General features: G+C 43.8%; 1 protein-coding gene and 1 pseudogene across 12 annotated transcripts; one reads left to right on the top strand and one right to left on the bottom strand.

Annotated features, from left to right (window-relative positions):
* The first annotated feature begins 49,567 nt into the window (after positions 1-49,567).
* On the top strand, positions 49,568-143,737 carry SPIN1 (spindlin 1). 12 transcript variants are annotated; one of them, XM_063636295.1, is made up of 7 exons: positions 50,484-50,633; positions 81,690-81,791; positions 89,546-89,755; positions 113,310-113,358; positions 126,895-127,148; positions 133,033-133,266; positions 140,143-143,737. In XM_063636295.1, the coding sequence occupies exons 3-7, from the start codon at positions 89,704-89,706 to the stop codon at positions 140,340-140,342; spliced, it is 789 nt and encodes a 262-aa protein (XP_063492365.1). In that variant the 5' UTR covers positions 50,484-50,633; positions 81,690-81,791; positions 89,546-89,703; the 3' UTR covers positions 140,343-143,737. The 12 variants fall into 12 exon arrangements, with proteins under 12 accessions (XP_055128015.1, XP_063492367.1, XP_055128018.1 ...); XM_063636296.1 differs by having other exon boundaries at positions 81,618-81,791; XM_055272040.2 differs by lacking the exons at positions 50,484-50,633; positions 81,690-81,791 and adding an exon at positions 49,568-49,771.
* Positions 72,727-74,166, bottom strand: LOC129478501 (heterogeneous nuclear ribonucleoprotein A1-like; annotated as a pseudogene).
* Positions 143,738-144,179: the final 442 nt, after the last annotated feature.

Raw genomic sequence — 144,179 nt, 5'->3', positions numbered from 1 at the left:
GCCCAGGCTGGAGTGCAGTGGCCCGATCTCCACTCACTGCAACCTCCACCTCCCAGGTTCAAGCGATTCTCCTGCCTCACCCTCTCGAGTAGCTGGGACTACAGGTGTGTGCCACCACGCCTGGCTAATTTTTTTATTTTTATTACAGACAGGGTTTCACCATGTTAGTCAGGATGGTCTCAATCTCCTGACCTTGTGATCCCCTTGCCTCGGCCTCCCAAAGTGCTGGGATTACAGACATGAGCCGCCGTGCCTGGCCAAGTCACTATTTTTTGTGCTTGCTGTTATATGCTGCCAAAGGAAATCCCTAACTGATGCATTCTTGTTATATCCTATTCCTGTTTTGTGTTCCTGGCAGCACCTAGCAGAAACCTTTGCAGAGCAGCCTTTTGACACAGACTTGTTGAGCAAAAGAAATTGACTCGGGATTGTTATAACTTATGTTAAACTGAGAACAGCAGCACCAAATGTACTGGTGCCCTGAAGACCCCTTAAAGGAAAGCAGAAGCCTTCCCCAGGGAGGAATACGGAGAACTAACAACTCTGCATGCTAAGGAAACTTCCATCAGTCTTGTCTAAGGAGGAAGGTGGATAGATGACGTCCTGGCAGATGAAGTAATAAGACAGAGCCTCTACTGTGAATTTATGTGCTTCAGGCCCCTTGGGAGGTAAACTGCCTGAAGCCAATCAACTTGTGGGCATTAGTGGCAAGGAGCAGGTGACAAATCGCCCCCTGCTCATTATAATGGAAGACAGAATGCCTCAGCTCTCAGAGAGAGAGGGGTGTTAACCCCTCACGTCCTCTCCTGCAATGGGGGCACTTCATGAAGACTAGAGAATTATTTCCCTTTATTCTTGGTAGTCAATAACAATCACTTATATCACAGGAGACAAAATAATTATTAGCCCTCCTTATTAAAAAGACTATTAAACCAGACCAGGCGCGGTGGCTCATGCCTGTAATCCTAGCACTTTGGGAGGCCAAGGCGGGTGGATCATGAGGTCAGGAGTTCGAGACCAGCTTGACCAACATGGTAAAATCCTGTGTCTACTAAAAACACAAAAAGTAGCCGGGCGTGGTAGCACGCACCTGTAATCCCAGTGACTCAGGAGGCTGAGGCAGGAAAATTGTTTGAACCCGGGAGGCGGAGGTTGCAGTGAGCCAAGATTGGGCCACTGCACTCCAGCCTGAGCGACAGAGCAAGACTCCACCTCAAACAAACAAACAAACAAAAAAGTGGCCAGGTGTGGAGGCTCATGCTTGTAATCCCAGTACTTTGGGAGGTAAAGGTGGGTGGATCAAGAGGTCACAAGTTTGAGACCAGCCTGGCCAGTATGGTGAAAGCCCATCTCTACTAAAAATACAAATATTAGCCAGGCATAGTGGTGCCCGCCTGTGATCCCAGCTACTCCGGAGGCTGAGGCAGGAGAATTCCTGAACCCGGAAGGCAGAGGTTGCAGTGAGCCAAGATAACGCCACTGCACTCCAGCTTGGGACAGAGCGAGACTTTGTCTCAAAAATAAATAAATAAATAAATAAATACTATTAAACCATAAATCACACAGGTCACAGAAGCATAGAACGAATATTCAAGTTGCCTGTCTGCTTTCATTTTTGAGATCAGAAACTTGGAGCTGGAAAAGCTAAATATTTGGCAACTAATTTGGGAACTTAAATTCATGCTTGTAAAGCTCTTAATGTCTAAAAGGAAAATGGATAATATTGATATTCTCATTCACTATCATTGCACTACCCCCTCCCCACCAAATGAGGATGCTTAACTGTATTTTGTTTTCTTTGTTGTGAACTGATCTGGTATATATAGTTCTAACGGTCTCTCCCTAATGAGGGCTGTGGTTTTAAGGGCCACTCCCCTTCCCACATCTACTATTACTTCCCTTCTCTTTCTCTTTTTCCTTGACAATTGCCCCTTTCACCAGTCTCTAGGTGGAAAAGAAATCACATTCTAGTAAGAGGATCTACTTAATGTAAAATTTTATACATTTTATATTCTGGGTTTCATATAGAAGTTTTAAAAACAATAATGAAAATTGTGTTGATTTAGATGGACACTTTGATTAATCTTTTTCCTATAAATTGTATTTGATGGCTAGACACGGTGCCTCATGCCTGTAATCCCAGCACTTTAAGAGGCTGAGGCAGGTGGACCACCTGAGGTCAGGAGTTTGAGACTAGCCTGGCCAACATGGTGAAACCTCGTCTCTACTAAAAATACAAAAATTAGCCAGCATGGTGGCAGGTGCCTGTAATCTCAGCTACTCGGGAGGCTGAGGCAGGAGAATCACTTGAATCCGAGAGGCAGAGGTTGCAGTGAGCTGATATTGCACCACTGCACTCCAGCTTGGGTGACAGAGCAAGACTCTGTCAAAAAAAAAAAAAAAAAAAAATCAGCAGTATATATCAAAAGCACTTTCATTTACTATTTTATATGTATTTTTACTTTTTCCAGACAGAGTTTCACTCTGTTGCCCAGGCTGGAGCTCAGTGGTGAGATCATGGCTCACTGCAGCCTCAACCTCCAGGGCTCAATCAATCCTCACACCTCAGCCTCCTGAGTAGCTGGGACTACAGGCATGCACCACCATGCCTGGCTAATTTTTTTAATTTTTTATGGAGATATGTCTCCTTATGTTGCTCAGACTGGTCTCAAATGCCTGGGCTCAAACAATTCTCCCACCTCAGCCTCCCAAGACATTGAGATTATAGGTGTGAGACACTGCATCCAGCCCTCTTTCATTTTTGAGAAGTGACTAACAAAAAATAGCTGGCTGTGGTGGCATGCACCTGTAGTCCTAGCTACGGGGAGGCTGAGGTGGGAGAATCACTTGAGCGAGGGAGAACTGCTTGAACCCGGGAGGCGGAGGTTGCAGTGAGCTGAGATCAAGCCATCACATGCCAGCCTGGGTGACAAAGTGAGACTCCGTCTCAAAAAAAAAAAAAAAGAAAAGAAAAATAAGCCAAGTGCGGTGGCTCACGCCTGTAATCCCAGCAATCTGGGAGGCCGAGCCAGGTAGATCACGAGGTCAAGAGATTGAGACCATTCTGGCCAACATCATGAAACCCTGTCTCTACTAAAAATACAAAAATTAGCTGGGCGGGGTGGTGCGCGCCTGTAGTCTCAGCTACTTGGGAAGCTGAGGCAGGAGAATCGCTTGAACCCAGGAGGCAGAGACTGCAGTGAGCTGAGACTGCGCCACTGCACTCCAGCCTGGTGACAGAGCGAGACTCCATCTCAAAAAAATAAAAATAAAAAATAAAAATAAAAATTAGCTGAGATAAATGGAGTGATCTTGCAGTATCCACTAATGTGCTACTTAAATTTGGGGATGTGTTGTGCAGATGCCCCCTCTGAGGCCTTCTCCCTGGTTTGGAAGTCCCCACCCCTCTTCCCTCCAACACCAGAGACTGGTTGATAGTGCATAGCAGTTCTCCCTTAACAATGAGAATGAAGAGATAAACCCTGGATTTCATTCTCAACTTTATACTTTTCTACCAGCCCCCCAGGGAATAACCACATCTGCTTGCCTCAGCGCATTCTTTCCCTGCATTGTGTCCTTCTGTGGCCAGGGAGTAAGGGATGACAAGAATCTGAAAACACTGCCCACTCGTTCATTCATCAAATCAAGAAACTGACAACTCTTTCCCCAAAGTCACACTAGCCACAGTCCAGTTACTTGTAGGAACAGAACCAGAAAGAGCCACCAGGCTATTTCTCTATTTCCTTCTCAACCATGTTAAAGGAAAATTATTCTGACTCTTGTTAAAATGATTGGGAAGGCTTTATCCAAGATTACTGCAACAGAGGAGAAAGATCAGGCTTGAACCCCAAAGGCAGGAGAGACAGCTGGGACTGATAGCCAAAGAGCAGGATGGGGTCAGTAGGTGGAAAATTACTAAGGGTCATGAGATTCTGGCTAACCCAGCCTAATGGGACTCTTGCTAATGGCAAGCCAGGGACTTAGACTTAGAAAGCATCACCTTATCAAAGGTGGAGGATGATCAACTTGGTATCAAGGGTGATCAGATTTCAGGGAAGAGGGATTCTCACTAAACTGACTCCCAGAGGTCTCTTTTAGAAAGGCACTCATGCCAGGCGCAGTGGCTCATGCCTGTAATCCCAACACTTTGGGAGGCTAAGGCGGGTGGATCGCCTGAGGTCTGGAGTTCGAGACCATCCTGGACAACATAGTGAAACCCAGTCTCTACTAAAAAAAAAAAAAATTGGCCGGCACGGTGGCCCACGCCTATAATCCCAGCACTTTGGGAGGCCGAGGTGGGTGGATCACCTGAGGTCAGACCAGCCTGACCAACATGGAGAAACCCTGTCTCTACTAAAAATACAAAATTAGCCAGGCATGGTGGCCCATGCCTGTAATCCCAGCTTCTCGGGGGGCTGAGGCAGGAGGATCGCTTGAATCTGGGAGGCAGAGGTTGCAGTGAGCCAAGATTATGCCACTGCACTCCGGCCTGGGTGATAGAGCAAGACTCCATCTCAAAAAAAAAGAAAAAAAAAAATATATATATATATATACATATATACACACACTACCTGAGACTGGGTAATTTCTAAAGAAAAGAGTTTTCATTGACTCACAGTTCCACATGGCTGGGGAGGCCTCAGGAAACTTACAATCATGGCAGAAGGTGAAGAGGAAACAAGTGAGAGGTGACAGCATGCTGGCAGTCCTCACAGCCCTCGCTGGCTCTTGGTGCCTCCTCTGCCTGGGCTCCCACTTTGGTGGCCCTTGAGGAGCCCTTCAGCCCACTGCTGCACTGTGGGAGCCCCTTTCTGGGCTGGCCAAGGCGGGAGCCGGCTCCCTCAGCTTGCAGGGAGGTGTGGAGGGAGAGGCGCAAGCGGGAACCGGGGCTGTGAGCGGCGCTTGCGGGCCAGCTGGAGTTCCGGGTGGGCGTGGGCTTGGCGGGCCCCCCACTCGGAGCAGCCGGCTGGCCCTGCCGGCCCTGGGCAGTGAGGGGCTTAGCACCCAGGCCAGCGGCTGTGGAGAGTGTACTGGGTCCCCCAGCAGTGCCGACTCACCAGCACTGCGCTCGATTTCTCACCGGACCTTAGCTGCCTTCCCGTGGGGCAGGGCTCGGGACCTGCAGCCCGCCATACCTGAGCCTCCCACCCCCTCCACGGGCTCCTGTGCAGCCCGAGCCTCCCCGACGAGCGCCACCCCCTACTCCACAGCGCCCAATCCCATCGACCACCCAAGGGCTGAGGCGTGCAAGCGCACGGTGCGGGACTGGCAGGCAGCTCCTCCTGCAGCCCCAGTGCGGGATCCACTGGGTGAAGCCAGCTGGGCTCCTGAGTCTGGTGGAGATGTGGAGAACCTTTATGTCCTGCTCAGGGATTGTAAACACACCAATCAGCACCCTGTGTCTAGCTCGAGGTTTGTGGATGTACCAATCGAGGATTATAAATACACCAATCGGCACTCTGTATCTAGCTCAAGGTTTGTAAACACACCAATCAGCACCCTGTGTCTAGCTCAAGGTTTGTGAGTGCACCAATCAACACTCTGTATCTAGCTGCTCTGGTGGGGCCTTGGAGAACCTTTGTGTCGATACTCTGTATCTAACTGATTTGATGGGGAGGTGGAGAACCTTTATGTCTAGCTCAGGGATGGTAAACGCACCCATCAGCACCCTGTCAGAACAGACCACTCAGCTCTACCAATCAGCAGGACGTGGGTGGGGTCAGATAAGAGAATAAAAGCAGGCTGCCCGAGCCAGCAGTGGCAACTTGCTCGGGTCCCTTTCCACACTGTGGAAGCTTTGTTCTTTTGCTCTTTGCAATAAATCTTGCTACTGCTCACTCTTTGGGTCCACACTGCTTTTATGAGCTGTAACACTCACCGTGAAGGTCTGCAGCTTTACTCCTGAGCCAGCGAGACCATGAACCCACCAGAAGGAAGAAACTCCAAACACATCCGAACATCAGAAGGAATGAACTCCAGACGTGCCACCTTAAGAGCTATAGCACCACCTTAAGAGCTGTAACACTCACCGCGGCTTCCTTCTTGAAGTCAGTGAGACCAAGAACCCACCAATTCCGGACACACAAGGACCTTCTTCACACGGCGGCAGGAAAGAGAAGTGCAAGCAGAGGAAATACTGGATTCTTATAAAACCATCAGATCTCGGGAGAACTCACTATCACGAGAACAGCACAGGGGAAACTGCTCACATGATCCAATCACTTCCCACCCTCCACACGTGGGGATTACAGGTCCCTCCCTGGACACATTAGGATGACAATTCCAGACAAAATTTGGGTGGGGACACAGAACCAAACCATATCAGTACGTATCAGAGCCACCCTCTTGGGGTCCATCTCCTCACAAAGAAACTGCTGTTTCATTGTCCTCTACCCTGGTTTGAGCATCAGGATGGCATGCAGCAAGGCTTCACCATACGCCCTCCTGGGAAGATCCTGAATCCTGTCAACACCACTCTGTGTAGACAGTGACCATCTGGTCAATCCACCATAAGCATGCAAGACCTTTCTGGTTGTTGATTATTCAGATCCCAAGACTCCTGCAGCCTTTCCCCTCCCCTCCCCTCCTCTCCTCTCCTCTTTCATCTTGCTGTGTGGCCCGGGCTGGAGTACAGTGGAGCAATCATAAGTTACTGTAACTTTGAACTCCTGGGCTCAAGCAATCCTCCCACCTTGACCTCCCAAGTAACTGGGACCACAGGCACACACCACCATGACTGGTTAATTTTTAAATCTTTTGTGGAGATGGGGGTCTTGCTAGGCTCAATGGCTCACACCTGTAATCCCAGCACTTTGGGAGGCCAAAGTGGGAGGATTACTTGAGACCAGGAGTTCAAGATCACCCAGGGTGACATAGAGAGACCTCATCTCTGCAATAAATGCAAAAACGTTAACTGGGCTTGGTGACATGCATCTGTAGTCCTAGCTACTTGGGAGGCTGAGGTGGGAGGATTGCCTGAGTCCAGGAGTTCAAGGCTGCAGTGAGCTGTAATCATGCCACTGCACTCCAGCCTGGGTGATATAGTAAGACCCTGTCTCAAAAAAATAAAATAAAATTACAACTGGGATCTCACTATGCTTGCCCAGGCTGCTCTCGAACTCCCACCTCAGCCTCCCAAAGCTTTGCGATTACAGGTGTGAGACACCCACCGTATTCAGCCACCTTTTCTTTTTTTCACCTTTTCTTTCTTTCTACCTTTTCACTGCAACCTCCGCCTCCTGGGCCCAAGCCATCCTCCCACCTCAGCCTCCTGAATAGCTGAGACTACAGGCATGCACCACCACAACCCAGCTAATTTTTTTTGTACTTTTAGTAGAGACAGGGTTTCACCATGTTGGCCAGGCTGGTCTTGATCTCCCAACCTCAAGTGATTTGCCCACCTCGGCTTCCCAAAGTGCTGGGATTACAGGTGTGAGCCACCATGCCCAGCTGAGATGGGGTTTTGCCATGTCAGCCATGGCTGGTCTGGAACTCCTGGGCTCAAAGCAATCCACCTACCTCGACCTCCCAAAGTGTTGGGATTGGCCAGGCGTGACAGCTCATGCTTGTTATCCTAGCTACTTGGGAGCAGGAGGATTGCCTGAACCTGGGAGGTGAAGGTCAGAGGTTGCAGTGAGCTGAGATCGCACCACTGCATGACAGAGTGAGACTTGTCTCAAAAAAAAAAAAAAAAAAAAAAGGGCTGGGTTGGGATTACAGGCTCACATGAAGCCACCACACCCCCGCTACCTTTTCTTTCTCTCTTTTTTTTTTTTTTTGAGACGGAATTTCGCCCTTGTTGCCCAGGCTGGAGTGCAATGGCACGATCTCAGCTCACCACAACCTCCACCTCCCGGGTTCAAGTGATTCTCTTGCCTCAGCCTCCCGAGTAGCTGGGATTACAGGCATGCGCCACCACACCCAGCTAATTTTGTATTTTTAGTAGAGATAGGGTTTCTCCATGTTGGTCAGGCTGGTCTCAAACTCCTGACCTCAGGTGATCCGCCTGCCTTGGCCTCCCATTAAGTGCTGGGATGACAGGCATGAACCACCGCCCCCAGCCTCTCTGTCCTTTTCAAATATATGTAAATCTTCTAATGGCCAAACAAGCCTCTTGCCTGCCTCCCAATGCTAGGAATGTTTCAAGGACCCAAGAGACATCTCCTTGAGATGTAATCATTAAGGAAGAGAATGCCCCTGTCTCCCAGTCTGAAATGTAATCATCAAGGAAGAGAATGCCCCTGTCTCCCAGTTTGAAATGTAATCATCAAGCAAGAGAATGGCCCTGTCTCCCAGTTTGCAGAGAGGAGATGGGCCTCACTTGCCGCCTGACTCCACACTGTAAATCTACTTACTGCAATGTGTTGCAGCCACTTGCCTGTACAAAAGGGAAATTTCTTTCAGTCTTTGCAATCTTTTAGCAGATTGCCTGTGATGGATATATTCTATTTCATGCTTATTTGATAATAAAATTGTTCTCTTTCTCTTTTACTTTGTGGAGAAGTTTTCTAGCTTAGAAGGGATTTTGTTTTTAATTCCATTTTCAAAGCACAGAACAGGGACAGCCCCCAGTGCACTTCTCTCGGGCCCCAGGAGAGGGCTGTTTTCCCTCTTGCATCCTGGAAGCACCAAGGAGCTCCAGAAAAGACCAAAATCGGGCAGGCGCAGTGGCTCATGCCTGTAATCCCAGCACTTTGGGAGGCCAAGGTGGGCAGATTGCCTGAGCTCAGGAGTTCAAAACCAGCCTGGGCAACACGGTGAAACCCCGTCTCTACTAAAATAAAATTAAACTTAAAAAAATTAGCTGAGCATGCTGGTGTGCACGTGTAGTCCCAGCTACTCAGGAGGCTGAGGCAGGAGAATTTCTAGAACCCGGGAGGCAGAAGTTCCAGTGAGCCAAGATTGTGCCACTGCCCTCCAGCCTGGGTGACAGAGTGAGACTTCATCTCCAGAAAAAAAACCAAGACCCAGGCCAATTACTCTCAGAATTTCTGGGAGTAGGGCTGGGAAATCAAAAAATGTTTAAACTCTCCAGGTGATTCCATTGTGCAGGCATAGCTGGGGTTTGCCACTCTGGGAGGACCAAAGAAACCAACAGACAAACTCACTGCCGATGGAACTGGAGCCTTACGCAGAACTATAAAGACACCAAAAAAATGGCCCCCGACTTCACCCTTAAGAAACTTCCCATCTTCCTGCTCCAGGTCCCTTGAGGCTTGCCTGCTTCCTCATCTTTTCTAAGCCCGGTTCTCTAGTCCTTTCATTTTGGGAACAACATGTGGCCATTAAATTTCCTTTTGTGGCCAGGCACAGTGGCTCACACCTTGTATTAGTTTGTTTTCACGCTGCTGATAAAGACATATCTGAGACTGGGAAGAAAAAGGGGTTTAATTGGACTTATAGTTCCACATGTCTGGGAGGCCTCAGAATCATGGCAGAGAGTGAAAGTCCACTTCTTACATGGTGGTGGCAAGAGAAAATGAGGAAGAAGCAAAAGCAGAAACCCCTGATAAACCCATCAGATCTCGTGAGACTTATTCACTATCAGGAGAATAGCATGGGAAAGACCAGCCCCCATGATTCAATTACCTCCCCCTGGGTCCCTCCCACAACACATGGGAATTCTGGGAGATAGAATTCAAGTTGAGACTTCGATGGGGACACAGACAAACCATATCACACTCGTAATCCCAGCATTTTGGGAGGCCAAGGTGGGAGGATTTCTTGAGCCCAGGAGTTCAAGACCAGCCTGGGCAACATGGCGAGATGCCATCTCTACCAAAAATACAAAAATTAGCCAAGTGTGGTGGCACGTGCCTATAGTCCCAGCTACTCAGGAGGCTGAGGTGAGAGGATCACTAGAGCTCCAGAGGTGGAGGATGCAGTGAGCCAGGATGGCACTACTGCACTCCAGCCTGGGTGAAACAGCAAGACCCTGTCTCAAAAAAAAAAAAAATCCTTTTGTATAAGTTAGACTATAATTTAAAAACCCAACATATTTATCTTCAGAAAGTCATCATTAAATTAAGTCTCATACTGAAAAATCTAATCATGGCTTAGATTTTTTTCTAAGCTCTGAAAGCATAGAGAATCTAATCCAAACTTCTTAAGACTGCAGCCTCATTAAGGGAAAAATTATTCAGACACTTGTTAAAACAGGAAGAAAGACTATTCAGGACTATTGATATTGGTGTCAAGACAGCCAAAATCAGGGAGAGAGATTAAATTTAACTCTGAATACACCTGAAATTTCAGCATTTTGGGAGGCCGAGGCAGGTGGATCACCTGAGGTCAGGAGTTCAAGACCAGCCTGGTCAACATGGAGAAACTCTGTCTCTACTAAAAATACAAAAATCAGTGGGGTGTGGTGGCGGATGCCTTAATCCCAGCTACTTGGCAGGCTTATGCAGGAGAATCACTTGAACCCGGGAGGGGAGGTTGCAGTGAGTCAAGATCGTGCCACTGCACTCCAGCCTGGGCAACATGAGTGAAACTGCGTCTCAAAATAAATAAATAAAAATAACGGGCCGGGTGCAGTGGCTCACACCTGTAATCCCAGCACTTTGGGAGGCCGAGGTGGGAGGATCACCTGAGGTCGGGAGTTCGAGATCAACCTGACCAACATGGAGAAACTCTGTCTCTACTAAAAATACACAAAATTAGCTGGGTGTGGTGGTGCATACCTGTAACCCCAGCTGCTCGGGAGGCTGAGGCAGAAGAATCACTTGAACCTGGGAGGCAGAGGTTGCAGTTAGCCGAGATTGTGCCACTGTACTCCAGCTTGGGCAACAAGAGCGAAACTCCGTCTCAAAAAAATAATAATAAAAATTAAACAAACTCTGGCCGGGCGTGGTGGCTTATGCCTGTAATCCCCGCACTTTTGGAGGCCGAGGCAGGTGGATCACGAGGTCAGGAGTTCGAGACCAGCCTGGCCAATATGGTGAAACCCTACCTCTAACAAAAATACAAAAATTAGCTGGGCATGGTGGCATGTGCCATAGTCCCAGCTACTCGTAGGGAGGCTGAGGCAGGAGAATTGCTTGAACCTGGGAGATGGAGGTTGCAGTGAGCCGAGATTGCGCCACTGCACTCCTGCCTGGGCGACAGAGCGAGACTCCGTCTCAAAAAAAAAAAAAGTAAAAATAAACAACAACAAAAAAACTCTCAATACAGCAAAAACAATGAAAGCTAAGGAGCAGAGTGAGGGGGTCAGAGGATGGAAAATTACTTAAGAAGGGAACTGGAGTGGGTGTTGGGGGCAGGGATTCCTGCTAAACTGATTTAGTAAGATTTTTGCTGAAGGCAGGCCAGAGAATCAGATATCTAGGGCGGAGGGTTAATTCTCTCCAAACTAGTGTGGTAGTATTTTTGCTATGTTGAGACTCAGAAATTAATTCCCCAAAATGAAGGCCTCAGAAGCAAAAGTTTTTCTCTGACCCTCTCCTTCCCTCTTTTTCTCATTTTCCCTCCCCCCAAGGCTAGCCATAGAAAAAAATCCCTCTTCCCCAAGGGGGTCGTAGAAACCTGAACCCTGTTTCTCCAAAGCCAGTCAAAAAACCTAAAAATATTATTCTAACTCTCCCACCACCAACCCACCTTCCTGTGTAAAAACTGGTCAGAAGGAAATTATCTGGGCCTGGGGTGGTGCCTCACACCTGTAATCCTAGCACTTTGGGAAGCTGAGGCAGGAGGACTGGTTGAGCCCAGGAGTTCCAATCAAACCTGGGCAACATAGTGAGACCCTATCTCTTTAAAATATTTATTTTAATTTAAAAGATTTTTTAAAAATAAATTATCTGACCTATCTTATTTGACTGTATGTCATAAGTCCCCCATTCCAGAGAGGGTCCTGCCCCACGTGCAGAAGGAAGGAAGGCTGCTCAGAGAGGGCAAGAAGAATCTAGATAGACAGGCTTGCTGGGTTTCCCTACTCAGTCTAATTGCAATAGACCATACTCTTTCTATCCTATCATATTTCTGCATGGCTGTGCATTCTGAGGAAACTAAGCATAAAAATGGACACTTTCCCCTGTATCCTTGGGTCCTCATTCTGAAGATTCACATGTCACATAAAGCTATGATCAAATAAATTTGTATGCCTATTCTCCTGTTAATCTGCATCTTGTCAGTGATTTTCAGCAAACCTTCATGACACCACATTTGCAAAATTATGACTGAGACAGTGAAAGAGATCTAACTTAGCCAACTCCATCTTTCTTTTAATCTCCAAACTGTCCTTGTTTATTCCTGGGCATAGGCTGAACCAACTTTGGGAAGAACTTAGTTTATAGTTTATAGTTTTTTTGTTTTTTTTTTTAAATTATTTTATTTTATTTTTTTTCTGTGAACAATCAACTGAGATAAGCTGCTGTGTGTTTGCATTTTGGAGAGAGGTAGATTTTGTTTGTTTGTTTGTTTTTTGAGACAGATTCTCGCTCTACTGCCCAGGCTGGAGTGCAGTGGCGCAATCTCGGCTCACTGCAAGCTCCACCTCCCGGGTTCACACCATTCTCCTGCCTCAGCCTCCCGAGTAGCTGGGACTACAGGCACCCGCTACCACGCCCGGCTAATTTTTTGTATTTTTAGTAGAGACGGTTTCACCGTATTAGCCAGGATAGTCTAGATCTCCTGACCTCGTGATCTGCCCGCCTCAGCCTCCCAAAGTGCTGGGATTACAGGCTTGAGCCACCGTGCCCGGCCTATAGTTTATAGTTTTAAACAAAGATAATAACTGCCCTTTCCCAAAACAAACCTCCTTCTCGACTGGGGACTAGACTGCCTTTGTAGGACTAACAAATTAGACACAAGATTAGAAATTATGGTTTAGGAGTTATGCAGCTGGAGGCTACAAGATTCTGGATGCCTTAAACTGTTCCTCAGATCAGTGATTGAGATATTTTGCAGACCCTGTACTTGATGGATCAGCTGGCACTACCCAGATTAATAAACTGGCTCATCTGATCTTGTGGCCCCCACCCAGGAACAGACTCAGCCCAAGAAGACAGCTTCGACTCCCTGTGATTTCATCCCTGATCAATCAGCACTCCTGGCTCACTGGCTTCCCCCCACCCACCAAACTGTCTTTAAAATCTCTGCTCTCCGAATGCTCAGGGAGACTGATTTGAGTAATAATAAAACTCTGGTTTCCCACACAGCCGGCTCTGTGTGAATTAGTCTTTCTCTATTGCAATTCCCCTGTCTTGATAAATTGGCTCTGTCTAGGCAGTGGGCAAGGTGAACCCATGGGGCAGTTACATTCAGAGAGTGAAGGGAAAGTTTTCCCTTGGCCTCAACAGCTTCCACTGGAGTTGTCAGGCTAAAGACAGGACCCAGAATGAGGCCTAGACAAAAAGAGGATTCAGAGGTGCCTGACTCAGGTTCAGCCTCCAATCTCTGTTTCCACCACTTTTCACCCTTTACGCTCTTGCAACAAACAGCTTGTGTGTACACACACAACTACATGCCACGTCTTTGACCATGTGGCTTTCTATGCTTAAGCTATTTTTCTGTCTTTTGGTCTACAGCTCACTTTCTTTTTTTTTTTTTGAGACGGAGTTTCACTCTTGTTGCCCAGGCTGGAGTGCAGTGGTGCGATCTCAGCTCACTGCAACCTCCACCTCCCAGGTTCAAGTCTCCTGAGTAGCTGGGATTACAGGCACCCACCGCCATATCCGGCTAAGTTTTGTATTTTTAGTAGAGACAGGGTTTCACCATGTTGGCCAGGCTGGTCTCGAACTCCTGACCTCAGGTGATCCGCCCACCTCAGCCTCCCAAAATGCTGGGATTATGGGCATGAGCCACCATGCCTGGCCTGCAACTCACTTTGAAAATTTACTAAACTTAGACAAATTCCTTAAAACATACAATTAGCAAAGCTGACACAATGAAATAGAGTATGTAAAGAGTCCTATATCTATAAAGAAGCTTAATTCACAATAAAAAATCTTCCCCCTATAGAAAGGACTTTACTAGTGAATTCTGTCAAATAATGAAGAAATAATTTTAATACTAGACAAGATCTTCCTGAAAACACAGGAGAAGGAAATGCTTCACAGCTTTATTTTTAGGAGGCCTGTGTGATTCTGGAACAAAAACTTGATTAAGACAAGACAAGGTGGGTGTGGTGCTGCATTCCTGTAGTCCCATCAACTCAGGAGGCTGAGGCAGGTGGGTTACATGAAAGCAGAAGTTTGAGGTTACAGTGAGTCATGATCATGCCATGCAACCATACTCCAGCTGGGTGACAAAGCAGAGACTATATATATATGTGTGTGTATGTGTATATATATATATGTATTTTAAGTCCAGGAGCGGCAGCTCATGCCTGTAATCCTAGCACTTTGGGAGGCCAAGGCAGTGGAAAACATGAGGTCAGGAGTTCAAGACCAGCCTGGCCAACATGGCAAAACCCCATCTCTACTAAAAATTCAAAAATTAGCCAGTTGTGGTGGCATCTGTAATCCCAGCTACTCAGGAGGCTGAGGCATGAGAACTGCTTAAACCCAGGAAGTAAAGGCTGCAGTGAGCTGAGACAGCGCCACTGCACTCCAGCCTGGGTAACAGAGCAAGACTCCATCTCAAAACAAAACTAAACAAAAACCCAACCAAACAAACAACAAAAGGACATTGTATTACAAGAAAATTATAGACCCCACAAATATAGATGCAAAACTCTTTGATAAAATATTAGCATATCTACTTTGGCAATGCATTTATAGGACTGGGTTTATCATGGCCAAGTGGGCTTATCCTAGAAATAACAAGGTTTAGCATTCAAAAGTCAATTATTATAATTCTTTATATTATATTGAAAAAAGAAGAAAAACATGATCATGGCCGGGCGCGGTGGCTCACGCTTGTAATCCCAGCACTTTGGGAGGCCGAGGCGGGCGGATCACGAGGTCAGGAGATCGAGACCACGGTGAAACCCTGTCTCTACTAAAAATACAAAAAAATTAGCCGGGCGTGGTGGCGGGCGCCTGTAGTCCCAGCTACTCAGAGAGGCTGAGGCAGGAGAATGGCGTGAACCCGGGAGGCGGAGCTTGCAGTGAGCCGAGATTGCGCTACTGCACTCCAGCCTGGGCGACAGAGCGAGACTCCGTCTCAAAAAAAAAAAAAAAAAAAAAAAAGTGATCATTTCAGTTAATGCATAAAAATCTTTTGACAGAATTAAACACCTATTCAGGATAAAAATCTCAGTAAACCAGGAATAGAGGGGATCATCCTCAACTTGATAAATACCATCTGCAAAAATCCTCGAGTTAACATATCAGAAAAAGAGAAAAGCTAACTCAGACACTACCAGTTTGGGCTCAGTGCCAATACCTGGCTGCCATATCTACAGTTGACTTAGCATTTGATATGGTTTGTCTGTGTTCCCACCCAAATCTCAACTTGAATTGTATCTCTCAGAATTCCCACATGCTGTGGGAGGGACCCAGGGGGAGGTAACTGAATCATGGGGGCTGGTCTTTCCCATGCTATTCCTGTGATAGTGAATAAGTCTCATGAGATCTGATGGGTTTATCGGCGGTTTCCGCTTTTGCTTCTTCCTTGCTTTCTCTTGCTGCCACCATGTAAGAAGTGCCTTTCACCTCCTGCCATGATTCTGAAGCCTCCCAGCCATGTGGAACTGTAAGTCTATTTAAACCTCTTGTTCTTCCCAGTCTCGGATATGTCTTTATCAGCAGCATGAAAACGGACTAATACAGCAAATTGTTACTGGGAGTGGGGCATTGCTGAAAAGATACCCAAACATGTGGAAGCGACTTTAGAACTGGGTAACAGGCAGAGGTTGGAACAGTTTGGAGGGCTCAGAAGCAGATAAGAAAATGTGGGAAAGTTTGGAACCTCCTAGAGACTTGTTGAATGGCTTTGACAAAAATGCTGATAGTGATATGAACAATAAGGTCCAGGCTGAGGTGGTCTCAGATGGAGATGAGAAACTCGTTGGGAACTGGAGCAAAGGTGACTCTTGTTATGTTTTAGAACAGAGACTGGTGGGATTTTACCCTGCACTAGAGATCTGTGGAAGTTTGAACTTGTGAGAGATGACTTAGGGTATCTGATGGAAAAAATTTCTAAACAACAAAACATTCAAAGTGTGACTTGAGTGCTGTTAAAAACATTCTTTTTTTTTTTTTTTTTTTTGAGACGGAATCTCACTCTGTTGCCAGGCTGGAATGCAGTGGCGTAATCCTGGCTCACTGCAACCTCCGCCTCCCAGGTTCAAGTGATTCTCCTGCCTCAGCCTCCTGAGTAGCTGAGATTATAGGCACGTGCCACCACACCCGGCTAATTTTTGTATTTTTAGTAAGACGGGGTTTCACCATATTGGCCAGGATGGTCTTGACCTCTTGACCTTGTGATCCACCTGCCTTGGCCTCCCAAAGTGCTGGGATTACAGGTGTGAGCCACCACGGCCAGCAAAAGCATTCTGTTTTAAAAGGAAAACAGAGCATAAACGTTCAGAAAATGTGCAGCCTGATGATGCAGTAGAAAAGAGAAACCCATTTTTTGAGGAGAAATTCAAGCCAGCTGCAGAAATTTGCATAAGTAGCAAGGATCCTAATGTTAATCCCCAAGACCACTGGGAAAATGTCTCCAGACCATGTCAGAAATGTTCATGGCAGTCCCTCCCATCACAGACCCAGAGGCCCAGAAGGAAAAAGTGGTTTCGTGAGCCAGGCCCAGGGTACCCATGCTGTGTGCAGCCTATGGACTTGGTGCCCTGGGTCCCAGCTGCTCCAAACATGGCAGAAAAGAAGCCAACATTGAGCTCAGGCTGTGGCTTCTCAGGGTGGAAGCCCCAAGCCTTGGCAGCTTCCACATGGTTTTGAGCCTGTGGGTGCACAGAAGTCAAGAATTGAGGTTTGGGAACCTCTGCCTAGATTTCAGAAGATGTATGGAAATGTCTGGATGCCCAGGCAAAAGTTCGCTACAGGGTGGGGCCCCTCATGGAGAACCTCTGCTAGGGCAGTGCAGAAGGGAAATGTGGAGTCGGAGCCCCAGCACAGAATCCCTAGTGGGGCACTGCCTAGTGGAGCTGTCAGAAGAGGGCCATCATCCTCTAGACCCCACAGTGGTAGATTCACTGACAGCTTGCAGCGAGTGCCTGGAAAAGCCACAGACACTCAATGCCAGCCTGTGAAAGCAGCCAGGAAGGAGGCTATACCCTGCAAGGCCGCAGTGGCAGAGCTGCCCAAAACCATGGGAAGCCACCATTTTTTTTTTTTTTTGAGACGGAGTCTCGCTCTGTCGCCCAGGCTGGAGTGCAGTGGCGCCATCTTGGCTCACTGCAAGCTCCGCCTCCTGGGTTCGTGCCATTCTCCTGCCTCAACCTCCTGAGTAGCTGGGATTACAGGCGCCCACCACCACGCCCGGCTAATTTTTGTATTTTTAGTAGAGACAGGGTTTCTCCATGTTGGTCAGGCTGGTCTCGAACTCCCGACCTCAGGTGATCCACCCACCTTGGCCTCCCAAAGTGCTGGGTTTACAGGCATGAGCCACTGCACTTGGCCTCTTTTTTTTTTTTTTTTTTTTTGAGATGAAGTCTCACTCTGTCGCCCAGGCCAAGCTGGAGTGCAATGGCATGATCTCAGCACACTGCAACCTCTGCCTCCCAGGTTCAAGCGATTCTCCTGCATCAGCCTCCTGAGTAGCTGGGATTACAGGCATGCACTACCATGCCTGGCTAATTTTTTTTATTTTTAGTAGAGACAGGGTTTCACCATGTTGGCCAGGCTGGTCTCAAACTCCTGACCTCAGGTGATCCATCCACCTCGGCCTCCCAAAGTATTGGGATTACAGGCATGAGCCACCCCGCATCCAGCTGACCACACTTTTCAAATAAAAACTGATAACCTTCTGGTCACATTTGACAGTTTACCTTAGAATTAAGCAGGCTTACAAATTAATCCCCCTTGGGAAGATCTTGTGACTTGATGGTGACATTCTGTCTCTGAGTAAAGAATCTTATCGAAAGTACTGCAAATTATTGATGTACTGATGAATGCATAGCCTGCTGACACTGAATAGGATGCTGATTTATTTTAAGATTAGCTGAAGCATGAAGTTCTACTGATTGTCTTGCATGTAGGCATTTTTTAGCCCACATGATGTAATCTGTAGCTAACGATCACGACTTCTGTATTGTACCCACCTATGAAAAGTGAACAACTCCAGTATGAGAAGTCCTCATCCCTTCTTTTAAATTTTCCTATAAAAAACTTTTCAGGAGTTCGAGACCAGCCTGGCCAACCTGGTGAAACTCCATCTCTACTAAAAATACAAAATTAGCTGAGCGTGGTGGTGGGCACCTGTAATCCCAGCTACTCGGGAGGCTGAGGCAGGAGAATCACTTGAACCCCGGAGGCAGAGGTTGCAGTGAGCCAAGATCGTGCCACTGCACTCCAGCCTGGGCAACAGAGCAAGCCTCTGTCTCAGAAAAAAACAAAACTTTTCACCATGGTGGGGTGTGGCAGCTCGTACCTGTTAATCCCAGCACTTTGAGAGGCGGAGGCAGGAGGATCACTTGAGGCCAGGAGTTTGAGACCTGCCTGGGCAACAAAGTGAGACTCTGTCTCTATTAAAAAAAATTAAAAAGGGAAAACAAAAACAAACAAAACCTTTCACCTAGTGACAGACTCCAGAACAACTGCAAGTTTGTTGGTGGGTCTTCCTGGGCCAATCCTCATGTTCAGCTTTCAATAATCCCTTATAAAATTATTTCTCTCTCAACAGCCTCAATTTTAGTAGACAAAACCAGCCAATTCAGAGCCCCAATCACCTCTTCTATGGGGATTCCACACTCTGGGCTACTATACACCTGCCCTAATCACCCCAGAGCCAGGTATCAGACAGCTAAGAGACAGCCCCTAAGCCCCAGGGGCCACTGACATTATGCAATCTAGCCAATCTTAAACCTGCTTTTGCTGTCTTTCCCATTCCTTACTATGCAAACTTCGATAAATAAACTTACCCACAGTTTTACCCTCCTCTTTCTTCCTCCTGACTGAGCCTGATGCTTCCGCATCCATAACCTTCCCACCTACCCACCCCATCCTCACGGCATGATGTCTCCTCTTGGAAACTATAATTATGTTATAAATGAAATATACCTGGTCTTTTCCCCTGGTTCCTAACACAGAGCACCTAAACCCCTTAGAATTTCTTAGGAGACACTTTTATCTTTTGCTATTCATAATAAGCCTCTTTTGTTCACGCCGGAATTTATGCTAATGAGGTGACTCACAGTGGGGCTGCTATGCTAGCCTCTGGATGGGATTGGTCACCAGAAAGACCAAAAATGTGATTAGGTGGGAACTATCAGCCCCACCTTCCCACCTCTGGGAAGAGGATGAGCTGAAGATTAAGTGCTATAAAAACTCTTCAACAGGGCCAGGCACGGTGGCTCACACCTATAATCCCAGCACTTTGGGAGGCCAAGGCGGGTGGATCACCTGAAGTCAGAAGTTCGAGACCAGCCTGGCCAACATGGTAAAACCCCGTCTCTACTAAAAACACAAAAATTAGCTGGGCGTGGTGGCAGGTGCCTGTAATCCCAGTTACTCGGGGGACTAAGGCAGGAGAACTGCTTGAACCCAGGAGGCAGAGGTTGCAGTGAGCCAAGATCATACCACTGTACTCCAGCCTGGGGGACAAGAGCAAGACTTTGTCTCAAAATCTTGGACAGGCCAGGCGCGGTGGCTCACGCCTGTAATCCCAGCACTTTGGAGGGCTGAGGCAGGTGGATCACCTGAGGTAAGGAGCTAAATACCAGCCTGACCAACATGGTGAAACCCTGTCTCTACAAAAATACAAAAATTAGTCGGGCATGATGGCAGGTGCCTGTAGTTCCAGCTGCTTGGAAGGCTGAGGGTAGGAACATCGCTGGAACCCAGGAGGCGGAGGCTGCAGTGAACCCAGACTGCACCATTGCATTCCAGCCTGGGCGACAGAGCGAGACTCCACCCCACCTCACCCACCCCCCTGGCAAAAAAAAAAAAAAAAGCCTGGGCGCAGTGGCTCGTGGCTCACACCTATAATCCCAGCACTTTGGGAGGCCGAGATGAGCGGATCACCTGAGGTCAGGAGTTGAGACCAGCCTGGCCAATGTGGTGAAACCCTGTCTCTACTAAAAATGCAAAAATTAGCCGGGTGTGGTGGTACACGCCTGTAATCCCAGCTACTCAGGAGGCTGAGGCAAGAGAATCGCTTGAACCCGGGAGGAGGAGGTTGCAGTAAGCCAAGACATGCCACTGCATTCCAGCCTGGGTGACAAGAGTGAAACTTGGTCCCCCCCCCTAAAAAAAAAAGGGAGAGAGGGAGACTGGAACTGCCCAGTGGGTTCACCTTGCCCGCTGCCTAGACAAAGCCAATATATCAAGACAGGGAAATTGCAAAACAGAAAGAGTAATTCACACAGAGCTGGCTGTGAGGGAGACCAGAGCTGTATTATTACTCAATTCAGTCTTCCAGAGTATTTAGGGATCAGAGTTTTTAAGGACAACTTGGTGGCATGGGGGAAAGCCAGTGAGCCGGGAGTGCTGATTGGTCAGGGGTGAAATCTTAGGGAATCTGAGCTGTCTTCTTGGACTGAGCCTGTTCCTGGTTGGGGGCCACAAGATCAGATGAGCCAGTTTATTGATCTGGGTGGTGCCAGCTGATCTATCAAGTACAGGGTCTGCAAAATATCTCAAGCACTGATCTTAGGAGCAGTTTAGGGAGGGTCAGAATCTTGCAGCCTCCAGCTACCTGACTCCTAAATGGTAATTTCCAATCCTGTGGCTAATGTTAGTCCTAAAAGGCAATCTAGTCTCCAGGCAAGAAGGAGGTTTGTTTTGGGAAAGGGTTGTTTTCATCTTTGTTTTAAACTATAAACTAAATTTCTCCCAAAGTTAGCTCAGCCTACACTCAGGAATGAACAAGGACAGCTTAGAGGTTAGAAGCAAGAGGGAGTCAGTTAAGTTAGATCTTTTTCACTGTCTCAGTGATAATTTTGCAAACGTAGTTTCAAGACCTTTGTGTAGTGTGGATACCTGGCATAGTACATGAGCCCAGAAGAGTTATTTAAATGTGGTTAAACTAAAGACAAATACATACATTTCTTGGATATAACACTGTTTCAAAAAAAATTAAGAAAGTTTGGATAAATTTAAATATTAAATAATAGTTTGTTGACTATGAGGCAAAAAGAAAATCCAGGGAACTCACCACCCAGTCATCCCTGTGGTCCTGAGGTTCCTGGTCACTCTGCTGTTCTCTGTCCTTCAAGTCTTGACGTTTGTTTCATATATAGTACCCAGGACTGTCAGTTGTACTTAGTATGAGGAATAAGGAAACTACCACAACTCACACATATGAAATAGATAATTTGAATAGCTGCATAACTATTAAAGAAATTAAATTCATAATTTTAAAACTCCAAAAAGGAAAAATTCAGGGCCAGATGGTTTCATTGGAGACTCCTGCCAAATGCTTAAAAAGTTAACACCAGTTGTACACAATCTCTTTTAGAAAATAGAGGAGAAGGGAATATTTCCCAATGCATTTTATGAAGTTAATATCCGCCTAATGCCAAAATCAAAGAAAATATTTAAAAATAGGGCAGGCATAGTGGCTCACATCTGTAATCCCAGCACTTTGGGAGGCTGAGGTGGAAGGGTTGCTTGAGCCCAGGAGTTCCAGAGACTAACGTGTGTAACCTGGTGAGATCCCATCTCTATTTAAAAATTAATGAATTAATTAAAACGAAAAACTACAAACCTATATCCCTCATGAGTAGGGATGCAAAACTCCTTAATAAAATATTAGTAAATAGAATTCAACAATATATTTTTAGAAACTATACAACATATCTGAGTAGGGTTGATTCCAAGGATGCAAGCATGGTTTAATATTTGAAAATCAGTGTAATCTATCATATTAACAGCTTAAAGAGAAGCAAATCACATGATCATGTCAATAGATGCAAAAAAAGCTTTTGACAAAATTCAACACCCATTAATCATAAAAACTTTCAGAAAAAAAGGAATAGAAAAAAACACTTCTTCCATCTACAAAAAACCTACAGCTGCCAGGCATGATGGCTCATGGCTGTAATTGCAACAATTTGCGAGGCTGAGGCAAGAGGATCTCTTGAGCCCAGGGGCTCAAGACCAGCCTGGGAAACATAGCGAGACGCTGTTTCTACAAAAAACAAAATAAAAAAAAATTAGCTGGGCATGGTGGCTCTTGCAAGGCATAAGGATCACTTGAGCCTGGGAGGCAAGGCTGTGGTGAGCTGTGATCATACCACTGCACTCCAGCCTGAGTGACAGAGTGAGTGAGACCCTGCCTCCAAAACAAGCAAACAAACAAACAAACCAACCTACAGCTAACATACTTGATAGTGGAAGACGTAATGTTTTCCCTTTAAGACCAGGGACAAGGAAAAAAAAATAAGATCAGGAACAAGGAAAGGATATCAGCTCTTGTCAGTCTTATTCAATGTAATGCTGCAAGTTCTATGCAGTGTATAAAGCAAGAAAAGGAAATGAAAGGCATACAAACCATATGGATCTGAAAGGAAGAAATGAACTTGTCCATGGCTGGGCACAGTGGCTCACCCCTATAATCCCAGCACTTTGGGAAGCCAAGGTGGGAGGATCACTTGAGTTCAGGATTTTAAGTCCAGCCTGGCCAACATGGTAAAACCCATCTCTACTAAAAATACAAAAACTTAGCTGGGCATGGTGGCGCACACCTGTAGTCCCAGATATTCGGGAGGCTGGGGCGTGAAAATCATGTGAACCTGGAGGCGGAGGTGACAGTAAGCCCAGATGGTGCCACTGCACCCCAGCCTGGGCAACAGAGCCAGACTCCACCTGAACAACAACAACAAAAATTGCTGGGTATGGTGGCTCACCCCTGTAATCCCTGCACTTTGGGAGGCCTAGGCGGGTGGATCACCTGAGGTCAGGAGTTCAAGACCAGCCTGAGGAACATAGTGAAACCCCATCTCCACTAAAAATACAAAAATTAGCTGGAAGTGGTGGCATGTGCCTGTAATCCAGCAATTCAGGAGGCTGAGGCACGAGAATCACTTGAACCCAGGAGGCAGAGGTTGCAATGAGCCGAGATCACACCATTGCACTCCAGCCTGGGCAACAGAGCAGGACTCCATTTCAAAACAACAGCAATAACAAAATTGTCCCTATTTGCAGATAGCATATATATATATTTATTATTTTTCTTTTCTTTTCTTTTCTTTTCTTTTCTTTTTTTTTGAGATGGAGTCTCGCTCTGTCGCCCAGGCTGGAGTGCAGTGGTGCAATCTCCGCTCACTGAAGCTCTGCCTCCCAGGTTTACGCCATTCTCCTGCCTCAGCCTCCTGACTAGCTGGGACTACAGGTGCCCGTCACCACACCTGGCTAATTGTTTTGTATTTTTAGTAGACACGGGGTTTCACTGTGTTAGCCAGGATGGTCTTGATCTCCTGACCTCGTGATCTGCCTGCCTCCACCTCAAGTGCTGGGATTACAGGCGTGAGCCACCGTGCCTGGCCTCACATATATATTTTTAACATTTTATTGGAGACAGAGTTTTACAGTGTTGCCCAGGCTGGTCTTGAACTCCTGAGCTCAGTCGATCCACCCACCTCACCCTTCCACAGTGTGATGACAGGGGTAAGCCACTGTGCCTGGCCAGATAGCATAATTTTCTATGTAGAAAATCTCAAGGCAATTAAAAAAAAAAACTTCCTAGAATTAATGCAGAAGTCAATTGTATTTCTACATACAAGCATGAACATGAAGGCATCAAAATTAACAATGGAATGCTTCCATTTAAAATCACTCAAAAAGTACTCAGGTATAAATATGGCAAAATATGTACATGACTTATGTGTTAAAAACTACACAAATTTCAAGAAAGACATCAAAGAAGCTCTAAAGAAATGAGACATACTATGCTGATGGATTAAAAGACTGAACAGTAAAAATGGCAGTTCTTTCCAAGTTGATATACAAGTATAATGCAATTCCTATCAAAATCGCAGCAAGATGGCCGGGCGCGGTGGCTCAAGCCTGTAATCCCAGCACTTTGGGAGGCCGAGGCGGGCGGATCACGAGGTCAGGAGATCGAGACCACAGTGAAACCCCGTCTCTACTAAAAATACAAAAAATTAGCCGGGCGTGTTGGCGGGCGCCTGTGGTCCCAGCTACTCGGGAGGCTGAGGCAGGAGAATGGCGTGAACCCAGAAGGTGGAGGTTGCAGTGAGCCGAGATCGCGCCACCGCACTCCAGCCTGCGGGACAGAGAAAGACTCCGTCTCAAAAAAAAAAAAAAAAAAAAAAAATCGCAGCAAGATTATCTGTAGATATAGGCAAGATTATTCTAAAATGTGTGTGGAAAGACAAAGGAACTAGAATAGCTAAAGCAATTTTGAAAAAGAATAAAGTAGGAGCAATCAGTTTACTTGATTTCTTTTTTTTTTTTTTTTTTTTTTGAGATGGAGTCTCGCTCTGTCGCCCAGGCTGGAGTGCAGTGGCGCAATCTCGGCTCACTGCAAGCTCCGCCTCCCGGGTTTCCGCCATTCTCCTGCCTCAGCCTCTCCGAGTAGCTGGGACTACAGGCGCCCGCCACCACGCCCGGCTAATTTTTTTGTATTTTTAGTAGAGACGGGGTTTCACCGTGGTCTCGATCTCCTGACCTCGTGATCCGCCCGCCTCGGCCTCCCAAAGTGCTGGGATTACAAGCGTGAGCCACCGCGCCCGGCCAAGTTTACTTGATTTCAAGACTCATAATATAGCTACAGTAATCAAGTTGTTTGGTATTGGTAGAGGGATAGACACATAGATATAACATAACATAACATAACATAACATAACATAACATAACATAACATAACTTAGACCTACGAATAGACCCATATAAATATGCCCAACCAATTGGGCAAAAGCAATTCAACAGAGGAAAGATAACCTCTTCAAATGATGGTACTGGAGCAATTGGACATTAAAAAGCAAAAAAAAAAATCTCAGCCAAGACTCATACCTTATAGAAAAACTCAAGGGCCTGGCGCAGTGGCTCATGCCTGTAATCCCAGCACTTTGGAAGGCCGAGGTGGGTGGATCATGAGGTCAGGATCAAGACCAGCCTGGACAAGATGGTGAAACTCCGTCTCTACTAAAAATACAAAAAATTAGCCTGGTGTGGTGGTGGGTGCCTATAATCTCAGCTACTCAGGAGGCTGAGGCAGAGACTTGCTTGATCCCGGGAGGCAGAAGTTGCAGTGAGCTGAGATTGCGCCATTGCACTCTAGCCTGGGTGACAGAGTGAGACTGTCTCAAAAAATAAAAAGAAAGAAAGAAAGAAAAGGAACAAAAAAACAAAGGAAAGAAAGAAAGAAAAAGAAAGAAAATGAAGGAAGGAAGGAAAGAGAAAGAAAGAAAAGAAAAGAAAGGTCCTCCCAGTGTTCAGGGAGGAATACATATTGGTAAAACCCCATCTCTACTAAAAATACAAAAATTAGTCCAGCATGGTGGCAGCTGCCTGTAATCCCAGCTACTTGGGTGGCTGAGGCACGAGAATCACTTGAACTGGGGAGGTGAAGGTTGCAGTGAGCTGAGATCACACCACTTCACTCCAGCCTGGGCAACAGAGCAAAACTCTGTCTCAAAAAAAAAGGAAAGGAAAAAAAATAAATGAACAATACAATGTCTGAGATAAAAAAAAAAAAAAAAAAGAAAAACACTGGACAGGATTAACAGCATCTTAGACAAGGCAGAAGAAAAGATGAGTGAATTGGAAGATGTAGCAATAGAATTCAGGCAAAATGAAACAGACCATAACACAGAGACCCAGAAATAGTCTTTGAGGGAAAGACTCAAAAGAAAAATAAACTGAAAAATGAATCGCTGAGCTGTGGGATAACATCAAATGGCCTAATATATTTGTAATTTGAGGTCCAGATGTATGGAGATGGGGTGGAAGGAGGGACGGCCAACAATATTTGAAGAAATAATGGCCTGTGTTTTCAAATTTGATGAAACTATAAACCCACAGCTCAAACCAACAAGAAAACCCAACAACCACAAGCAGAAGGAAAATGAAGAAAATTATACCAAAGCACAATATAATAAAATTGCAGTCCAGATGTGGTGGCTCACACCTATAATCCCAGCACTTTGGGAAGCCAAGGTGGGTGAATTGCTTGAGTCCATGAGCTCGAGACCAGCTTGGGCAACATGGCAAAACCCTGTCTCTACAAAAAAAAAAAAAAAAAAAAAAAATTAGCCAGGCATGGTGGCACACACCTGTAGTCCCAGCTACTCAGGGGGAGGCTGAGGTGGAAGGAAGGATGGCTTGAGTCTCAGAGGCAGAGGTTGCAGTGAGCTGAGATCTTGCCACTGCACTTCAGCCTGGGAGACAGAGTGAGACCTCACTCCAAAACAAACAAACAAACAAATAAAATTGTTTAAAGTGAGATATAAGGCTGGGCATGGTGGCTCACACTTGTAAACTCAGTGAGACAGGAGAAAGGTAGAAATCAGTGAGGCAGGCAGTTAGGGTGGGTCCTTGGTTGAATTCTTTGATACAAAAGAACAGCCTGAAAAATCAAGCTTCAGGCACAGATAAGGGAACTTGCATAGAGGGTTTGCCTAAGACATGCCCATGGCTGCACAGATAAGGATAGGCCGGGCGCAGTGGCTCACGCCTGTAATCCCAGCACTTTGGGAGGCCAAGGCGGGTGGATCACCTGAGTTTGGGAGATAAGACCATCCTGGCTAACACAGTGAAATCCTGTCTCTACTAAAAATACAAAAAATTAGCTGAGTGTGGTGGCGGGTGCCCATAGTCCCAGCTACTCAGGGGGCTGAGGCAGGAGAATGGTGTGAACCTGGGAGGCGGAGCTTGCAGTGAGCCCAGATTGTGCCACTAAACTCCGGCCTGGGCGACAGAGCAAGACTCCATCCCAAAAAAAAAAAAAAAAAAAAGAAAGGATATACAGGTGACATACTCGCATGGAAAATTCTGTCCCCTGACACATAGGCAGTAAGGGGAACAAAGCAATATGGAGTAACTCAAGCTAAGGGTCCGTGTGCACATTAGGCAGATGGGGTGGAGCTACCAGAAATTTGCACCTTATGAAAATGAGATGCCCAGGCCTCATAGGTTTCTTATAAAAGCCTTTGCATTTAACAGTAAAAACAGCAGGGCTGGGTGCAGTGGCTCACGCCTGTATTCCCAGCACTTTGGGAGGCCGAGGCGGGTGATCACCTGAGGTCAGGAGTTTGAGACCAGCCTGGCAAACATGGTGAAACCCCGTCTCTACTAAAAATACAAAAATTAGCTGGGTGTGGTGGCAGGTGCCTGTAATCCCAGCTATTTGGGAGGCTGAGGCAGGAGATCGCGCCATTGCACTCCAGCCTGGGCAACAGAGCGAAACTCAAAAAAAAAAAACAAACAGCAGGCTGGGTGGTGGCTCACGCCTGTAATCCCAGAATTTTGGGAGGCCTCTAAGTCTTCAACTCCTATTAACACAACAGCATCATTAGCACATCACCCCAAGTCCTCTGGCCAGGCATGGCTCCTTTTGTGCAGATGATCTGGGAAGTACCCACTGATGTATTCCCACCACGAACCCCCAGATTTCCTTGTTCTGCAGTGGTTCACTCTCAATCCAGGAATCTGAAGCAGTAATTTCTATTTTTTTTTTTTTTTTTTTTTTTGAGACGGAGTCTTGCTCTTTCGCCCAGGCTGGAGTGCAGTGGCGCAATCTTGGCTTACTGCAAGCTCCGCGTCCCGGGTTCACGCCATTCTCCTGCCTCAGCCTCTCCGAGTAGCTGGGACTACAGGCGCCCGCCACCACGCCCGGCTAATTTTTTGTATTTTTTAGTAGAGACGGGGTTTCACCGTGGTCTCGATCTCCTGACCTTGTGATCCGCCCGCCTCGGCCTCCCAAAGTGCTGGGATTACAAGCGTGAGCCACCACGCCCGGCCTGAAGCAGTAATTTCTAAATCATGTAGTTTGAGGGGGAGAGGTGATGACAATGTTGACATATTTAATTGATAACTAAGGCATAGAAAAATCAGCTAAACTTGGGCCATTTTTTCATATGTAGATAACAGCTACACACACACATGCGCACGTGGTACATTCATATATGGGCATGCTCAACAGGTTTTTAACTGCCCGGACACACTTGGAATTCATCTGTGTAGAACATTCCAACACTCCTGCCTCAAAGGATGGTTGATCAGAAGACTGAAGATAACAAACACAATTATTGGCCTTTGGTTTGCAAAATAGGCTTCTGAGGTTTCAAGGCAGAGATTTTAGCAAAGTTTTGAAGTCTGCAAGGTCTGTTTGAGACTCAAATGCCAAATTTCTTTTTTCTTTTCTTTTTTTTTTCTCTTAAATGCCAAATCTTTAAAGATATATTTACTTTAGGAATATGGAAAGATTGGATGAGATCAGCGCTCTCCTGCCCCCTGTGATAAAGATCCCTTCCTCTGCCTGGGCAGGAGAAAGTTGGTGATGCCATGAAAGGTGGAGGGCTTTGGATCAGGGCATGAGAGTGTTTGTTCTCTAGGAGTTAGTGTGTTGGCTGTGTCTTGGGGTGTCACTTCTGTCCTGGCCTGGCTACACCTTCTTAACTCATTTATGCTGGAGGTTGCAATTTTTTGCGTGTGAAAAGTCAGATCTTGGCAATGATCTGGAGCAGTAGGATATAAATAACTCCCACAAGCTTAGAGTTCCAATAATGGAACACTAGTTAAGTATTATCCGGGATGTGTATTTGCTGGAATGCCAAGGCTCCCTTGTCTGTGCCCCAGCCTTTGTGCAGCCCTCAGACTCATCGTGACACCCAGAGAGGTTGTAGGCAGGCCTAGCACCCCCACTGAGGCTGGGCACTTATCATGTACACTCTGACTATAGTCAGTAGATGACCTAGTCTTGGAGGAAAACTGTGAAAGTAACCACCCCACAAGGTCACTGTTTGAAAGCACTGTGGTTTCTTAGATTTAATCTATTCTATTACACGCTGGTGATTTATGGTTTTCACATCAAAGGAGTGAGCACTTACACTTTATACCCTCAGGGCAAATCTGGCCAGGGGAGGAAGGGATTGGTTGGTCTCTCTCACACACAGGAACAGACAGTCTCAAACACATATGCACCTGGAGAACTAGTAACCCTTTGGAAAGCTTGTCTTTTGTTTTAAGGAAATTATCTGTGGGCTGGCTACATAAACTAACATTTACACTTGATAGAGAATGAAAGTGGAATATTTTGATTATTTGACATTGTGAGCCATATGAAAAACATGTTTAAAGACAAAATAGGCGGGCCGGGTGCGGTGGCTCACGCCTGTAATCCCAGCACTTTGGGAGGCCGAGGTGGGTGGATCACCTGAGGTCAGGAGTCCAAGACTAGCCTGGCCAACATGGTGAAACTCCGTCTCTACTAAAAAATACAGGCCGGGCGCGGTGGCTCAAGCCTGTAATCCCAGCACTTTGGGAGGCCGAGGCGGGTGGATCACGAGGTCAGGAGATCGAGACCATCCTGGCTAACACGGTGAAACCCCGTCTCTACTAAAAATACAAAAAATTAGCCGGGCGTGTTGGCGGGCGCCTGTAGTCCCAGCTACTCGGGAGGCTGAGGCAGGAGAATGGCGTGAACCCGGAAGCCGGAGCTTGCAGTAAGCCGAGATCGCGCCACTGCACTCCAGCCTGGGCAACAGAGCAAGACTCCATCTCAAAAAAAAAAAAAAAAAAAAAAAAAATACAAAAGTTAACTGGGCGTGGTGGCTCATGCGTGTAATCCCAGCTACTCAGGAAGCTGAGGCAGGAGAATGGCTTGAACCCAAGGCGGAGGTTGCAGTGAGCCAAGATTGTGCCATTACACTCCAGCCTGGGTGACAAGAGCGAAACTCCGTCTCAAAAAAAAAAAAAAAAGGACAAAATAGGCTGGGCTTGGTGGCTTGCCCCTGTAATCCCAGTACTTTGGGAGGCTAGGGTAGGCAGATCACCTGAGGTTAGGAGTTGGAGACTAGCCCGGCCAACATGGCAAAACCCCGTATCTACTAAAAATACAAAAATTAGCCAGGAATTGTGGAGTGCGCCTGTATTCCCAGCTATTTGGGAGGCTGAGGCATGAGAACCACTTTTACCAGGGAGGCAGAGGTTGTGGTGAGCTGAGATCGTGTGCCACTGCACTCCAGCCTGGTCGACAGAAACTCTGTCTCAGAAATAAATAAAGACAAAATCAAAATTAATCTTCTCCAGTGCTTAAGGTTTTATTCTATAATTTGAAGTTTTTAAGCAACAAACAAGTGTTTCTCAACACGAGAGTAAAAAAAATGCATTATCTTAGTATGGGAAAGATGTTTCTAAACATTGTAAAAACTAAAGAAGCAGTGTAAGAAAATAGTGCCAAATTTGATTATACACAAATTTTAGGTCAGGTATGGTGGCTCATGCCTGTAATCCCAGCACTTCAGGAGGCTAAGGCATGAGGATAACTTGAGCCCAGGAGTTTGAGACCAGCCTGGGCAACACTGCAAGACCTCCTCTCTACAAAAAATAACAAATTGGCTAGGACATGATGGTATGTGCCTGAGACCTCATTTACTTGGAACGCTGAGGTGGGTGGATCGCTTGAGCCTAGAGGTTGAGGACACAGTGAGCTGATGATTGCACCACTGCAGGAAAATAAATACCATAAACACAATAAAAACTGAAATAAAAAATTGGTTAAAAATTTTGCTACATATGTGACAACAGACTAATATTCTTCAACATGTAAGGAGTTCCTGTAAATCAAGGAAAAGACAAAAATCCAAATAGATTAGACCACAACATGGACAATTTACAAGAAATAAATTTCAAATTTTGTTTGTTTTATTCTCTTAACAGCTTTTTTGAGATACATTTCATGTACTATATACTTTACTCATTTAAATTATACAATTCAGCTTTTAATATATTCATAGTTATGCATCTATTATCATAATCAGTTTTGGAATATTTTTATTACTCCAGAAAGAAATATAAGCACCTGACAAGTTCTTCCTGCCCAGTGGGTTCACCTTGCCCTCTGCCTAGGCAGAGCCGATTTATTGAGACAGGGGAATGGCAATACAGAAAGAGTAATTCACGCAGAGCTAGCTGTCCAGGAGACCAGAGTTTTATTATTACTCAAATCAGTCTCCCTGAGCATTCAGGAAGCAGAGTTTTTTTTTTTTTTTTTTTTTTTTTGAGATGGAGTCTCGCTGTCGCCCAGGCTGGAGTGCAGTGGCGTGATCTCGGCTCACTGCAAGCTCCGCCTCCCGGGTTCATGCCATTCTCCTGCCTCAGCCTCTCCGAGTAGCTGGGACTACAGGCGCCCGCCACCACGCCCGGCTAATTTTTTGTATTTTTAGTAGAGACGGGGTTTCACCCTGTTAGCCAGGATGGTCTTGATCTCCTCACCTCGTGATCTGCCCGCCTCGGCCTCCCAAATTGCTGGGATTACAGGCGTGAGCCACCGCGCCCGGCCGGGAAGCAGAGTTTTTAAGGACAATTTCGTGGGCTGGGAAAAGCGGGTGAGCTGGGAGTGCTGATTGGTCGGGGATGAAATCACTGGGAGTGAGAGCTGTCTTCTTGGACTGAGTCAGTCCTGGGTGGGGGCCACAAGATCAGATGAGCCAGTTTATTAATCTGGGTAGTGCCAGCTGATCCATCAAGTACAGGGTCTGCAAAATATCTCAATCACTGATCTGAGGAGCAGTTTAAGGCATCTCAGAATCTTGTAGCCTCCAGCTGCATGACTCCTAAACCATAATTTCTAATCTTGTGGCTAATGTTAGTTAGAGTTTGTTTCGGGAAAGGGCTGTTAACATCTTTGCTTCAAACTATAAACTAAGTTATTCCTAAAGTTAGTTCAGCCTACCCCCAGGAATAAACAAGGACAGCTTGGAGATTAGAAGCAAGATGGAGCTGGTTAGGTTAGATCTCTTTTACTGTCTCGGTTATACTTTTGCAATGGTGGTTTCAGAATTCTGAAGAAAAAGTATGAGTATTTGTCTTAATAGATACCACACCTACACAATGGTATCATCTAGACAATAATATCAAAATTTTAGATCTTTGCCAACCTAGTAGGTGAATTTATCATATCCTGTGGTAATCTGGATTTGCATTTATCTTATTATTATAGAAGTTGATCTTTTTTCATATATTTAAAAGTAATTTGTTCCTAAGGAATCCACTAAAAAACTCTTAGAACTAACAGGCCAGGCACGGTGGCTCATGCCTGTAATCCTAGCATTTTGGGAGGCGGAGGCAGGCGGATCACCTGAGGTCAGGAGTTCGAGACCAGCCTGACCAACATGGAGAAACCCCGTCTCTACCGAAAATACAAAATTAGCCAGGTGTGGTGACGCATGCCTGTAATCCCAGCTACTCGGGAGGCTGAGGCAGGAGAATCACTTGAACCCGGGAGGTGGAGGTTGCGGTGAGCCAAGATAGTGCCATTGCACTCCAGCCTGGGCAACAAGTGTGAAACTTGGTCTCAAGAAAAAAAAAAAAACAACTCTTAGAACTTATAAATGAGTTCGGCAAGGTTTTAGGATATATCATCAATATACAAAAATCAGTTGTATTTCTATACAGCAGCAATGAACAAACTGAAAACGAAGTTAAAAACAATTCTACTTACAACAGATTCCAAAAGAATAAAATAACGTTGAAGGTAATTAAAGGCCAAAATAAGTTAAAAAGCATCCTATGTTCATGAATTGAAAGACAAATTCTTCGAGATAAATTATACTGATGCCTAGGACTGCAGGGAATGGGGAATTGAGGGGTGATGGCTAAGGAGTACACGGTTTCTGAAACTGCCTTTGCAAAATTACTTAAATGGTTACCAGACATTATTCCAGAGGTCACAAGATTAGCAACTTCCCCAATTATTCCTGTAAATAACATCACTATGTAGAGCCTAAGATTGGCCTTTTGAAATGTCTTTCCAGGCTTTGCATTTTTTACTACTAGACGGCCCCACCCAGGCCCATGAGTCAGTCCTGGGGCACTGACCAAGAAGCCGACTCAGACATAAGGATCATTTTCCATATCCCTATGATTGAATCCTCAACCAATCATCAGCACATATACCCTCACTCCCTGCCCACCAAACTATCTTTAAAACACCCTAACCTTTAAGCCTTTGGTAATATTGAGTAGTAACTCCGTCTCTCATGTGATGTGACCAGCCTCACATCGATTAAAGTCTTCCTTTACTGCAATTTCGTGGTCTCAGTGAATTACTATAATTTTGTCTTTGCAATCGAAACCACCTTTGTAAAATTATGACTGAGACAGTGAAAGAGATCTAACTTAACCAACTCCATCTTGCTTCTAATCTCCAAGCTGTCCTTGTTCATTCTTGGGGGTAGGCTAAACTAACTTTGGGAGAAACGTAGTTTATAGTTTAAAACAAAGACCCTAACAGTCCTTTTCCCAAAGCAGACCTCCTTCTTGCCTGGGGACTAGACTGCCTTTGTAGGACTAACAAATTAGTCAAAAGATTAGAAATTATGGTTTAGGAGTCATGCAGCTGGAGTCTACAAGATTCTGACCCTCCCCAGATTGCTCCTGGGGATAACAACACTATTGTAAAACCTAGGATCACTGCTTGAGATATTTTGTATACCCTGCACATGATGGACCAGCTGGCACCACCCAGATTGATTAACTGGCTCATCTGATTTTGTGGCCTCCATTCAGGAACTGACTCAGCGCAAGAGGACAGCTTAACTCCCTGTGATTTCATCTCCGACCCAATCAGCACTCCCGAATCACTGGCGCCACCCTTCACTCATCAGATTATTCTTAAAAACGCTGATCCCCGGCCAGGTGCAGTGGCTCACGCCTATAATCCCAGCACTTTGGGAGGCCGAGGTGGGTGGATCATGAGGTCAGGAGTTCGAGATCAGCCTGGCCAAGATGGTGAAACCCCATCTCTACTAAAAATATAAAAATCAGCTGGGTGTGGTGGCGCACGCCTGTAGTCCCAGCTACTTGGGAGGCTAAGGCAGGAGAATCTCTTGAACCCAGGAGGCGGAGGTAGCGGTGAGCCGAGATCATGCCATTGTACTCCAGCCTGGGCAAAAAGGGCGAGACTATGGCTTAAAAAAAAAAAAAAAAGGCTGAGTGCAGTGGCTCACACCTGTAATCCCACCACTTTGAGAGGCTGAGGCGGGCGGATCACGAGGTCAGGAGATCGAGACCATCCTAGCTAACACGTGAAACCCCGTCTTTATTAAAAAAATACAAAAAAATTAGCCGGGTGTGGTGGCAGGCACCTGTAAGGCCCAGCTACTTGGCAGGCTGAGGCAGGAGAATGGCGAGAACCCAGGAGGCGGAGCTTGCAGTGAGCCGAGATTGCACCACTGCACTCCAGCCTGGGCGACAGAGCGAGACTCCATCTCAAAAAAAAAAAAAACAAAAAACCTCTGATCCCCTAATGCCTGGGGAGACCGATTTGAGTAACAGTAAAATTCCCATCTCCGTACGGCTCTGGGTGAATTACTCTTTCTCTATTGCAATTCCCCTGTTTTGATAAATCGGCTCTGTCCAATCAGCAGGCAAGGTGAACATTTTAGGTGGTTATACATTTATAAACATATACATTTTATACATTTTATAAACATTTTTAAAATATCCTCCTTCTCAATATAACCATCATCCCACTCCCCAATAAAATAATTATCCGTGATTGTCAAGTACCCAGTTTACTTGCTGTTTGACAATTATTACTATTTTTTTTTGGAGACAGAGTTTCACTGTTGTCACCCAGGCTGGCGTGCAGTGGATGCTATCTTGGCTTACTGCAACCTCCGCCTCCTGGGTTCAAGGGATTCTCCTGCCTCAGCCTCCTGAGTAGCTGGAATCGCAGGCGCCCGCCACCACACCCCGCTAATTTTTGTATTTGTAGTCGAGGCGGGGTTCCACCATGTTAGCCAGGTTGATCTCGAACTCCTGACCTCAGGGTGATCCGCCTGCCTAGGCTTCCGAAAGTGCCGGGATTACAGGTATGAGCCACTGCACCCAGCCTGACAATTATTATTATACTACCTTTTTCATGAGCACTCCATCAGGTCAAATCCTGTCCCCAAAAGTTATTTTTTTTTTTTTTTTTTTTTATATTAATTTTTTTTGCATACAAAAACAATAAACATTTTCTAAAAATACATACAAACAAAAAGATGCGTATCAAACATATTAGGAAGGTTGCACATGGGAAGTCGGGGAATAGAAATGGGGGTGGGAGTTAAAATAAATGAGAGAGGGACTTTATATGGATCAGTGATAATAACTCAATCCTCTATTTGACAAAGAAGAGGGAGAAGGAAGAGGAAGAAAAAGAAAGTGGGATAAAGGATCAGGAAGGGAAGAAAATAGAAAAAATTAGAGTATGACTCCAGGGTAGACCTGTTTTGTTGTCATTGAGTTGGTTGGTTGGTTTGTCTGTTGTATTCTTCATGTTTCGCCAAGTTGGCCAGACTGGTCTCGAACTCCTAGCCCGAAGTGATCAACCCGCCTCGCCCCCCAGAGTGCTGGGACCACAGGCGTGAGCCACCACGTCCAGCCCCCACATTGCCTCTGGCCTCCGTGGTAGACCTCCCAGACGAAGCGGCCAGGCAGAGGAGCTCCTCACTTCTACCCAGACACGGGGCGGCCGGGCAGAGGGGCTCCTCACTTCCCAGACGGGGCGGCCAGGCAGAGACGCTCCTCACTTCTTCCCAGACGATAGGTGGCCGGGCAGAGGCGCTCCTCACTTCCCAGACGATGGGTGGTCGGGCAGAGGTGCTCCCCACTTCCCAGACGATGGGTGGCCGGGCAGAGGCGCTCCTCACTTCCCAGACGATGGGCGGCCGGGCAGAGGCGCTCCTCACCTCCCAGACGATGGGTGGCCGGGCAGAGGCACTCCTCACTTCCCAGATGGGGCAGCCGGGCAGAGGCGCTCCTCACTTTCCAGACGATGGGTGGCCGGGCAGAGGCGCTCCTCACCTCCCAGACGATGGGTGGCCGGGCAGAGGCGCTCCTCACCTCCCAGACGATGGGTGGCCGGGCAGAGGCGCTCCTCACCTCCCAGACGGGGCGGCCGGGCAGAGGCGCTCCTCACTTCTTCCCGGACAGGGCGGCCGGGCAGAGGCGCTCCTCACTTCTTCCCGGACGGGGCGGCCGGGCAGAGGTGCTCCTCACTTCCCAGACGGTGGGTGGCCGGGCAGAGGCGCTCCTCACTTCCCAGACGATGGATGGCTGTGCAGAGGCGCTCCTCACTTCTTCCGGGATGGGGCGACCGGGCAGAGGCGCTCCTCATTTCTTCCCGGACGGGGCGGCCGGGCAGAGGCGCTCCTCACTTCCCAGACGGGGCGGCCGGGCAGAGGCGCTCCTCACTTCTTCCCGGACGGGGCGGCCGGGCAGAGGCGCTCCTCACTTCTTCCCGGACGGGGCGGCCGGGCAGAGGCGCTCCTCACTTCTTCCCGGACGGGGCGGCCGGGCACAGGCGCTCCTCACTTCCTCCCGGACGGGGCGGCCGGGCAGAGGCGCTCCTCACCTCCCAGACGATGGGAGGCCGGGCAGAGGCGCTCCTCACTTCCCAGACGATAGGTGGCTGGGCAGAGGCGCTCCTCATTTCCCAGACGGGGCGGCCGGGCAGAGGCGCTCCTCACTTCCCAGACGGGGCGGCCGGGCAGAGGCGCTCCTCACTTCCCAGACGATGGGTGGCCGGGCAGAGGCGCTCCTCACTTCCCAGACGATGGGTGGCCGGGCAGAGGCGCTCCTCACTTCCCAGACGATGGGTGGCCGGGCAGAGGCGCTCCTCACTTCCCAGACGGGGCGGCCGGGCAGAGGCGCTCCTCACTTCCCAGACGGTGGGTGGCCGGGCAGAGGCGCTCCTCACTTCCCAGACGGTGGGTGGCCGGGCAGAGGCGCTCCTCACTTCCCAGACGGTGGGTGGCCGGGCAGAGGCGCTCCTCACTTCCCAGACGGTGGGTGGCCGGGCAGAGGCGCTCCTCACTTCCCAGACGGTGGGTGGCCGGGCAGAGGCGCTCCTCACTTCCCAGACGGTGGGTGGCCGGGCAGAGGCGCTCCTCACTTCCCAGACGGTGGGTGGCCGGGCAGAGGCGCTCCTCACTTCCCAGACGGTGGGTGGCCGGGCAGAGGCGCTCCTCACTTCCCAGACGGTGGGTGGCCGGGCAGAGGCGCTCCTCACTTCCCAGACGGTGGGTGGCCGGGCAGAGGCGCTCCTCACTTCCCAGACGGTGGGTGGCCGGGCAGAGGCGCTCCTCACTTCCCAGACGGTGGGTGGCCGGGCAGAGGCGCTCCTCACTTCCCAGACGGTGGGTGGCCGGGCAGAGGCGCTCCTCACTTCCCAGACGGGGCGGCCGGGCAGAGGCGCTCCTCACTTCCCAGACGGTGGGTGGCCGGGCAGAGGCGCTCCTCACTTCCCAGACGGTGGGTGGCCGGGCAGAGGCGCTCCTCACTTCCCAGACGGTGGGTGGCCGGGCAGAGGCGCTCCTCACTTCCCAGACGGTGGGTGGCCGGGCAGAGGCGCTCCTCACTTCCCAGACGGTGGGTGGCCGGGCAGAGGCGCTCCTCACTTCCCAGACGGGGCGGCCGGGCAGAGGCGCTCCTCACTTCCCAGACGGTGGGTGGCCGGGCAGAGGCGCTCCTCACTTCCCAGACGGTGGGTGGCCGGGCAGAGGCGCTCCTCACTTCCCAGACGGTGGGTGGCCGGGCAGAGGCGCTCCTCACTTCCCAGACGGTGGGTGGCCGGGCAGAGGCGCTCCTCACTTCCCAGACGGTGGGTGGCCGGGCAGAGGCGCTCCTCACTTCCCAGACGGTGGGTGGCCGGGCAGAGGCGCTCCTCACTTCCCAGACGGTGGGTGGCCGGGCAGAGGCGCTCCTCACTTCCCAGACGGGGCGGCCGGGCAGAGGCGCTCCTCACTTCCCAGACGGTGGGTGGCCGGGCAGAGGCGCTCCTCACTTCCCAGACGGTGAGTGGCCGGGCAGAGGCGTTCCTCACTTCCCAGACGGTGGGTGGCCGGGCAGAGGCGCTCCTCACTTCCCAGACAGGGCGGCCGGGCAGAGGCGCTCCTCACTTCCCAGATGGGGCGGCCAGGCAGAGGTGCTCCTCACCTCGCAGACGGGGCGGCCGGGCAGAGGCGCTCCCCACCTTCCAGATGGGGCGGCGGCCCGGCAGGGGCTGCAATCCCAGCACCCTGGCAGGCCAAGGCAGGCGGTCGGGGGGTAGAGGCTGCCGCGAGGCCAGACCACGCCACCGCACTCCAGCCCGGGCAACACCGAGCACTGGGTGAGCGAGACTCCGTCTGTAGTCCCAGTACCTCGGGAGGCTGAGGCGGGCAGAGCAGTCGGCGTCAGGAGCTGGCGAGCAGCGTGGCCAAGATGGCGAACGCGTGCCTGCATCCAAAGGAGAAAAGGCAGGCAGCGGTGGCGGGCGCCGGCAGTCCCAGGCAGTCCGCGGCGCCGGCAGTAGCAAGCCGAGTAGATTGTAGCCGCGGCCAGAGAGGGGAAAGAAAGAAAGAAAGAAAGAAAGAAAGAAAGAAAGAAAGAAAGAAAGAAAGAAAGAAAGAAAGAAAGAAAGAAAGAAAGAAAGAAAGAAAGAAAGAAAGAAAGAAAGAAAGAAAGAAAGAAAGAAAGAAAGAAAGAAAGAAAGAAAGAAAGAAAGAAAGAAAGAAAGAAAGAAAGAAAGAAAGAAAGAAAGAAAGAAAGAAAGAAAGAAAGAAAGAAAGAAAGAAAGAAAGAAAGAAAGAAAGAAAGAAAGAAAGAAAGAAAGAAAGAAAGAAAGAAAGAAAGAAAGAAAGAAAGAAAGAAAGAAAGAAAGAAAGAAAGAAAGAAAAAGAAAGAAAGAAAGAAAGAAAGAAAGAAAGAAAGAAAGAAAGAAAGAAAGAAAGAAAGAAAGAAAGAAAGAAAGAAAGAAAGAAAGAAAGAAAGAAAGAAAGAAAGAAAGAAAGGAAGGAAGGAAGGAAGGAAGGAAGGAAGGAAGGAAGCCCCCAAAAGTTATTACAACAGTCTTCTACATGGTCTCCTATATCTCAAAATTCCTCCTCTACATTTTCCTCTAGATAGCACCAGATTGACTCAGCAAAGTTTACCCCACAAACCTGACCAAACAACTTAAATGGTTTCCAACGGTATAGTGAAACTCCTTTATAAAAGTGTAGTTCTGTATAGAACTTATTTTGATCCTTGACATAACTCTGTAAGAATGGGCAAGGAGAGTTTAAATTCCCCCAATATCCTGGAGCTTCACAACCCGTGTCCTAATAAATCCACATGACCCAGTATTCCCAGACCACATCATGCATTTATTCATAATAAACAGTTGTTGAACCCTTACTGTGCTCTAGGAGTATACTGATAATGAAAACAAGAGTTTGTTGTACCCTCTGGACTTGATAATGGGGTAGGAGAACAGAGGATACACAAGTAAACAGATTGATACCTATGCAATTACAAAAAGGGATCTATGCTACAAGTAGAAACAATAAGGGCCTAAGTAAAAGGGAATAATAGTGGGCAATCTACTTGTGCGAGTGGTCAGGGGAGGCTTCTCTGAGGAGGTGACATTTAAAAGCATTTATTTGCCTGCTGTGCAGAAAATGACCTGTAGGGAGGTGGGGAGTCAGCCAAGGGAAATGGAAAGAAGCCTGGTAAGTTGACCAGATGGCTGAACTCTGCTCCTGCTGCTTCTCTCTTCAAGTCCTTCATTCAGTAAACATTTCCTGAGCACCATGTGATGTCTTCCCGCTCCCTGACCCCGTGATGTGTAAATGTTCTTGTGGATACACCCTTTGTGTCCCCTCCAGAGGATAATGAATGATGATATATGCTGAACCAGGGAATGGAAGGGCTGTTCTGGTTTTCTTTTCTTTCTTTTTTTTTTTTAACACGGAGTTTCGCTCTTGTCACCCAGGCTGGAGTGCAATGGCGCGATCTGGGCTCACCGCAACCTCCGCCTTCTGGGTTCAAGCAATTCTCCTGCCTCAGCCTCCTGAGTAGCTGGGATTACAGGCATGCGCCACCACACCCGGCGAATTTTGTATTTTTAGTAGAGATGGGGTTTCTCCACCTTGGTCAGGGTGGTCTCAAACTCCCGACCTCAGGTGATCCGCCCGCCTCAACCTCCCAAAGTGCTGGGATTACAGGTGTGAGCCACCGTGCCTGGCCTCTGTTTTTTTTTTTTATACAGACAGGGACAGTTGTTTGAGAGAAGCCTGGAAGGGCATGGCACTACAATTTGTGATTTTGCTGAGGCTCCAGGAGCATGGCATCAAGCCACAGTATAAATGAGTATGGAGAGGGGGTGCCTTCCAAGAGACACAGTTCCTGGGTTCTCTTTGCCCTTTGTAGTCCCACAGCTGCCTGGCTTCCAGAGGACAGTGGCAGGCTAGTTTGGGGAAGAAAAAAATATTTTCTCTCAACCCTCTCTGAGTTCTTTGCTGAGATGGACTGCTAGAACAAAATACAGATTAACAAGAGAAAAGCAAACAAGTTTATTAACATGACTACCTTATAAATACAAGGGAGATAACTCAGAGAAATGAGACAATCTCAAGAGTAGATCTCAAAGAGGCAGCTTCAGACTTTTGTACCATCATTCCCTGATACAAATGATGAAAGGCGTGGGCCAGACCACCCTCATCCTCTGCGAGGACTACCTGGACAAGAGGTGCAGGGTAAACAAAAGCCAGGTTTGTGATGCAGATTGAGCTTGTGCTTTTCGCATTAGTAAGAGTTTCCAAGGCCGTGAATGGTGGCTCATGCCTGTAATCCCAGTACTTTGGGAGGCCGAGGCGGGCGGATCACCTGAGGTCTGGAGTTTGAGATCAGCCTGACCAACATGGAGAAACCCTGTCTCTACTTAAAAAAAAAAAACAAAACACAAAATTAACCGGGCGTGGTGGTGCATGCCTGTAATCCCAGCTACTCGGGAGGCTGAGGCAGGAGAATTACTTGAACCCAGGAGGCGGAGGTTGCGGTGAGCCCAGATCGTGCCATTACACTCCAGCCTGGGCAAAAAGAGCGAAACTCTGTCTCAATAAAATAAAATAAAAGGATAACTGTTGACCATTTTCAGAGCTTCTCCTGTGTCTGCTGTTTCCCAAAATCACCGGTTGAAAGTAATCCTTTGTCGGCCGGGCGCGGTGGCTCACGCTTGTAATCCCAGCACTTTGGGAGGCCGAGGCGGGCGGATCACGAGGTCAGGAGATCGAGACCACGGTGAAACCCCGTCTCTACTAAAAATACAAAAAATTAGCAGGGCGTGGTGGCGGGCGCCTGTAGTCCCAGCTACTCGGAGAGGCTGAGGCAGGAGAATGGCGTGAACCCAGGAGGCGGAGCTTGCAGTGAGCCGAGATTGCGCCACTGCACTCCAGCCTGGGTGACAGAGCGAGACTCCGTCTCAAAAAAAAAAAAAAAGAAAGTAATCCTTTGTCAAAGAGGCATATTTGGAATGGCAATATACTGGTCTCCTACAGACATGTTTTGGGGTGGCGTGCGCTGAACTCCACCATTGGCTCCCTCGCCCTTTAATAGCAATGTAAATAACATTTATAGGAGGCCATTGATTTCCACTGAGCTCCTGTGCCAGCTCCAACAGACCAAAGCAAGATGGAGTCCCTCCTGCTAAAGTTTGATGTCACCAAACTAAAACTAAGTTAGCTGACCTGAGAAATCGGGAGAGAGAGAGATGAAAATCAAATTCCCAAACAGACCAGTTTTAGCTGGCTTGATAAGGGAGTCTCCTCTGCTTTAACCCTTATAAGGAAAGCAACTTTGAACGTACTAATTTGCTTTTTGTTCTTTGTTTCTGCTTTCTTCATCCTTTTACCTAAGGATTAAGCTCTGATTTTTTTTTTATCTTGCCCAAATTCCTATCTAAGGGGTCTGGGGAATCATAGCCTACAAATCATATCAGATGGGTTTTATTTAACCCTGTATATCGTGACTTACTTTCCAATCTGACTCTGGCATAACAAGGAAGAAAATCAAAATATTTTACCCCAAATCATGTTTCTCTGCCATATCTTGAAATGGCCCTGCCAAGCCATGTCTTATGGGAAACATTCACATTCTACAGAGAATACCCTTTCCCCCTTTTATTTATTCATTTATTTATTTTTTACCTTCCTTCCTTTCTACATCCAGGAGATAATCAACTAAGAGCCAGGCACTCTTTTTGGTCCAGTAAGAAACATTTTACAACCTGCTCTCTCTGAAGTCTACTATCTGAGAGCTTCCTCTGCACAATAAAACTTGGTCTCCACAATCCTTTATCTTAACCTGAACATTTCCTTTCTATTGATCCCAGGTCTTCAGATAAACTCGACCAATTGTCAACCAGAAACTGTTTAAAGTTACCTATGGCCTGGAAGCCCCCTCTTTGAGTTGTCCCGTCTTTCAGAACCAAACCAATGTATTTCTTAAATGTATTTGATTGATGTCTCATGCCTCCCTAAAATATATGAAATCAAGCTGTGCCCCAACCACCTTGGGCACATGTTCTCAGTGTTATAAATAAAGTTTCGGTGCTGCAAAAGAAATAGCACTCGAATATAAAATTTTCTTTTAATTATCAGCAAGACAAGGTACTTCTATAGAAGGGTGTGCCCTTACAGATGGAGCAATGGTGAGCACACACTTGGACAAGGGAGGGGAAGGGGTTCTTATTCCTGATCCTTGCTGCTGTGTCATTCCCCTATTGGCTAGGGTTAGACAGCATAGGCTAAACTAATTCCGACTGGCTAATTTAAAGAGAGTGACAGTGTGAGTGGTTTGGCGGGAAAAATGGTTATCACAGAGCAGGTAATCAGAATGAGTCAGGGTGGAGCAGGTAATCGGAATGAATCAGGGTGGAGCAGGTAATCGGAATGAGTCAGAGTGGAGTAGGTAATCCGAATGAGTCAGGGTGGAGTAGGTAATGGAAAAAGGTTGATTTATGAAGAAGTTAATTTTGTAAAAATACACAATTCTCCGGGTGTGGTGGCGCATGCCTGTAATCCCAGCTACTCCAGATGCTGAGGTAGGAGAATCACTTGATCAAAAGGTTGATTTATGAGGAAGTTAATTTTAAAAGTAGAAGGCAAAGAATTGAACATACTGACATATTGATTGTTTGAAAAGAAATTTAGAACTCATATCTAACATCAGGACCACCTGAGGGCTGTGTCATGGGCTATGGTCACTCATATTTGGCTCAGAATAAATCTCTTAAAGGTTTATTCTCAACATATCCATCCAAAATACTCACTGCCCACACTAGGGAGATGAGCTCTCAAAACCTCTTCTTGTTCTGAGGGCTGCATGATTGGTGAATTGTTCTTTGGTCAAATAAACTCTGTTAAGCTTATCTTGTTTGAGATTTTTCTTTATCAGGAAGAAGCTTTGGTGTGGAGTCCAGTAGTCTGAGGCTTCCTGAGAAGTAAACTAAACAGGTCCCCACCATTCAAGACTCACACTCTAGCAAGCTGATGGGATAGTGGAAGAAAGGGTCAGAGGATGGGGGCTGGGCCTAGGACTGGGTGTGGCTCCTCCACAGACCACCGGGGTTTGTTTTTTTAAAACCAATTACTTCCCATGGAAGAATAACTTCTGTATTGAAGTTGTAGCGTGAACATGGGGAAGCCATCCACAGGCTCTAAACCATCAATAAGCCCTGAGCCGGTATGGAACTTGCCCAAGCTGGTATGGAACTCCTGATTTCAAGCAATCCTCCTGCCCAGGCCTCCCAAAGTGCTGGGATTACAGGCGTGAGCCACAGTGCCCGCCCTTATAGTGTCTTTATTGACCCCCTGCTCTCACCAGACTTTTGTCTAGGTAGTGGATATACAGCAGAGAATAGAGCAAAGGATGTATGCTCTGGGAGCTTACAAGACTATGATAATGTGACAGAGGGCTAGAGGAGGGATGGAGCATGCTCCCACCCTTGCCAGCCTCCTGGAACCCAGGCGAGCAGACAACACCCAGAGAGGCTCCCAGCAGGGCTGTGTGTGCTCAGTTTGTTTCTGACCCTGTCTCTCTTTGTGCTTTCCTTATTTGTTCCCCTCCTCTGGTCCTAATGCTGACCATCCAGGCAGGTGCTGGTGACTTTGGTTCTGACCGACAGCCAGGATGGACTCCACACTTCCTCATGTGGAGCCTGTATCAGTTGTGGCTCTCAGTCAGAGATCTGGCCCCAGTGCCTCATCACATCCAACACAGAAGAGCTGCCTGTGTCTCAGTGAGGTCACCATCTTATCAGGATTCACATGTTAAGTGTCTTAGTCTATTTTCTGTTGCTTGAAACTGGGTAATTTATAAAGAAAGGAAATTTCCTTTTTTTTTTTTTTTTTGAGATGGAGTTTCACTTTGTTGCCTAGGCTGGAGGGCAGTGGCATGATCTCGACTCACTGCAACCTCCACCTCCCAGGTTCGAGCGATTCTCATGCCTCAGACTCCCAAATAGCTAGGACTACAAGCATGTGCCACCATGCCCAGATAATTTTTGTACTTTTAGTAGAGACAGGGTTTCACCATGTTGGCCAGGCTAGTCTCAAACTCCTGACCTCAGGTGATCCGCCCTCCTTCGCCTCCCAAAGTGCTGGGATTATAGGCATGAGCCAGCATGCCCGGCCACAAAGGAAATTTATTTCTTACAGTTATGGAGGCTGGGAAGTCCAAGCTCAAGAGGGCCTCCTTGCTAGTGGTGACTCTCTGCAGAGTCCTGAGGCTGTGCAGGGCATCACATGGAGAGAGGCTGAGTGAGCTCACTTGCTAGCTCAGGTCTCTCTTCCTCTTATAAAACCATCAGTTCCACTTTCATAATAACCCATTAATCCACTAATCCATGTATGGACTATACCTCTTAAAAGCCCCACCTCTCAATATTGCCACATTGGGGACTGAATTTCAACATGAGTTTGGAGGAGATAAACATTCAAACCATAGCATTTAGAGCTGCCTAATCCATAAATCTATAGCCATGAGTGTGAGTGGGAGAACCAGCATGAACCTCAATCATATTAAGGGCCAACATGTTACTATTCACTCAATGGGAGAACCTGAGCAGTCCTAGCTGGATGACTGCTGCCTGACCCATCTGCGTATGACACAGGCAACCACTGGGGAGACAGCATCCTTTCCTAAAGGTGTATCTTGAAGCTCACCCACCTAGAGGTTGAGCCAATCAAATAATTATCCATGTGCTTGGGCTATATATTGGATACTGCATACTTTTCGCTGTGTTGAATAATTCTATAATAAATATACTAATTTGAAAAGGATCCCTAGGGTCAGTTTCCAATTATTACATCAATGCCAGTGGGATGAACATATCAAGGTTCACCGTAGATATAACCACCCCTCATGCCTTTGGTATCTCTTCCTTCTTCCACTCCAAATCACAAGTATATTCATCCTTGGGGCAGAAATCTTCCCAAGTAGGAGCCCAGGAACCCAGAGTTAAAAGAGATATACATCTAGTATAGGCCAAGGCTTTTATTTATTTATTTACTTATTTATTTATTTTTGAGACGGAGTTTCGCTCTTGTTGCCCAGGCCGGAGTGCAGTGGCGCAATCTCGGCTCACTGCAACCTCTGCCTCCCAGGTTCAAGCGATTCTTCTGTCTCAGCCTCCCAAGTAGCTGGGATTACAGGTGCCCACCACCACGCCCAGCTAATTTTTTTGTATATTTTTAGTAGAGGAGTGGCTTCACCATGTTGGCCAGGCTGGTCTTGAACTCCTGACCTCAGGTGATCCACCCACCTCTGCCTCTCAAAATGTTGGGATTACAGGCATGAGCCACTGCGCCCAGCCGGCCAAGGTTTTTAACATGCCAATTTGTATTTAATAAGCTTGCTATAGGAGGAAAAATATATGTAGAACCTCTGATCCAATCTCTAGAAGTTGAGTATGATTGAGAAACTATAAAGAAATTAACTATATGCCAAGGTTGGTGGTGCATGCTTGTAGCCCCAGCTATTCAGGAAGGCAAGGTTAAGGATGGAGAGTTCAAGCCAGGCCTGGGCGAAATAGCAAGACTCCTTTTCCAAAATATAACAAAAGCAAAATAAAAGAAATTTGCTATATAGGTAAGTTTCTCAAAATATTTCATTAGCAAGTTAGAGGACAGCAGGCGCTGCCTGGCAAGTTGAATCAATGTGTCTTAGTATCCTAGAAATTAATAAATTAACTTGAATTCTATTTTTCCAATTATTTCGAAAAGTTTGTTTTCTAGAAAAGTTGAAAAAAACTGCACAATGAACATACTTAGACTCATCACTTAGATCCACCAACTATTAACACTTTGTTACATTTGCTTTACCTCCATATAAAATACATCAGTCTCTGAGGCATTTATATGTCAGTTGTAGCCATCAGGTCTCTTGTCTAATGATTCAGCACTAACATCCTAAGAACTAGGGCATTCTTGTAAATAGCCACTGTCACACTGAAAAATCTAATTATGATACAATAATACTGTCTAATATATAGTCCGTATATAACTACAAAGTTCCCCAGTTGTCTCTCAAATCTGTCTCACAGCTTTTTTGCCTTCAATGCAGTGCTGCATCAGGAGTCACTTGATGGACCGACCCAGTTGTGTTATTTGTCTGGACCAATTCCCTAGCTTGACTTTTTGAAGAGTGCAGTGCAGGGAAATTGTTTTGCTGAATGTCTTCCAACCTGGATTTTTCTTATTTTTTTTTCCAACTTTGATTAGCTTCACTTAAACATTTTTGGCAGCTATACATGGGTAATATAAAAACCCATTTGTGACATTCTAATGAGCTAATTAGCAAGGCCTTAGATGCAGTTGAGATGTGTACCACTCTAGAGTGTGACCTTTTCTGATACAGGGCTGGGTGACATTACTGGACTGTGCATTCTTCTTTTTTTAATTTTTACTTATTTATTTTTTGAGACGGAGTCTCACTTTGTTGCCCAGGCTGGAGTGCAGTGGTGCAATCTCGGCTCACTGTAACCCCTGCCTCCTGGGTTCAAACGATTCTCCTGCCTCAGCCTCCTAAATAGCTCGGATTACTGGTGCCTGCCACGACGGCTGGCTAATTTTTATATTTTTAGTAGAAATGGGGTTTCACCATGTTGGCCAGGCTGGTCTAGAACTCCTGACCTCAAGTGATCTGCCTGCCTCAGCCTCCCAAAGTGCTGGGATTACAGGCGTGAGCCATTGCACCTGGCCAGCCTTTTTTTAATTTTAAAAAATTTTATTTATTTATTGTAGAGTTGGGGTCTTGCTATGTTGCCCAGGCTGGTCCTGAACTCCTGGGCTCAAGCCATCCTCCCACCTTGGCCTCCCAAAGTGCCAGGATTACAGGCATGAGCCACAACCGTGTGTATTTTTTTTTTTTTTTTTTGAGATGGAGTTTGACTCTGTCACCCAGGCTGGAGTGCAGTGGCACAATCTCGACTCACTGCAACCCCTGCCTCCTGGGTTCAAGCGATTCTCCTGCCTCAGCCTCTGGAGCAGCTGGGATTACAGGCGCGCACCACCACGCCTCGCCAATTTTTGTATTTTTAGCAGAGACGGGGTTTCACTGTGTTGGCCAGGATGGTCTCAAACTCCTGACCTCAAGTGATCCACTTGCCTCGGCCTCCCAAAGTGCTGGGATTACAGGTGAGAGCCACTGTTCTCAAAAAAAGAAAAAGAAAAAAAGAAAAAAAAAGCTGGGTGCGGTGGTTCACGCCTGTAATCCCAGCACTTTGGGAGGCCGAGGCAGGCGGATCACGAGGTCAGGAGATCGAGACCATCTTGGCTAACACGGTGAAACTCTGTCTCTACTAAAAATACAAAAAATTAGCCAGGCGCGGTGGCAGGCGCCTGTAGTCCCAGCTACTCGGGAGGCTGAGGCAGGAGAATGGCGTGAGCCCGGGACGTGGAGCTTGCAGTGAGCCGAGAGAGCGCCATTGCAGTCCAGCCTGGGCGAAAGAGCGAGACTCTGTCTCAAAAAAAGAAAAACAAAAAAAGAAAAAAAAAGAGAGAGCCACTGTTCTTGGCCTCTTTAAATTTTTTTTTTTTTTTTTTTTGGCAGAGATCACTCTTGTTGCCCAGGCTGGAGTGCAGTGGCACGATCTCGGCTCACTGCAACCTCCATCTCCTGGGTTCAAGCGATTCTCCTGCCTCAGCCTCGCAAGTAGCTGGGATTACAGGCATGCGCCACCATGCCCGGCTAATTTTCTATTTTGTTAGTAGAGACAGTGTTTCTCCATATTGGTCAGGCTGGTCTCAAACTCCCGACCTCAGGTGATCTGTCCACCTTGGCCTCCCAAAGTGCTGGGATTACAGGCATGGGCCACCGCGCCCGGCTGGCCTTTTTAGAATTTTAAAAAATTTTATTTATTTTAGAGTTAGGGTCTTGCTATGTTGCCCAGGCTGGTTTCGAACTCCTGGGCTCAAGCCATCCTCCAGCCTCAGCCTCCCAAAGTGTTGGGATTACAGGTGTAAGCCACAGTCCTGTGTATTCTCAATAGCTCCCAATGTGATCATCACTAGTGGCAAATTTTAAATCAGGGGTTGAGGGATGGAGATGGAGGTGGGGCCACATATTTAACTTTGAAGACGTTTTCTGTGAATTTTGGAGGACTGTGTGTGCTACTGGCATCTAGTGGGTGGAGGCCAGGGATGCTGTCAAATGTCCTACAAAGCATGGAACAGACCCCACATGAAAGGATTATCCCATCCCAAAAGCCAACAGTGCTGAGGTGGAGAAACCCAGGGATCTCACCAATGAGATGAAATCTTCCAACCAGCAGACTTCTTGGCACCTACCTTCTTTCCATCCCTCTTTGTTTCTGAGATGACCCCACTATATATAAGACATTAAACAGGGCAGGCGCGGTGGCTCAAGCCTGTAATCCTAGCACTTTAGGAGGCCAAGGCCAATGGATTGCTTGAGGCCAGGAGTTTGAGACCGGCCTGGCCAACATGGCAAAACCCCGTCTCTACTAAAAATATTTTTAAAAATTAGCTGGACATGGTGGTGCACGCCTGTAATCCCAGCTACTCGGGAGGCTGAAATGTGAGGATTGCTTGAACCCAGGAAGTGGAGGTTGCAGTGGGCTGAGATCATGCCACTGCACTGTAGCCTGGGGAACACAGTGAGACTCCGTCTAAAAAAACAAAAAAGACATTAAATACACAAATGAAAGTGAGTAATTTCTCAACACTTGGGAATTTGTAAGTACAGCGATACACTTTTATATCTCAGTTTTGAAATTAGCCCTCTAGTTGGCCTGTGAACGTCCCATGCCTGCCAAGTGTGTCATCTGAGACAAGCACTTCAATTTGTTTGAGCAGGCATCTATCAATCTTATTTGTTAGAAAAGGTGCCAGTGAAACCCCAAAGAGTATTGCTAACTAATAACGGTGCTGCAGTTTAGAGTGTTCAAGGTGCTTTCCAGTAACATGTTCTGAAATTTGATCTGACAACGCTTTGGGAGGCGGTTTATTACGATGAGGCTGCGCTGTCGCACTCGAGGAACCGGGTCAGTGACCTGCTCCAGGACACGGGGCTGGCGGGGAGGGGAGAGCGCCTGGACTCAGCCTCCAAGTCCCGCACTCGACTCTGCATGAGTAAAAACTATTCTTGATCCTACCTCCCTTCTCCTGCAAACAAGCAACAAAATGCTGAAAAGGCATCTTAACTGAAACGGAAGTCAAATGAATTCGCGTGCGATCATGGGAATTTTTGGCTCCTAACCTTGAGAGTAGAGCTGGGTGAGTTCCATTTGTGGTGGGGTAGTGGAAACACGTTTCTGGGCTTGCAGAAGCCACATCCCGTCCCCACACAACCTAGGCCAGGCCAGGTATTTGTAGGTGAGGCTCCGGGGCTCCAGCTAACCTGAGCTACCTGGGCTGGGCTTTGTGCGGGGAGTCAGCAAGCCGGGTGAGCAGGCGACGATGCCGGCCTCTACGCAGTGCGGTGGTGAAGACGTCTCTTCCAGGGAGTCACAGGAAGCAAATCCATCCTTTTAAAGGGCTCGCGTCCCGCGGCCCTGAACCGGCGCGCTGGAGCAGTAATGCGACGTTCTCCGAGGTTCAAGGCTCACGGCCCAGCCCTGTGATCCAGTTTCCTCAGTCTTCGCGGTGTGCACCACTCAGGACGACTTGCGGCTTACGTCCCAGGACAAAGGGGGATTGTCCTTTCTTCAACGTCCTACTGCGCAAAAACCAAGCCCTTCTCAGGCTCCCTGCCTTCCGGGAAAGCTGCGCCCCCTCAGAATCCTGTACTCCGCGCGCCTGCCGCCGCCCGTTCCCTGCGCGCACCTGGCAGTCCCCGGCTCGAGCCCCGCCCTGCCGCCAGCCAGGTGAGAGGGGCCAGGCCCCGCCCCCGCCGGCCCCGCCCCGCCCCACTGCGCCTGCGCAGTCGGCCGTCGGCGCCAGGCGCCGGGGCGGCGCGGCCGTCGCAGTTCGGCGGGCGCAGTGCGCGTGCGCCCTGACTGCTGGGGGGCGGGCGGCGTCCGCGGCGAGGGAGCGGGGGCGGGGAGGCGCCGTCTGGCTCGGGCTGGGGCCGGCGGGAGCGCGAACGAGCGACGGCGGAACCCGTGGGCCTGTGGACTGCAGCCTCAGCGGCCAGCAGGTGAGGCCCGCGCAGGGCGGACGTGGATCGTGAGGGGGTGCGGGCTGCAGGCGCGCCAGCGGTGCGGCGGCCTGCCCGGGGGCGCAGGTGAGCGCGGCCCGCGCGGGGCCCGGCGGAGCATTGTCCAGCGGGCGGCGCCCGCACAGCGCCCCCTGCCGGCCGGGCCGCGGCGGGGACCCGGGCGGGGCGGGCCTGGGCCTCGGGGCGGGCGCGCGCTCCTTTGTTCGCCGGCCCCCACTCCTCCGTCCCCCCATCCCCGCCGCCCCCCGCCAACATGGCCGCCACCCTCCCGTTCCCAGTTCCCCGGCCGCCGCCGGCCCCTTAGCGCGCGCTTTGTTTGGAGCCGGGCGGGGAGGCCCGCGGGCAGGGGGCGGCGGCGCTGCGCAGTCGGGCGCGGGGAGGGGGCGCTGCGCCAGAATGCAGGCTGGGAGGGGGAACGTTGCATAATCCTGGGCCGGGGGCGGGGCGGGGCGGGGGGAGGGGCGGGACCCCGGCGCGGCGGGTCGGGTCACCCCGGGGACACGGGCCTGCCCTGGGGCCACCCCTCCCAGGCCCGGGGGATGGTCGCGGACCTTGCAAGTTGCAGGCTCCGCGGATCGCGGGTTTCCGCGGCGCCGGAACGCCCACCGGCCAGTCCTCGCGCCCGCGCAGCCCCTTTCCTGATGCGCCGTCTCCTCGCCGCCCTCCGTGGGGGCGCGGCGAACGGGTTGCGTGCTCTGGAGAGAGACAGGCACTTTTCCTCTCCATCGTGAGTGACCTTGGATGTATTCGTGAAGGAATGTGTTGAAATGAATTGTGCGATGCGGGAACTGCGCAGCGCCTCGGGTTTGGCTTTCTCGAGCATCTTATTGCATTGATTGTGCGTTCTCGATTTTACAGAGGTTCGTTTTGAGTAATGGCTTCAGTAATGTCATCGTATACGCATTTCAAAGTTTGTTTATGCAATTGTTTTTACATTTATTCTCTTTTTACTTATAATTTTTGAATCAGATTTTGTGTTTTGGAGAGATTTTCCGTACGTGGTGGAAGTGTTTTCACTCTTGGTAAATATGGATTGTTTGGCTATTTTATCACGTTAATCACAAAACAATACCAGGAACATTTAAATGTCTTAAAGGATTTCACTGTACATGACTTGTGCCAAAGACGACATACGTACCAAAACGCGAATACCTGTCTAACTTTGTTTCTTTCGGAATTTTCTGGAAGGAATTCTGTGCAATCCGAAAGGATTGATGGAGGATACAGTAATTGCTTTCTACATCGCTTTTGTTAAGCAGTGAAAATTAAACTTGGAGATTTATACCTGGATATATATACTGAGTTTTTTAACACTCTTTTGAAGTGAAATTTTGGAAAGGGCAGGCGAAATGAGGCTTCTTCCAACCTTCCCACTCTCCCCCCTCAGCTTTAGTTAAAAGGCAAACACCAAAATATTGTAGTAGCTGGTAATTTACAGAACGTTCGTTATCAGATTTGATAATTATGTATTAAGGTTGTAAAGTGTGTGTATGCCAGAATTATAGGTAGTAGATCGTAGATTCTTACGAAAAATAGAGTTTCTTTATAATCTTTTGAGTAGCGAAATGGTTACTTTTACAATGGTTATGAATTGGGTCAAGGCAAAAGGGCCGGTATATGTCTTCAGTCATCTTTTTATGCCTGAAATCCAGGAAACAGTGAAAATGGATGTTCCCTGGAACAGCCATTGCGATGCCATATGTTGGTCATTGGTATCCTTACAGTGTATCTCAGATAATTGTGTGTCTCCCTTACTTGTGAACTGAGGGGTCACAATATTGATGTGCCTGATGTGTGCCCCTCTGCATTTCGTGGGTAGTGTCTCAAATTTGGCTATCATATTGATGAGAGTTATTAATTTGGTTTTAACTGCCAGAAATTTAGGTGGTTTTCACTTCTAGTGACTTACCTGATTGCACATAGTTACAGCGTTACTGGTTGCACTCCTTAATTGCTGGCATCTTTTTTCTAGTATATTCGATATACATTCTTTTGGTTTATCCTTTAAAATATTTGCTGAGAAAGCATTTAAATGTTAATGCTGTATTTATATTTGTTGGATGCTTAATTCAATGTGTCTTCTTTCTCTTTCCATGAATAAAAAGAAATTGGAAGAAGAGAATCAACTATTTCGTGCAAGTATTTTGTTCAGTTTAGAAGATATTATGGTATTGTGCAAACAATAGTCTGGAGTTAGACATAGAGTCACAACGGCCTTCCAAGTCAGAACAATCTGGGTTGAAATTGACTCCTTACTGGTCCAAAGCCACATAACTGATTCATCATGCAGCCTTTTTAAAAAAAAATTTTTTTTTAAAGATATTCAAATATGTCAGTTTTATTTTCTCTATACACACATTTGTTACTGAAAATTGCAAAAATAGCACATTGAAGGTCCTCTTATTGGAGTTCACATTTTTGAAAACCAGAAAATTTAATAATTATGCTCTTGCCAAACTACCCAATGTTTTCTTTATATTCTTGCCCCACAAGTTGCTTTACTTCAATTCTTGGGTTGGGCTTCATCTCACTGACTTCAGGCTTCTAACACACATAGGACACTTAGAACCTACTGGCTCTTTGGGTCACATCAGAGAGGAGAGCTAAAGTATGTTGAAGTTACTCAAATACATTCAAGCTACATAGCTCTCTTATAAATTATTGGTATCATGGTAGAAATGAAAATATACCCCAAAAAAATCACAGAACTGTTTATCAAAATTATTGGTATACAGGCTGTTCTAACATAGAGTAGCTTTCTCAACCTAATACATAAAATTACCAGCAAGAAGAAAAAGTTCAAGAATGACAGTTTATGGTTGAATTGGCTTGGTGTCATGATTCCGTGTTCTAGCATTCTCAGGCTATCTATGATAACAGAAACTGCAGCCACATTTGAATGGTTCCCTTCTTGATTCATTCTGAACTCTCCCTTTGGCCCAGTGTCTACTAGTTTTTCAAGCCAAGAACATCTGTTAAGTAACAGGTATCTCAATTTTACCATACTTTCTTTCTGCATAGATAGTAGCGTTCTTATTTCTACTCCTAAGGCAAGCCATCTCTGATGTCCTGGAAGGTGGTTTCTCTTCTATCCAGTTGTTGGAATGAATCTTCTGGTAGAAGGGAAGGGAATTTGGTACTAGGGTTGAAAGTCACGCTACTAAAGTTCTTTATTGACATCTCTGAGCAGAAGAGAGGCCCCTGAGTCGTCCTGGGGATTTTCTTCACTGAGCATTTGTGAAGATTCTGGGGTCAAGGTTGAGTTAAACTTTTGTGGTGGGTCCATCCGCGGTCTAGTCAACAGCACTAAGCTCTTCCTGGATCTTTGGGACCCAGCGGAAAGTGATGCCAGCTCTCAAATTGCTACAAGGTATCCTGGAAAGAAATCTGTGACCCAGAAAGAGCCTGAAAACCCAAACTCCAGCAAATAATGGTGAAAGAGCCAACCTGCAAAGCCTTTTAAAACCTTCAATTCCTTAGCTATAAACTGGGATAAAACCTATGGTGTAAGACTGTTCTGAGAATTACATGAAATGGATTTATAGAGTTCTCAGTACAGTTCCTGAAATATAGCAGCTGATGCCAGTAGATGTTGATTTCCTTCTCCTTTCTACTTTTGAACTTTGCTGTAGTTATTAGCATTTTTTTAATGTTGTGGTAAACAGTTGGCTTAGTTGTGCATCAGTATTCAGTCCAATTTAATGTTAAATTATGTCTTTACTGGGAGCCTATTCATGACCTTAAAATTGCCATAAACCCTTTATAGAACAAGTCGTGTTTGGCTAAATACATAAACAGAGATGTATCCTTACAGACTTTATAGTCTGATAGAGGAGATACACATGCATATAATGAGGGAATTCTGTGCTGAAGGGTATCTGGGAAGAGAAGGTGATTCTATAGATTATCAGAATGGGAGAGGAAAGACATCTGGATGGAGGGGAAAGCAGGAATAGAGGCATGAAAGGAGTTAAAGGGGCCATCGGGGATTTCAGTCCCAGCCAAAAGTTAGCCCCTTATCTATCTCCTCTCCTCCTCTTTTCTCCTTCCTTCCCTTCTTCCTTCCTTCCATCCATCCATCCTTCCTTCCTCTTTCTTTTTCTATCTACCCACCTACGTACCATCTTCTATCTATCCTCCTTTGTAAGTGTGTTTATGTATAGCAGGGGACGAGAACACCTACCTCATCAGGGGTGAGCTTAAATGAAGTAAAATGATTCATAGGCTCCTGGTATACAGTAAATGCCCAGTTGATATTGATGATGATGTCACCACTGCTTACACCACCTGTAGTTTCTTTCCTATGGCTGATCTGTCTAGGGATGAATTTGGGGGCCACATTTTAAATTCTGCATATAAAATTAAGGTGGTTGGTGTTGAATTTGTAGGTAGGAGGAAGCCATTGAAAGGCAGGGGCAGGATTGGACCTGTGTTTTAGAACAGTATGAAAGGTGAATTGGAGGAATCTTTCCGTGTAGGATCTTTAATCTCCAGAGTCTAGCCTGTTAGAGAAGCTGGTGAAGTCATTTAAGGCATGGGGTATTGGTCTGAACTCAGAATATTTAATGTTATGTTAAATGTGCTTTTTTTTTTCCTGAAGGAAGGGGAGGAGGAAGAATTTACTCAGTGTAAATATTATTTTATCCAAATGGTGAGAGAATAGATGAAAAGACTAGTAAGGCATCTTTATACCATTTGAGATGTTAGATTATAGTGGCATGTTAACAAAATAGGCAAATTTTTTTTTAAAACTAGGTTATATTTCTTTGTAGTTTATGCTTGGGCCTGTCCGCAAATGATTTAACAAATCGTATCATATATTTGAATTACTATTACTTAACCTGACACAGGTAATAAGGAGAGAAAAGAATATCCTTTTTCTTGCTTTTGGGTTTTTTTTTTTTTTTTTTTTTTGAGACGGAGTCTCCCTCTGTCACCAGGCTGGAGTGCAGTGGCGCAATCTCAGCTGACTGCACCCTCCACCTTCCGGGTTCAAGCGATTCTCCTGCCTCAGCCTCCTGAATAGCTGGGTCTACAGGTATGTGCCACCACACCTAGCTAATTTTTGTATTTTTAGTAGAGATGGGGGTTTCACCATGTTGGCCAAGATGGTCTCGATCTCTTGACATTGTGATCCGCCCGCGTCGGCCTCCCAAAGTGTTGGGATTACAGGCATCAGCCATCTCTCCAGACCTGATTGTTTTTGGAGGGAGGGGCTTGAATTACTTTCCTTTTTCTTTCTCTCTTTAGCATCATTGTAGACCCATGGATTCTTTTTTTTTTTTTTTTGAGACGGAGTCTTGCTCTGTCGCCCAGGCTGGAGTGCAGTGGCGCAGTCTCGGCTCACTGCAAGCTCCGCCTCCCGGGTTCACGCCATTCTCCTGCTTCAGCCTCTCCGAGTAGCTGGGACTACAGGCGCCCGCCACCGCGCCCGGCTTATTTTTTTTTTTTTACATTTAGTAGAGACAGGGTTTCACCATGGTCTCGATCTCCTGACCTCGTGATCCGCCCGCCTCGGCCTCCCAAAGTGCTGGGATTACAAGCGTGAGCCACTGCGCCCGGCCGACCCATGGATTCTTACGTATCCAATGTGTGTTTTTGGTTTTTTTAATTTTGAGACAGTCTTGCTCTGTCACCCAGGCTGGAGTACAGTGGTGTGACCTTGGCTTACTACAACCTCTGCCTCCTGGGTTCAAGCTATTCTCCTGGCTCAGCCTCCCAAGCAGCTGGGATTACAGGCATGCACCACCATGCCTGGCAATTTTTAGTAGAGATGGAGTTTTACCTTGTTGGTCCAGCTGGTCTCAAACTCCCGATCTCAAGTGATCCTCCCACCTCAGCCTCCCAAAGAGCTGGGATTACAGGTGTGAGCCACCATGTCTGGCTTTATCCAATGTGGTTTAATCAAATACTCACTGTTTTTCTTTAGCTTTTCACAACTTGGACATGTTGAGGTCCTTTCAACCTAGTTCTCTTTTCTTTGACATGACACGTAATCTCTGAAGCTTTTCTTGCTTTCTGACACAAGATGTCTGAGGTTCACTTTGTGCTTTTCCTGCCAAGTACCTATCAACCGTGTCTTTCAGCTTGCTTTATTGAGGAGTAGAATTTAGATACAAAAATCTGGGTGTTATATGTTCTTACTGTTAGAATGCCCATGCTTTTATTGGACAGCCATGGGAAGCATACAGATTTTGATTTTTATATTGGTATTTCCAGTTTGAATTTAACATCACAGAGTTTTTACTATGAGCTTATCCTTTTTTCTCTAACGTTGAAAGTTTACGTTCTTAGCAACATTAATATAGTTGCATTATCTTACAGTATAAATGTAGCAGTTTGAAAATAACACTAATAACAAGCAACTGTAGGTTTATGTTTGGTTATGGTTCTTTTTGTTCTTAAAATGTATCCACATAAGCATGTACAGTTGACATTCTGATTTGGAAGGCCATTTGAAAAGATTTTCTCTGATTATGTTATATGTTTGATAATTAATTTGGTTTGTTTGCCTGAAATTCTTCCTTTAAGAATTGCTTTAGTTTTTTATTTAATGTATTTTTTTTTTTTTGAGATGGAGTCTCGCTCTGTCGCCCAGGGTGGAGTCCAGTGGCGCGATCTCGGCTCACTGCAAGCTCCGCCTCTCGGGTTCACGCCATTCTCCTGTCTCAGCCTCCTGAGTAGCTGGGACTACAGGCGCCCGCCACCACGCCCGGCTAATTTTTTGTATTTTTAGTAGAGACGGGATTTCGCCATGTCAGCCAGGATGGTCTCAATCTCCTGACCTCATGATCCGCCCGCCTCGGCCTCCCAAAGTGCTGGGATTACAGGCGTGAGCCACCGCGCCTGGCCTATTTAATGTATTTTTTAAGATGTAGAACATTTGTGTGAACATTTATGTAGTTAAAAAATCTGATCTGTGTTAAAAAGCTATGTTAACAGCTTCACTTTAATTCTGTCCCTCCACGAATTTCTCTCCTGCCCCAGTTGTTTCTGCTTTATTTTTCTGATACTTCATTTTTGCAAATGTAAGCATATGTGTATATTTTTGTTTCCCTTTCTTACACAATAGGCAGCGTTCTGTGCACACTGCTCTGCCGTTCTATGCACACTGCTCTGCTTCCTTTTACTTAATTTATTCTGGAGATTGCTTCATAGAAGTGCATTCTTTTGTGCTTGCAACTCATCTCCTAATGATGAACATTTGGGTTGTTTATATTCTCTTGGCTGCTATAAATATTGCGGCAATGAATAACCTTGTGGGTATATTGTTTTTTATTTGTGCGGATACAGCTTTAAGATAGATTGTGGGGTGAAAGGTAAACACATTTGTAGTTAGTGTCAAAACGTTACATTTTCTTTTTAAAACTTTTTAATTTTTTGTAGAGATGAGGTCTCACAGTGTTGCCCAGGATGATCTTGAACTCCTGACGCCAAGCAGTTCTTTTACCTGGGCTTCCCAAAATCTTGGGATTACAGGCGTCAGGCATCAATACAGCCTAAAAAAATTACATTTTCAGGCTGGGTGTGGTGGCTCACACCTGTAATCCCAGCACTTTGGTAGGGTGAGGTGGGCTGATCGTGAGGTCAGGAGTTCAAGAACAGTCTGACCAACATGGTGAAACCCCATCTGTACTAAAAATACAAAAATCAGCTGGGCGTGGTGGCGCGTGCCTGTAATCCCAGCTACTCAGGAGGCTGAGGCAAGAGAATCACTTGAACCTGGGAGGCAGAGACTGCAGTGAGCTGAGATTGCGCCACTGCACTCCAGCGTGAGCGACAGAGGGAGACTCCGTCTCAAAAACAACAGCAACAACAAACCCGTCTCTACTAAGAAAAAACCCGTCTCTACTAAGAATACAAAAATTGGCCAGGCATGGTGGCATGCGCCTGTAATCCCAGCTACTCCTCATGAGAGTCACTTGAACCTGGGAGGTGGAGATGCAGTGAGCTGAGATTGCGCCATTGCACTCCAGCCTGGGTGACAGAGTGAGACTCTATCTCAAAAAAAAAAAAAATTACATTCTTAAAAGGCAGATCTGACCATGTCAGCTTTTTACTTATTCACAATAGCAAAGAGTTGGAACCAACCCAAATGTCCAACAACGATAGACTGGATTAAGAAAATGTGGCACATATACATCATGGAATACTATGCAGCCATAAAAAAGGATGAGTTCATATCCTTTGTAGGGACATGGATGAAACTGGAAAACATCATTCTCAGTAAACTATCACAAGGACAAAAAACCAAACACCGCATGTTCTCACTCATAGGTGGGAATTGAACAATGAGAACTCATGGACACAGGAAGGGGAACATCACACTCCGGGGACTGTTGTGGGGTTGGGGGAGGGGGGAGAGACAGCATTAGGAGATATACCTAATGCTAAATGACGAGTTAATGGGTGCAGGAAATCAACGTGGCACATGGATACATATGTAACAAACCTGCACATTGTGCACATGTACCCTAAAACCTAAAGTATAATAAAAAAAAAAAAAGATATTTTGAACATTTAAAAAAAAAAAAACAAAACTCTAGGTGGTGGCCAGGTGGGCGCGGTGGCTCACATCTGTACTCCCAGCACTTTGGGAGGCCGAGGTGGGCGGATTACCTGAAGCTAGGAGTTTGAGACCAGCCTGGCCAACATGGTGAAAACCCGTCTCTACTAAATATACAAAAATTAGCCGGATGTGGTGGCGCATGCCTGTAATCCCAGCTACTCAGGAGGCTGAGGCAGGAGAATTACTTGAACCTGGGAGGCGGAGGCTGCAGTGAGCCGAGATCACCCCGCTGCACTCCAGACTGGGCAACAGAGTGAGACTCTGTCTCAGAAAACAAAACAAAACAAAAAACTCTGAATGGCTTTCCAGTGTCTTAAGGACAAAAGTTTATAACGTAGCCTCAAGGGTATACATATAGTTGGTGTACATATAGTTTTACATGCCTTAACAATGGGGATACATTCAGAGAACCTCGTTGTGTACCTCATAGAGTGTACTTACACAAACCTATATGGGACAACCTACTAGGGACCTAGTCTATGTAATATGGCTTAATGCTCCTAGGCTACAAACCTGTACAGCATGTGACTGAACTGAATACTGTAGACTGTTGGAACACAGTGCTGTGTAGGTATTTATCTAAACATATGTAAGCACAGAGAAAGTACAGTAGAAACGTGGTGTAAAAGATAAATGGCATGCCTGTATAGGGCACTTAACCATGAATGGAGCTGGCAGGACTGGAAGTTGCTCTGGGTTGAGTCTGTGAGTGAGTGGTGAGTGAATGTGAAGGCCTAGAACGTTACTGTACACTATTGTAGACTGTATGTAAACACTACAGTTAGGCTACACTAAATTTATAAAAACAGTTTCTTCAGTAATTAACCTTAGCTTACTGTAATTTTTTAACTTTATAAGCTTTTAAATTTTTTTAATTTTCTGTCTTTTTAAATAACACTCAGCTTAAAACAGCCTCATAATATGGATCCACTGTGGTATATGTGGTCTGTTGTGTTGACAGAAACGTCATTAGGTGGTGCATGACTAATTACTTTTGGGCCTCAGCCTTATCTTGTACTGTTTTTCCCCTTGCTTTCTTTGCTCCAGCTGTGTGAGGCCTCCTTCATTCTGCTGTGCTCACCATCTTCTCCACCAGGAATCTTGGCACTTCTTCTTTTCCTCTGCCTGGAATGCCTTTCTTTGTTAACAGTTATTCCTGGTCTTTAGAGTTTGGCTCAAGCATCACTTTTAATGAAATTTTCTGTGTGTGTGCTTGCACATTTTGATAAGATAAAGAGATTGGACTGTACTGATACTCATCACCCACTCCAACAAGCATCAGTTGTCTGAAGTTTTTTTTTTTTTTTTAGACAGTCTTGCTCTGTCTCCCAGGCTGGAGTGCAGTGGTGAGGTCTCAGCTCACTGCAGCCTCCGCTTGCCAGGTGCTAGCGATTCTCCCTCCTCAGTCTCCCAAGTAGCTGGGACTACAGGTGCGTGCCACCATGCGTGGCTAATTTTTTTGTATTTTTATTAGAGACAGGGTTTCACCATGTTGGCCAGGCTGGTCTCCGTCTCTTGACCTCAAGTGATCTGCCCTCCTCTGCCTCCCAAAGTGCTGAGATTACAGGTGTGAGCCACCGTGCCCGGCCTGAAGTTGTTTTTTTGAGACAAGGTCTCATTCCAATTGCCTAGGCTCTAGTGCAGTGGCATAGTTTTGGCTCATTGCAGCCTCGACCTTCCTGAGCTCAGGTGATCTTCCTATCTGAGCCTCCCGTGTAGCTGAGACTACAGGCATGTGCCACCATGCCTGGCTAGTTTATTTTTGTCTTTTTAATAGAGACAGGATTTTGCCTTGTTGCCCAGGCTGGTCTCGAGCTCCTGGACTCAAGCAGTCTACCTGCCTCAGCCTCCCAAAGTGCTGGGATTATAGGCATGAGCCACCGTGCCCGGCTGTCTGAAGTTCGTGAATTTTTTTCTTGACCTTTCTGCAGTCAAGTCCTCTTGGTGCTTATCAGAATTACAGTGTTATATTAGTTTATGTGATTTAACTAATTTTAATTTTCCCACAAAGGCTGAGTTTCATGAAAGCAGCACCATTCCTGTTTTTGCCTGTAATTACTTTTCTGGTATCTAGCTCAGTGTCTGAATTGTGAGGGCTAAAGCTACCCTGTGCAGTAGCTAGAATTAAATAATAAGGAAATTGAGGCTGTCCAGTTGGCTAAATGTCTTGTCTGCACAGGTATTTGTCATACAGTGATTATTAAGTAACAATTTGTTGACTTTTATTTATTTTGAGACGGAGTTTTGCTCTTGTTGCCCAGGCTGGTGTGCAGTGGCGCGGTGTTGGCTCACTGCAACGTCCGCCTCCTGGGATCAAGCAATTCTCCTGCCTCAGCCTCCTGAGTAGCTGGGATTACAGGCATGCACCACCACATTCGGCTAATTTTGTATTTTCAGTAGAGACGGGGTTTCTCCATGTTGGTCAGGCTGGTCTCGAACTCCCGACCTCAGGTGATCTGCCTGCCTTGGCCTCCCAAAGTGCTAGGATTACAGGTGTGAGCCACCGTGCCCGGCCTTGTTGACTTTTAATTGTAATATTTTTTTCAGGATCAGATAAGGTTTAGAAAAATGAAACCACTAGGATGCATAAAGAAAAACGTATATGGGATATGTGTGTGTATGTATTAAGGCATTTGTTACAGTGATTTGAGTTCACATAGTGTAGGAGCTGGCTAAGCAGTTTCTTTCTTTTTTTTTTGAGACGGAGTCTCCCTCTATTGCCCAGGCTGGAGTGCAGTGGCACAATCTTGGCTTACTGCAACCTCTGCCTCCTGGGTTCAAGCGATTCTCCTGCCTCAGCCTCCCGAATAGCTGGGACTACAGGCGTGTGCCACCATGCCCGGCTAGTTTTTTTGTGTTTTTAGTAGAGACGGGGTTTCACCGTGTTGGCCAGGCTGGTCTTGAACTCCTGACCTCGTGATCCACCCGCCTCAGCCTCCCAAAGTGCTGGGATTACAGGTGTGAGCCACTGTGCTCGGCCGTTAAGCAGTTTCTATCAGGCTGTTGTCTTTGTGATTGATGCTGGAGTTTGAAGTCCACAGGGCAGTCATTTGAGAAAGGAAGATGGATGTAAAGTGGGGAAGAAGACGACACAGGAAGCCACAGGCAAGGTACATGGAAACCATGCTAGTTCTAGTTGCCTTTGTTCCTGCTTGTGTGGATGGCCTGTAAGAGTTGGATCCTTGGCAAATGTAGCCCAGGAGGCAGAGAAGCTTAAGGAGAACCCAGAGGAAGGTGGAGTGGATGCAGCTGCAATTCTAGGCCAACCACTGCCTCACATGAATGGGGTGAGTCAGAAGATGAGCAGCAACAGTGTGTGCAAGCTGCAGGGTGGTTGCTTTATCTCCTGCACCCTTCAACTGCTGCACAAGAATCTGTTGTGAGCCATGCAAATTGGAAACATAAAGGAAAGGAAATTCTGGGGAACGTAGTTCAGCTCAGCCAAGTTCAAACCATACGAAGCAGAATGATCAGCTCAGGCTTTTAAGTTTTTAGCTCAGGTTATACGTAAGGGACCTGAAGGTTTCTGTGACTGCTCTAAAAATGCAAATGTAATTCCTAATTTGTGGGTGAGATCATTGATTGGTAGGAATGGAATCCTGAAAATTGGATTGGAGGCATATGGTCAGCTTCTGTTTAAGCTGGAGACCTTAAATCCTTAAATGCTGCTCTGCTGCCTTTCCCGGAGAAGCAGCCTTTCCAACCCTTCCCAGAGGAACTTAATCTCCGTTTGCCTGAAAAACCTGTGATTGGCCTCCCTTTGGGTAGTTGCCCAGCACTGTACTGTCTTCCTCAGAATCTGCCCTGTAATCCTTCTTTCTTGTAGATCTGTGGCTGGACTGTAGTTGCAGCAGGCCCCAGAGAGTGAGGTAACCCATAAGAAAGGTATGCTACACTCCAAAAGATTGTATAGTTTTGCCACTATATAGTCAGGAGCCTGGAGGAGTATTTGTGGCAATGGATCTTAGGGGTGTAGTATAACAGTGGAAGGAACATAAAGTTGGATCAGGCAGAATTTATTGATACGGGCTCACTAAGCAGAGATTCTGGATTCAGTGTTATAGTTCAAGGGGATAGAAAGGACTCTTAACAGTTGGGATGATTGACTGAGGCCCATCCCACAAGGCCTGATGCCTCAATTAGATTTTTTCCGGCCTAACAAGGAACTCCACTGACCACTCACTCACCTTGTATGAGAGTCTATATTTGGCCTGGCATGGTGGCTAATACCTGTAATCCCAGCACTTTGGGAGGCCAAGGCAGGAGGATCACCTGAGGCAAGGAGTTTGAGACCAGCCTGGCCAACATGGCGATACTTCATCTCTACTAAAAATACAAAAATTAAGCGGACATCATGGCCCATGCCTTAATCCCAGCTACTCGGCAGGCTGAGGCAGGAGAATCGCTTGAGCCCAGGAGACAGAGGTTGCAGTGAGCCAAGATGATGCCACTGCACTCTAGCTGGGGTGACAGAGCGAGACTCCGCCTCAAAAAAAAAAAAATTAGCCAGGTGTGGTGGCTTGTGCTTGTAGTTTTAGTTACTCAGGAGGCTGAGGTGGGAGGATCAGTTGAGCTGGGGAAGTGGAGGCTGCGGTAAGCCATGATCGTGCGACTGCACTCCAGCCTGGGCAACAGAGCGAGACTCTAATAAAATATTAGTTCGTAAGGAAAGGTTCACCTAAATGCATAGCCCTTAAATAACTTGCATCATTGGTGGAACTGTACTTTGCTGGGACCTTTTCGGAGGATGGCTGCACTAAAACAGAATTTAAAATGCATGTACTCTGTTGATCCAGCAGTTTCACTGCTAGGATTTTATTGTATAGATGAATTTGGACAGTATACAGATACGTTATGTGTAAGCTTTTTCATCATATCAGTGTTTGTAATCGAGAAAAATTAGAAACAACTGTCCAATAATGGAGTTAAGGTAGAGTAAATGACCATTATACCCATACACTGGAATATTCTGCCACTGTTAACAATAAGAGGTTGATAGGAAAAAAAATTCATACAGCCATCCCTCCATATCAGGGAATTGGTTCCAGGACCCACACTCCGCCCGCCTCCCCCCTCCCACCCCGTGGGTACCAAAATCCATGGATGCTCAAGTTTCTTATATAAAATGGTGTAGTATTTGCATATAATTATGCACATCTTTCTGTATACTTTAATCTCTAAATTACTCATAGTATGTAATACAGTGTAAATGCTGTACAAATAGTTATACTGTATTGTTTAGGGAATAACTACAAGGCAAAAACTTTATGTGCTTGGTACAGATGAAACCATCATTTTTTCCCCAAATGTTGAAAATCTGAGGTTAGTTGAATCCACAGATGTGGAGCTCAAGGGATAAGAGGGCCAAGGGCCTACTGTATTACACAAAAAAATGTAACATTTAATAAGAGAAGCAAGTTGTGGAACTGTATGTTCTTGCTTATGTTGAGATGTTTTGTATCTGTTTTAAGCCTTTGCCTAAAAATACATTGCTAAATTCCTAACAATCTTTTCCTTTTATTAATACATAATATTTTACATCTTTATGGGATGCATATGAATACTTGTTACATGCATAGAATGTATGATGATCAAGTCAGGGTACCTGGAGCATCCATCACCTTGAGTATTTTATCTTTTTGTTTTTGAGATGGAGTCTTGCTCTGTTGCCCAGGCTGGAGTGCTGTTGCCCAGGCTGGAGTGCGGTGGTGCGATCTTGGCTTGCTGGAACCTCCTGCCTCCTGGGTTCAAGCAATTCTCCTGCCTCAGCCTTCTGAGTAAGCTGGGATTACAGGTGTGTGCCACCATGCTGGGCTAATTTTTGTAATTTTAGTAGAGACAGGGTTTCACCATGTTGGCCATTCTGGTTTGGGTCCCCTGACCTCAGGTGATCTGCCTGCCTCAGCCTCCCAAAGTGCTGGGATTGCAGGTGTGAACTACTGCGACTGGTTGAGTATTTATCATTTCTGTGTGCTGGTAACATTTCAAGCCTTCTCTTTTAGCTACTTTGAAATATACAGTATATATTTGCTAACTATGGTGACCCTACTCTGCTATAGAACATTAGAACTTTCTAACTGTATGTTTGTACCCATTAACCAACCTCTCTTCCTCACCCTTCCCAGCCTCTGATACCTGTCATTGTATTTTCTATTTCCATGAGGTCAACTTTTTTTTTTTTTTTTTTTAAATAGCTCCCATGTATTTGTGAGAACATGTGTTATTTGTCTTTCTATGCCTGGCCTGGCTTATTTCACTTAACATAATGACCTCCAGCTTCATCCATGTTGCTGCAAACATGATTTCATTCTTTCTGGCTGAATAGCATTCCATTGTGTATATATGCCACGTTTTCTTTATTTCTCTGCTCATTGATGGATACTTAGGTTGATTTTATATCTTTGCTTTTGTAAATAGTGCTGTGATAAACAGGTGAGTGTATGTATCCTTTTGATAATACTGATGTCTTTTCCTTTGGATAAATAGCTAGTAGTGGGATTGCTGAAGTATGTAGTAGTTCTAGTTTTAGTGTTTTGAGAAATCTCCCTACTGTTTTTCATAATGGCTGTACTAATTTCCATTCCCAGTGTGTAAGAGTTCTCTTTTCTCCGCATCCTTGCTGTCTTCTGTTGTTTGTGTTTTTAATAATAGTTATCCTAACTGTGGTAAGGTGCTGTCTCATTGTAGTTTTGGTTTGCATTTACCTGATGATTACTGATGTGAGCATTTTTTCATACATCATTTGGCCATTTGTATGTTTTTTGATGTCCTTTGCCCACTTTTTAGTGGGATTATTTGTTTTTTTTTAAATTGTTGGTTATTTGAGCTCGTTGCATATTCTGGATTTTAGTCCTTTGTCATGAATGGTTTGCACACATCATTTCCCATTGAACAGGTTGTCTCTTCACTCTGTCATTTGTTTCCTTTGCTGTGCAGAAGCCTTTCAGCTTGTTCTATTGGTTATTGAAAGAGATGTATTAATACTTTGATTTTGCATTTGTCAGTTTCTTCTTAGTTCTGATACTTTTTGCTTTATACATTATCTTATGAGGGTGTGTTCTTAGATGCATTGGTATTTAGAGCTATATATCAACCAGGTCTTTTAAAATCACTAATCCCAGCAGTTTGGGAGGCTTGAGGCGGGAGGATCACTTGAGTCTAGAGTTTGAGACCAGCCTGGGTAACATAGCAAGACCCTATCTCTACAGAAAATTAAAAAAAATTAGCTGTGTATGGTGGCACACACCTGTAGTCCCAGCTACTCGGGAGGGTGATGTGGGTGGATCACCTGAGCCTGAGAGGTGAAGGCTGCACTCAGGAGCCCTGATCGTACTGCTGCACTTAGCTTGGGTGACAGAGTAAGATCCTGTCTCCAAAGCAGGGAAAAAAAAAGAAAACCACTATTAAGCGTTCTTTTTAAGGGGCCAGTATTATTAGAGGTAAAGTTTATTTAGCTTGATATTAATGTTGCTACAGTGTTTTCCTTTGGTTAGTATGTGTAGGGTATATCCTTTTTTACCCTTTAATTCCAGTCTTACTAATTTTTCAAGCATGTGTTGCTTAATGATGAGAATATGTTCTGAGAAATGCGTTGTTAGGTGAGCATTATAGAGCATACTTGCATAAAACTTAGATGGTGTAGCCTTTGACACTCTTAGGCTAAATGGTATAAGCCTATTTGCTCCTAGGCTGCAAACCTGTATAGTATGTGACGGAACTGAATACTGTAGACAGTTGGAACACAATGGTAAGTAATTATGTATGTAAACACAGAGAAGGTACAGTGAAAACATGGTATAAAAGATACAGAAATGGTCCACCTGTGTTAGGGTACTTACCATGAATGGAGCTTGCAGGATTGGAAGTTGCTCTGGATGAGTGAGTGGTGAGTGAATGTGAAGGCCTAGGACATTCTTGTGCACTATTGTAGACTGTGTATAAACACTGTACTGTTAGGCTACACTAAATTTATAGAAAAATTTTTCTTCAATAATAAATTAACCTTAGCTTACTCTCCCCTACCCCCCAATTCTTCAATCCAGTCTTTGCTGCTACAGTCAGACAGCGAAGACACTTTTTTCTGCTTGCATCTATATTAGAAACCGTGTAGCTTTTTTACTTTATGAACTTCATAATTTTTAAATTTCTTGACTCTTACAGTACTTAGCTTAAAACACAAACACATTGTACAGATGTATATAAATACTTTCTTCCTCTGTTATTTTGTAAGCCTTTTCTATTTTAAAAATTTATTACTTTTATTTTTACTTTTTAAATTTTTTGTTAAAAACTAAGATACTTGGCCAGGTGCAGTGGTTCACGCCTGTAATCCCAGCACTTTGAGAGGCCAAGGCAGGCGGGTCACCTGAGGTCAGGAGTTCAAGACCATCCTGGCCAACATGGTGAAACCCCGTCTCTACTAAAAATAGAAAAAGTAGCCGGGCGTAGCGGCAGGCACCTGTAATCCCAGCTACTCGGGAGGCTGAGGCAGGAGAATCGCTTGAACCCGGGAGGCAGAGGTTGCAGTGAGCTGAGATCGTGCCATTGCACTCCAGCCTGAGGGACGAGAGTGAGATTTCGTCTCAAAAAAAAAAAAAAAAAAAACTAAGATACTCAGGATCATCTGTATCACTGTCTTCCACCTCGGCATCTTGTCCAGGTGAAAGGTCTTCAGGTGCAGTAACACATATGGAGTTGTCATCTATGATAACAGTGCTTTCTTCTGGAGTACCTCCTGAAGGACCTGCCTGAGGCTGTTTTACAGTTAACTTTTTTAAAAATAAGTATGAGTACAGTCTAAAATAATGATTAAACATGTAGTTAATACATAAACCAGTAACAGTTGTTTATTATCAAGTACAATGTACTGTACGTAATTGTGTGTACTATAATTTTTTGGTTTGTTTTTTGAGACAGGGTCTCTCTCTGTCTCCCAGGCTGGAGTGCAGTGGCACGATCTTGGCTCACTGCACCCTCCATCTCCCCGGTTCAAGCAATTCTCCTGCCTCAGCCTCCTGAGTAGCTGGGGTTACAGGCATGCGCCACCATGCCCGGCTAATTCTTGTATTTTTAATAGAGATGGAGTTTCACCGTGTTGGTCAGGCTGGTCCAGAACTCCTGACCTCGTGATCCACCCACCTCGCCCTCCCAAAGTGCTGGGATTACAGTCGTGAGCCACCATGCCCGGACTGTACTATATATATATATATATATTTTTTTTTTTTTCCCTGAGACAGAGTTTCGCTCTCGTTACCCAGGCTGGAGTGCAGTGGCGTGACCTCATCTCACTGCAGCCTCTGCCTGCCGGGTTCAAGTGATTCTCCTGCCTCAGCCTCCTGAGTAGCTGGGATTACAAGCGTGAGCCACCGTGCCCGGCCTGTGCTGTACTTTTATATGACTTTGAACACAGTAGTTTTGTTTGCTGCACAGTGGGTTTGTTTACACCAGCATCACTGCAAACACGGCTATGAAATCTCTAGACAGTAGGAATTTTTTTAGCTCCATTATAATTTTTTTTGTTTGTTTTTGAGACAGGGTCTCGCTCTGGCCAAGGCTGGAGTGCAGTGGTGCGGTCTTGGCTCACTGCAACCTCTGCCTCCTGGGTTCAAGTGATCATCACACAGTCTCCCTAGTAATTGTGACTACAGGCGCGTGCCACCACGCCTGGCTTGTGTGTGTATGTGTGTGTAGAGATACGGTTTTGCCACTTGCCTAGTCTGATCTCCAACCTTTGGACTCAAGTGATCTGCCCACCTTGGCCTCCCAGAGTGCTGGGGTTACAGGTGTGAGCCACTGTGCCTGGCTCTATTATAATATTATGGGACTACCGTTGTATATGTGATCCATTATTGACTGAAACGTCTCTGTGTGGGGCATGACTGTACTTAAGTTTTGAAAGATTCTCTTGCCAACAGTATATACTAGAATTTTTTTTTTTTTTTGAGTTGGAGTCTTGCTCTGTTGCCCAGGCTGGAGGGCAGTGGCGCAATCTCGGTTCACTGCAAGCTCCGCCTCCCGGCATCACATCATTCTCCTGCCTCAGCCTCTCCAGTAGCTGGGAGTACAGGCACCCGCCACCACGCTTGGCTAATTTTTTTGTATTTTTAGTAGAGATAGGGTTTCACTGTGTTAGCCAGCATGGTCTCCATCTCCTGACCTTGTGATCCACCCACCTCAGCCTCCCAAAGTGCTGGGATTACAGGCGTGAGCCACTTTGCCCGGCCAGTATATACTAGAATTTAAAAAAATCTTGTGTGTTTCTTATGATTAGAGCATCTGACTATTGGCATTTGACAAAGTGACATTTAGGTTCAATCTGTTAATAAGTACTTTCTGCCTATCAAACCTGTTTTGTACCTTTTCCTGTCCTTTCTTGCCTTCCTTTAGATGCTTACTTTTTATGTTTGTTCTGCTGTTCTAACTTGGAAGTTACTTAAACATGAATCTTTTACTATCAAAATCTGATATTATTTAATACTCTCCCCCTCTCCTGGATAGTCTGTTGAGCTCATTTTTATTCACATTGTCATTATTGTGTTGTTTTAATTCTGTCTGTATTTTATCTTAAGACAGGATTAATTTGTATTTTCAACAGCCATTTAGATTTACCCACAAAATTTATCTTTTTCATTTCCTAACTAGATCCTCCGTCTTGTAACATTTTCTTCTGCCCAAAGAACACCCTTTATGCTTCCCACCTTTTGTGTAACTTCTAGTAGTGAATTTCCTGAATATGTGTTAGTCTAGACATGCCTCAAATTGAACTTCCTTTAAAAAAAAAAAAAAAAAAATGGAGTCTCACTCTGTTGCCCAGGTTTGAGTGCAGTGGTGTGATCTTGGCTCAGTGCAACCTCTGCCTCCCAGTTCAAGCCATTCTTCTGCCTCAGCCTCCCGAATAGCTGGGACTACAGGTGTGCGCCACCACACTTGGCTAATTTTTTTGTTATTTTTAGTAGAGACAGGGTTTTGCCATATTGCCCAGGCTGGTCTTGAACTGCTGATCCCTAATGATCCATCTGCTCGGCCTCCCAAAGTCTGGGATTACAGGTGTGAGCCACCAGCCTGATCTTCCTTTTTGAAGGATACTTTTGATGTGTACAGAATTCTAAGTTGTCAGTTTTCTTCTAAGGTGTTAAAATAAGCTATTGAATTGTGGTCAGGTGCAGTGGCTCACATCTGTAATCCCAGCACTTTGGGAGGCCAAGGCAAGAGGATTACTTGAGCTCAAGAGTTCGAGACCAGCCTGGGCAACATAGTGAGACCTCATCTCTATTTTTTTTTTTTTTTAATTAAAAAAAAGAAGCTATTGAATTGTATCTTCAGTTTTCATTTTTTTTTTTTTTTTTTTGTAAGAAGTAAACTGTCAGTTTTAAAAATCATTCTGATGACTGGAATCTCTCTTTTTTTTTTTTTTTTGAGACAGAGTCTTGCTCTGTCACCCAGGCTGGAGTGCAGTTGTATGATCTCGACTCACTGCAGCCTCAACCTCCCAGGCTCAAATGATCCTCCTACCTCAGCCTCTTGAGCAGCTGGGACCACAGGCCCAAGCCACCGCATGCTTGGCTATTTTTTGTAGTTTTTGTACAGACAGGTAGGGTTTTGCCATGTTGCCCAGGCTGGTCTTGAACTCTTGGGCAAGCCACTGTGCCCAGCCTGGAATCTCTTGGTACTGCAGGCTTTATGTTTTCTTTTTCTGCCTTTGGTTTTCAACAGTTTTACTATGATGTGTTTGGTTATATATTTCTTTATTCATCCTGCTTGGAATTCTTAGGTTTTATTGAACCCATGATGGGGTGTCTTTCATTAGTTTTGGAAAGTTGACAAGCATTATCTTTTCAACTATTTCTGCTATTCCCCCTTTACCCTCTCCCCCCACCTTCTGAGAGCCCATTTAAACACTTTAGACCTTCTCAGTCTCTTACCCTTGTCATGCTTCATCCTGGATACTTTTGTTTTGGTTTGTTTTCTTGTCTGTCTTTGTCTTTGTCTTGTCTTTTTTGAGACAGAGTGTCGCTCTGTCACCCAGGCTGGAGTGCAGTGGTGCGATCTTGGCTAACTGCAACCTCCACCTGCTGGGTTTAAGCAGTTCTCTGCCACAATCTCCCGAGTAGCTGGTGCCCGCTACCAGGCCTCACTAATTTTTGTATTTTGAGGAGAGACAGAGTTTCACCATGTTGGGCAGGCTGGTCTTGAACTCCTGACCTTATGATCCACCCATCTTGGCCTCCCAAATGGCTGGGATTACATGTGTGAGCCACCATGCCTGGGCCCCCCTCCCTTTTTTTTTTGAGACAGAGTTTCACTCTTTTTGCCCAGGCTGGAATGCAATGGCGCGATCTCGGCTCTGCAACCTCCACCTCCCGGGTTCAAGCGATTCTCCTGTCTCAGCCTCCCAAGTAGCTAGGACTACAGGCGTGCGCCACCATGCCTGGCTAATTTTTAGTAGAGACGGGGTTTCACCATGTTGGCCAGGGTGGTCTCAATCTCTCGACCTCATGATCCACCTGCCTCGGCCTCCCAAAGTGCTGGGATTACAGGCATGAGCCACTGTGCCCGGCCTGCTTTTCTTTTTTCTTGTTTTTTTTTCTGCTGGTTTTTATTCATTTTGTCTCCTTGTTGGCTGTGTGTGTGTGTGTGTGTGTGTGTGTGTGTACACACATGTGCACATCTAGTAGATCACGTTATAAATATCGTTTGAATAATTTGGGGTCTAGGATGATATATCCAGAGAGGATTTATGCTTGTTTCTACCTCAGGCATCTTAGGGAATAGGCAGTCTGGGATCACCTTGGTTCAGTTTTGGGGATAAAGATGAGTTGAAATTGAGCTACACATTGGCCGGGTGCGGTGGCTCATGCATGTAATCCCAGCACTTTGGGAGACCGAGGTGGGCGCATCACAAGGTCAGGAGATCGAGACAGTCCTGGGCAACATGGTGAAACCCCGTCTCTACTAAAAATACAAAAAAAATATTTGCTGGGCGTGGTGGCAGGCACCTGTAGTCCCAGCTACTCGGGAGGCTGAGGCAGGAGAATGGCATGAACCTGGGAGGCGGAGCTTGCAGTGAGCCGAGATTGCGCCACTGCACTCCAGCCTGGGGGACAGAGTGAGACTCTGTCTCAAAAAACAAAAAAAAAAAACCAAAAAAAAGAAATTGAGCTACACGTCTTAGAGCCTGGCTGCTTCCCTTTTCCCTCGCTTCCTAAGTTCAGCAGTTCAGGATTCCAGCTCGAAGGGAGGTGAGTTTACCAGTCCCCCTGTAACCCCCTTTGGTATTTTCTGAATTTTAGTTCTTTTCTCCTAATCTTACCAAGCTGTCAGGTTCTCAGCTGGTCCTTAACACTTGGCAGTTGCTCTCAGGGACCAAAGTGGTTATAAATGTAGGGTTTCCCTCTTTAGATCCTATCTCTCTGATACTTTACTATCTTTCAAGTTATTTGATGCTTTCATGCATATATTTAGTGTGTGTGTGCAACTTTTTTTTTAAGACATTTATTCAGCATCATGATCAGACTATTACATTTAGCAATCAACAGCATGGGTGCAAAAAAAAAAAATCTGCATTAAAACCTTTTGTTGGAATGCTTTAAACTTTCCACAGAAGAGAAACTAAAATAACCTGTTATACAATTAGTCACAAATACAGTCCTCGAGTTTTTTGCCCACACACGTATTTGTCTAAAACATGTCTTCTTTGTAGCATCTAGGCCCTGCCACCACTGTGCTTGGCTGAATTCACGGATCTGTTGTAACCTGTAGCTTCCCTGTCACTTCTCTGGCTCTCCTCCCCTGCTAAGCTTTGTTTCCTAATTAAAATCTTCTCCCACTGCCATAGCTACTGCTGCTACTGGAACCACCATAGTAGCCACCGTGGTTTCATGGTTTGGCATAGTATTGGCCTCCACCACCATAGGGGCCAGAGCTTCTGCCTCCAAAGTTTCCTCCCTTCATGGGTCCAAAAGTTGAAGACTGATTGTTGTAATTGCCAGAATCATTGTAGCTTCCATCACCTCCAAAATTGCTTCCACCATTACTAAATCCATTATAGCCATCCCCACTGCCACCAAAGCCACCACAACCACTGAAGTTTCCTCCACTACCAGAGTTGTCATTCTCACCGAAACCACCTCCACGACCACCACGTTTCCAGAACCACTTAGCTTCTTTGGCTGGATGAAGCACTAGCCATCTCTTGCTTTGACAGGGCTTTCCTAACTTCACAGTTGTCGCCATTCACAGTATAGTATTTCTGAATGACAGTCTTATCCACGGAGTCATGGTCGTCAAATGTTACAAAGGCAAAGTCCCTTTTCTTGCCACTACCTCAGTCAGTCATGATTTCAATCACTTTAGTTTTTCAGAACTGTTCAAAATAATCTCTTAGTGTTCTTTAGTGTCTTTTTTAATGCCGCCAACAAATATCTTTTTCACAGTTAAGTGGGCACCTGGTCTTTGAGAATCTTCTCTTGAGACAGCTCTCTTTGGTTCCACAACTCTTCTGTTCACCTTGTGTGGCCTTGCATTCATGGCTGCATCCACCTCCTCCACAGTGGCATATGTGACAAACCCAAAGCCCCTGGAGCACTTGGTGTTTGGATTTCTTATTACCACATAGTCCGTGAGCGTCCCCCATTGCTCAGAATGGCTCCTCAGGCTCTCATCGGTTGTTTCAAAGCTCAACTCTCCAGTGAAGAGCTTCCTCAGCTGTTTGGGCTCTTTAGGAGACTTGTGACTTAGACATGATGGCACGGAGAAGAGAGACTTTAATGATGCTTCAGCGTCATCCATGGGCAGAAAGTTTTTTTTTTTTTTTGGAGACAGAATCTCACTTTGTCACCCAGGTTAGAGTGCAGTATCATGATCTTGGCTTACTGCAGCCTTGGCCTCCTGGGCTCAAGCTGTCCTTCTGTGTCAGCCTCCCTAGTAGCCGGGACTACAGGCGTGCATCGGCATGCCTAATTTTTTAAATTTTTAGTAGAGATGAGATCACACTATGTTGCTCAGGCTGGTCTTGAACGCCTGGACTCAAGCAATCCTCCCTCCCTTGCCTTCCAAAGTGCTGGGATTACAGGCGTGAACCACTGTGCCTGGCCTATTTTCAACTGTTCCTCATGGTAGTGTTCAGTTATATACAGAAGTCAAGAAAATAGTTCAAAACAACCCCGTTTGAGGCCGGGCGCGGTGGCTGACGCTTGTAATCACAGCACTATGGGAGGCCCGAGACGGGTGGATCACGAGGTCAGGAGATCGAGACCATCCTGGCTAACACGGTGAAACCCCGTCTCTACTAAAAATACAAAAAAAATAGCCAGGCCTGGTGGTGGGCGCCTGTAGTCCCAGCTACTCCGGAGGCTGAGGCAGGAGAACGGCGTGAACCCAGGAGGCGGAGCTTGCAGTGAGCTGAGATCATGCCGCTGCACTCCAGCCTGGGCGACTGAGCGAGACTCCGTCTCAAAACAAAAAACAAAAAACAAAAAAAAACCCGTTTGTTTCCTTAACACAATTCCAGTAGTTGTTGATAGAGCTTCCTTGCTTCTGGTATGACAAGATATTCCAGGCTCCTCTAATATCCTTCTCCTCATCTGGAATTGGTTATTTCTCTAAGAAACTCTGGTTTCTGATAGTTTTTACTAGGGATATCCTTGTAAATTTTAGTTTAATTTTGTACCTGTTGGGAGGATTGTTTAAATGACCAGTCCATTGATAACAAGAGTTGGCCATTTATATTGATCCTTGCGGGTGGCCTTCAGAAACCTATCAAAGACCCAGAGAGACTGCTTGTTGTCCATAGTTTTGGGCAGAGAGGGTTGTGCCATGGACCGTTTGCCAGTTTTATGAAACCTATGGATGCCTTTTCAGAATCTTCTGAACACAGTGAATGAAATACACAGGATCACAACAGAAACCAATTATATTTAGGTTATACAAATATTACTACCCTGTTAAACAGAAGACTGTGACGTCTTTCTTTGTCAGTAAATTTTTTTTTTTTTTTTAGACAGTCTCACTCTGTCACCCAGGCTGGAGTGCAAACGGCACGCGGTCTGAGCTCACTGCAACCTCCACCTCCCGGGTTCAAGTAATTCTCCCACTTCAGCCTCCCTAGTAGCTGGGACTATAGGCACATGCCACCAAACCCGGGTAATTTTTGTATTTTTAGTAGAGACGGGGTTTCACTCTGTTGGCCAGGCTGGCCTTGAACTCCTGACCTCGTGATCTGCCCACCTTGGCCTCCCAAAGTGTGGAGATTACAGGCATGAGCCACCGCGCCCGGCCTCTTTGTCAGTAATTTAAGTGACAAGACAATATTGTTGGTATATAGATAATTCAGATTTTGTTTTTTTTTTTTTGAGACGGAGTCTTGCTCTGTCGCCCAGGCTGGAGTGCAGTGGCGCAATCTCGGCTCACTGCAAGCTCCGCCTCCCAGGTTCACGCCATTCTCCTGCCTCAGCCTCTCCGAGTAGCTGGGACTACAGGCGCCCGCCACCACGCCCGGCTAATTTTTTGTATTTTTAGTAGAGACGGGGTTTCACCGTGGTCTCGATCTCCTGACCTCGTGATCCGCCCGCCTCGGCCTCCCAAAGTGCTGGGATTACAAGCGTGAGCCACCGCGCCCGGCGATTTTGTTTTTTAAGATATTAAAATTAATTTTTTTTTATTTTTATTTTTGAGATGGAGTTTTGCTCTGTTGCTCAGGCTAGAGTGCAGTAGTGCGATCTTGGCTCACTGCAGCCTCTGCCTCCCAGGTTTGAGCGATTCTCCTGCCTCAGCCTCCTGAGTAGCTGGCACTACAGGTGCATGCCACCACATCTGGCTAATTTTTGTAGAGATGGGCTTTCACCATGTTGGCCAGGCTGGTCTCAAACTCTTGACATCAGGTGATCTGCCCGCCTTGGCCTCCTAAAGTGTTGGGATTACAGGTGTGAGCCACTTGCCTGGCCAAGGTTTTTTTTTTTTTTTTTAAGGCAGTCTCTCTGTATCGCCCAGGCTGGAGTGCAGTGGTGCGATTTTGGCTTACTGCAACCTCAGCCTCCCAGGTTCAAGCGATTCTTAGCCTCCTGAGTAGCTGGGACTACAGGTGTGCACCACCGCACCTGGCTAAGTTTTTAGTAGAGACAGGGTTTCACCATTTTGGCCAGGCTGGTCTCAAACTCCTGACTTCAAGCAATCTGCCTGCCTTGGCCTCCTAAAGTGTTGGCCTCCCAAGGCCTCACACTCTACAGGTGTGAGCCACTGTGCTGGGCCAAAATTAAGGTTTTGATGTTTAATAAAAATCACTTGTGGGGTGGTCTTTGGCTTATCTCCTTTTATATATTCATCAACAAATAATTGTTGATGGGGAATTTTAGTGAGCATTGTAGGTGTATGATTGTGATACAGTTCAACGTTTAATAGGTTTCCACAAGACTGCCCTCACTTTGGATACCAGCTGCAAACTTCAGGGGCTCTCATGTTACTTTTATATCTGACCAAGTACAAATGCGGAGGTTTCCATCACACTCAAGTTTGATAATTCAGTTAGGATGACTCACAAAACTCAAGAAAGTCCAGTACTTACAGTTTATAATAGCAAAAAAAAAAAAATACAAATTAGGACCAACCGTTAAGAAGTGACGTATAGGGCAGTGTCTGGGAAGGTCTCAGATACGAAGCGTTCATGGGAAGGTCTCAGATACGAAGCGTTCATGCCCTCCTATGGAGACAGGGTGGATCATCTTGGTGTCTCCATGTGTGACTACACGCACAGAGTATTAACCAGGAAAGCTCATGTGAGCCTCTGTGTCCAGAGTTTTTATTGGTGCTTAATTACATCAGCATGATCCATTGAATCATTGGCCTTGAGCTTGAACTCAATTTCTAGCTCCCCTGTCTGAACTTTGGGCTGCTTTCTTGGGGCTCAGAGCCCCAGCCTTCCAATGCCATGGTTGGTCTTTCTGGTTTGACCAGCCCCCCACCCCCACATCCAGAGACATCTCATTAGCATAAACTGGGTGCTCACTGTGAATCACGGAGATGCCCTGTCCCTCTCAGGACATTTTAGGGATTTAAAGGGCACCAACTGGAGCTGGGACAAAGGCCATCCAAGCTCTTTGTTATACCACAGTCAGCAATTCTGTCTTCAGTTTGATGCCTAAGGACCAGGCCTAGTGATATCACGTGGCTGACCTGAGCTGTGCCTGAGAGCCTGCGTGAGAAGACTATGTGCTCTGTCCTGGTGGCAAATCTAGTCAAGTGTCAGTTGATGAGTTTAAGTGGTATTTTGAGCTACAACAAATGAAATGGGATGGAAATATATGTGATTTCTATTGTTGAGAAGTTGGAAGTACTACTACTAATACTGTGGTTTGTTGCATACATTTATGATAGAAGGAAGTGCTGTACTTCAGGTAGAGGTTAGGAAAGATGAAGATAAAATTTTTTCTCTTGTCCAAATCCATGGTCCTTATAAATTTTGACCACATATTACACTTGCATTAAAACTTGGTGTTTAGATCTTTAGTGGTTTAGGGTGTTTAATAATTTTTGTTTGTTTGTTTGTTTGAGATGGAGTCTCGCTCTGTCACCCATGCTGGAGTGCAGTGGCGTGATCTTGGCTCACTGCAACCTCCATCTCCTGGGTTCAAGCAGTTTTCCTGCCTTAGCCTCCCGAGTAGCTGAGACTAAAGGTGCATGCCACCACGCCTGGCTAATTTTTTGTATTTTTAGTAGAGACGGGGTTTCACCATGTTAGCCAGGATGGTCTGAATCTCCTGACCTTGTGATCCACCCGCCTCAGCCTCCCAAAGTGCTGGGATTACAGGCGTGAGCCACCGTGCCTGGCCTAATAATTTTTATATTGATAAGAGAATTTGGGCTCTGAAGACCTTCAGATACCTACTTGGTATGTATGATAGCTGCTTTGCCAGGATCCTTAAGTAGCTGAGCATTGTGTAATTAGCAATACTTTATAAGGATTGAGCCCTTTATTTTAATCTCTGAAGTTTTAGCTAAAGGTAGAACCTACACCAGAGGCCCCTAGAACATCGTCCTTAAGTTCCATCCATTGTAACATTTATTTTTTGAGAAAGGTCTTGCTCTGTCACCCAGTGCAGTGATGCAATCCTGGCTCACTGCAACCTCTGTTTCGCAGGCTTAAGTAATCCTCCCACCCCAGCCTCCCAGTTAGCTGGGACTACAGGCGTGCACCACCACACTTGGCTTATTTTTATTTTTTGTTTTTTATAGCAATGAGGTCTTACTGTGTAGCCCAGGCTGGTCTGGAACTTCTGGACTGAAGTGATCTTCCCACCTCGGTCTTCCAAAGTGTTGGGATTACGGGTGTGAGCCCCACCCTGCCCATTGTAACATTTTAAATAAGAATATCTAATAATTTTTTTTTTTTGGGATGGAGTCTAGCTCTGTCGCTCAGGCCGGAGTGCAGTGGTGCAACCTTGGCTCACTGAAAGCTCTGCCTCCCGGGTTCATGCCAGTCTCCTGCCTCAGCCTCCTGAGTACCTGGGACTACAGGCGCCCGCCACCATGCCCGGCTAATTTTTTTTTTTTTTGTATTTTTAGTAGAGATCGGGTTTCACTGTGTTAGCCAGGATGGTCTTGATCTCCTGACCTCGTGATCCACCTGCCTTGGCCTTCCAAAGTGCTGCGATTACAGGCATGAGCCACCGTGCCCGGCCCAAGAATATCTAATAAATTCTTGTAGTTACCTTGGAAGGTTTTGAATTGTACTCTGAGTGTTTTTTCTTTCCAGAACTATAAAACCTAAAACCATTGACCCTAAATTTTTGTTGTGAAACATTTCAAACATAGAAAAGTTGAAACAGGCAGTTAATATCTGCGTTCAACATCTACATTCAGGAATTGCAGATATTTTGCTGTCTTTTCCTCTTTTTTGTTTTTTAATTTCTTTTCTGCTAACCATCCTTTCTTACCCTATTTTTGTTTTATTTGTTTATTTTTAGAGATGGGGTCTCATTCTGTCACCTAGGCTGGATGGAGTGCAGTGTGACTTGATCATAGCTCTTTGCAGCATCAAATTCTTGGGCTCATGGGATCCTCCCACCTCAGTCTCCTGAACTGGAACTACAGATGTATACCACCACATCTGGCATTTCTCTACTTTTAATAATAATGTCTTAGTTACAAACTTAACTGGTAAACTCTTGTGATGCTGCTGCTAGTTCTAAACTTAGTTACTCCTTTCCCCTGCTGTTTTTTCCCTAAACTTTTTAAATGAAATTTTCTTTATTTTTCTTTCTTAATTTTTTGAGATGGAGTTTCGCTGTTGTTGCCCAGGCTGGAGTGCAGTGGCGTGATCTCGGCTCACTGCAACCTCTGCCTCCTGAGTTCAAGTGATTCTCCTGCCTCAGCCTCCCGAGTATCTGGGATTACAGGCATGCGCCACCACACCTGGCTAATTTTGTATTTTTAGTAGAGACGGGGTTTTTTCAGTGTTGGTCAGGCTAGTCTCGAACTCCCGACTTCAGGTGATCCACCCACCTCGGCCTCCCAAAGTGCCGGGATTACAGGCGTGAGCCACCGCGCCCAGCCTTAAATGAAATTTTCTACACATAGAAAAGTTGAAACTATAGCGGAGTGACCCACCTGTGTACCCGATATCAAGATTTTAATTTGCTTACATTTTGCTCTACTGTTTTTTGTTATTGAACCATTTGAAAGTTGCATTAAATTGCAAACATCATGACACTTCTTAAAGTAAGGTTGTTATTCTTTGTAACTACATGCCATGTTTAAGAAAGCTAATTAGCCCTTCATATCTAATGTCTATGCTCTGTATTTAGATTTTAGCTATATGTTTTTTTCGTATAAATGTCTGTGATAATTTATGTAATCCCCATTATGTTATAAAGGAAAAACAAATTCTTATTCTCTATGCTCATACTCAGCACAACACTTCTGTGATCAAATGTGTGTGGGTTTTCCCTACATTATCTGAGTCTCATTTTCTCTGATGACTCCAGTTGGTTGTCCTACAGTTTAACTTCTCAGAGTATCCACCTGGAAATAGCATCATATCCCACCAGACTGCCCCCACTTCTCATGCCAATTGCAAGTCCAGGTTATTTATTTTATTTATTTACTTATTTATTTTTTGTGAGTTGGAGTTCTCACTCTGCCGCCCAGGCTGGAATGCAGTGGTGTGATCTTGGCCCACTGCAACCTCCGCCTCCTGGGTTCAAGCAATTTTCCTTTCTCAGCCTCCCCTGTAGCTGGGCCTACAGGTGCATGCCACCATGCCCAGCTAATTTTTGTATTTTTATAGAGACGGGGTTTCACCATGTTGGCCAGGCTAGGCTCGAACTCCTGACCTTAAATGATCCGCCGGCTTTGGCCTGCAAAGTGCTGGGATTACAGGCATGAGCCGCCACACCCCAGCCAAGTCCAGGTTATGTTATGTGCTTCTGACACACTAGCTATAAATTGGAGGCTCCTGTGATTCCTCTTTCAGGTTTCATAATTTGCTAGAATCACTCACAGAACTCAGGGAAACACTGTATTTGCTAGATTACCATTTTATAATAAAGAATACAACTCAGAAACAGCCAGATGGAAGAGAGATGCTTAAGGCAAAGAAGGAGTGTGGAACTCCCCTTCCTACTCTGGGCTCATCACCCTCACAGTACTTCCGTGCGTTCACTAACCTTAAGTTTCTCTGCAGCTGTCCTTTTGGGTTTTTCTGTAATCTTCAGTAAGTCGGCATGATTGATTATGTCATTGCCCACTGGTGATCAACTTAGCTTTTAGCCCTCTCCTCTACCCGCCTCCCTTCCCAGGGTAGGGCTGAAAGTTCCAACCCTCTAACCATTGGTGGGTTCCCCTGGCATTCAAGCCACTTCCTGAGGCTATCCAGAAGCCCTCAGACATCATTCATCTCATTAGCATAAAAAAGACACTGGTATTCTAGAGTTTTAGGAATTTGGGTGCCAGGAAATGGAAGAACAAAGTATATATTTCTTCACATGTTTAACCTTGTGTGACAACAATTTTTTTTTCTTTTTTGTTTAGATCTTGTTGCATACCAAGGCAACAGTTTTAAGACAACTTGTTGACAGCCCAAGCTTCAGTTTACAGTTGACATGTTTCACTATTAGTGCTCCTGTATACTTTTTCATTAGTGGTCCTGGTGTTAAGATTTGGGAACTTAGTATTTTTGCTTAAACAGTTTTAGGAGTCTATTTTCTTTTTATAAATAGCACTGTTCAGTGGTAGCGACATGCAACAAATACTTTGATATGACTCTACTTCCTGAGAATTACTGCTTTTATATCCGAAATGTTGAAATATTCATGTTTTAGCCTTTTTGGAGACAATACATTGTCATTGATTTTGTGATACCCTATTCCTTTATTGAAGTAATCTATGTGTTTATTTTTAAATAGGAAGTTTATCTCGACAATGCTAGTTGCAGTCTGTGTGACCTTGACCAATTTATTTTAATGTCTGTGCTGCAGTTTTTCAGTTTCCAAGATGGAATAGTTATAGTGCATATCTTCCTCACGGTTGTGAGGAGTGCATGACACATAGCGAGTGCTCAGTGAACGGTCATTTTTCTGGTAAGTAGTTGGAGAGTTTTTTGATCTCCTTTGAGATTACAATAGAATGAGAATTTTGAGATTCAGAATTTAAATTCATGACACATTTTTAAGATTAGTAAAATTGCAAGCCTGGATACTGTTAGATATGAGTTCTAAATTTCTCTTCAAAGAATCAGTATGTCAGTATGTTCAATTCTTTGCCTTCTACTTTTAAAATTAACTTTCTCTTAAAGTAGCCTTTCCCACCCTCATTCCGATTACCTGCTCCACCCTGGCTCATTCCGATTACCTGCTCCGCCCTGACTCATTCTGATTACCTGCTCCACCCTGACTCATTCTCCACCCTGACTCATTCTGATTTCCTGTTCTGTCATAACCATTTTTCCCCACAAACCACTCGCCCCGTCACTGTCTTTAAATTAGCCAATTGGAAATAGTTTAGCCTGTGCGGTCTAACCCTAGCAAGTAGGGGAACGACACAGCAGCAGGGGCCACATGCGTCAGGAATAAGAACCCCTTACTCTCCCTTGTGCAGGTAGTGTGCTCACCTTTGCTCCATCTGTAAGGGTGCACCTTTTTATAGAAGTAAATTACCTTGCTGAGAAGGAAAAAAAGGAAAATTTTATATTCGAGTGCTATTTATTTTGCGGCACAGAAACTTTATAACAATACTTAACTATGTTCAATAAAGATGGACTTAGCAAAGGAAAATCCAGCATCTTTTTTTCTCTTAATTTCTTATGAAAAATTCGAATGGAAATAAAAGTTCAAAGAATAACATTAGTGAACACTAATATGGTCTTCACCTACGTTAAAAAATATTTTGCCATGTTCATGTTGAATAGAAATTGTAGATGGTGCCGTTGTTTTGAGCTAATCTGCACTGGGCCACAATAGACCAGACTAAAATCTAAACGGAGCCACTCATGTTGAGGTTCCAGACCACCAAACTGAGGTGTTATTGGACCTTCCCAGAAATCAGGAGAGAGGAATAGCCTTAATTTCTCAAACCAGGCAGTTCCAATTAGCATGATAATGCAGTTCCCAATCAGTGATTTCTCTATTGTCCTGTTTTTTCATTCCTTCCTTTCAAGGAAAGTAACTTTGAAATGACCAATGCAATCCGCTTTTTGTTCTGCCATCCTGTAATAAAAGGATCACAGTCAAGTTTCAAAGAGTTTTATTCAGGCCAGTCGTGGTGGCTCATGCCTGTAATCCCAGCACTTTGGGAGGCCGAGACGGGTGGATCACCTGAGGTTGGGAGTTCGAGACCAGCCTGACCAACATGGAGAAACCTCGTCTCTACTAAAATTACAAAATTATCCAAATGTGGTGGTGCATGCCTGTAATCCCAGCTACTCGGAAGGCTGAGGCAGAAGAATAGCTTGAACCTGGGAGGCGGAGGTTGCGGTGAGCCGAGATCGCGCCATTGTACTTCCAGCCTGAGCGACAGAACAAGACCCTGTCTCAAAAAAACAAAACAGAAACAAAAACAAAAGAGTTTTACTCAAGTGCAAAGCTGAGAGTAGCCAGCTGGGTAGCACAGAATCCAGAGGAATGGAGCCAGCCAGTCCTCTGAAGCTGAAAAGTTTAAGGTCTTGCTTATGTAGGCAGAAAACAAATTTAACAGGATTGCCACATTTTCCATACAAGGTTGGTTTATGAGTTATAGCAATTTGATTAGTTAAGAGTTCTTTTCCTTTTCCAATTTAAAAGAGTTTATTTAACATTCCATCTTAGTGTAGTAGTCTTGAGGTCTTTGTGTAAAAGAAGGAAGTTAATCTACAATGAAGATTAAGTTTAGAGGGATGGGGGTCTTCTCTGCAGCGCTTTAGTCTTTTCCAACATTTTACAAAACAGTGTAGGTAAAGAGGCTAATTCATTATCAGAGGACTAAAGCTGCCTGTCATGTGACTCAGGTCCCATTGTCACAGTTCTTTAAGGCTGAAAATAATTTAAAAACTTTCAGCAGATTTGATTTTGAATTATTTTCACAGTTCTTTGTTTCTGCTTTCCTCAGGCCTGTTCTGTCTGTACATGTAGCCTCTGCTCTGCTCATTGGAATGCTCATTCTATTTTATGGAACAAAGCGTTGCTTGATTCTAGAATCGTAAATAAAGCTGTTTAAGATCCTTAAACCACATTATTGTAATTTTGTCTTTTGATATTTATGTTAACTCTCGTGTGTATTGTTTTCTTTCCCTGAATTATTTGAAGTTTACTTACAGAAATTGTGAGTCTGCCTCTTTAAGCATTTCAGCATGTGTTTCCAAAGAATATATTCTCAGGCATAACCACAATGTCTTTGTTGTGCTTTTAAAATTTAATGATAATCTTACAATATCTAATATTTAGTCTGCATTTAAATTTCCCCAGTTGTCTTAAATGTGTATGTGTGTGTGTGTTTTTTGTTTTGATACAGGGTCTCACTCAGTTGCCCAGGCTGAAGTGCAGTGGCTCGATCATGGCTCACTGTAGCCTTGACCTCCTGGTCTCATGTGATCCTCCTTCCTCAGCCTCCTGAGTAGCTGGTAGCTGGTACTACAGATGTACACCACCACACCCAGCTATCCTTACTGTGTTGATCACTTGAACTCCTGGGCTCAAGTGATCCACTCCTCAGCCTTCCAAAGAATTAGGATTACAGGCGTGAGCCATTGTGCCTGACCTTAAGTGTCTTTTGTAGCTTTCACCAGCCCCCTCCCCTCCCCAACAAACCATGTGTTTAGGGTTTATTCACTGTGTCTTACTGTTGAGTCTTTAGTCTGTTTTAGTCTAGAGCAGTATGTCTACCATTTTTCTTTTTTGACACTGACTTTTTGAAGAGTATGGCCCACCTTTCATGTACAAAGTCCGCCTTTCTAATTTGTCTGTTTCTTCATGGTGTTGTCCAAGTTGCTTCTGCATCACCTGTATTTCCTATAAACTAGAAATTCGATCTAAAAGCTTGACTAGATTTTTTAAAAATATATTTTATGTTGCCACATTTCACCTTGAGGTAAAACATTTTTGGCAAGAGTATTTTATAAGTGATGTAGTCTGCTTTGCGTCATATCACATTAAGAAGTGGATAAAGCGAGGTTGATTCCCTTGTAATGATGCCAAATTGTTTTATCTTTTTTTTTTTTTTTTTTTTTTTTGAGACGGAGTCTCGCTATTGCCCAGGCTGGAGTGCAGTGGCACGATCTCGGCTCACTGCAGGCTCCGCCCCCCAGGGTTCATGCCATTCCCCTGCCTCAGCCTCCCGAGTAGCTGGGACTACAGGCGCCTGCCACCTTGCCCAGCTAATTTTTTGTATTTTTAGTAGAGACAGGGTTTCACCGTGTTAGCCAGGATGGTGTCAATCTCCTGACCTCGTGATCCGCCCGCCTCGGCCTCCCAAAGTGCCGGGATTACAGGCATGAGCCACCGCGCCCAGCCTGTTTTATCTTTCAATTCCGTTGTAGTGAAGGGTCAAGATTGCTCCATTGTTAAGCAACAACATTTTCCCCTTTATAATTAAGGAGTAACCTGTGGAGTTACTTGTTTTGATACCATACAATTATTGTTCTCCAGCAACCTTTCTCTTGATAGTTTTAGCAACTATTGATGGGTCTCTCTGAATGCAGGACCTTCTTCTTAATGGCCTTATAATTAAGCTCCATTTAACAATATTTTCTAGGTTCTGCTAACCTAGAAATAATGCTAACTCTGAATCTAAAATTTTTTTGTTTCCTTCAGTTTTCATTTACAAAGTTAATCACTTAGTAGAATAACTTAAGGTAAAGATGGTATATCTTTAAAAAAACCTGAGCAAATTAAGTGTAGCCTTTTCCAGTCAAAGGAGAGTGGGATTTGTTTTAGGAAAGCTCTAGTTCATCTGAATTTTGAAAGCCTTACATGGCAGCTGTTAAAACCAGGGTTTCATTAGTTAGCACTCGTTAGTGTTTTCCTTTTGATCTGTCTCTGCATTTCTTTCTTAACAGGAGTTAGGATAAGATCAGGTGGTTGAACTATTTATTACTTGCAACTCAAAAAAGAGAAAGGACTCTAAAATTTTATTATTATTTAGATTACATCTCAACATGAGGGAAGGACTCTTTTTTTTTTTTTTTTTTTTGAAACGAAGTCTTGCTCTGTCGCCCAGGCTGGAGTGCAGTGGCACCATCTCAGCTTACTGCAACCTCTGCCTGCCGGGTTCAGGAGATTCTCCTGTCGCAGCCTCCCGAGTAGCTGGGATTACAGGCGCCCACAACCATGCCCGGCTAATTTTTGTATTTTTAGAGGATACCGAGTTTCACTATGTTGGCCAGGCTGGTCAGGAACTCCTGACCTCAGGTGATCCTCCACCTTGGCCTCCCAAAATGCTGGGATTACATGCGTGAGCCACCACACCCAGCCGAGGGAAGGACTCTTATCTAGAGTTTTGCATTCTAATATTATTTGAATAGCCACCATGTATCCTTCTCCCACTGCAACTCTTCCTTCTACTCCTGTCTTAAATTTTTAGTTTATTAACAAGTTCAACTTGAAATTTTAATGAAGTGGAAAACAGCAGAAAATATTGCTAAGATAAGCTTAAATCTGATAGGAGGGTACATACTTCAGAATATCAGTAAGTTAAAATTTTCATTTGATTAAATGAATTTGTTAGGATAGATTGATTTTATGTAGTTTTAAAATTTCTTTAATCTGGCTGTGCCCAGTGGCTCAGGCAAAATTTTTTTTCTTGATCTTTGAAGTCGTTCTGTAAAGAGCACAGAAAGGGAGTGGAGTCATGGGATGTTTTTTAAAATTGGGAAATACTACATTATGGTTTGTGGTTTTTTGTTTGTTTGTTTGTTTGTTTTTTTGTGACAGTCTTGCTCTGTCACCCAGGCTGTATTACAGTGGTGCGATCTCAGCTTACTCTAACCTCTGCCTCCTGAGTTCAAGCAGTTCTGCTACCTCAGCCTCCTAAGTAGCTGGGATTACAGGTATGCACCGCCACACCTGGCTAATTTTTGTATTTTTAGTAGAGACCGGGTCTCGAACTCCTGGCCCCAGGTGATCTGCCTGCCTCAGTCCCCCAAAGTGCTGGGATTACAGGTGTGAGCCACTGCGCCCAGCCTACATCATGTATTTTTTTTTTTAATAAAAAGCTCTTGATCTTCTTTCTTTCTTGTATTTTTTGAGATGGGGTCTCACTCTGTCATCGAGGCTGGAGTGCAGTGGTGTGATCTTGGCTCACTACAACCTCTGTCTCCCAGGTTCAAGTGATTCTCCTGCCTCAGTGTCTCGAGTAGCTGGGACCAAGGGCATACGCCACCACGTTTGGCTAATTTTTTTATGTGTTTTTTGTAGAGACAGGGTTTCGCCATGTTGGCCAGGCTGCAGGCTGGTCTCGAACTCTTGAGTTCAAGTGATCTGCCTACTTCGCCCTCCCAAGGTGTTGGGTTTACAGGTGTGAACCACTGCTCCTGGCCATTACATTGTGTGTTGTATGTTGATGGGACTCTGCTAGTGGTAAACGTATACAGAGAAAAAGGATGGGATTGATCAGGCAAGTGACAGGGTTGAATGTGGCTCAGAGATAGTGCATCTTTTATTGTGGAGACAAAGGGTACTGATCAGTTAGTCAATTTGGTGGTGAAGTGATGAGTAGTTGAGTAGTTCTCTTTGCTTCTGTTTTCCTAGCCAATAGCAAGCCTATCTGCTGAGGCTGTGGGTAGTATTGTTGAATGCACACTTGAGATATTAGATTACAAATTTGAAGTGAAATTTTTTATGTTTTTCATCCATGTTTAACTACTTTACGTTGTAAGCACTCTGGGAAGGGATTTGGGTTAGGGTTTTGCCATACAACAGTGACAAGAAGAGAAGGGAAGAAAATTGAGAAAAGCAATGGAATAATAATCATCGTGATGTGATTGACCATCCATGAAAATCTAAGCAGAATAACGAGGGAAGTTAGTCCCTGAGGGAGATAATGCAATATTGGAAAAACAGTAAAGCTGTACATTGGTACTGGTTGCGTCAAAGAATTGTTGGAATGGGAGTGTCAGTGTAAGAAAACTAGAAGGATCAGAGATGGTTTTGAGTATGAGATATTTGAAATAAAGGTTTTGGGATTATTGCAGTTATTGTTGAGAAAAAGGTCTATGTTGGGACTGTGAGAATAGATGAAGTGTAGGGTAAGTGGTTTGAAGGGGTGGTGTCTAAGAGCCAGGCGGGAGGTAGAATGGATCATATGTGTTGGATGTTGAGGTTGCCAAGAATGTTGATGGGAATCATGGAGGAAAAGAAGTAAAGCCGATACCATAATCTTCAACAAATGTGTGCAGATGACTGAAGATTCACAGGTAGAAAAGTAACACAAAGGGATAGCTATTATGACTAGTGTTATGGCATGTGCTTCTAGGGTGAGGATTGGGGTGGGAGAGATTGTGTCAGGGTGTGCGGTGAGAAATACAAACAACTATCTTTTGGGGGAGCTATTGGTGGTAGGGTCATGTGATCAAAGTAGACTGCACTTTGCTGAAGAACGACTTTACCTTCTGGAGAGGTTTGGGCAGGCTGGGGGAAGAGAGTAATAGGGGCCCATTCGATAGGTCTTAGTGGGAAGAGAGTTTAATGAGGGAAAAGAGGGATATGAGATTCGATGTGGCAGCTGGATAGGCTCTCAGGGAAAGGTGAGTAAGCAACTAGTTGTCCTGATAACCTTCATCTTAGGCCTAGTCTCTCTAGATCATTGAGTGGTGAGACAGACCTGCTCTATCTCTAGGAACTGAATTTGGTTTAAAAGATAACACTGCTTCTGGCAGGGCGCGGTGGCTCACGTCTGTAATCCCGGCACTTTGGGAGGCCGAGGCAGGTGGATCACGAGGTCAGGAGATTGAGACCATTCTGACCAACGTGGTGAAACCCCATCTCTACTAAAAATCAAAAATTAGCTGGGCATGGTGGCGCACGCCTGTAGTCTCAGCTACTCCGGAGGCTGAGGCAGGAGAATTACTTGAACCCGGGAGGCGGAGGTTACAGTGAGCCAAGATTGCGCCACTGCATTTCAGTCTGGTGACACAGCGAGACTCCGTCTCAAAAAAAAAAAAAAAAAAAAAAGATACACTTCTTCCATAAAATGTCTTTGGCATTTGCATGGGTGAGGAACTTTCTTTGAGGCTCCACTGAAATTCCTCGACCTTTTTCTTTAGTTTCTGGAAGCTTGTGAGCAGAAAGGGAAACGCAGAGACGTGTTTGGCTATAATTCTTTCTCCTGCCCAAGACCCTGGCCTACTGATCTTCAGCCTTGCTGTTACTCTGTCTTGAACATGATTTCCCGTGCTGCCCCCGTGCTGTCCTTCCACTCTGCCTCCCCAGTGACCTTACACCCCTGTCTCCCACCCCCCACTTTCTGGTTCTTTGTGTCCCATTAGAGAGATGGGCCATGCTGTCTAAATCTTCTGTGAAATCCCAGCATCCACCCTTTTCTGGTTTCTAGCAGCAGGATGCTTTAGGATAATAATGGGGATGCCAGACAGCAGCTGTATTGTGTTCCAGTTGATCTTGGAAGAACTTCACTTTTGGGTCTTGCACATGTCCCAGGCTTCTTTTTTTTAAAGAGTCTATCACCTTTTTTTCTCTTTTCTACTTTGTCGTTTCCTAAGAACCCAGGTCTTAGGGAATACAGTTAAATTGCTTTGGGACAAAATGCACTTTAGCTAATACTTTTGCTTAAAATTTTATGTTTAATGGCTCACTAGGCATAATTTTGCTCTCTTGATGCTCTGGTAATGAACTGTTTCACTATTTTACAGAGTGCTTGTGATTTCACGTATTTTTGCTGAACTCGTAAAAAAGACACTTGGATGGTGGATTAATGAGAACGCTAACATTCTGTGAAAAGTTTCAAATTGGAGAATATTGAATTTTCACCCTAGTCCAGCAGCTCCGCTGCTCACTTAAATACAGATGAATGAAGACCCCATTCGGAAAGACACCTGGCCAGCGGTCCAGAGCTGATGCAGGTAGGCATTGCGGTTCTACACATATTTAAATATATACTTTAATATAATACATTTCGAACAAGTGTAAAATTGGGTACTTCCACATAATAGCTAGTGAAAAACTTTGTCATTTCTAGTATGTTATACACATATGCATATATTAAGAAGCAGATTTAAGTTTCTTGAAAGGGAAGTAGTCACATGAAATTTCTGTATAATCCTCTAGCAGGTTATAAATGTCTAGTAAACTTAGCAAGTGAATTGTAAATATCTGTTAATAGGATTATAGTAAAAGGAGTTTTTTTCGGAAGAGTTAAGGTGAGGTGACATGAGTTGGATTTAGTGAGATTTAGTATACTGAGAGCAGCTTTTAGGAAGAAGGATAAACTTGGAATTTCTTGTGTTTACTTGCACGAAGTTTATTGGTGTGGAAATTTTAATAAAAATTACATTCATTCTTATTTTTGTGGCACATAGCTAGTATAACTTGAGTGGAAGTTAGTCTTTGCCTGATTTTTAGCGCCCCCCCCCATAAGGATAAACAAAATCTTATAGAATACCCTATAAAATAGGTAAGTCATACTTTCTTTGGGACTTGAAAAGCATTCTTCTCCATTTCAGACATATATTTGAACGTTGAAAAAGAACATTTTAGGGTTCTTTGACAAATGAATCAGAATTATTCTATAAAAATTATTATTAATAGTACAAACTTAAGTGATTTAGAACAATTTCTTCTATTTATTTACTATAATATTTGGAGTTCCGTTGTAGAAAAACCACAAGAATTAAGATTTCTAAGTACCCTTTATCTTTATTTTAGCCTCTCTTTTATAAAGATAATATTCATCTAAATATTTAATATTTGTCAGTAAGATTAATTTGGGTTGGTGATGACTGAAGTTTAAGGCATATGAGAGCTTACTCAGAATCCTAGCTGTTATTAGCTGTATAAAGATGGACACATTTCTTAGTCCTCTTGAGCCTTAGTTTTTCTCATCTAAAAAAATGGGACTTTTTTTTCTTTTTCTTTTTCTTTTTGTTTTTTGAGACGGAGTCTCGCTGTGTCGCCCAGCGATCTTGGCTCCAGGTGATCTGCAACCTCTGCCTCCTGGGTTCAAGCGATTCTCCTGCCTTGGTCTGCCCAGTAGCTGGGATTAGAGGCATGAGCCACCATACCCGGCCAATTTTTTTGTATTTTTAGTAGAGATGGGGTTTTGCCATGTTGGCCAGGCCAGTCTTGAACTCCTGACCTCAAGTGATCCTCCTGCCTTGACCTCCCAAAGTGCTGGGGTTGCAGGTGTGGGCCACTGCCCCTGGCCAAAAAATGGGACTATTAATGGACCTATTGGGGTTAAGGACTAAATGAGATGTCAGTCAAATGTTTAGGTAGTTGCCTGGCACTTTTAATAGTGTTACTATTGATCATAATGTTTAGAATAAGATATTTTTATTTCTTCTTGTTAATTGAAAAAATTGCTGCCAGGTGTTTATTGACTGGTGCAGCCTCCCAGGTCTCTGTCATTTGAAATAGTAATTCCTTTTCCAGTGTTCATATATGTACAGCATACAGCATTCCAAATTCAACATTCATTCTTTTTTTAAATTTCCATTTTTATTTTAGATTCAGAGGTACATGTTCAGGTTTGTTACAAGGGTATATTGTATGGTGCCGAGGTTTGGGTTCCTATTGATCCTGTCACCCAGATAGTGAACATACTAGTTCCAGCAGGAAGTTTTTCAGCTCTTGCTACATCCCTCCTTCCCTTTGGAGTCCCCGGTGTTGATAGTTTCCATATTTATGTCCACATGAACCCAAGATTTAGCTCCAACTTATGAGTGAGAATATGCAATATTTGGTTTTCTCTTTCTGCATTAGTTCACTTAGGATAATGGCCTCTAGCTGCATCCCTGTTGCTGCAAAGGACATGATTTCATTCTTTTTCATGGCTGTGAACATTGCTATTTTCTTTTTTTTTTTTTGAGACGGAGTCTCGCTCTATCGCCCAGGCTAGAGTGCAGTGGCGCGATCTCGGCTCACTGCAAGCTCCGCCTCCCGGGTTCACGCCATTCTCCTGCCTCAGCCTCTCCGAGTAGCTGGGACTACAGGCGCCCGCCACCGCGCCCGGCTAATTTTTTGTATTTTTAGTAGAGACGGGGTTTCACCGTGGTCTCGATCTCCTGACCTCGTGATCCGCCCGCCTCGGCCTCCCAAAGTGCTGGGATTACAAGCGTGAGCCACCGCGCCCGGCCAAACATTGCTATTTTCTTTATCGATTTTGAAGTCATCTTGTGAGGAACCTAGCAGGCTGAGTAAAGTGGTGTGTAATATGGTATAAGTAACTGAAGGAACTAAACCAAAAGATTTTATTTAAGGGGGAGATTGTTAATCCTAACAAGTACTTTGATCTTACATTTTCTTATTCTTTGATTTTTTTTATAGCATATGGCATAGGCTTAAAGACAAAATAGGTTCTGTGTAAATCCTAGTTGGCGTGTTAGATATTTTAGCATAAGAGTCTGTGAGGTTATTTTTTAATGTTGTGTAAGAAGATACAAGAAAAACAAACCAACGTGTTTTTTCCTGCCTATTCTTTCTCTCTCTCTCTCTCTCTGTCTCTCTCGCTGTCTCTCTTTTTTAAAGAGACAGAGTCCCTCTCTCTCACATAGGCTGGAGTGTGGTAGTATGATTATAGTTCACTGCGGCCTTGAACTCCTGAGCTCAGGTGGTCTCTGCATCAGCCTCCCGACTATCTGGGACCACAGGTGTGTGCCATCAAGCCTGGCTAATTTTTTTGTAGAGACAGGGTTTTGCAGTGTTGCCCAGGCTGGTCTTCAATTCCTGAGCTCAAGCAGTCCTCCTGCCTCAGCCTCCCATAGTGTGGGATTACATTTACGAGCCAGTGTGCCCGGCCTCCACCTATTCTCTTTTTTTTTTTTTTTGAGACGGAGTCTCGCTCTTTCACCCAGGCTGGAGTGCAGTGGCGCGATCTCGGCTCACTGCAGGCTCCGCCCCCCCAGGGTTCACTCCATTCTTCTGCCTCAGCCTCCCGCGTAGCTGGGACTACAGGCGCCTGCCACCTCGCCCGGCTAATTTTTTGTATTTTTAGTAGAGACGGGGTTTCACCGTGTTAGCCAGGATGGTCTCGATCTCCTGACCTTGTGATCCGCCCGCCTCGGCCTCCCAAAGTGCTGGGATTACAGGCGTGAGCCACCGCGCCTGGCCCCTCCACCTATTCTCTTATGTAATTCAATACAACACAGCACCTCTGGTCACCCAAATGTGTGAAGGGGAGGAGTTGCTTCCCACCAGCAATCAAGCATTTCTGCAGCAGATGTCATTTCACTTCAATCCAATTCTGATACTCTCCACCTGGATACAGCATCAAATCTCATCGGTTGAGGGCTCAGTCCCACAAGACCGCTCCTTACTTCTGATGCCAGTTCAGATGCATATCTGGGCCTCTGGAACTTCTGGACTGAACAGCTGTAAATTGGAGTTTCCATAGCCCTGTCCCTGGGCTCAATTAATTTGCTAGAGCAACTCACAAAACTCAGTGAAACACTTAACTTTTACCAGTTTATTATAAAGGATATTACAGAGGATACAGATGAACAGCCAGATGGAAGAAGGAGAGATGCATAGGGCAAGGCATGCAGGAAGGGGCATTGGCACATCTACCCCCCTCCAGGAACCTCCAGATAGTGTTGCGCTATCTGGAAGCTCTTCTAAACCTTGTCTTTTGTGGTTTTTATGGAAGCTTCATTGTGTAGGCATGATTGATTACATCAGTGGCCATTGATGATCAACTCAACCTTCAGCCCCTGTCCCATAACAGTGGGTGGTTGAAAGTCCTGATCCTCTAGTCATGCCTTGGTCCTACTAGAGACCAGTTCCCATCCTGAAGCTGTCTCTGGTTATCCCATTAGCATACAGAAGACACTTACCATTCCAGAGTTTCCAAGGGTATTGGAAGCTGTAAGTCAAGAGGGGGAGGAAGGCCAAATATATATATTTCACGGTATTACAGAAGTATACCCTATTTTGGAAGGATTGCTGACCCCAGGATCAGTGTGGTTTATAAAATAGAGTTTTAATCATTCTTCCTGTTAGCATAGACAAATGCTCTGCTGCTTTTAAGTCCCTGTATCAGTTACCAATGTGTCTATTTGCAAATGAAAGAAAAATCACCAAAAAAGAGTTTTGTCTCAGGCAGCAAGAAGCCCAGGTAGGCATTTCAGAGTTGGTTAGGTGGTTCAGCTATGCCCTCAGGCAGGTGTCATCTCAAAGGCTTCTTCACTCCCATGGGCCGATAGGACTTAAATAGCCTGGAGCTTTAGCCACCTGGCCTCCTGGGGCATCTCTTTTCTTATGGGAACCTTTATATGGAGGCTTCCAGATAGTATCCCTAAGAGAAATTGTCACAGCTGTGTGGCCTTTATCTAGCCTTGGAACTTACACAGGTTCACCTCTACTGTGTTCTATTCATTGAGGCAGTCACAAAGGCTCACCAAGTTTCCAGGGAGGGAGCATAGACACTATACTTGATGGGAGAGGTAGCAAAGAATTTGTGGCTATGTTTTAAAACTGCTACAGTGGTAAATAGATTGGTAGACAACTTCCAACATCTGCCATGACCCCCAGTACCTGTCTTTAACATAGAGGGTGAATGATTGAGGAAATATTTGAAAGTAATAATTTTATATTTTCTTTATCTCATTCACATATCAGGAATTTCTATTTTGAAAATAACTTACGTTTATAATTATGTTGAAATTTAACTGGTTGCTAAGTAGCAGTTTATGCCTAATGACATTGGGTAACAAGTACTGTTAGGGTATATGGTAAATTTTTTTTTCACATGTTTTCCCCTGGTGTTAGCCTCCATTTTTAGTATTTTAGCAAAGGTTGCAATATTTTCCTTTTTATGATATATTTTTTTCTTTTTTTTGAGATGGAGTTTTGCTCTTGTTGCCCAGGCTGGAGTGCAATGGCACGATCTTGGCTTACTGCAACCTCTGCCTCCCAGGTTCAAGCGATTCTGCTGCCTCAGCCTCCCAAGTAGCTGGGATTACAGGCATGCACCACCACACTCGGCTAACTTTTTTGTATTTTTAGTAGTGACGGGGTTTCTCCATGTTGGTCAGGCTGATCTCGAACTCCCAACCTCAGGTGATCTGCCTGCCTCGGCCTCCCAGAGTGCTGGGATTATAGGCGTGAGCCACCATGCCCAGCCCCTTTTATGATATATTTTAATCATATTTATGGTACAAGGAATGTTAGTCATTGATGCTCATGTACCTACTACTCAAATTTAACAAATATTTCTCTTCTGTTTTTTTTTTTTTTTTTGGAGATGGAGTCTCGAGAGCTCTGTCGCCTGGGCTGGAGTGCAGTGGCACGATCTCGGCTCATTGCAACCTCTGCCTCCTGGGTTCAAGTGATTCTCCTGCCTTAGCCTCCCTAGTAGCTGGGATTATAGGCATCCGCCACCACGCCCAGCCAATTTTGTATTTTTAGTAGAGACAGGGTTTCTCCATGTTGGTCAGGCTGGCCTTGAACTCCCAACCTCAGGTGATCCACCCGCCTCGACTTCCCAGAGTGCTGGGATTACAGGCGTAGGCCACTGTGCCCAGCTTTGAGTGTCATTTTTATTTCTCATTCTTTGTGTGTGTCCAGTGGGTTTTATTCCCCATTCTTTGGAAACTTTTAGAATTGGCTTTTTATGTCTTCTGAAACTTTATGACAATGCCTGTTAGTGTGTATCTTTTTCATTTATTGTTCTAGGCTTTCAATCTTCAGATTAATCCTTTAGGTCAGGTACAGTAGCTCATAAACTATAAACCCAGTGCTTTGGGAAGCTGAGGTAGAAGGATCATTTGAGACCAGGAGCGTGAGACTGCCTGGGCAACATGGTGAGACCCCTTCTCTACAAAAAATTAGCTGGGTGTGATGGTGTGTGCTTGTAGTTTTAGCTACTCAGGAAGCTGAGGTGGGAGGATCACTTTGAGCTCAGGAGTTGCTGCTGTGAGCTCTGATTGTGTCACTGCATTCCTGCCTGGGTGACAGAGACTGTCCAGAAAAAAAAAATAGATTCATTCTGTAACAGTGTGGAATTTTATGTTGCCTTTTTTTTTTTTTTTTCCTGAGACGGAGTCTTGGTCTGTCACCCAGGCTGGAGTGCAGTGGCCCGATCTTGGCTCACTGCAAGCTCTGCCTCCCAGGTTCCTGCCATTCTCCTGCCTCAGCCTACCGAGTAGCTGGGACTACAGGCGCCCGCTACCACGCCCGGCTAATTTTCTGTATTTTTAGTAGAGGCGGGGTTTCACCTTGTTGGCCAAGATGGTCTCGATCTCCTGACCTCATGATCCGCCTGCCTCGGCCTCCCAAAGTGCTGGGATTACAGGTGTGAGCCACCGCGCCCAGCCTTTATGTTTCTTCTTTAACCGTCTCCTGTTTTTCTTCTTTCTCTCTGAAATGTATGCTGCTTGGATATTTGGCCTCTTAGATTGATCTCCATCACCCTCCCCTGCGCCCCCCACGCCCTCCCCCCCCAGTATTTTTTTTGAGACAGAGTCTTGCTCTGTCACCCAGGCTGAGTGCAATGGCGTGATCTCGGCTCACTGCAACCTCCACCTCCCGGGCTCAAGTGATTGTCCTATCTCAGCCTCCCAAGTAGTGGAATTACAGGCACGCGCTACTGCCCCGGCTAATTTTTGTATTTTTAGTAGAGACAGGGTTTCACCATGTTGCCCAGGCTGGTCTCGAACTCCTGACCTCAGGTGATCCATCTGCTTCTGCCTCCCAAAGTGCTGGGATTACAGGCGTGAGCCACCCCGTCTCCTTTTTTTTTTCTTTGAGACAGAGTCTTGATCTGCCACCCAGCCTGGAGTGCAGTGGCGCGATGATCTCGGCTCACTGTAACCTCTGCCTCCCTTGTTAAGCTGTTCTCCTGCCTCAGCCTCCTGAGTAACTGGGATTACAGGTGCATGCTGCCATGCCCAGCTAATTTTTTCTTTTTTCTTTCAGTAGAGACGGGGTTTCACCATGTTGGCCAGGCTGGTCTCGAACTCCTGATCTTGTGATCTGCCTGCCTCGGCCTCCCAAAGTGTTGGGATTACAGGCGTGAGCCACTGCGCCTGACTCATTTTCCCATTCTCTGGGGGAGCTTATTGACTTTATATTTTCCCACCTTTCCTGTTTTGTTTTTTGTTTTTTTTATTTCAGTCAGCAACTTAATTTCTAAGTGCCTTCCCTCTTCCTCTGCCATTTTCTTTTACACAGGCTGGTTTCAAACTGTTGGGCTCAAGAGATCCTCCCACCTCAGCCTTTCAGGTAGCTGGGAATACAGGCACATGTACCACTGCACCCAGCTTTTTTATTCTCATACTTGTTTATTTCATAGATACAAGTAGCTTATGTTTCTGGGGATATAAATTACTTTTTGTTTGTTTTGGGATAGGGTCTCGCTGTGTCACCCAGTCTGGAGCACAGTAGCATGATCTTGGTTCACTGCAGCCTCAAACTCCCAGGCTCAAGAGATCCTCCCACCTCAGCCTCCTGAGTAGCTGGAACTACAGGCGTGAGTGCCACCACGCCCTGCTAATTTTTGTATTTTTTTGTAGAAATGGGGTTTTGCCCCGTTGCCCAGGCTGGTCTTGAACTCATGAGCTCAAGTGATCCACTGGCCTTGGTCTCCCTAAGTGCTGGGACTACAGGCATGCACCACTGTGCCTGCTTATAAATTGCTTTTAAAACAGCCTTTCTAGTGTTAGCCTTGTTGCTTACGAGTTTCTTTGTCTCTGCTATTAGTCTCTGTTTCATTTGGAGGCTTTCCTTGAGTCTCTTGATCCTAGGATGATCCTCTAGGAAGACATCAAAATGATGGCAAGCTGTCTGTGAGGAAATGGCTCTTGTTGCCTGGACTAAGCCTTATTGGGGAGTCTGAAGTGTTTTCTTTGGAGATGGATTGTCACGTGTCCTCCATAGATGATGATTACTCATCTCTCATATTTTCTTATTTCTCTTTTAAGTTTACATAGTCATATTTCTTTACCTGCTGCCTCCCCAGAGACGACTGTCTGTCATACCAAGCTGAGCTTATAAAATCTGCAGAGCAACAAGGAGAGTATCACCTTGGTGGACTCTCAGTGAAATTTTCAAAGAAAGAAAGATATCGTAGGTCCTCACTTAATGTCATCCATAAGTTCTTGCAAACTGTGACTTCAACAAAAAACCAGTTTTTTTTTTTTTTCCCATCAACATTATAAGGAAACAACTTTGAACATTGAACTGACAGCGTTTGAGGACCTGCTTTACATTGTTTTGTGTAAAGTCTCAGTTTCCAAGAACCTATCAATAGTTAAGTGAGAACTCAAAGGGAGGAGTGAGTCATAGGGTTGGAAGTCAGGAAGTAGGATGTAGATGGGGATTGGTTTAGAATTTCTAATTCAAATGAGCTGCTGGATCAGACATTGGTCTTTATCATTGGATCATCTGAGTCTACACAAAGTTCACTTAAAATAGTTGGTCTTATTTTGGAACATGTGCCTGAGTAAGCCTCTATTAAACAGTTTTGGTTGTATTTTGTTTCTCTTGCATATTATGGTTTAGTATAGTTTAACTGTTTTAGAGTCATAGAATGGTTTATTTTATAAATTACGGTTCTGTTTTCTTCAACAAATAGATATAATAAAGCTATATATTAAAGAATCTTCTGTTTTCCACTGGAAAGTCAGTGATGGGTGGTATAACTCCCCTTTGGGTGACAAACTGATAACAGTATCCAGTTAATATGTACCCATTAACTTACTCTTCTTTACTTTTTCTGCTTAACAATGTGTTAAGCAGTATGTACAGCTCTAGCAGTATGGAGAGCTCTTCCTCATTGTTTTTTACGGATGAATAGTACTCCATTGTGTGGCTGTACCATATTCATTTGGTATCCATTATTACTGGACATGTGAGTTGTTTCTACTCTTCTGCTCTTACAGATAATAGCTACAATGGGCTGGGCACGGTGGCTCATGCCTGTAATCCCGACACTCTGGGAGGACGAAGTGGGTTGGGTGGGTCACTTGAGGAGTTTGAGACCAGCCTGGCCAACATGGCGAAACCCCACGTCTACTGAAAATGCAAAAATTAGCTGGGCATGGTGGTGGGTACCTGTAATCCCCACTGCTTGGGAGGCTGAGGCAGGAGAATCACCTGAACCTAGGAGGCGGAGGTTGCAGTGAGCCAAGATCGCACCACTGCACTCCAGCCTGGGGGAAAGTGTGAGACTCTGGCTCAGGAAAAAAAAAAAAGCTTATCTTTGTCAGTATGTCTTGCTGTCGTGTCACTGGATAAATTTCTGGAAATAGAATTGAGTCAGATCTTCAATTCATGTATAATTTTGTGAAATCTCATCAGATTCCCCTCCATCGACTTTGTATTATTTTGCATTCTTTTTTTTTTTCTTTTTTCTTTTTTGGAGGTGGGATCTCCGTCACCCAGGCTGGAGAGCAGTGGCACGATCATGGTTCACTGCAGCCTCGACCTCCTGGGCTCAAGTGATTCTCCCACCTCAGCCTCCAAATAGCTGGCACTACAGGCATGCACCACCACGCCTGGCTATTTTTTGTATTTTTTATAGAGACAGGGTTTTACCATGTTGACCAGGCTGTTCTTGAACTCCTGAGCTTTGTAGGCCATGGCGCCAGGCCCATTTTGCATTCTTACCAGCAATGAAATATGTAAAGAGTTTCTCTCTTCTCACAGTCTTGCCAGTGACATATGTTGTCAAATATGTGGTTTTGTCTGTCTTGTGGGTGAGAAATGTTGTCTCTCTGCAGTTTTGTTTGTGATCTTGGCTTGTAGGGACCTACTTGGCCTTCCTTTCTCTGATATTACATCTATTTTTCTTCATTACTTGCATCAGGTTTTTTTACATCAGAGTTATTAACCTTTAATCTGTGATGGGGTCATTTACCTTCTTACACTTCTGTTGTGTGGAGTCAGTTTCTTGGAAACAGCTTTTCTTGAGTCCCGGGTCTCTCTCTCCCACCTGTATGGGTCTGTCAGCCTGTATCACATAAGTCTTGCTTTGGAACCTTCTGCTCTTCTAGATTATGTCTATGGTTTCTCAGATCCTATGTGTTTATGTTGCTTTTCTTATTTCCTGAAGGGTATCCTTCAATAACTTCCAAAGAAGATGTGTATGAAATATAAATTTTAGCCCATATATGTATGGAAATGTATATACTGTCAGTTAATAATTTACCCAGGTATGAAGTTCAGAGTTCAAAATCATTTTGCTTCAATATTGACAATATTACTCTCTCGTCTTACTGTTTTCTAGCCCAGTTTTGTTTGTTTTAAAGAGATGGGGTCTGTGTTGCCCAGGGTGGACTTGAGCTCCTGGGTTCAAGTGATCCTCCTGCCTCAGCCACCTGAGTAGCTGGGACTACAGGTGTGCTCCACAGCGCCTGACTTTCTAGCTCAGTGTTGATGACAGAAGAATAAGTCTAGACTAACAGTTTTTAAACTTACAATCTTTCTACAGTTGTAGAGTTGCCAAGAGATAACGGGCTCTATTTTTTTAGAGCAGTTTTAGGTACTCAGGAAAATGGAGTGGAAAATAACAGAGTTCCCACATATTCCTTTCCCTCACAAATTTGCGGCACACCCTCCCCCATCTCTGCCCCAGCATCTCACAGAGTGGTGTATTTGTTAAAGTTGATGAACCTTCTTTGACATGTTGTTATCACCCAAAGTCCATAGTTTACATTAAGGTTTATTCTTGATGTTTCACTACCCTGAAAATCCCTTGTTTTCCCATTATTCTTCTCTCTCTCACCCTTAACCCCTGGCAAGTGCTGATTTTTTATTGTCTCCCTAGTTTTGTCTTTTCCAGAATAACGTCATAAAGTCGGAATCATACAGCATGGAGTCTTTTCAGATTGGATTTGTTCACTAAGTAATTAATATGCACATAAATTTCCTCTGTGTCTTTTTATGGCTTGATAGTTCATTTCTTTTTAGCACCAAATATTCTACTGTTTGGATGCACCAGTTTATTTATCCATTCATCTACTGAAGAAACATCTTGGTTGCTTCCAAATTTTGGCAGTTTTGAATAAAGCTGCTATAGGCCGGGGGTGGTGGCTCACACCTGTAATCCCAGTATTTTGGGAGGTCAAGGTAGGCTGATCTCTTGAGCCTGGGAATTCTAGATCAGCCTGGGCAACATGGCAAAACCCTATCTCTACAAAAAATACAAAAAGTAGCGGAGCGTGATGGCTCACACCTGTGGTCCCAGCCACTCGGGAGGCTGAGGCGGGAGGATGGCTTGAGCCAAGGAGGGAGAAGCTGGACTGAGCACTGATCATGCTACCACACTCCAGCCTGGGCAAGAGTGAGACCCTGTCTCAAGAAAAGAAAAAAAAAAAAAAAAAGAAAGAAAGAAGCAACACGACAAAATGAATGAAGCTGCTATATATATCTGTGTGCAGATTTTTGTGTAGGGATATTTTCAACTCGGATAAATATTGAGCACAACTCCTGGTTTATGGTTAAACGTGTGTTTACTTTGCAAGAAATTGCCAAACTGTCTTTGAAAGCGGCTGTACTATTTTGCATTTCCACAAGCAACTGGCTTTTGGTTTCATTAATTTTTCTCTATTGATTTTGATTTTCAATTATAGTGATTTCTGCTCTAATTTTTATAATTTTATTTTCCTCTCCTTATCTTGGATTTAATATTCTCTTCTTTTTCTAGTTTCCTAAGACAGAAGCTTAGATTATTGACTTTAGATCTTTCTTTGGCTGGGCGTGGTGGCTCAAGCCTGCAATCCCAGCACTTTGGGAGGCTGAGGGGGGCGGGGGTCAGGAGTTCAAGACCAGCCTGGCCAACATGGTGAAACTTTGTCTCTACTAAAAATAGAAAGATTAGCTGGGTGTGGTGACACGCGCCTGTAATCCCAGCTACTCGGGAGGCTGAGGAAGGAGAATCACTTGAATCTGGGAGGCAGAATTTGCTGTGCATCGAGATCATGCCCCGCCTGCACTCCATCCTGGGCCATGGAGCCAGACCCTGTCTCAAAAAAAAAAAAAAGATTTTTAATTGCTATAAATTAATTCATTAATTGCTGTAAATTTCTCTGTAAGCACTGCTTTTGCTGAATGTTGGTAAGTTATGTTTTCATTTTCACTTAGTTCAAAATATATTTAAATTTCTCTTGCAGTTTCTTCTTTGACCCATGTGCTTCGAAGCATGTTTTTCAATCTCCATGTATTTTGAGATTTTTCAGCCATCTCTCTGTCACTGATTTCTAGTTTAAGTACATCGTTGTATGACAGCATACACTGTATGATTCGTATTCTTTTAAATTTGTGAAACTGTTTTACAGTTCATAATGTGGTCTGTTTTGGTGTATTTTCCGTGTGAACTTGAGAAGAGTTTGTATTCTGCTCCTGTTGGGCGAAGTAGTCTTTAGATTTGACTATAGATCAAATATATAGATTAGATTTGATCTATAGTCAAATAGATTTGATGGTGCTTGTTGAGTTCATCTACATCCTTACTGATTTTATGCCTTCTGGATCTGTCCATTATTGATAGAAGGATGTTGAAATCCATAACCATAATATAGGTTCAGCATCCCTAATCCAAAAACCTAATATCCGAAATACTTAAACATCTGAAACTTTTTCAGTAAGTCACGTGATTCCACAATTGGGTGATGAAGATGACATTAATACTAAAGAAAAAGTGCCTGTTGACGACATGGGGAAAATGTGTGATGGGCTTACTGGATGACTAGAGCAGGGTGCATTTGTAACACAACAAGAAACCATGTCAATTTATACGATCGAAGAGAGACTTTTAAGACAAAAACTTGTTCATGAGGCAGTTGACTAGAGGAAACACTTTAAAACACCATCCAGTAGAATGCTTGCTCATTCCTAAGGACCTACTTCCTGGCCCCTGAACTGCTTCTGGTATTTTTTTCTCACCTAAAAAAAATAAAACACACAAAACACAGAATTGTAGGTGGAGAGTAAAGGCAAGCTGTTGTTTGTTGCTGTTAATAGCTGATACAGATATTCTGCCGCTGCAACCGTGCTGCTTAGATATCCTGAACACGTTATTTTTTCACTGTATTAATGGTATGCTGTATTTTTTACTATTAAGAACTTATGTGTGAATTCGTGTAAGAGAATGGTTCCTGTTGGTAGCATATAAATTCAGTGTCAGGAATGATGATAACAAACACAGATTGTCCACATGGGTTGAGCTAGTGACACCTTTGCTTTCTGATACTTCAATGAGTATAAACTTTGTTTCATGCACAAAATTATTTAAAATATTACATAAAATTACTTTTCAGGGGCATATAGAAGGTTTATATGAAACATAAATAAATTTTGTGTTTAAACTTGGGTCCCATTCCCAAGATACCTCAATTTATACGCAGATATTCTGAAATATGAAAGACTTCTGGTCCCAAGCGTTTCGAATAAGAGATACTCAACCTTTAGTGGAGTTAATCTGTCTCTTCCTATGGTTCCATCAGTTTTTTTTCCTCACATATTTTGATGCTCCGTTTTTAGGCACATACTCATTAAGGATTGTTTTGTTTTCTTGGAGAGTTGACACCTTTGTTTTATGTAATGCCCCCCTTTATCTTTGATAACTTTTCTTCCTCCAAACTGTGCTTTCTCTAAAATTAATATAGCTTCCCACTTTCTTTTGCTTATTGGTAGCAAGCTGTATCTTTTTTTCATCCATTTACTTTAAATCTGTGTATCTTTATAGTTAAAGTAGATTTCTTGTATCTAGCATAAAGTTGCATCTTGTTTTTGATCCACTCTGAGTCTGTCTTAATTGGTATATTTAGATCAGTAACATAGAAAATGATTATTTATGTAGGTGGAGTAATATCATGTCATATTTATGTTACTATTATCTATTCTTTGCCCTTGTTCTTTTTTCCAATTTTTGCCTTCCATTCTTTTCTGCCTTCTCTGGTTTTAATTGAGCATTTTATATGATTTCACTTTTTTCCCTTCCTTAGCATATCAAGGATATTTTTTGTTTTCGATTTTTAAAAACAGAGACCGAGTTTCACCATGTTACAAAGGCTGGTCTCGGATTCCTGAGCTCAAGCGATCCGTCCACCTTGGTCTCCCAGTGCTGGGATTACGGGCGTGAGCCACTGTGCCCAGCCAGTTAAGTTTTTAAACTTTTTTAGTGATTGCCCTGTAGTTTGCAATATATATTTACAAGTAATCCAAGTCTACTTTCTTTCTTTTCTTTCTCTGTCTGTGTCTCTCTCTCGCTTCCTTTCTACCTTTTTTTTTTCCTCTGAGATGGAGTCTCGCTCTGTTGCCCAGGCTGGAGTGCAGTGGTGTGGTCTCAGCACACTGCAACCTCTGCCACCCGGGTTCAAGCAATTCTCCCACCTCAGCCTCCCCAGTAGCTGGGACTACACGATGCGCGCCACCACGCCCAGCTATTTCTTGTATTTTTGTAGAGATGGGGTTTCACCACGTTGGCCAGGCTGGTCTTGAACTCCCAACCTCAGGTGATCCACTCGCCTTGGCCTCCCAAAGTGCTGGGATTAGAGGCATGACACCGCGCCTGGCCTCTCCCTTTCTTCCCTTTTCCCTCCCCTCCCCTTTTTGTTTTCTTAAAAAAAAAAACAACTAAAAACAAAAAACTCCCCCTCCCCAAGCCTACTTTGAAATAATACTATATTGCTTTAGGGGTAGTGCCGTGTACTTTATGACAATAAAATTTAGTTAGCCCTCTGTATCCGTGGGTTTTACGTCTGTAGATTTCAACCAAACACAGATTGAAAATGTCCAGAAAAACATCATTGTGCCTATACTATAAACGTGTACATTATTGTCATTTTTTTTCTAAGTGATACATTATAACAATTATTTACATAGCTTTCGTATTTGGCATTATTAGTAATCTGGAGATGATTTAAAGTATATGGGACGGGATGTGCCTAGGTTAGATGCAAATACTATATCATTTTTTATGTGGGACTTGGGCATCCATGGAGTTTGGTGTTGAAGGGGGTCCTGGAACCGGTCCCGTCCCCCATAGATACAGAGGGACGGCTGTATTCTTGATTCTTTCTCCAGTCTGGTTGTATCATCATTGCTGCCATTCGTGTGTGTGTGTGTGTGTGTGTGTGTGTGTGTGTGCGCGCGCGTGTGTGTACATACATTGTTGCTCAGTTAAGAAAAATAGGCCAGGCCGGCCGGGCGCGGTGGCTCACGCTTGTAATCCCAGCACTTTGGGAGGCCGAGGCGGGCGGATCACGAGGTCAGGAGATCGAGACTACAGTGAAACCTCGTCTCTACTAAGAATACAAAAAAAATTAGCCGGGCGTAGTGGCGGGCGCCTGTAGTCCCAGCTACTCGGAGAGGCTGAGGCAGGAGAATGGCGTGAACCCGGGAGGCGGAGCTTGCAGTGAGCTGAGATCGCGCCACTGTACTCCAGCCTGGGCGACAGAGCGAGACTCCGTCTCAAAAAAAAAAGAAAAATAGGCCAGGCCAGTATGCTGTGGCTCATGCCTATCATCCCAGCATTTTGGAAGGCCTAAGTGGGAGGATCACTTGAGCCTAGGAGTTCGAGACCAGTCTGGGTAATGTAGTGAGACCCCATCTCTATGAAAAATAAAAATGGCTAGGCATGAAGGTGCATTCCTGTAGTCCCAGCTACTTGGGAGGTTGAGGTTGGAGGACCACTTGAGTCTTGGGAGGTTGAGATTGCAGTGAGCCATAATCGCACCACTGCACTCCAGCCTGGGAGACAGAGTGAGACCCTGTCTAAAAAATAAATAAAAGTTTTTATATTATATTTTTGTTATAATTGTATGTTATTATTTTCACTTATTTCTTCTTTAATGTTTTTCCTTTATATAGATCTGAGCTTCTGACCTATATTTTCCTTTTCCTTTTTTTTTTTTTTTTTGAGATGGAGTCTTGCTTTGTCACCCAGCCTGGAGTGCAGTGGTACGATCTCGGCTCACTGCAACCTCCGCCTCCTGGGTTCAAGCAATTCTCCTGCCTCAGCCTCCCAAGTAGCTAGTATTACAGGTGCTTACCACCACACCCAGCTAAATTTTCCTTCTTTCTAAAGATCTTCTTTTTAACATTTCTTACAAGGCAGGTCTGCTGGTGACAAATTTCATCACTTTTTGTTTGAAAAAGGCTTTTATTTCTCCTTCCCTTTGAAGTAATTTTGCAGGGTATAAAACTGTAAGTTAGTAGTTTTTTTTCTCTCAAGACTTTAAATAGTTCCTTCTACTATCTTCTTGTTTTGCATGGTTTCTGAGGAGAAGTCTCATGTAATTCTTTATTCCTCTGTGGTAAGGTGGTTTCTTTCAAGATGTTTTTCTTTTTCTGTCTTTTTTTTTTTTGAAGACAGTCTTGCTCTGTCACCTGGACTGGAATGCAGTGGCCTGATTTCAGCTCACTGCAACCTCTGCTTCCCTGGTTCAAGCAGTTCTCCTGCCTCAGCTTCCCAAGTAGCTGGGATTACTGGTTAATTTTTGTATTTTTAGTAGAGATGGGGTTTCACCTTTTTGGCCAGGTTAGCCTCAAACTCCTGACCTGAAGTGATCCACCCACCTCGGCCTCCCAAAGTGCTGGGATTACAGGTGTGAGCCACCATGCCTGGCGAAGATTTTTTTTTCTTTACCTTTGATTTTCTACAGTTTGAATATGATACTCTTTTTTTTTTTTTTTTTTTTTTTGAGACGGAGTCTCGCTGTCGCCCAGGCTGGAGTGCAGTGGCGCGATCTTGGCTCACTGCAAGCTCCGCCTCCCGGGTTCACGCCATTCTCCTGCCTCAGCCTCCCGAGTAGCTGGGACTACAGGCGCCCGCCACCTCGCCTGGCTAATTTTTTGTATTTTTAGTAGAGATGAGGTTTCACTGTGTTAGCCAGGATGGTCTCGATCTCCTGACCTCGTGATCCGCCTGCCTCAGCCTCCCAAAGTGCTGGGATTACAGGCGTGAGCCACCGCGCTCGGCTGAATATGATACTCTTTGGTGTAGTTTTTTTCTGGCATTTATTTGGCTTGTCATTCTCTGAGCTTCCTGGATTTGTGGTTTGTTGTCTGGCATTAATTTCTGGGAAATCTCAGTCTTGGCCGGGTGTGGTGGCACACGCCTGTAATCCCAGCACTTTGGGAGGCTGAGGTGGGCAAATCATGAGGTCAGGAGTTCAAGACCAGCCCGATCACCATGGTGTAACCCCGTCTCTACTAAAAATACAAAAATTAGCTGGGCGTGGTGGCACACGGCTGTAGTCCCATCTACTTGGGAGGCTGAGGCAGGAGAATCTCTTGAACCTGGGAGGCAGAGGTTTCAGTGAGCCGAGATGGTGCCACTGCCCTCCAGCCTGGGTGACAGAGCGAGACTCCATCTCAAAAACAAAAAAACCTCAGTCTTTGCTTTACATTGCTTCTATTCCTTTCTTCCTTTACCTACTTGCATTTCCATAATGTGCAAGTTATGCCTTTTGTACTTGTCCCATAGTTCTTGGATATTCTGGGGTTTTTCTCTCTGCTTTTCAGTTTTGGAAGTTTTATTAACATGCCCTTAAACTCAGAGGTTCTTTGGTTATTCCAGTCGAGTCTACTAATAAGCCTGTCTCTGAAAGGCATTCTTCGCTTCTGTTAAAGTGTTTATCTGTAGCTTTTTTTGATTGTTAGAAGTTCCATCTCTGTATATATTGTCCCATCTATTCTTTCATGTTGTCTGTATTACTCGTTAGAGATTTAGCATATTAATCACAGTTCATTTAAATTCCTGGTCTGGGTGGAATTAAGAAACCTAGTTGGTAATTCCCTGCCTAGTTGAGTCTGATTCTGATGCTTGTTTTGTGTGTTAATACTGCTTTTGCATTTCAGTAAGCCTGTGATTTCTTGTTGAAAGGCGCAGATGATGTCTGGGTAAGAGGAGCTGTGGTAATAGGTCTTTAGCAAGGTAGTGGTAAGGTATACTGGGGAGGGGAAGCAGTCTGTAGTCCTATGATTGCCTGTCAATCTTTTCATGAGGCTTGTACCCCTGGGTTGTGACCTTTGCTTGTGCTTCTCAGTCTCCCCACCCCCACCCCTTGTGGGACAGGATGGCTTGATCAGCTTCTCCAGCTTGTAGAGGAAAAATTCAGGAAAGTGTAGGGGTCCTCTTAAGAGAGCCCACAACCCCTGGAGTTTTTGTCAGACCTGCCCATGGTGATCCTCTAGCAATGTCGGTTGCAGTTTAGGTTTTCTTACCATGGCCCTGGTTCCTGTGTGGAGGTTTCTGATCTAGTAAGTTGTGATTCTCTATCTCCGCCTGCCTCTCCAGTTTTGGGGACAGTTGTTTGTCTTGTGACCTTGATTCTCTTACTAGTCTAAGAAGTTGTTGATTTTTTAAGTTTGTTTAGCTTTTTATGGACAAATTAGTTAACTTGCAAGCTTGTTAAATTCCAGATTCTCTTTATTTTTTAATTTTCAGGAGCTGCTTTCCTTTTTCATAGCCTCTTGTTCCCATTCTGTTTTTATAATATCTTCAGTTTCCTTAGAGATGCCAATTCTTTATAATCATTTTAGATCTCAGATCATTTCAGGGATAGTGGTGCTGTTCACTTTCATTTTTCTCAATTCTTTGATTATGAATGGTTTACCTTTTCTTTTTTTTTTTTTGAGATGGAGTCTCGCTCTGTCGCCCAGGCTAGAGTGCAGTGGCACGATCTCGGCTCACTGCAAGCTCCGCCTCCCGGGTTCACACCATTCTCCTGCCTCAGCCTCCCAAGTAGCTGGGACTACAGGTGCCCACCACCACGCCCGGCTAATTTTTTTCTATTTTTAGTAGAGACGGGGTTTCACTGTGTTAGCCAGGATGGTCTCGATCTCCTGACCTCGTGATCCGCCCGCCTCGGCCTCCCAAAGTGTTGGGATTACAGGCGTGAGCCACTGCACCCGGCCCCTTTTCTTGAGTGACAAATAGCAAGATTCTGTTTCTTCTAAATGGGAGTGTTGACTCTGGGGACATAGGGGAATGTTTAGCATTTGAGGCACCCTTTCCTAGAACCCAGCACTCAGTACATCCAGTGTGGGGTTGTCTGTACGTTGGGGATTGAATAGGGTTCTTGACATCTGGTCAGATTCCAGTAGATCTTGAAAGACTTTTTACTTTTCTTTTTTTTTTCATTTCTTACCTCTTTCCATCCTTGTCTACTCTAAGACCAGACATGCTCCAGGGATGCTTCAGGTAGACTTGCTCCTGCTTCCTGTCTGTGTCTTGTCTTCACTATTTAAGGCCATCACATACTTAATTCTTCACCCGTTAGCCATTATTTAGCCTCTGTCCACGTCCCAGTGCGTATGAACATGCTGGGTGAAGTGGGCAGAGCGGTTCTTGGCAGTCAGGCCCATCTCCCAGTTTTAGTCTCCAAGGTAGAACAGTAAGCTTTTGTTTGATTTCAGATTGTCTTAAACGTATTGAGACTTTTATTATTATTATTATTATTATTATTTTGAGATGGAGTCTTGCTCTGGGCTGGAGTGCAGTGGCGTGATCTTGGCTCACTGCCACCTCCGCCTCTTGGGTTCAAGCAATTCTCCTGCCTTAGCCAGAATTACAGGCGCCCACCACTATGCCCGGTTTTTTTTTGTTTTTTTTTTTTTACCCCCTGTATTTTTGGCAGAGACAGCGTTTCACCATGTTGGCCAGGCTGGTCTTAAAATCCTGACATCAAGTCATCTGCCCGCCTTGGCCTCTCCCAAAGTGCTGGGATTACAGGTGTGAGCCACCATGCTCCACCTGAGACCTGTATGATTCAGAAATATGTATCTGAGTGAATATTTCCATGTGAACTTGGAAAACTATTTTGGCATTAACGGTTTAGTATTCTTTAAATGTCAACTAAGTAAGGTTGGTTATTCAGGTCTTCTATATTCCTTTTGATTTTCTTTTTTTAATTTTTCTATTATTTTGATTGGCATATTCATGATGTATCTTTCTGATGTTCCTATCCACTTGTTATATCAACTGCTGAGAGAAGAGAGTTGTATAATTAAGTATAATTATGGATATGTCTTTGTCTTTACTTCTTTCAGATTTGCTTCATGTGTTTCATTACTCTGTAGTTGGGTTCATATGCATTTAAGATTATTATGGCTTTTTAATTAATTCACTCTTCTAGAATTTGGAATTATCCTTTGATTTGTGGTAATATTGTTTGTCTTGAAGCTAGTTTGTTTGGCTTTTCCCTTTACAGTCTTAATTGGTACAATTAGGCTGTTTCTATTTAGTTTAATTATCAATGTGTTGCAAGTGGAAGGTATTTTTTGCTGGATATAGTATTTTAAGTCTGTAGGTAAGTTGGTTTGCTTTTTTTTTTTTTTTTTGACGGAGTTTTGCTCTTGTTGCCCAAGCTGGAGTGCAGTGACACAATCTCGGCTTACTGCAACCTCCACCTCCTGGGTTCAAGCGATTCTCCTGCCTCAGCCTCCCGAGTAGCTGGGATTACAGGTGTGTGCCACTACACCCAGCTAATTTTTTGTATTTTTAGTAGAAACAGGGTTTCACCATGTTAGCCAGGCTGGTCTTGAACTCCTGACCTCATGTGATCCGCCCCCCTCGGTCTCCCAAAGTGCTGAGATTACAGGCTTGAGCCACTTTGCCGGCCCGGCTTGCTTATTTTTTAGCACCTTAAAGATTTATTACACTGTCTTCAGGCTTAGGTTGTTTCTGACGTGAATTTTGGAGCCAGTTTTATTTTTGTTTTCCTAATTTAATGTATCTTCTGTTCTTTTGCTATTTGTTTATTTATTTATTTTTATTTTTATTATTTTTTGAGACGGAGTCTCGCTCTGTCACCCAGGCACCCAGGCACCCAGGCTGGAGTGCAGTGGCACGATCTCAGCTCACTGCAAGCTCCGCCTCCCGGGTTCACGCCATTCTCCTGCCTCAGCCTCTCCGAGTAGCTGGGACTACAGGCGCCCGCCACCACACCCGGCTAATTTTTTTTTGCATTTTTAGTAGAGACGAGATTTCACCGTGGTCTCGATCTCCTGACCTCGTGATCCACCCACCTCGGCCTCCCAAAATGCTGGGATTACAAGCGTGAACCACCGCGCCCAACCTCTTTTGCTATTTAAAAAAACTTATTTGTATCAATGGTTTTTAGAAATTTGATGAAGAAGTGCCTTGGTGTGGTTTCCTTTGTTTTTGATCTTACTTTGGCTTTGTTGAGCTTGCTAGCTCTGTGGTTATATGCTTTTTATCACATCTGGACAACTTTCTATCATTATATTTTCCCCTCGTTCCTCTCTCTACTCTTTGTCTTTGATTCCACTTTCCTCTGTGTTAGGCCAGTTGATATTGTCCTAAAGGTCACTGAGGTTGTGATCATTGTTTTCTTCCAGGTTTTTTTTTTTGTGTGTTATTTTGAGTAGTTTGTATTGCTGTGTGTCAAGGTCATTGATCTTTGTATCTCACATTCAGTGAATTTTGAATTTCAGATCGTGTATTTTTCACTAATCTCATTTTTCTTTATATTTCACATTTTGTATTTTAAGTATTGTTATTTTCCTTTAAATATTTTAATATATTTATTAATGTTATCAATGTCCTTGCCTGCTAAATACTTTATTTCACTCATAGTCTACTTGCTTATGGAGTTACAATCTGCTACTTTTTTTGTGTCTCATTTTATTGGTGTTGAACGTTTGAAACCTCGTGTTGTTGAGTGTTGGGACTTTGTTGATGCCCTTTGGAGAGTGTTGGAGTCTATTTTGGCAAGCAGGTACTGAGCTTTTGTTCCAGGCTTCCTCACATTTCCTAGTTAGGGCCATCTTTTGCCATTTTTATTGATTGCCCCAAGTGTTAAGAGGTGGCGTTGGAATCTGAACAGCTGTCCCTTTGTGACTTCTCAGAATTATGTGCAGATTTGTGTTAGCCAAAGACTTAAGACATCCTCCCCCAAATGCAGACTTTTCGAGCTTTCCTTCTGAGTAGATCCCTTCTTGCCCACATGTAGTTCCACAAACTCCAGCCAGCCCACCCTTCCCAACGCCAGACTGACTCACAACATGGTAAAAGGATGGTGTTCTTGGTTCCCCCTTCATACACCATTGCCCAAAAATTGCTTCCAGGAATGAAGTCAGGGCCTATGCGGGGTTCCCTTGTGTGTGTTTTCTGCTCCTAGGTCGCACACACCTGTGCTGCCTATTGGCCAGCATCTGAAACCAGGTGTTTCATATATTTCATCCTGTTTTTCAGTTGTTTATGACAGTAAGACAGTTCTGTACCATTTAGGACTTTATGGCTAGGATTGTCACTTAGTCTTGTTTTGGTCTTTTTTTTTGGAGACAGTGTCTCACTCTGTTGCCCACGCTGGAGTGCAGTAGTGCAATCTTGGCTCACTGCAACCTCCGCCTCCTCGGTTTAAGCGATCCTCCCACCTCAGCCTCCCAAGTAGCTGGGATTACAGATATACGCCACCACGCCTGGCTAATTTTTGTGTTTTTAGGAGAGACAGGGTTTCACCATCTTGGCCAGGCTGGTCTCGAACTCCTGACTTTAAGTAATCCACCCAACTTGGCCTCCCAAAATACTGGGATTACAGGCGTGAGCCACTGTGCCCAGTTAGGTTTTTTTTGTTTGTTTGTTTTTGCTTTTTTGAGACAAGGTCTTGCTCTGTCACCCAGACTGGACTGCAGTGGCATAAACACAGCTCACTGCAACATTGACTTCCTGGGCTCAAGCACTCCCCCCACCTCAGCCTCCTGAGTGGCTGAGACCGCAGGTGCACACCACTACACCTGGCTCATTATTTTTTTGTAGAGACAAGGTCTTGCTATGTTACCCAGGCTGGTCTCGAACTCCTGGCCTCAGCCACCCTCCTGCCTTGGCCTCCCAGAGTGCTGGGATTACGGGGATGAGCCTCCACACCAGGCTGACACTTAGATTTTCTTGTAGTTCTTGTCCATGCAATTCTGGTTTTGTGCTTTTATGGCTGATTTGAGGGGGTAGAGAACTGTTGCCTCTGCTGTTTTGTCTTTCAAGAATCTCTTGTGTGTATCTCCTTTTTATTTTTATTTATTTTTATTTTTATTTTTTTTTGAGACGGAGTCTCGCTCTGTCACCCAGGCTGGAGTGCAGTGGCTCAATCTCGGCTCACTGCAAGCTCCGCCTCCCGGGTTCACACCATTCTCCTGCCTCAGCCTCCCAAGTAGCTGGGACTACAGGTGCCCACCACCACGCCCGGCTAATTTTTTTCTATTTTTAGTAGAGACGGGGTTTCACTGTGTTAGCCAGGATGGTCTCGATCTCCTGACCTCGTGATCCGCCCGCCTCGGCCTCCCAAAGTGCTGGGATTACAAGCGTGAGCCACCGCGCCCGGCCTATATCTCCTTTTTAAAAGTTTAGTAAACAAATGGCTTTCTTACATGTTTGCTGGTAATGGTGTATTTTCTTTTCATGTTCTGTATAGCAGTTTTTCAGAAGTTAAGATTTCCTGCATTCTGAGGTATTCTTATATCTGGTTTTCGTTGACTGTATACGCATCTCTCTTACAGGCCACGCTGGAGTATCTGCCAACATGATGAAGAAGAGGACATCCCACAAGTAAGCAGTTCTGAAACTGGTTCTAGATAGTGTTCTGTGACCTTTTATTAAGCAGCATACAAGATCACCTAGGTAAGGCCCTCTCCCCTGTGATCGGGGGCTTCCTAGCTCACAGGAGATGTAGTGTGCGATGAGGAATAGTATGTAGTCATCTTCTCTGGCTGTTCCCTTCCCCTTGGCCTGGCTGAAGTGTGCCAGGTCTATCCTTCAGCCTTTAAAAGCCTTTGGGAACTGGGCCAATGGAAGGAAAACTGTTACGCTAAGTGTGGCAGGTGCATGGTGAACCGCTCCCTCCTCTCTCCTTGGAATGCCTGTGTGAGCCTTGCGTGCAGGCTTCCTCTCCTGGTCTTGGTCCGCTATTTGACAAGGAGCTCCTTTTGGGCAGAGACCATGTCTTGTGCAGGGAGGGCCTGCCTAGCATGGTGTCACACGCTCACTGTTTTATAGCATTTTTAAATGAAGGAAAAGCTTATGAATTTAGGGAAGGCATATCCATGTTAAAAGATAATGCAATAGCCATGTACGTAAACTGATAGTGTGTTCTCAATCCTAAATTCTATAGATACCAGCTTACAGAAGCCACTTTTTTCCCTAAATTTTTTTTTGTGTGTGACATAGTTACATCCAAAAAAGACAATTAAGATTCTATTGATGTTTTCAATTATAATATTCACTTTTACTTTTTATATCTAATAGATTTCACAACTATCTATCCTATACTGATAACTATGCCACTACAAACTGGAAATGTCACTTGAACAATCTGTTCTGATTGTGAGACTCTTCTTAGTCATAGATTATTAAATATGGAGAAGACATTCCTTGACCATCATGTGAGGCACTCTTAAAAACATTTTTTCCCCAAAATGTTTATATTGAAAGTGTATGCCCCTTAGCCACCACACTGTAATAGCTGAAGAGGATGTGAGGCCTCTTGGCTCTCAAGGAAGGGCTGGATGAATGCCCTTCAGTAATTGTTAGTGATTGGACCAAACAAAAGTCTCCAAAATGTGTACGTGATACATAATACAAATATTTGTAATATTTAGCTTAAGAAACTACCTGGAAAGTAAAAATGTGAAGGTAAGCTACATAAGTTCTTGTTTCTCTGAGGTTTAATAGTTTCTCAAATTTTATCCACGCGCTCATCATCTTCATGGTTTTGCCATATCCAGTGATACGTTTCTGCTCATTATCATGTCATTACTATAAATGGTAAGCTGTGTCTTGCCACAGATAAAACATAACAATAAAAACAAATGTAAGCCATAAATATTAGGTAATGATGAAAAACTTAAATATAGTGGGGACAAAGGCAAGTTAAACCTTAACTTTGCAAGACCAGAACAGTTCATTCAAAATAGATTTTACAAATTAAGTTAAAGGCTTATAGAATATTAATGTGTGTTCTAATCATTTTTCCATATTTTCTAATCATCTATGATTAAAAGTTCATTTACTTAGGATTTCAGATATTAATAGATTCGAGCTCTTGGGCGTGTTATTATAATGCGTTTTGTGCAATAAGATTCCATCTGCCTCATCCTAATAAGCAATACTGTTCATTAGTTCATAGGTTTGATTCCCTAAAGCATAAGAAATGAAACACCTAAAGTTCATATGCATAATAACTGAAAAAATCTCTCATCCTGTATGTTCCACATTTGGGGACCTTGATTTAGTGCTTTCACAGGCATACTTAGTTGTCTTGAAGACTGGAAGCCTTGAATATATTACTATCTAGCAAAAGGGAGAAATGGAAAGGAAAAGGTGTGAGTCCCATTTTCCTATTCTCAATGTGAATCTGAAGATGGGTGGAAGGAAAGGCTGAAACAAGTTTCCACATTCATGAATGATGATTATTAATGTTTTTCACATGGAGCGAGCAGGGATGGCTTCATGGAGGTTTGAAGAAGCTGCCTGGTGGGGAGGCAGGCTCTCCCAGGTGCTGGTTTTGGAGTTAGGAAGCCTGATGGAGCTTGGCTGTTAGGCCTGTGGAAGTTCCTTAAGGTATCTAAGGTTGGCTTAATCCTGTCTGAAATCAAGGGATTGGACTAGAACAATGAGGTTTGCAGCTTTTTAGCATAGATTCCTTTCTAAAATGCAATTTTTATGGAAACCAAATATAAAAAAACACAGAACTATAGCATCCCTCTCCCCTTCACTTTTTCCACTTCTGACTCACCCGAGTTGCAAGGAATAAGGGCCACCTGGCTTGACACTGGGGCTCAATGACGGTGGCCACTCCTCCTGTCTCTTCCCAAGTCAGTATGGGGGGCCCGAGAAAGAACTTCTGGTTGCTTGAGGGAAAAGTCACAGAACTGCACTGAGTGAGCAATAGCAGCTGTCCCTGAAGGTGTTAGGAAGGTTCAAGGAGTCTGGTGTGAAGTACTGAGACCACACAGGAAAGATAGCTGGGTTTTTGTTTTTTTAAGAAAATGGAAGCAAGCTTGTTTTTTCCTATAGGCCGAGTACCTTGCGGTGTTTTGGGTGAAACTGGTGGATACACCTTTCTGAGCTGTCCATGATTTGGGACAAACATTTGCATTAAAAGTACGTCTGTTTTTTTTTTTTTTTTTTTTTTTGAAATGGAGCCTTGCTCTGTTGCTCAGGTTGGAGTGCAGTGGTGCAATCTTGGTTCACTGCAACCTCCATCTCCTGGGTTCATCTGGTTCTCCTTCCTCAGCTTCCGAAGTAGCTGAGACTACAGGCGTGCTGCAGCACGCCCAGCTAATTTTTGTATTTTTAGTATAGACAGGGTTTCTTCACTGTGTTGGCCAGGCCGGTCTCGAACTCCTGACCTCAAGTGATCCACCTACCTCAGCCTCCCAAAGTGCTGGGATTATAGGCGTGAGCCACTGTGCCTGTCCTGAAAATACATCTTGGAGGGAAAATATAGTTGGGGGAGTGTCTAAGACAAATTTATTTCTAGTGGTTCTTCGTTTCAGTTTTCAAATGTAAATTCCTCCCCTCTCCTGCAATTTGAATAGGTATAGATTTCCATTCCATGCTACTGTTGAAAGGGGTGATTGGGTTTTGGTATATTTTTCACTAACTTAGAAAGTGGACTAGAATCTACTAAACACTAAATAGAGGTATTTCCAGGGATTTCTTTCCTCCCATTTTATAAACACAAATACTAGTGACTGACAAAAGTGTCATTATACTCCTCCTTGTCCCTGGTGTGTTCTCATGTAGTTTTCATGATAGCCCTGCCAGTAGGAACTGTGACTCCTTATTGCAGATGAGGAAACTGATGCATGGAGGGATTAAGTAACTTGTCCAAGGTCATCCAGCTAGTAGGTGATTGAGCTAGGACTCAAATAGGACAGTCTGATTCCAGAGCCCATGTTATTAAGTACCACGCCATATTTACTGAACTGCACGTTTTGTTTTCTCTTCTCAGAAATTGGTTATTTCAGTCAGGGACATGAAGACTGGGTAACTCTTGGTGCGGGCTTCTGTGTGCACCATGGTGTTTACAGTCTTAAGTTGGTCAGAACATTGAATGCTTTTTAATCACCTTGCAGTAAGTCATTCATGCCAGCAATGAGAGTAACACTTGGAGGCTGTTTGAATGTTTGCCATGGACATCTCTGGTATTCACAAAGTGCACAGTGTGTAGACAAAGTAGTGAAAGGAAACATGCTAATGTGGATGGATAACTGACTTTTTAAGGGTCTATCTTGTTTTATTGTTGACATTTTAATCTGGGAAGTGACAGTACTTGGTATAGAACTTTTATTGAATAACAATTACCAGCAAAGCAGGTTTTTTTCTCTCTTTCTGGTTTGCATCTTGCAAAAAGACAGTTATTTTGATTTAACCAGTCTTCTAAAATCTACTGTAGCCCAGAGTAGGAGAATTGCTTTGTTACAATGCCAAATAGACCAAGAGTATCAGTAATTAATCCTTACAACCTAGTGTACAGTGTATGACAGTCAGGCATTTACAGGTATGTGGTAGAATTGTGACTGTTGAAAATTTAACATGTATGATGTCTGTAAATGTTGGCTACCAAGATTAGATATTTAAATGCTAATTAGGAATAGGAGTTAATTCAAGCCGTTAAGGGAGTCTAGGTAAAAAGATGAAAGGTCTTTTTCCTTTCCCTTTCCCTTTCCCTTTCCCTTTCCTTTCCTTTTTTTTTTATTTTTTTATTTTCCCAATAAGCCTTTTGCACTCCTAAAAAGGTTTTTCAACACAAGACTTCAGCACAAAGTGATGGTACTTTCAGAACTTCTTTGAAGTATTGAGAAGAGTACATAATGTTTCCTACAATCTTAGTTTACTTTTTTGAGAACATGAACACATAGTGTTTGTTCTATATCAGTGCCACCCAAGGTGTGGTTTGTGGTTTGGCTGCAGCATCAGTTTGGCACTTGGGAGCTTATAGGAATTCTTTTGTTCCTCTTCATGCTGCTGAATCCAAGAGGCTTTGGGGGCTGGTCTGGGGAATCTCATTAGAGGATCTTCACATGATTCACATGCATGCCGAAGCTGAAGTATGAGAAGCACTGGCCTACATCATTGTTGGAATGGTATCTTTTTTTTTTTTTTTTTTTTTTGAGACGGAGTTTTGCTCTTGTTGCCCAGACTGGAGTGCAGTCGGCGCACGACGACAACCACCTCCCGGGTTCAAGCGATTCTCCCACCTCAGCCTTTCGAGTGGCTGGGATTACAGGCATGTGCCACCACGCCCAACTGATTTTGTATTTTTCGTAGAGATGGGGTTTCTCCATGTTGGTCAGGCTGGTCTCAAACTCCCGACCTCAGGTGATCCATCCGCCTTGGCCTCCCAAAGTGCTGGGATTACAGATGGTAGCCACCGCGCCCGCCCTGGAATGGTATCTTAAGCACATCGGAGAACTAAGTTAAATTGTGGTTGGAAATTAGTACACAAAATTATAGCAATGAAAGGTCGTTGCAGTGCTGTGTAATTGTTCACCATTTACTCACATTCAAACTACAAGAAAAGTTTTAGCCATTACACAGATACCAGTTTATCCCTAATGATGCTAAATACCTTTCGATCATTTTATTTTTTTTCTGGAATTGTTTCAAGAAATAGCTTCTGGAGTTATGAAACAAGAAAAGAGGTTATAGATGTTTAATTCTGGCTGCATTTCAAGATGTCCTAGATTGAATGAAGTATCTTGGTATTTGTTTTACAGTATTGCTCTGTGAGGGGATGTTACTAACTGGTAAATGAGAGTAAGAATATTTTAGACTCTTTCCCAAGAAAATATAAGAGATTGAAGGGCTTTTAACAATACATATATCCAGAGAGTATTTAAATAAAAATCACTATATTCAAAGAACCTTCATTTTAAATCACATTTAAGTTGCTAATCACTTTTCTCTATTTGGGATATTCTTAGACTGAATGATGCAGATATGACCAAAGGGTGTTTGATTATTTTATTCCCTTTCTAGTAATTCCTAGTAGTTTGCTTTTATATATACTATTTCAACTCATGTAAGTAAGCTTTAACTTTTGTTGTTAATAGTTTTTTATTTTTTTTATTTTTTAGAACTCCAAATGGGTGATTAGAAATTAAAATTTCTTTTAGGAACTTGTTCAATATATAAATAACTTTTTACTGTGGGAAATTTTAAATATACATAAAAATATAGAGTAATATATCATAAATCTTGGCATTCCTCACCTAGCTTCAATAATCTACATCAAACATCAGATATTCTTAGTGTATCTAAACCTGTCTTCAAGTAGGTGCTAGTTGGAAGAACTGAAATTTATTAACAGCTTCCATATTTCAGTGCTCTTAGTAGTGAGCACAGTCTAGGTTGGTTTAAATACTCTTCCTTGTGAACTTTGGCTGCTGAGCAGCTTGTGCATTCAAGCCTCATAACTGGAAAGGCTGGACTCCTGATTTTAACAATTAGTATATTATTCTAATTACTCGTTTTTTGCCTTCAGTCTTGAGGGGAAAATTACCGTTGTTTCCTTTGCCTTTAAACAAACTGGACAGAAATAATATCTATAACAGATACTCTTTAATCCTTCTTTTGGAAACAATAAAATTAATTCTGAAAGAAGAATTGCTCTTGAATCGCAAAAAGGCAATAGAAATAAATATAGGAATTGCCATCCTTAAAATATGCAAATATGTTTTTATATATAATTTCTTGCCGAATTAGTATACGCATTGCATTAATGTAGCAGTAATTAAAAATTGTGTTCTGCCGGGCGCTGTGGCTCACACCTGTAATCCCAACACTTCAGGAGGCCAAGGCTGGCGGATGACCTGCGGTCGGGAGTTTGAGATCAGCCTCATCAACATGATGTCTCTACTAAAAATACAAAAATAGCCAGGCGTGGTGGCACATGCCCGTAATCCCAGCTACTCAAGAGGCTGAGGCAGGAGAATTGGTTGAACCCGGGAGACAGAGGTTGCGGTGAGCTGAGATCGCACCATTGCACTTCAGCCTGGGCAACAAGAGTAAAACTCCGTCTCAGAAAAAACAGTTGTGTTTTATGTGGCTGCAAAAGTGAAATACTTAAGTTGTAGAAAATTTTGAAAACATAGGTAAACAGAGAGGAAGAAAACTTATTTATAATGCCATCACCCAGAGATTGTTAATAATTTAATGTATATTTAAAAAAAACTTTTTCCTACGTACCTGTAAGGATTGTGTATAAAAACTTTTCATGTCATATTTTTTACACTTGTGGGTTTTTAAAATAAAAAGATTTTAAGACTGGGTACAGTGGTTCACGCTTCTAATCCCAGCACTTTGGGAGGCCAAGGTGGGAGGATTGCTTGAGCCCAGGAGTTTGAGACCAGGCTGGGCAACATAGTGAGACCCTGTCTGTACAAAAAATTAAAAATTAGCTGGGCATGGTGGCAGGCATCCCTACGTAGTTCCAGCTACTTGGGAGGCTAAAGCAAGAGGATTGCTTGAGCCCAGGAGTTTGAGGACAATTTGGGCAACAAAGCAAGACCCCAGTTCTTTAAAATTAAATTCTTTTTCATGATTTTTAATACGTATGTAGTTATCATAGAGATACACTCTGAGCTCTTAAATTAATGGGGCCTATTGTTAAACATTTTATTTGTTTAGTTTCCTGTATTAGCAATATCTTTGTGCACATTATTATTTTCTTTTGATAAATTTGTAGATGTGGACTCACGGAACAATGGAAACTCCAAATGGTAAGGCTTTGGACAGATAACTGCCAAACTAATCACTAGAAAGGTTTTATTCCTTTTATACACAGATAGAAAATAGTACTTCATCATAATTTTAGTACAAATTATGATGAAATTATCAAAATTCTAAGTTGTTTTGTTACTGTTAATATAAAAAGGTCATCCTGCTGGCAGACCAGAACACTAAGAAATTTCTAGATCTCAAGCAGATCGGAACAAGTTTATATGAAGACTCCACTGAGGAACTCTGATGCCAACAAGTAAATAAACTAGATTTAGAATACTGCCAGGATCAGAGATAGTCAGGGCTGGACAATAGAATGGCTTGAGTACAGTCACCAGATGTTAAAAGGATAAGAAAATTGATTGTACAGAATTGGCATTGGAACAGAAGATGCTCAGCTTACCTCCTCTTGACTTAAAGATACCTGTCACTTAGCCTCTGGTGCAGCTACCAGGGTCGTGGCTTCTGTCATCAGAACCTGCATTTACTGCTCAGAGGCCAGAGAATCTGACTTGAGCTGAAGACATACATTGTATCTACAAATGCCACTTCATCTTGACTTGCATCTACAAATACGAACACCAAGAATCATGAGGCATCTTAGAGCACTAAAAGCATAAAAGACGGTCACTAGTCAAAACAGAAGAACAAGCCAGGAATCACCATGTGTGTGTAGAAAATAGAGGAGACTTGATCCTAAAGAGTTCGTAGAAGAATCAGGAAAAAATGAAGCTTATCTTCAGATATCAGAAAGCCTCTTCATTAAAAAGAAAAACCATTCGAGATATGATAACAAAGACATTAAAAATATTATGCAAGATATTCAGTAGGCTGAAAGTAGAGTTTACTTAATTCACTAACAATTGAGCTAAAAATTTCTTCAAGATGAAAAGTATGAGAGGGCAGTTGAATCATGGAGGATTGATCTAGAAGTGCTAGCATTTGTCTGATGACATTTCAGAAGGGGGTGGAGGAGGAGAATAATCCAGACTACAAATGGGTGATAATTTTGCTTTGCTCTCTTTAGATTGACCAACTTCTTGTGAGGGATAATTAAAAACACATGTCACAAGTCTTTGTGACATTTTAGAATCTAGGAACAAGGAAAATTCTAAAACACCTTGAAGACCCAGCACTTTGGGAGACTGAGGTGGGGCGGATCACTTGAGGCCTGGAGTTTGAGCCAGCCTGACCAACATGGTGAAACCCTGTCTCTACTAAAAATGCAAAAAGTAACCGGGTGTGGTGGTGCACACCTGTAATCCCAGCTACTCTACTAGGGAGGCTGAGGCACAAGAATCACATGAACCTGGGAGGCGGAGGTTGCAGTGAGCTGAGATCACACCACTGTACTCCAGCCTGGGTGACTGAGTGAGAATCCCTCAAAAAATAATAATAAATAAAATAAAACACCTTGAAGAGAAAATTGCCCCTCAGAGGAGCAAGGATCAGATTGGCTTCTATCGTCTGTAATTCTAGATGATAAAATGAAAGCTTTTTTTCTCTCAAAGTACTGAGGGGAAAAAGACTTTGAACCTGATTTGTATACATAGGCAATTCAGGGATGAGGGCAAAATAATAATTTGAGGCTTGCAAAAATCTACCAAGTTTATATTTCTGAACTTTACCTGAAAGAATTACCAGAGGATGTATCTAGGAAGACAGAATATACATGAGAAAAAAATGTGAAAATACTACACAAAAAGCAACCAAAAAACCTTTCTTGTTTCTAAATTAAAAAGTTTTTAAGATAGTAGCAAAATGAAAAATACCAATTTGTAACAAAAGTCTACATTTCAGCAATGCAGTAGAATTAGCCACTAAGGTTTTAAGTTTTTCTTCTTTTACTAAGGATTTTTTCTTGTTTGGTTTTAGTGTTGCGTTGGTTGGGGGATGAAAAGTATAGGTTTTGATTAATCATGGCTTTTAATAGAAAAATGAAAGTTTAGGTATAATATATGGAAAGTTAAAGATAATTGCTGGAAGATTAGAAATAAGGTACATCATTTGCATTAGAAGCCTTATTTAGTGAAAGAAACTTCAGTCATGCTAGTGGCACAGATGAAGGCAGAGAGGAAAGTGAGGAAATGAAAACAATACAGGTAGACAACGCAGAACAAAATGTTAAGTATGAGACTCACAGTATCATTTACCACAGCAAAAGCTAACTCTTAATAAGATGAGGAAATAAAATCAGTTCAAAAGGGAAGAATATGCATTCTCAGAATTAAAGGACCCCGGGTTCAGTTTGAGGAGGACTCCTGGCCAGATACAAGCCCCTTGTATAATGCTCAAGAGGGAGGAGACCTTATTTGCTCCTTGGAGGTGTCTAGTATGAAAACTGCTTATTCTGAAATGTGATTCTAGCCATTATCAGGAGCAACTGCAGATAACTCATTTACAGAGGAATGCTGCTAACAAGTGTAGGAGGGAGCAGCAACAACGAAAAATTCTGCTGTCATAGGTCACGTTTTTGTTGGTTTTCTTGAAAATCAAGGGTAGAAAACTTCATGCCTCTAGAGAGAGAGAGAAACATGGGGAGGGAAGCGGGGAAGATTTATATTAAGGAATTGGCTAATGCAGTTGTGGGGACTGAACAAGTTCAAAATCTGCAGGGTAGGCCAGCCATCTGGAGACCCAGGGAAGAGTTGAAGCTGCAGCACAAACAGCCAGTCTGGAGGCAGAATTCCTTCCCCCTCCGGGGAGGCCAGTTTTTTTCTTGGATGAGGTCCACCTACATTATAAGGGCAGTCTGCTGTGCTCATAGTCTGCTATCCAAATGTTCATTCCAGCTAAAAAATGCTTTCACAGAGACACCTAGAGTAGTGTTTGACCACATATCTGACTACTGTGGTGTAACCAAATTGACACACAAAGTTAACCACTATATGGGTGAAGATGCTATATTTGCTTATAATTTTGGTAGTAATCATGGAATGTCTGTGTAAATTACAAAATGGGACACATGACTGAATTCTATCCTTAGTGAGGTTTGGGAACTAACCTTAGCCTTTGCACTAAATATGAAGAAAGCCTGATCCTGTACAGGGAGTAACTCATTGGATCTTTTGCTTAGAAATCAAAAGAAGATACGTAACTGGTTGTCAGTTTAAGAAAAAAAGTGTTGCTACAAAGGATTCTTGTATTCTAAAGTGGAAATGTAATCTCCTTCACCAGCTGTTTTCCTGAAGAGGCCAATTGGATGTTATTGTATATTCCTAGAGATTATGCAGATGTCTAGAAATCAACTTTCTTCTACCTCTGAGTAGTAAAGTTACAGACTTTTTGTTTATTTTTATGTCATATATGTATTGGTTCCTTACTGTGAACAATACTGAATTTAGCTCTTTGTTGTCTCCTTTCTCTCTACAATCCTAATTTTAATTCTTTTTTGATCTGAGTTTTATAAGACACTCACTATACTTATTCTGCTTTACATATTCTTTCCTCCTGTTTTTGAGAGTTGTGTTAAATTTGAAATACCAGAACAGCTAACAGTTACACACTATTGTCTCTCCTTGCCACCATTTGTTCTACAGTTAAATGTATTCATTGCTTCCTCTCAGTGCTGTACTGAACCTTCTCTGTGAGTTCCTTGATTATCTGAAGCTCATTGTCATGTAACTTTATAAGAACAGTATCCCCTGCCTTCTGACATGTTCCGTACGGTTTTGTTTGAGGCCTTTATACTTGAAGGTCTGTACATTCTTGGCTGATGAACAAATCCTTGGCTCACATTTTCTTTTTCTTGAGAACCTTAAGTTTGTTACTCTGTTGCCTTCTGGCATAGAGTGTTGCTGTCAAATTCTGAGTCCATCCCTTACACATGATTTGGTCCTTTTGTGTAAATGCCCAAAGGGTGTTATTTTCTTTAAAATTCATTTATTTGACTTGGATATGCCTTAGTGCCAGTCATTCTGGGTTTTCCCATGGGGTGCATTAGTACATTCAAGTGTTTTGTTTCAGGAATGTTTTCTTCAATTACGATTTTTAGTACTCTCTTCTGTGAACTTTGATTTTAGTTTTTAGGTTCTTCTATTATACAGAAGGAGGAATATTTATTACCATCTCTTAATTCTTTTTACTTTTGTCCCCGTCTGTCCCCTTTTCATCATCCACTTTCCTCACATACTCCCGTGGTGTCTGTTTCTTCTCATGTTCTTCTAGTCTTAATTTCTGAAAAAAAATTTCAAATTATTGATTCTTTACTTTGTCTGGTAGTTCTCACATCTTCTCTTGTCTAGCGATCTCATTTCTCATCTTTTCTGTTTCTGATATATGTTCTTACGTTAAGGTTCTCCAGGGAAGTAGAAGCGTTGGGAAATAGATAAAATATGAAGGAGATTTATTATGAGGAAATTGGTTTATGCTATTTTGAAGACTTGAGAAGTCGCATGGAGTGCTGTCTGTAAGCCAAGCCTCGGGAAAGCTGGAAGTGGAATTCATTCTGCAGGCCTAGAACCAGGGGACCCAGTGGTCCCCTGGTTCCAGTTCCAGTCCAAGGGCAGGAGAAGACTGATGTCCCAGCTCAGGCAGGCCAGCAGGAAGAAAAAGGGGTAAATTCCTCCATCCTCTACCTTTTGTTCTATTCAAGCCCTTGACAGAATGGATTATGGCCACCCACATTGGTGAGGGCATCTTGTTTGTTCGGTCTGCTGATTCAGATGCACAGACACACCCACGAACAGTGTTTAATCTGGGCACTCTGTGGCACAGTTAAGTTGACACATAAAATTAATCATCACAGTTTCTATTTCATGGCTTCTGTCATTTGCTCAGTGTTAGATAGTAGTTTTCATCTACTTAATGAGTCTGTTTTTGAGGCCTGCTCCTGCCTGTCAGAACATCTGTCACATTGTTAGTCTCTTTCCTCCTCAAAATACTTTCGTATGTTGTCCAACCATGATGCTTCCAGACCCGTGTAAATGAGAGGATTCCAAGAAGGCTTTCCTAGCTTAAGACCTTTCTGTGTAGCCACCTCTGTCATACTTTCTGAGACCTGCCACCCTCATTTCTGCCTGAATCCTGCTTTCCTCACCCTGTGGTCCTGTCCTGGTCAGTAAGGATTGTGTACTTAGAGGGGCTTTGTCTTTCTGGAAGGAAGGTTTGCTAGGTTTTTGCACAGTCCCGAGGGGCTTAGGCAGACCTGGGTTTTCTGGCCTTACAGTCTTGCACTTAACCTTGTGAATCTCCTTCCCAGTCTCCTTGGTTAGGTTCAGACCCTCTTGCTTAGTTTTTCACCCCAGGGGAGACGCTTCCCTTCTGCGGCGAGTACTCCTTGTTGTCTCTTATGGCCTGTTCCCCTCTGACTTAGCTAAATTTATGTTACCAGTCTAGAGTAAATTATTTCTGTTCAGAAAATATATAATTTTAGTTTTAACTATTACAACCTACAATAAATTGTTTCTTTAAAAGTTGTTTGTGTTATATGTCAGATATTAATCACTTTTATTCATGGTGTACGAAATGAGAGCTTTATACCCATAAAACTGTAGGAAGGGAATTCCTTTCAGCTCTTTTTGTTCTTGGCATATATCAGCATCTGTTATCTTGGTTTTGGCCTTCAGCTTGCATCCAAGAAGCCAGGGTTTCAAGGTGAAATGAAGATTTTTTCCTGATATCAAGAGCCAGGTGTATTATTTATAAACATTCTATGTAGATTTTTCAATTGCTAATAATAAACCAGAAAAAAAGTAGTTTGATGTTTCAATAATTTTTAATATTACATTGTTTGTTATAAACTTCAGTTTTAAGATTATATGTTTTCTAGACAAGTAATGTTTCTATAGTGCATTGATACAAGCTAGTCTGGACTTCAGTTTAAGAGAAAATTGTCTAGTTTATTTTTATTAGTTAAGCCTGTACAGGCAGAATTATTTGGGCACGGGAATGGGTGAAATTGAATAGTTATACATTTCTTTTTAACTTGAAGTGGATATTATATAAAGCTATATACCTGTATGATTATTGATAACATGTATTTCATGTATCAGTCCTTCTTTAATTAACTTGGATAATTTTGAGTTGATTGAATTAAAATAAAGTCAGAAAGCTGATAACCTGATGCTTAATAGTAGGGCTTAAATTGCTATCGACTAGTAGTTTTTTCTGCCTGTACACAGTTGAGGTGCACAACAAGCTCCTGTTACTAACATACCATGTTACACACTCAACTACCACTGGTACAGGGGTAGAAGACAACCACCTTGAGTCACCTGAATCAGGAATGTGGCAAACATGAGTTTGTACATATTTTGGGACCATCTGTAATGAGATCATGCTAGCCAGTGGTTATGTTAGATCTAGGCATGCATACTTTTGAGATAATACCTTATGTGTGTATATGTGTGAATACAGAAAACATCGGAGCAGTGTGGGTCCGAGCAAACCTGTTTCCCAGCCCCGGCGGAACATCGTAGGCTGCAGGATTCAGCATGGGTGGAAAGAGGGGAATGGCCCTGTTACCCAGTGGAAAGGAACCGTTCTGGACCAGGTGCCTGTAAATCCTTCTTTGTATCTTATAAAATACGATGGATTTGACTGTGTTTATGGACTAGAACTTAATAAAGATGAAAGAGTTTCTGCGCTTGAAGTCCTCCCTGATAGAGTTGGTAAGTTCTTTTTATAATTTGTGCATTATGTGCTTTAAAAATGATATTGAAATGGATGCTTTTTTATTATTTTACATTATTAATACTTCACTTTTGTTGGAACACAAGCACCCCTCTTGATAAACATTGTATTAAATCACCGAAAACCACAAAAACGGATCCTAAGCAGTTCAAGGAACTGTGTGAGGGATATAGAGATGTGTATTTTTCCCCTGAAGAAGTTTGCCATGTAATAATTTATAATATGGTTATTTCTAACATTTTTGCTCACTGTTTTCTAGACTCTGATGGGTAAGGTTACCAGTAGCTGAAATATCCTATGTGTTAATCTCATCTCATCAGATACAAAAGATAAGAGAATGCTGTGCCTTTAGAATCTTTCTGTGAAAGTGTATCTTTGTGTACAATGTAAATGATAATTGTACTTTGAGCCAAAATTTAAACAACCAAAACGTGATATTTATTATACACAGAGTTTGATTGAACAATGTTTATGGAAATGAATGGCTCTTTTTAAATGTCATACAGTGTCAGTTTTGCCTTTCTAGTGTTCCTTAAGGCATAAGGTCTAAGGTAAATAATAATTACTGATTTTATTAGTAGGGTGGGATACACCCAAACCAATATTACTTTTTTTGAAGTATTTATTTTGAAATATTTTCTTATTACAGTGATGCTGCTCTTGTTTCAAATATTGGTTTATACTTTTAGAATTGTCTTCATAAGTCTATACCATTAAATAATAAAGTTTCAGCATATCTAGACTTGGGAGGTAGGAATTTTGGGGTCAAATTGTCACAGGAAGAAATTAGTTCAGTCTCCTCACTTTGTTTTTCTTCAGACTGTGCCATTGTGTCCTTGGGATATAATTAGTTTCCTTAGGAAGTTAATTCTGCCTTAGTAGCAAGTTAATTTGTTTTTGTCTTCTCTTTAGATATCAAATGCTAAATCTTTGCTCATCTGTATAAATATGGTTCAGTTTTCAAAGAAATCTTTCTTTAAATTTAAATCTTTATTATTACTCCTAAAAGTAATATTAAATCTTTGTTATTTTCAACATTCTCATTATTCTTAAGTGTGACTGAACACCTGCTCTTCCTCTTGATGCACATCCTACATTTCTTCTTGATCATGGCATTAATCCATTTCCCATGTAAGAAACTTTAACATACTAAGAATCTTAGCAGAATTTTAGTCTCTGCCCCTTCTGAGATGACAAATAGCTCACTTGAAGGTTCCTGCATATTGCTGCATGACCTGTGGTTGTTGGTCCTTCTGTCATCGAAGGTTAGAAACTGTACAGGTATCTCTGATGATGGGACTAAGGGTTCCATGTTGTTTGTAGTTTGGGATTATCTCAGTTTCCAACAATAGTGATTTTGTAAACAGTCAAGCAATATAAAAAGAAACCCAAGAGCTTTTATGTAAATCAGCAATATATGTGCCTAATTCAGCTAATAGTTGCTATTAATTTTAGTATTCACGGTATTAGATTGGTGCAAAAGTAATTGCGGTTTTTGACATTGAAATTGAAAGTAATGACCAAAACAGTAGTTACTTTGGCATCAAACTACTTTAGTCTAAAAAATTACTTGCTCTTCACTTATGTTTTACATAGGAAGCAATTGCTTCAGGCAGTACGTTAGAGTATAATTAAAATTATGTTTTTCTTAAGCTAAAGTTGGAGAAAAAAGTCAGCCAGAATGCATGTGATGTCACAGAGCAGTGGTTCCCAAAGCAAGGTCTGGGGACCCTTGGGTTCTCTGAAGCCCATTCAGGAGATTTGCAAGGTCAGAAATATTTTCATATTGTTAAGCTGTAATTTGCGCTTTTCACTCTTTTTTTCTCAGTTAAACAATGGAGTTTCCCACTATCTATTTGGAAGATTTGCATAACTTAGTGAACACAATATTTTCTTTATGAGCAGTGCATGGTACCAGATCATGCATTGGTGAAAGAGTTATTCAAAGTGCAAGACTAACTACTTTTTTTAATTGTAAAAAAACACGTAGCCGGGCGCGGTGGCTCACGCTTGTAATCCCAGCACTTTGGGAGGCCGAGGCGGGCGGATCACAAGGTCAGGAGATAGAGACCACGGTGAAACCCCGTCTCTAGTAAAAATACAAAAAAAAATTAGCTGGGCGTGGTGGCGGGCGCCTGTAGTCCCAGCTATTCGGAGAGGCTGAGGCAGGAGAATGGCTTGAACCCGGGAGGCGGAGCTTGCAGTGAGCCGAGATCGTGCCATTGCACTCCAGCCTGGGTGACAGAGCAAGACTCCGTCTCAAAAAAAAAAAACACGTAGCATAAAATTTACTGTCCTAACCATTTTTAAGTGTACAGTTCAGTAGTGTGTTAAGTACATTCACATTGTTGAAACAGATCTCCAGAATTTCTTCATCTTACAAATCTGAAACTCTCTACCTATTAAACAAAACAACATGCCTTTCCTCCCGTTCCCAGCCCCTGGCAACCACCATTCTACACTCTGTCTCTATGAATTTGACTATTCTAGATATCTCATAGAAGTGGAATCACACAGGATTTGTTTTGTGAGTAACTTATTTCACTTGGCATAATGTCCTCAAAGTTCGTTCATGTTGTAACGTGTGACAGGATTTCCTTTCTTTTTAAGGCTGAAAAGAACATTCCATTGTATCTATATACCACAGTTTGTTTATCTGTTCACCCATTACTGGACATTTGGATTGCTTCTACCTCTTGGTAGAATGTAAAATTGTACCATGTAAAATTGTGAATAGCGCTCCTGTGAACGTGGATATGCAGATATTTCTTTGAGATCCTGCTTTCAGTTGGTTTGGATATAGGCACAGGAGTGGGATTGCTGGATCATATGGTAATTATAATTTTAATTTTAATATCGTAATTCTGATTTCTTAGGTAGAACTACCATACTGTTTTCCACAGCAGTTGTACCATTTTCCAGTCCTGCCTACAGTATACAAGGGTTCCACTTCTCCATCCCTTAGTCAGCAGTTGCTATTTACTGTTTTTGTCATAGTGGTCATCCTGATGGGTGTGATACGATATCTTATTTTGTTTTATTTGCATTTCTCTGATGATTAGTGATATTGAACATCTTTTTATGTGCTTGTTGGCCACTTATAAATCATCTTTGGGGAAATACCTACTCATGTCCTTTGACCATTTTTTAATTAGGTTATTTGATTTTTATTGAGTTGTGAGAGTTCTTTATATGTTGTGGAGACATGAGTTTTAATGTAACAGTATGACAGATTTATTAATGGTTTCAGATTCTGCATTGTAACTAACCTTTAAGGAGCTAACTGTTGAATTTTGTGGTTTCATATAAGAATATCTAGAATTATCTGAAAGACAATTAGAATACTCTTTTCCGTATCATATCTTTGAGAGGCTGGATTTTATACATGAACCGAAAGGAGCAGATCGTAACAGATTGAGTGCTAAAGCAGATATGAGAATCTACTTGTTCTTTTTAAAGCCTAGACATTAGGAGATTTGCAAAAATGTAAAATTAAGCCACTCTTCTTAATATATTTTGATAGGAAATAGTTATTTTTAATTTAAAATACATTGATATGTAGGTATTTTTAAATAAACGTTTCTAGATTTGTTTTTTATTTTCTGAAGTAGTAAATATTGGTAGGCATTATCTATGTAAACAGATGCTTTTTTAGGTCTGTAGTAATTTCTATTTATGTTTTAATTATTTTTTTAGAGACAGGATCTCGCTTTGTCACCCAGGCTGGAGTATAGTGGTGTGATCAGGGCTCACTGCTGTCTCAACGAGTTGCTGGGACTACAGGCGCTCACCACAGTACCCTGCTAATTTTTAACTTTTTGTAGAGATGAGATCTCATTATGTTGCCCGGGCTGGTCTCAAACTCCTGGCCCCAAGCAATCCTCCTGCCTGGGGCTCAAAGTGCTAGGATTATAGGCGTGAGCCACTGTGCCCAGCCAGTAATTTTTAAGAATGCACATGGAGTGTCTGAGATCTAGTAGTCTGAGAGCTACTGGCTTTAAGAAACTAGTGGGGTTTTTTCAGTGTCGTACACGGGGGAATTCTATGTAATTTTTTATTATTACTGCATACTTAAAACCAACCACATATGTTTAGGGTATGCTGATAAAATTGAATAGCAATACATTTATCAAGAAAATCTAACTTTTTTGTTTCTTTCGATTTAACAGAAATAGAAGTCTGTTGAATGAGGAAAATAGGAGTGCTAATTGTTGTTGTTGTTGTTGTTGTTAAGACAGGGTCTCACTCCCATAGCCCAGGCTGGAGTGCAGTGGCGCCATCTTGTCTCACTGCAGCCTCGACTTCTGGGTTTAGGTGATTCACCACCTGAGCCTCTTCAGTAGCTGGGACTACAGGCCTGCACTGCTACACCTGGCTAATTTTTTGTATTTTTGGTAGAGACGGGGTTTTGTCATGTTGCCCAGGCTGGCCTCAAACTTCTGGGCTCAAGTGATTCACCCGCCTTGGACTCCAAAAGTGCTAGGATTACAGGTGTGAGCCACCGTGCTTGTCTCTAATTGTTTTTTTTTTGGTTTTTTTTTTGTTTTTTAAAGATAATTGTTTTAATTTTGTATAAAGAAAGTTATCTAAAATTGTGGACTGGAGAAGTCTTAAAACCAATAGGATCCCTCATAGTTTTTCCAGTATTAAAAAGATGAAGGTGATAATTTTCACCACTTTTGAAAAATATATAAGGGCTAGGACCGTTAATCTATCGTTTCAGAGACCTGAGCTCCCAACCACACAGGGCATCTGATTAAATCATACAAAACACTGACCTGCTATGATCTAGGTATAAAACAAGAAAGGGAAGGTGGAAGGTCTCTGCTTTCATGGGGATGTACAAGCAACTAACAAGTACACAAATAACATAAAATGGGATAACTTTAGATCACAGTGAATGTTATTAAGAGGTAAAATTGAGTAATGTGACTGGGATTTGTGGGGCTACCTTGTTGGTCAGGAGAACCCCAAAAGGAGCCGTTCTTCTGAAGGTATGGGGAAGAGCTTATCAGGCAGAGGAGAGTGCGTCCTAATGGGAGAGGAAGAAAAGCACAGTAGAGAAGGCACGAGCAGTGAGGAGGAAGATGGGAAACTTGAGGGCAGAGGTGTGATGGCTTAGGGCTTGGGGGCCATGTGAGCAGTTTGGTTGTTTATCAAATTATGAAGGGAAGGCATGGGAACATTTTAAATCACACAATGTGGTATCAGTGACACAGTGATTACTTTGGTTGCAGTGAAGAATAAGATTGTAGGAGCAAGAGAGTAAAAACCTATGCCTTAATAAAAAAATGGAAATAAGACTGAAGGAAAACAAACACCAATTTCTGGGAAAAAAAAAAAAAAAAAAAGACCTCTGTGCCTTGAATAAGTTTTCTAAGTTTTAGATAAACGTTCTGTGGTTATGTAAGATGCTAATACAAGAGAAGCGAAGTGAACCGTATACAGGAACTCTACTATTTTTGCAGTTCTTCTGTAAGTCTGAAATTATCTCAAAATTTAACTGTTAAGTAAACAATAACAAAACATATTTTATACCTTGAATGAACAATTAAAACTTTTGATTTGGGTACAGAACCAAGAGCAGATGAGTCCAGAAAAATAAAAATCATATTTTTTTCAATTAACTGACTTGGGACAAAATACTTCTATTCCTGTTGAATCCATCTCTGAGCTGGGGCCCAGTAGTTTGTCTTTGGTTTTTGTACTTTTTAAAGCTTTCCCAGATTCTGATGCTTGCTAATACATTGCATGGACAAAATTTCAGGTGTAGCCTTCTTTAGTAAATTCAGTCTTCATAGTCGGTAATCAGTGAAACACTTTGTCAACTTTTTTTTTCTTTTTTTTTTTTTAAATCCCCAGCAACATCTCGAATCAGCGATGCACACTTGGCAGACACAATGATTGGCAAAGCAGTGGAACATATGTTTGAGACAGAGGATGGTTCTAAAGATGAATGGAGGGGAATGGTCTTAGCACGTGCACCTGTCATGAACACATGGTTTTACATTACCTATGAGAAAGACCCTGTCTTGTACATGTACCAACTCTTAGATGATTACAAAGAAGGCGATCTTCGCATTATGCCTGATTCCAGTAAGTATATATTGGCAACTTTTATTTTTGATAATTAGAAGGGATTTGGACTTTAGTACAAGATATTCGATTGGCTCTTTTGCAGATACATTTTTATTTTTGGATATATGATTATTCTTTTAGTCATGCACAAACACTGCCTTTGAAATTTTTCATCCAGTCGTTATGAATTTTAGATAAGAAAATATTTGATAATCAGTTCTGCTTGGCTTCTATAATAAGATACAAGTTGTTTTATAATTATTAACACTACTACATATTACTTCTTGCTTTTATTTAAAAACATGATGGAATAGGGATCAGTAAAATACGTCCCCGTATACCCTGCTCAGCTTTAACAGCTATTATCTCATTGCCTGTCTAGTTTTATCTATTAGCCCTCCCAGTGCAATTATTTTGAAGCTAATCCCAAGACATTGATTATTTCATCTGTAAATACTTGAACTTCAGAGCAGCGATCTTCAGCCTTTTTGTCACCGGGGACCAGTTTCATGGAAGACAGTTTTCTGTGGATTGGGGGTTGGTTGTGGATATTGTGGTTTTGGAGGCGTTAGATTCCCATAAGGAACACACAACCTAGATTCTTCACATGCGTAGTTCACAATAAGGTTTGTGCTCCTGTGAGAATCTGATGCCCCTGCTGATCTGACAGGAGGCAGAGCTCAGATGGCAGTGCTCTCTTTGCCACTGCTCACCTCGTGCTGTGCGGCGTGGCCCAAGTGTCTGGGACTCCTGATTTAGAGAACATCAATTTCAGAAAACGGTTAACTTGGGGAACTTTTCAGTAGCAACTGGAGTACAGAGTCAGTGTTTAGACAGGTGATTTAGCTATTTCCACAACTGGTCTGTTCACACAGGTAAGGTAGAAGAGGATGTGACCTGGGCTAATTTCATTAGGCCTAGAAAAGCTTTATTGTGGTTTTTGTTTTTGGACAGAGTCTTGCTCTGTTGCTCAGGCTGGGCTGGAGTGCAATGGTGTGGTCTTGGCTCACTGCAGCCTCCGCCTTCCAGGCTCAAGCGAGTCTCCTGTCCAGCCTCCCAAGTGGCTGGGACTACAGGCACCCACCACCACGCCTGGCTAATTTTTGTTTGTTTGTTTGTTTTATTTTATATTTTAGTAGAGATGGGGTTTCACCATGTTGGCCAGGGTGGTCTCAAACTCCTGAACTCAGGCAGTCCACCAGCCTTGGCCTCCCAAAGTGTTAGGATTACAGGTGTGAGCCATTACGGCCATGTTAGTCCATATAGTTAGTCCATTTAAAATGTGCATTTCTGTACTTTTTTTTTTTTTGAGACAGAGTCTCGCTGTCGCCCAGGCTGGAGTGCAGTGGCGCTCTGTACTTTTTAATATATGCACAGATATGTACAGTCCTCACCACAGTCGATTTTAGAACATTTTCATCACTTCAGAAGAAAACCTTGTATCTGTTAGCTGTCAGTCCTTTATTCCTCCAACCCCCTAGCCTTAAGCAACCAGTAATACTTGCTGTGTAAATTTCCCTGTTGTGGACGTTCATATGAATGAACTATATGGTGTGAGGTCCTTTGTGCTAGCTTCTTTCCCTTAGCATATTTTGAGATTTCATTCACGCTGTGGCATATATCAGTACTTCATTCCTTTTAATGGCCAAATACGATTCCATTGTATGGATATACTACATTTTGATTAGCCATTCATCCAATAAAGGACATCTGAGTTGTTTCCCCACCTCTTGGTTATTATGAATAAAGCTGCTATAAACATTTGTGTACAAGTTTCTGTGTGGACTTATTTCCTTTGGGTATATACCTAGGAGTGGAGTTGCTGGGTCATAATGGTAACTCTATGTTTAATCGTTTGGGGGAGCTGCCAGGCTCATTTTAAAAACGGATATACCATTTTACATTTCCAACAGCGGTGTATGAGACTTCTGATTTCTCCACATTCTCACCAACTCTTACTGTTACTTTGATTCTGGCCATCTTAGTGGATGTGAAGTGGTATCTTATTGTGGCTTTGATTTGCATTTCCCTGATGAGTAATAATGTTAAGCATCTTTCATCTGCTTGTTGGCCCTTTTTAAAAAAAAAAAAAAAAAGAAAAAAAAAATTTTTTTTTTTTTTTTTTTGAGACAGAGTCTTGCTCTGTCGCCCAGGCTGGAGTGCATTGGTGTGATCTCAGCTTACTGCAGCCTCCGCTTCCTGGGTTCAAGCCATTCTCCTGCCTCAGCCTTCTGAGTAGCTGGGACTATAGGCGCGTGCCACCATGCCCGGCTAATTTTTGTATTTTTAGTGGAGATGGGGTTTCACCATATTGGCCAGGCTCCTCTCGAACTCCTGACCTCAAAGGATCCACCCGCCTTGGCCTCCCAAAGGGCCGGGATTACAGACATGAACCACCATGCTCGGCCTATTGGCTCTTTTAATATCATCTGTGGTGAAATGTCTATTCATTTCCCCTGCCTATTTTTAAATTGAATTATCTGTCTTTCATTATTGCATTGTGACAATTTTTTTTTTTTTTTTTTTTTTGAGACAGAGTCTCTCTCTGTCGCCCAGGCTGGAGTGCAGTGGCGCAATCTCGGCTCACTGCAAGCTCCGCCTCCCAGGTTCACGCCATTCTCCTGCCTCAGCCTCTCCGAGTAGCTGGGACTACAGGCGCCCGCCACCACGCCCAGCTAATTTTTTTTTTTTGTATTTTTAGTAGAGACAGGGTTTCACCGTGGTCTCAATCTCCTGACCTCGTGATCCACCCGCCTCGGCCTCCCAAAGTGCTGGGATTACAAGCGTGAGCCACCGTGCCTGGCCGACAATTTTTTAAATACAAGACCTTTATCAGATATATGTTGCAAATATTTTCTCCCATTCCATGGGCTGTTTTTACTTTCTTGATGATGATCTTTGCACAAAAGTTTTAAACTTTGAAGTCCGAGTTATGTTTTCTCTTGCTGAGTATGCTTTTTATGTCCTAAGAATCTTTTGCCAAATCTGAGGTCATAAAGATTTACCCTTGTTTTCTTCCAAGAGTTTTATTTATAGCTCTTACTTAGAGATCTTTGATGCATTTTCAAGTTAATTTTTGTTTGTGGTTCAAGTTAAGGGTCCAACTTCATTTTTTTTGCTTGTGACTGCCTATCTAGTTGTCCAAGCACCATTTTTTGAAAAGACTATTCTTTCCCCTATTGAATGGTTTTGGCATCCTTGTTGCGTGGTGGCTCACGCCTGTAATCACAGTACTTTGGGAGGCCAAGGTGGGTGGATCATGAGGTCAGGGGTTCAAGACCAGCCTGGGCAACGTAGGGAAACCCTGTCTCTACTAAAAATTAGCCAGGCATGGTGGTGGGCACCTGTAATCCCAGCTACTTGGGAGGCTGAGGCAGGAGGATCGCTTGAACCTGGGAAGCGGACATTGCAGTGAGCCAAGACCGCACCATTGCACTCCAGCCTGGGCGACAGAGCGAGACTCCATCTCAAAAAAAAAAAAAAAAATCAGTTGACCACAGATATGTGGATATGTTTCTGGACTCTCAGTTCTGTTGCATTAGTTTGTATGTCTGTTGCTATGCCAGTGCTGCATTGTCTTGATTACATTGCTTCGTGGTAAATTTTGAGATCAAGAAGTTTGAGTCCTGCTTTTTTTTTCCTTCTTTTTTGAGACAGTCGCCCTCTGTTGCTCAGGCTGGAGTATACTGGCACGATCTCGGCTCATTGCAACCTCCGCCTCCCAAGGAACTGGGATTACAGGCATGTGCCACCACATTCGGCTAACTTTTGTATTTTTAGTAGAGATAGGGTTTTGCCATATTGGCCAGGCTGGTCTCGAACTCCTGGGGTGAAGTGATCTGCCCACCTCAGTCTCCCAAAGTGCTGGGATTACAGGTGTAAGCCACTGCACCCAGCCCCTCCTTTCTTTTTCAGGATTGTTTTGGCTATTCTGGGTCCCTTGCAATTTCATACAAATTTTAGAATCAACTTGTCAGAACAAAGAAGTCACCTGGGATTCTGACAGGGACTATGTTGAATTTGTAGATCAGTTTTGAAGAGTATTGCCCTCTTAACAATGTTAACAAGACCTTACAAGTCTTCTAATCCATGTCTTGATCTCAGCTCACTGCAGCCTCTGCCTCTCAGGTTCCATCGATTCTCCTGCGTCAGCCTCCCGGGTAGCTGGGATTACAGGCACACGCCACCTCGCCTAGCTCATTTTTGTATTTTTAGTAGAGACGAGGTTTCACTGTGTTGACCAGGCTGGTCTCAAACTCCTGACCTCAGGTGAGCCACTGCGCCTGGCCACTTTTTATTTTTGAGATGGAGTCTTGCTCTGTCGCCAGGCTGGTGAGCAGTGGCACGATCTTGGCTCACTGCAACCTCTGACTCCCAGGTTCAAGCAATTCTCCTGCCTCAGCCTCCCGAGTAGCTGGGATTACAGGCACGCGCCACCATGCCCATCTAATTTTTGTATTTTTAGTAGAGACGGAGTTTCACCATGTTGGCCAGGATGGTCTCAATCTCCTGACCTTGTGTCTCTCGCCTTGGCCTCGCAAAGTGCTGGGATTACAGGCATGAGCCACTGTGCCCGGCTCCACATTTCTTTTATTAAATTTTCTTCTAAGGATTTTATCCTTTTTGATGCCATTGTACATATGAATTGAATTGTTTTCTTAATTTCACTTTTGGATAAGCTTGTTCCTTTAAAAACTACTCAGTGGCCTTTCTTCAAACACATGAATCTCTGGCCTTGGACAGATGTAACTGGTAGTCCCTCTCCACACATTAGCCATGCGTCAGTCATCTCTATTTCTTTTTTTAAAAAAATTCTTCCTATGAAGAAGTTAGTTAACGTACTAATTTGCTCATCTGGCCTTGAATTTCTACTTCTTAGATACATATTTTTAAAATTTTTGGGCTGGGCATGGTGGCTCATGCCTGTAATCCCAGCACTTTGGGAGGCTGAGGCGGGCGGATCCCCTGAGGTCAGGAGTTCAAGGCCAACCTGGTCAGTATGGTGAAACCCCGTCTCTACTAAAAATAAAAAAATTAGCCAAGTGTGGTGGAGGGCACCTGTAGTCCCAGCTACTCAGGAGGCTGAGGCAGAAGAATTGCTCGAACCTGGGAGGCGGAAGTTGCAGCAAGTCGAGATCACAACACTGTGCTCCAGCCTGGGCGACAAGAACAAGACTCCATCTCAAAAAGAAAAAAAAAATTGTGTACATTTGTTATAAAGGGGTAATGCAAATTATACACTCAGGAATTTGTCATGAGAACATTTCTTTAAAAAGCATTTCTCCAACCTGTGTGAGGTGACTTGAACATTTTTTATAGATAAATAGAGCAAGTACTGTTAACCTAATCATAGGAAATACAAGGGCGTCTGCAATTCTGCATCGCTTTTCGTAGCCATTTTTTGATCTTCCCTCTCCTTTAATTCTCCAAACTTATATTTGTGCGTGTGTGTGTGTGTGTGTGTGTGTGTGTGTGTGTCTGTGTGCACGCGCACGCGTGCTGTGGAAGCTTATTTACCTTTAGAAACAGTGGTGATGCTCTGATCTAATGATTTCTGAAAGGGTCCTGTTCGCGTACCCGCTCTGATGCTAAAACAGGCCTCTACATGACTCCCTTGGTTAGCTGAGTTACTATAAAATTCACGTGCGATCGTGTATTTGTAATTCCTTTGTAAACGTGCCACAAAAATATGGCAGTATGATGATACTGCTTAAGGGAAGAGAATTTTTAAAGAAAAGAGTTCAGCTTATATTTCTTTATTACTTTTAAAAGAACTGATTATGCTCAGTTGTTTTATTTTTATTGCTTGTGACTCTTAGTACCAGAGATCACAGTAGCAGTTTTTGGATTGTCATTCAGTGAGAGAATTTATTGTAACCGAAGAGGCAGACTACTATTAATACGTGTACATTATATGGTCCACACCAGGATACCTGTGAGAGTAAAGTGGCATTACTACCAATTGTGCCAGGATAACATGGACTGTCTTATGTAGGTGGAACTTCTGGTTGCTGTACCTGAAGGCCACCTGCTACTACGACGAGAAGAGCTTTGAGTTTTTCAGAACCCATGCAGAGTTTCTTAAAATAGAATTATAACTGCCTAGCAAACCCCCTCTCTTTTTTTATTTTACTTTGCTTTTTTTGTTGTTGTTGGTGATGGTTTGCTGTTTCTGTGTGTTTTCTTAGAGGCTAGAGGCAGTACATTAATCTTGGGGACCTTTTAGACAGTACAGATGCATGCGCCATCCTCAGAGATTCCCTTGTAGTTGTCCTGGGCTGCAGTTCATTCAGCACCAATTTTTAAAGCATGGAAAGCTTAAATTTTGGAACTGAGTTAGGAAGATGATGTGAAATGCAGTGAAGTTGAGGGGGAAGAAGCTTTAAGATTTCACAGAGTAAAACCAATGGTACTTAGGCATTTTAAATGTGTGCCATATTCTCAGTAATCCCTGTAGGAATTGTCTGCTTTCAAATTATATTTCAAAGCCACTCAAACTTATTTTCATTTAATTACAGCTACAGATTAAACATGGGCCAAAGAAATTTTTGGTTATGATTTTCAAAATTGTTCATATATCTAGATGGGGGTCAGTAAACTATGAAAAAAAATTTTATTGGAACACAGCCACATCTGTTTATATACATATCATCAGTGGCTGCTTTTGTGCTACAGTGGCAGAGTTCAGCAGTTGGGACAGAGACCATATGCCCCTAAGCCTGAAATATTTACTGTCTTGTCTTTTACGAAAATGTTTGCTGACTCCTGGTCTAGATAATCATGAATTCAGGCTATTAAAATTTTATTTTAGTTATGAAAATAAATATGTGAGTTGATTTATATCTAAAAATTGACTTAGAAATTTTCTCTCTTTTTTTTTTTTTTTAAATATAGATGATTCACCTCCAGCAGAAAGGGAACCAGGAGAAGTTGTGGACAGCCTGGTAGGCAAACAAGTGGAATATGCCAAAGAAGATGGCTCGAAAAGGACTGGCATGGTCATTCATCAAGTAGAAGCCAAGCCCTCCGTCTATTTCATCAAGTTTGATGATGATTTCCATATTTATGTCTACGATTTGGTGAAAACATCCTAGATGTCATCACAAACTCTGCCAAATTTGTGGAACTGTGAAATGTATTATTTGTAGACATAAAGACTTGATTGCTTTCCAGTTTAATGAAAGCTTAAATGTCCCTGCGAACCCACAATCTCTGCCAGCAGAACTGGTTTTGTTCTGAATAGTACAGATTGATGTGAACACAAAGCATTTTGTGTAAGGAGAACCCCTTTCTTTTAAAGGAAGTCTGTCTATTTGGAGGGGAGTTACAGGCAAGTTTGGTAAAAGTTAAGCTAGTGTCATAGTCATTTAAAATTGTAATAGATCTTAACCATTTTCCCCCTCACCCTAACACTCTTATTCTGCCGCCACAATGCAAGCATAGTTTGATGTTTTCGTTATTGCCTTTTTTGAGATATATGTATCTGTATCTACCTATATCTATATGTGTGTATACATATATAATATATACACACAGATACATGTGTACACACACACACCACACACCACACACACCCCACTGGCAGTCTTTTCTTTGTGGATTAAGATGGGGGTGACATAATTTTCTTGAGTTTAACAGGAGTGCTTTACCCAAGTCAATCATGGTTATGATATCACTGCTCTTTATTTAAAAGTAAACTTTGGGCACAGGAAGCATATGGTAACATTCAGCTTGTTTAAAAAAATCAGAAGTTCAGAGCACCTTTTCAGTCTGGAGCCCTTAAACCATAAGTCCAAATATGAATTACTTGTGAACAGTTAATGACCCATATTAGAATTTTACAATCTGGTGAAAAATCTGGGTAAAAGGCTACCTTTAATTCTAAGCTTTGAATTTTTTTTTTTGTTGTTGTTACATTTTAATCATAAATTCTTTTTCGCAAAGCCCAGGTCCTTGTTCCACACAGTGTAATGTAGGTGTACTTTGGACAGCACATACGGTCCATTGTGTACAAATCAGTAATCTGGATTTCAGTACATGGATTTAAAAGGCAACAATCCATCACTGGTTTGTGTGTTTTTGGTAAGTTTCTGGAAGAATACAATGCTTTTATATTGGAAGTATAAGTTTTGAGTGGCATTATTGCCTTCTAACAAGCTCTCTGGGACTTTTAAAGTTTTATTACTATTATTGCTAATATGTGATTATGGTCAGAAACTTTCAACCCACCCCTTCCCCCCTACCCCTGGCTTTTCCTCACAAAGAATGTCTAGACAAATAGCAGCTTAGTCTCCTGACACCTCTTGTGGGGTGCATGTTCCTGCTCCAGGTGTGCTGTTCATGTGGATTTATTCCATTCAGTGCCCCCTTGGGGTTTGCATGCCAGTGAAGCGTTACCATAGAAGAGCCAGCCGTTTGTGTTCGCTTGGTGGGTGTAAGTAATAGCAGCCCTTAGCCACGGAGTCTTTATGTGGTTTATTCCTGCAAGGTTGTTTTAAACTGAAATAGAACTACTAGTGTGATTGGTTGATCAGCAAAACAGCTGCTCTCACTTTGTTTTGGAGGAGCCCTGGTGGTTTGACAGCCAGGAGAAAGGCCGTATGTGAAACTAGTCTCTTGTGGAGATTGGAAATCCTCCCTGCTATTTGGGCAGAGCCTAAACGTGCATGCTTGTCACTCAAACACCAGAAGTTTGAATCAGAAGTCCGAGTGACCTCTCTTGTGGCTGTTCTTAATGGTTTCCAGGCCTCGTTATGCATGGTTTGCTTGATGCCCATTTTTTGTGCCTTGTGCTGTTGGATGGTAACGACCACTCACCATGTAAACACAGTACCTCAGTTTTCTGTCCACAGCTGCAGTCGCTCTGTCCCTGGTGCTTCACTGTGGGCAGCCAGGGACAAGCTTCTGAAAGCAGTGTGATACCCAAGTCATAGGTGCTTCTCGTGTGTGAACAGGTGTCATTCTGCAGATCTGTTACGTATTTTCCTGTTGACTCTTAAGAGTCCCTGCATGTAAATCTCAAAGCTGAGCCTGGCTCCCAGAGTCCAGACTGACATTACAGCGCAAGAGTTTGCAAGTGTGTCCAGCATGCACGGACTGTGCAGAACTTGGCTCGGTAACTTTGGGTGGAAAAATAAAGTACATTTTGAAGTATCTTGAGGGTTGGGTCAATTGAGACATTTCTAGCATTACTTAATGACTTGCATTGTGGTTTTTCTGCAAGCAACTTTAATGACTTTTTTTATACTACATGGTCTCCCAGTTTCTAGATGAATGCAACATAATGACGGTGATGATGACGATGAGTTTAATCATTGTTCCATTTATTGCCTTTAGGGCTGAGGGAAAGGGAAGGTTTGTTTTTTTTCTCCCCATTTTCCCCTATTCTGTCTTTCTTTTGGTGGCTTACACCACATGTAATGACGCTATGACTAATTCTGCTCCCAAGCCCTTATATCTTGGGCTTCATTTTAGGCTCATGTGTCAGATCTGCATGCATTGCTTGCATTTTTCTGGTATCTGAATGTTGGTTCCTTGTTCCAGGAATTCAACATTAACTTCCAAAAGTATCATGGGACTTGTGACAACACAAGACATGAATCTATGTATAAAATTTATCGGCCTTTCTCATTTACCTGCTCTAGTATTATTGTATTGTGTGTGCGTGTGTGTGTGATGTCAGGCTGCCACGTAAAACTTCAGAGAAAAATCTTAAAAGCAGACCATCCTTTTTTGCATGCTCTATTCTAAGTAGAATGTTCAATGTAACTGACTAAAATTGCATGTTAAAGATATTTAGGTTTTTTTGTTTTCTTTATTTTTATTTGTTTTCAGTTTCCTGTATATTTGCTTACTGTGCCGTTTTAGTGGTTTTAGGATAAAAATGCACTGGTGAAGCAAATGTAGTGCCAACAGAAGGTGATTTTCCAGTTGTAAATGTCATGCAGCATTTGAAGGGACTGTGTTTTCTTAAAAAGATTTCATTTCTTTTATCGTTTTATGTGCCAAACCACGAAGTGCATTGGGCTTGAATCTCTGAACACTGTAGACCCATTAGAAGACTGTTCCGATTGTCACAAATTGTAGTGCCTGAAAACACTCTTAAGCTGATTGTCTTAAAAAAATGAAAGTTCTCCAAAGACAAAACAGGAACAATTATTATAACAAAATAATTATGGTTGAAATGTCTGTGGTTCCTTGGAAATGCTGCGCTCTTTGTGTTTTTCCATCATTAGTGCAGTTGGAATGAATGTGTATAGGTCAGAGGTCTTCGTGTTCACATTTTAAAATTAGGTAAATGACCTCATCTTTCAAGCTTGAATTCATTTTTAATTTTAATTTTATTTTATACAATGTGTAGACAGTTCCCTGTTCTCTGCATTTAGAAGTATACACAATATAAATCTGTTAATTCTGTAAGTAATTTTTATAATTATGATGTAACTCTATCTTATCCTTAAAACATTTAAAATAAACCCTTTATGTGCAACTCCTGACTGTAAAGTTTGTGCTCATGAGCAAAATGTGATGTGTTAAACTTGATTCTGAAAAGTTTTTTGGGCCAAGTAACCTTTTCACCACATGTAAATGTCAGATATGCATAGAAACAAAAAGAAATAGAATTTTTATTTGATAACATTCAATAATACCTGAAAGAAGAGGAGGCAATCATCAATATCACACATATATTAAATATTGAAGTTTGCAATTTGACATTGAGAAAGTTTAACTTATAAGATGTTAAACTTTAAAAAATTCTTTTAAATATAATTAATGTGTATTTTATACTTTCACATGTATTCTTTGAATATTTCTTATAATGCTTTTACTCATACTTAAATAATAATGGGATTCTATAGTGAAAAATCACTATTTCTCAATGCTAAGATACAAATAAATGAAAGTAATGTAGGCTGGTGCAAAAGTAATAG

This window comes from Symphalangus syndactylus, chromosome 3 (genome assembly GCF_028878055.3).
Source record: "Symphalangus syndactylus isolate Jambi chromosome 3, NHGRI_mSymSyn1-v2.1_pri, whole genome shotgun sequence".
NCBI classification, from domain to species: domain Eukaryota; kingdom Metazoa; phylum Chordata; class Mammalia; order Primates; family Hylobatidae; genus Symphalangus; species Symphalangus syndactylus.
Note: the sequence above shows the minus strand (reverse complement) of the source record. Positions and strands in the feature narration are given on the sequence as shown.

What these genes read in the sequence shown, in the direction of transcription:
- SPIN1 (XM_055272040.2), top strand. Translation starts at nt 89,704, where the DNA reads ATGAAGACCCCATTCGGAAAGACACCTGGCCAGCGGTCCAGAGCTGAT. An exon ending in AGTCCTCCCTGATAGAGTTG is followed by an intron (nt 127,149 to 133,032) that starts GTAAGTTCTTTT and finishes TTAAATCCCCAG; the next exon opens with CAACATCTCGAATCAGCGAT. An exon ending in TCGCATTATGCCTGATTCCA is followed by an intron (nt 133,267 to 140,142) that starts GTAAGTATATAT and finishes TTTTAAATATAG; the next exon opens with ATGATTCACCTCCAGCAGAA.